This window comes from Phaenicophaeus curvirostris, chromosome 8 (genome assembly GCF_032191515.1).
Source record: "Phaenicophaeus curvirostris isolate KB17595 chromosome 8, BPBGC_Pcur_1.0, whole genome shotgun sequence".
In the NCBI taxonomy this organism is placed as follows: Eukaryota; Metazoa; Chordata; class Aves; order Cuculiformes; family Cuculidae; genus Phaenicophaeus; species Phaenicophaeus curvirostris.
The window spans coordinates 20564432-20708610 of NC_091399.1; the positions used below are offsets into that span (position 1 = coordinate 20564432).

The window sequence follows — 144179 nt, forward strand, 5'->3', positions numbered from 1 at the left end:
CCATGACGTGAGGCTCCAGGAGGGCAATGACACAGGAGCCTCTCAGCTCCCAGACAGAGCTGTTCCAGCAAAGCTGCTGCTCTGGTCCCTCTCCCATCTCTCCCAGGAGCTCCGAGGTCAGCAACGCTGTCGGCCTTCTGAAGGGAGAGCTGTTGTTATGGTTCCCTGGCTTCTTTCCACTGCTTCCATTCCATATTGGTTTTCTCAGTGATTGCCCCTCTTTCCCCAGAGCATCCCACGTTCAAACATGGCACGGTCTGATCCTTTTATTGAATGTAAATATGCCAACTGCACAACCCACTAGGCAGCAAGTGCACTGGGAATGAGCGGAACGCTGCCTTCTTAATATGCTCCATAAAAATTGTTGCACATCTGTCATTTAATTGCCTTCATTAGCTACCTGTTCGGCAACAAACAAGTAGCTACACCTCTAGATGGGAGTGACGAAACCTGAGAGCACATTCAAACTGGGAACCAGTTACAGCTCTTTCCTCTCGGATGTGCACAGCCCCTAACCCTCCAGGGTGCACCAAGAGTGAGTGCAACAATCACTGCAGCCTGAAACTGTGGAGTTTTTTCAATCGAGCCTAAAATCTAACACCAAATTAACCACAGAACGGCAGTCTCTCCCTTCTAGTGTCAGAGACAAATCTGCACCTTTTCAGCACCAATTTCTTTAATTTGACCTTTAAGAAATAAAGAGGAAGTTACAGATGCCTAAACCACAGTTTCCCAGCGCTACGCAGCGGGGCTAAGACACGATGCAGCACTTGCACACATTTCTAAAACAGACTTTCTAGTGAACTCCTTGGCATGAAAGTGCGAGCTCGAGTACGACAACCAGCTCCAAAGCAGCACCCCTGCTCCAGGTCGCCCCTCTCAGTGGGAGGCCAGCAACTCCTGAGATCAAACACCGAGCACCTCGAGGCAAGCGGCTTCCAACAACCAAGCAGCGGCAGCAGCCTGTGGAACTGCAAGCTGCTGTTCTCAGGACCGCATTCTCAGGAACACTTCAGCCTCATGAAACTGCTGTTTGGTTTCTTTTCTGCCTCACAGCACTCCAAAAGACGCTGGGTTTTGAAACTCCAGCAGGCAGAAGCACTTGCAGCAGGGTGTGCTAAAATAAGTCACACAGCTGCACTGCGCGAGGACCATGGTTGCTCTGCGGGTTATAAGCACCACCCATGTTATAACCCTTGACTCGTATTATAACCCTTTAATGCCTTATTTTCAAGAAACTGTAAGCACGAGTATCAGCTGTAACATATAAAATCATAGAATCATTATCACTAGGTTGGAAAAGACCTAAAGATCAACGGCTCCAACCGTACCTGTCCACTAGTAAATCATGTCCCCAGGCAGCTTATATGCCCACCTTTTAAACCCCTCCAGGGATAGGGACTCATCCACCTCCCTGGGCAGCTTCTGCCCCTGCCTGATAAACCTCTCTGTGAAGAAATTTTTCCTAATGTCCAGCCTGAACCTCCCCTGGCAGAGCTTGAGGCCATTCCCCCTCATCCTGTCCCCTGGGAGAAGAGCCCAGCTCCCTCCTCTCCACAACCTCCTTTCAGGTAGTTGGAGAGAGCAATGAGGTCTCCCCTCAGCCTCCTCTTCTCCAGGCTAAACACCCCCAGCTCTCTCAGCTGCTCCTCTTCTCCTCCAGCCCCTTCCCCAGCTTCGTTGCTCTTCTCTGGACTCGCTCCAGAGCCTCAACATCCTTCTTGTGATGAGGGGCCCAGAACTGAACACAGGATTCGAGGAGCGGTCTCCCCAGTGCCGAGTCCAGAGGGAGAAGAACCTCCCTGGACCTGCTGGTCACGCCGTGTCTGATCCGAGCCAAGATGCCATTGGCCTTGGCCCCCTGGGCCCCTGCTGGCTCCTGTTCAGCCGGCTGGCGTTCAGTTCGCTGCCCCCGCGGAGGCTCCCCCCGTGCCGAGCGGCGGCTCCCGGGGAGGAGGGGAGCCCGGCCCCCGCGCCGCGACCGCCCCGACCGCCCCCCGCGCCGCACCTGCTGCTGCCGTGCCGCCTCGCTTCCGGGCCCCTAGCTCCCGCTTCCGGTCCCCGGCCCCTCGCTTCCGGCCCCCGGTCTCCCGCTTCCGGCCGCGCCGGGCGGGCGGGCGGAGCGGCGCCCGCGTGCCTCGCGCGCCCCCTGGCGCCGGGCGGGGCGGCCATCTTGCGCGGGTGGCGGCCCGCGAAGCCGCGGCGGCCATTTTGGTTGCGGGCGACTCTGCCCTCCCGCCGGCCCGACCCCTCCGTCCCTCACAGAGTCACAGAATCACCAGGGTGGAAAAGACCCGCGGGGGCATCGAGTCCAACCGTTCCCGTCAACCACTAACCGCGCCCCTCAGCGCCTCACCCACCCGTCTTTTAAACGCCTCCAGGGATGAGGTGTTTTTAATAACCCCCGCCCTCCCGAGCTTCAGACTGAGATTTATCACCGAAAGGGTCATTGGGCAGTGTCAGAGGCTGCCCAGGGAGGGGGTTGAGTCCCCTTCCCTGGAGGGGTTTAAGGGACGGGTGGACGAGGTGCTGAGGGACATGGGTTAGTGACTGATGGGAATGGTTGGACTCGATGATCCGGTGGGTCTTTTCCAACCTGGTGATCCCACGGTCCCCACATCCCAGCCCTCCCCTCCCTCCCCTCCCCGGGCCCCGCAACACCATTAAAACTAATTGCCCTCCTTGCTGCGGCGAAAAGCGACCCCAGGGAGAGGTTTCACGGGAGGGTTTTGGACAGCAGAGCGAACGTGGGAAGGAATTGCTCTCGTGCGGTGGGAGGTCTGGGCTTCTCACACACAATTTTCACGTCGCCAGCGTTACTCCAGTTCCGTGCAGCGCCAAGGCATTAGGATGTGGTTTGTTCGGTCCCTTTGAACGGGGCGCTTGGAGCGAGCTGGGCCAGCAGCACAGCGCTGCCCGCGGCCTCGTCTAGACGTGGATTTAACGGCACCGGCAGCGCCGCTGAACGAAGGTGGTCTGAGCTGCGTTGGCTCCCTGGCTGCCTTTAGAAACTGAATTCCACCCGTGAAGCCTGCGTTACGTTTTGTGCTGTCAAATCTGGCAAGAACTTCGTAGAATGTTCTTTAGCAATTCGCTCTGTCCCCCTTTCCAGCCAAGCCCCCCAGTTCCTGCCCAGAGCGCGGACCCTGCCAGGACTCGTTCATGCTGGAGTCCCCTCAGCACAACAAAGCCCCAGGTGTCTGGACAGAAAAAGTGACCCCCTCAGATCCACACCCTCCACAACTCTGCTCAGCTGAGCTTCAGGGTCTGTTCAGGCAAGCAGAGGGGAAAGGTTTCCTATGCTGCTGCGCGCTGGAAAGTCTCTAAGGTGGCCCATGGGGTAACAGGCGGTCGTGCCAAAACACTTGAAACTTCAAGTGCAATGTAGGGGGAACTGCGGGCATTCCTCACCGGTTTGTTCAGGGGCAGAGCTGTGGATTCACATCCTCTGTGTGCAGGTGTGTTTGTGGTGGAGGAAAGGCAGAAGACTGGGAGACCAGGACAACTGCAGGTAAAGACAGAAAAGACTTGTAATAATCAACCACTGATACCTCCTGCACATGGCTCTCTGGCTGTGGTGCAATTCGCGTGGCTTTCAGAACAAAAGCAAACCTGGGTTGCTCTGCATCATTTACGGCACATTTGCTGGGCTGCCCCTGTGGAGAAGCATTCCTTCCCTTTACCTGCTTTTCCTATGTGAGCCTGATGTTTCACTCAAACTGAAGAGGTGCTGAGGCACACACTCTTCTCAGGGCCTTGTGCTGGGTGCTGTACAGACACAGGAGCTGGGCTCCTGTCCTCCCAGCACTCCTGTTTGCCTTCCCTCTGAACAGCCAATACAGGCTCCTGGGGACCTGACGAGGTAGGTGTGAATCCCCCTCCTTCTCCTTCAAAGGCAGAAGAAGAAAGAGTAGACAAGGAACTAGCAGGATCGGAGAGCTCTTAGCAAGTGCCTCGTTACGTTTATTTAAGTTGACTGGGCAAAAAACAATTGGCATAGTGGAGAGACAGACTGCTACGAACTGTGGCAGAAGCTGGAGCAGAAAGCACATCTATGGAATAGAGCCTGCGAGGCTCAGGAGGGCAAGGGAGCAGCAGACTGGTGCAGCTGCTGTCTGCACTGTAGAAATGTTCCCCAGCTCTTCCTCTTCCAGGCCAAAAGAGGGAAGAAACAGGGCTGAGGTGGTGCTCCCAGCACCAACCTGAAATACAGCTGGTACCCTTTCCAGAGATGTCCTCCTGCTGCACAGTCATGTTCGTTGCAGCTCCCTTACAGTAAGAACTTTGTTGCTAAGGATGGTTCTCAAGCACTCAATTTCCTAGTAAACAGAGGGGAGTTTGGGGAGGAGGACCCCAATATTCCAACTCCAAAAAGTCCATAGGATACCATGAGGGAAGTTTCTAGTTGGAGTGGTTGCAAACATCACCGTCTGCCCATGAACTACGTGCACTGCAGCACGCTCTTCACTGCCCACGCAGGCAGGCAGCTCCGGTACCTCTCCTGCTGCCTCAGCGCTCTCTCCTGAACTGCAGATAGGAAAAATGAGCAGGTCACAACAACCTGAAGAGCTGGCAGTTGCAACATAATATGCACCAATAAATCAACTTCACGGTGTGTTTTTCAGCTTGCGAATGTCATGGAAGGAATGAAGGCTGTTGCTATTCTCAGCCTTCTCCCACGAGGAGTGGGCAGTGGAGCTTTCCAGTGGTGTATTGCTGGGATCCTGCTAAGGAACCTGCCAGAGGGGCTTGAAATCTTTTGCATTTAGACAGAGCTTGCCCTTCTTATTCCAGAAGAAGATACATCTTGTTCCTGTTTAATTTAATCCAGAGTGGATTAAAACAAACAGCACTGTGGCAGTCTTATTTCAGGATGAAACACACATGTTAAACTGTTACCAGACAGCCCCACGCACACACCTATGGCTAAAAGACTTTGAATCGGGTCATTCATAGGCTCTCTAGACCAAGGATATTTGTTTACTTTTCCTTTTCCCCATCCTCTGTTGCCCTAGTAAGCTCCTAAGTACTAGCGTGGTACAAATAATAATTTAAACAAGACCTTGGGCTGCTGCATTAAGTAGAAAGCTCACTGAAATTATATAGTACATCTGCTGAAAGCCTGAGTAATAGCTAACAGACATATGAACTTCTCAGACTATGCTCATTTCATTCTGCTATTAGCTTTACAGTCTAAATATATTGTACACACCTGCACGACCAAACTCATTAATTCATTAGCAGCAGACTGGGAAAGAGAATACTCTGGGATAGTTAGGGATTGCATCTGTAGGAAAGGAATAGAGGAGCAATACGAAGTCAGGGAGAGAGACAAGGAAAAGGAGGTAAGGACAAAAGTTGCAAGAGTTGCTAAAAGAAAGCAGATCCCTCCTCGCCCCATTTTATGCAGGATACAGTACTCAGGGACTGAATCCATAAATACAGATAATTAAAAAGTTATCCTACAGGTCAGACTCTCCCGTCTCCCTCCGACACCCACAGGAAATGCGATATAGATTGAAAAGTCTATGCGCTTATATCTTTTTTCCCCTGACTCAGGAACTGTAATTAAAGGGAAAACCAGCTTCTCCTGCATTAGAGTATAGCGGCACAGCTGGTTTTCATCTTGGCTAGCAGGCTCTGTCCTCAGGCTACTAAGTGCTGAGTAATTTCTACCAAGCTCTACTTGCAGATAAATGATGTTCTTCTCTTAGCTGCTGCCAGGCAAAGCTACAAATACTTGATCTTTTATTCTTTTCTCATAAACTCCTAGCACTGAATACTAAAAATGCAGCCAGAGATTTTTCCACTGCCATTTACTCTCAGCATGGTCACAAATGGATTACAATTACAGACACTCACCCATTTGCTGAAGCTCAACTGTAGTTCCTTGTTAACCTGAAGCTTCCAATTAAAGGCTCCTTCAGTTTCACTGATAGTTTGCATATACTCCAAGGAACCACTTCATTATTTTTTTTTCTCCTAAACACATTCCATGAGAAGGGCAACTGCTTTAACTAACTTCACACTAACTTTCTGGAAAAGACTGACGAGCGAGTGCCAGTCTCAAAAGAGAAGCCTGTGTCTGAATATGCAGTTTGGGTAATTTCTCTCACAGCTATAACGACAAAAATATCTGAAAGCTTTTGACTAAATGTGGCACAACTGCTGGGCTAGTAAAGTGTGGGACCAGGCTAACAGAAAGAATCTAGAAAGGTACGACACTGGGAACCCACTAGTTTAATTCAAGTTTTCTCTAGTGTTACTCTAGTAAGATCTTAAATTTTATAAGAAACTGCATAAGAATTAATTACAAATTGCATAGAAAAATGATTTAAAAAATATTAGTTAATCTTGGGAATGATGTTCTTCCACCTCCCTCCAGTCAGTGAAGCCATGAACATGAAGGCAGCAGAGGGAGGAGGCAGAAAGCTGCTAAGAAATACCATGGCTAATTTTAGAATCATTTCCAGTCATGCTGTATGAAACGTAGTGAGTAACAGCGCACATAGAATTGCCTGCACACTTTTAAAAGATAAAGTAGGGTTTCAAAACAACCTTGATTTCAAAGATATTTTTAAAGTACAAGACTAACAGCCTGTAACTTCCTAAACAGCACTGTACCTTTGAAGATCTCCTTCCTAGCGCGTACATCAGTCTTAAAGGATTACTGGCTGCTGTTTTAGTAGTGCCAGCCCTGATGCAAGTCTCTTTTTCTGTTTAAACCAGAAATGAGGGAGTAAAGAGGAGAGGAAAGATTCTGCAAATCAACAACCATTTTAAAAAAATGATGAGGTGGAGGTAGCTTTTCTTTTAAAGAGTGAGACTTGGAACTGCTCTCAGGATGTGTGGCAAAGACGGCATTTCTGTGCGCTTTCTTCTGTCTGTTCCTGGTGGGTGTACACAGCTTTAGAACAGCTTTAGCCTAAACTCTCTTTGCAAGTAGCATATTTTACAAGATGGCTTAATGCAATCCCTGCATCGCAATTCCAGTGTGAAGGTGTCTTGGCCTGTCTCTGCTGCTCGGATCTGGGAACAGGCAGGACAGGATGCATTTGTATTTTAGGATGGGGAAGCTTGGGCTCTGCAACTGGATTCTTAACCAAGCTACAACTTTTTTTCTTTTGCTAGTCCTCAGGATGTGGTTGTCTTCTCTCAGCCCACAGAACTCTATAACGCCATGGTAAAGGTATTCTGTTGTAGCATAGTTTCTAATTTTAAGTGTTTTCAAGCATTTGAACTAGACTGGAAATGTTTGAAGCTCCAGGGGAGTGAATCTGTGCCATCTTTCCGTTGTTAAAGTATTCAGACCCAAGACTGGACTTCTGCAACTACGTGTCAGGGCAGTGCCAAGAGATGCTGGGAACACCGTTCCTGTTACTTAAGTGTTGGAGGGAAACAGGCCATGTTAAACATGCTTCACAGAAAGCATTCTCCTTAAATGCCTCCTAAAACAAATGAAACATTGGTTAAACACATTCACCACTGCTGACCACACAGGTTTTTATATTTAATAGAAATTAAATTAGTAGCTTAATATACACAACGTGACACTTTCCAGTCCAGTAGCTTTCCAATTCTTGATTTCAAGTCACAGAGCAAATACTGTACAAAAAATAATGACAAAGAGCAACCAAAGAGTAAACACTGCCACTACAACACTGGACCCAGAAAGGCTAGGTTCATCTGAAGCTACACTTGCCAAAGGATACATAACAACGGACCCACTGTGGTACAATCATGCATTACCAAGGGACAGATCTACTGCGAGAGGCTCACACTGGTTCCTCCAGGGCAGGTGGTAGCATCCTGGGTTGCAGAGCGTGCTTTTTATCGTGCTCCGTAGCTGTAGTAGTAAGGTTCATCCGGGCGGTATCCATACGCAGTCGCTGGGCGGCCAGGAACCCCAGGTGCTTGACCAAACCCATCCACTCCGATGCTACAAAAAAACGAGAAAGAAACTACAGGTTTTTGTACAGTAGGGAAGGCGCACTAGTGCTGGTGTCTCCAGCTCTTCCTGCCAAGGAGATAATTTTGTGAGGCAATTCTGCAATCCATGTTCCTCTTCTAGCCAGTACTGCTCCATCTCCTTTTCCGTTGTTTGGAAAAGAAACACTGCAGAGAAAACAACACGACTCCTGTTGAGGAAAGGCTTTTAGGTCAAACAGAAATCCCAGAAGAGAAAGAAGTCTTCTCTCCTATCCTTTTATGGACTTACTGGCAAAGAACTTCCTTTCTGTGACTCCCATTTCCCTATCTACATGTTAACGTGTCTTCAGGAAAGGTTTCAAGCATGCTTCTTGCAAAGGCCATTAGTAACCCGCCCTACACAGCACATCTGAATAATCTAATTTCCTTCCTTCAAGGCATTTGCAAAGCCCCTGGGAAAATACCAGCTAGAAATGAGAAAGTGAGAATACCTGGCACAGCAACATAGTTCAGCAAAGGACAGTGTTGCTGGTGGGATACAAGATTGACAGCCAAATGGCAGAACGAATTCATCATATACTGACAAGCTATGTACTAATGAGACAGAATAATTCATTTTTCATATGAAACAGCATCTTTTACACCTAAAAAGTTTCACAGCATGAATTAGATGCTAAAGCACAAGAATTGCATAGGGAAAAGTGGCACATATTTCATGCTCAACAATAACTCCCATGCAGGAGGTAGAGGAAAAATGAGCATTGCCAAAGACACTGGGTTACTGCCTATTCATAGTTATGTCACTTAACTTCCACTTCAGTAGAGGACAAATGGAAAAGGATTCTGATTTATTGTCTGACTAAAGATGCATTGAAAGGAGTTGAGCTCCCCCTCTGAAGATTGTCAAAACACAAAGAACCGAAGTGCTTTTGGAGTGGAGAAAAGCTGAACCTCATTACTGCCAATTACACATATGGAACATGGGTTATGCAACAGACAGTGCTGGGAAAGAATGACCCATCCAGAAGATGTACAATGGATGGGCCCCAGGCCCTGGCACAGCAAAAAGCTGGCACTGCTGAATCGGGTGGACTGAAAGGGCTCAGCTCAAGTGGCAGGGGACCATGTCCTTGCAAAGGTACTTTCCCTGGATCGTGCCTCTGTGAGCGGTGCTGACTTTCTCAGGATGATAGTTCACTTATGGAATATTCTAATAACCAGGTGAAGGTGAATGGTCTGAGGCCAAGATCTGTCATCTGAGAGTCAACAAGCCAAACTGCAGAGAAAATAATTGTTTCACCTGAATGTATCTTGAGAAATGCAACACCTTGAAAGGGCTTTGCTGTTTCCACATCTGCCTGTCTGTATTTGAACCGGCAACGCCTCTGTCTCCCAACTCATACACAGAGCCCTTGGTCTGACCAGTCCCGTCAGCAAGGCAAAGAGAAGCAGAGTAGCGGTGTAGCCTGTAGTGATCCAGCACTGTGTGAACACACACCTCTAGCTCCACACCTTCGCTGGCCACCCAGTCCTTCCTGTATACACTCCAAGTCATATTACTCTTTTCCAAGCCCATTACGACATGAGCTGGTGACCTCTGAGGCACCTTTTCCAGGTCCCTCTTTTGTCTCTGGCAAAGAACAGCTTTCTCATTAGTAGGCTTGAAGATTTAAAAGACTCCTGAAAGAGAGAATTAAGGAAAATCCCTGTTACTTTGTCTCTATCTAACTCTCATCTCCAGGATCACCAAACCCTGCAACTCACCCTAGTGAGAGGGTACTCCCTGTTTCTACCACTGTTACTGGCTTGCACTTCACAAACTGATTAGACAGAGAGGCCTCACGTGGGTTGCCTTTAGGTACAGCTTGCTGAATACAGGCCATAAAGCTCTTCCAAACAAGCCAACAAGGACCTAGCATGAAGCTGACCAATTTGTTTGGCAGTTTAGAAAACAAGCAAGTTTAAGAACTATCATAAACAATGCCAATTAGAATTTTCAGTACTGTTAGTACTAGGGAGTTGATAACATAACTGAAAGAAGGCGTAGTGGGATTCGGAAGTGCAGTGTCCAGTTTCATCGTGCTACTGCAAGTTCCTGACACCACACATGTAACGTTGCAGAGAAGCAGGACCCTTGAAGGCTACTTTTAAACTCACTAATGCCATTGGTTTTCTTTCCAAAGATCCTTAAAGCATCTACAGCTTATTTATAATTAATAGATATTTTAAGAGAAAACACTTCTCTGGGTTTAACTTTCAATGTTTTTTTCTGTGACTATAACAACATTAGCTGCGGATACGTTGGTTTTTTTACTCATACGGCAGAATAGGGGCTCTTTGCATTTCTACTAATTCCTGAAAAGCTCATTCTGGAAAGATGGTGTAGGTGAGGGAGTGGGCTGTGACTCCAGCATGCAGGGAGGCTGCAGACTGTGAGCCGAGCTCCGAGGGGCCAAGCCTTGGCCGAGGGCAGAGACAGCGGTGGCCATCCTCAGCTTCACTGTGGCAGAGAGCAACACAGCAAAGGCAGCATCCCAAGAGACAGGTTCCCAGGCAGGACCTTCTTCTTAAATGTATATGTGTCTTCTCTTATGCTGCAGTTTCTAGAACTTCTTTTGGCCACTCCTTAAGTACTAAAATAACGCTGGGGATTTGGGGAGGGAGGTGCAATAACGACGCTGAGCCAGGAGGTGGCAATGGGTCTCCATCACTGCAGGCAGAGCTGTCCCACTGCCTCCAGTTCAGTAATCCTTATTCAAAGAATACTCTTAAGTGTTATTTAAATTCATAACAAGAGCAAAGAAAAGATGGTTTCAATCACATTCTCAGCAAATCATTTTAATATATATTTTTATAAACGTGTAAGTAATTAGGTGAAGATCCCTAGAGTTTAAACTTTGAGGAGTATCAGTTATTTCCGAATGGTTTAGACATATGTTAGTGTCCTGAAGAAAACTGGAAGAGATGGATCAGCTGATAACTGCTTTGGACAGTTGAAAAAAAAAGTAAAAAGGAACAGAAAAGTCACATTAAAACACCTTGATGAAATCACCACTCTTTCCTATCTAAATATTTCTCTTAAGTAAATGAAGGCTTGTCCGTGTTTTAAAAAAAAAAGTTGGCTTCAGTTTTATGTTAGCGCTCTTGAAACACACTCGCTTTGCCTACTTGATTGTTTGCACTGGCAACCCTAGCAAAAAGCTTGTCCTCTTCCTTGAAGGAAAGGCCACTGAACCCAGGAGGGGAAGGGCAACAAGACAGCAAACACGTGTCTGGAGACTGAAGTCTGGCTTAGTCATGAGGCTGGCAGGCCAAGGGCAAGGACCCTCTGCAAGCACAACCTATGGAGGTGGAGACAGGGGTTTAAAATCCACGTCCTGATGAATCCTTGCCACTTCATCCAAGAACAGCAGAACAGTAGAGCCAGGAAAGACAGTAGCTTTTCGGCTGTAAGCATGGGTTGGGTAATTGTGATTTGTGGCCATGTGTTCTTAGATTTATACCAGCAACCAACTTCAAAACTTACTCCTAGGAAAAATGTGTTGTTTGCCTTATTTATAGAGCACCTACAGGGAAACTCAGTGCTCAGCATGGCATCAGCCTGCCTTCCCAAAGTTAGAGGCCAATAATTATTCCATCAAGCCAACAATACTCACCCTGAATTTTTCCTCAACTCCACACCTAGCAGGAGCACGTGCAGTAGCTGGAGTTGTACGGTGGATACAGATCACACAACACACCACAACAAACTCCTCAGATAAACAACTGATACTTTTGCCTTAATCTGCAAACTATTTAAGGCAGTTTTGTCTGACAAAATCACATGCGTGCGCACAGAGAGGTCAGTGCTGGCTAACCACGCTGTTAAAGCACAACTGTTTTCTTGTGCAGTTTACCACCTCGCCTGGAGCTGATGGAGTTAAACAGCGAACAGCACAGCTAATTACTATGTACTGCTAACCTCAGTTGCTGGTTCGTTTTGAGACCCTTTAAAATATGAACTGTGTATTTTACCCCTATGCACTCTCTTAATGATTTGTTTTTTTTAGACTGAAATCACTTCCAGCCATCAGTTATACTCGCCGTCTGTACACATGCACTTCTCCAAGCACAAATATTTCTTTTTCCTATTGGTCTGCCAGCCCCTGTCAGAGCAAATTTCACTTTAAACTAAATGCTATGATACTTAAAACCTCTTGGATTACTCAGGCTGCTAGTGTGATCTATGACCTCCCCCAAATGACAGCTGAACTTTCCAGTTTGCTAGTACTGCTGGGGAACAGAAGAACATATGCTGAAGAGGAAAACGTTCCCGATGTGCATGAGTGAGGAGAGATTTCTTAACAGCTCTGCTTATTGATACTTATTCTGATCCGTAACATCCAAATTAATATGCCCACCTAAGATCTGAGGTGCCATGACATAATTTAAAATGTAAAGGCCATCTGTGTACCCCCTCACAGCAGGAAGTGCCAGGCAGCACCCCACCGCATCCACAAAATGCTTCCTTTCCTTAACTCCCCTCCTGTGCCCAGAGCCTCTGAGACCAGACAGGCTTTGTGGTACGTCTGGAAGACTTGGCAGCCTCAGACAGAGAGCACGCTGCCAGAACCCTCTGCTGAGGGTCCTGTTCAGGTATCTTTGCTGCTCTTGAGTGCATGGTACAAGGAGAGAGGCTCTTGCTCTTAAGCTTAGTCTGAACTGGGGCAATTGGCACCTGGGAGCAGACTGACCACAAAGCAGCACTGCTTTCTGTAAGCTTTCCTGATGCGATATTCACCTGAGCCTGTCCACACTCACCTTCACACCATTACCAGTGCTGGTGCTGACATACTGCTCTGAAAAGGGAACTAATTACTTTGGCATAAGCAGGGCCTCAGAAAGGCAAGTCCCGGGTCACTGGGGAAATTCTTGATCAAAATTATTCCCTTGAAGTCCAACTGGAAATCCCCAGTGGATCTCCAAGGGAGACCAGTGAGAAACACTGCCTGGGAAACAGGCCTGCACACTCACAGAAGAGGCATGAAATACAGCAAAAATTGTACCAGAGTGTATTGCAAAAGACTGTGGCTGCCCAGGCAGGCAAAGGTGGCCCAGGAAAAGTCTTCACCTTACAGGGTGAAATACCCGTTTAGAAGCTTACACTTCAGGGCTCATATTCCATCCTTTTCAGCCTATTAGTTTCATGGTTGGAAGCCCAGAATTAAATCACTCTGAAATCACTGCCCACTGAAATTGAAATCCAAGCTAACGACATACCTTGCTTCCACCAGAGACAGTAGTTTCAGCTGCATTTCTTTTTCATCCTAAACCTGCTCTAAAGCCCTGTCAATCCTCCCTCCTTATTCTGCATCAACAAGCCTTATACCAGCTTCACCTGTGAAAGGCTCTTAGCTACTCACTGGGGATACAGGTTTTCTGATTTTATTAAAAATAAAATTTGTTTTATTAAAAAAAATCCATAAATCTTTAATTCCTAGGTCCTCTGACCTCGGAAAGACCAAGCAAACACTGCTCTCAAATCATCAGCAACCCTACGAGATCCTGACTAAGGAAACACACCCAAAGTTCTCCATATGCTCAAGCGAGCTGCTGAACGGGTTTATTTGTAGGCATAAATACGCAGCCCCTATTCACACGCATGGCACCTTTTCTTGCTGCCATTTATCACACCTGCAGCTTTGCAAAACTACTTCTGAGTATCGGAGAATGGGGTTTGAATGAGGTCTTTGAGCATCCTTCAGAAGCCTGATGTAAGTACAGTTCACAGAAATCCCTCTGCTTCCACTGTACCTTCTCCCTTCATAAACCTTATGTTATTGTTTCTAAAAAAAACACTGTCTTTGCTCTCAAAATATCACCCACCTCATCCCAGGCAGGCACTCAGGATTTTGTGTAGCACATCCTTGGAGTCCTAATGTTTCCCTTCTGTGAACCTACTGACATGCGACAGCGCTGTTGATAACATACGGTACAGTTACCATCCTATATTGCCATATAAACTCCCATGCCATAAATCCCTGTAACCTATAATGCTGTATCGAGTTCCTGTGTACAACAGACAAACAAGTTATGTTCAGATGAACACTCAAGGCTGTACTTTTCCCTTGAGGGGTACCTAAGCCATAGAAGTGGTGCATCCGTCTCCAAGATAAGCACAGCACTATAACCTGTACAACTGGGATGCAGTTTATTGTTTATAAGGCTTACCAACAAGAGACAGGGGAGTTTGCAGCACCAAAGTCAGTTTTTAATTTCCTCTCAGTGGGGTTTATTATTTGTTTGTTTTAAAGTGTTGATGAAAGCGGCTAGACTGTAGGTCTGAGACAATGATTGCAGTGCAGGGCAGTATAATCCCGCATGGGATGTGGCAGAGGCTGCAGTCGTGCTAGCCCAACTAGGAGATCAGTCAGCAAATGCTGCAGCTCCCTCCCTCCCCAGGCTTCCTCTGCACAGAGATGAGGGTACAGAAAGGCAGGGGGAGCTGGGGACACCCCAGCTTTGTCCCATTGCGCAGTGAAGAATCAGGCACGGCGTGCATCCAGGCACAGGAAATGGGAAGTGGTTTTGAATTCCATAGTACAAAAACAGACCTCCAACTTCTTGAATTATTTTAACGTTAGAAATATTTAGCTAGTCCTTTGCAGGTACCAGCTAACCACGACACTTGAACCAAGGCTCAAAATCTATGAAATCCATGGACTCTTGGGCCTTCTTGCTGGTACCTACCATCAGCTAAACACTGGATGGGATACCATTTTCATAACATCAGTCATGAAAGAGTGGAGGGCATCAGAAAGGGGCATAAAATGGGTTGCTTTTCCCCTTTTCTTAGAGTCTAGCCATTAAGATGATCATATTTACCTCTATATGCCAGCTACCTCTGTTTTTGCTTCACTGACTGTAAATTTTCTGTCCTTCAGAGTAAGAGCACACACCATGGGTTATTGAGAAACAGCATAAATGGAGAAGACTTAGAAAAAAAAGAATGTTTCTTTATATAATGTCCTGTAACTGTAGATTCTCCCACCACCGGTAATGACGTTAAACTATAAACCACATGTCTCTTAAATCCTGCCTCTCATGGCCCAAACTTTTTCTCCCCTGTCTGTGAAGCTTTTTCTCCCCTGATATGTCCCTCAGGCTCAAGCGGGAGGGAGGTGTTGTGGCAGGGACTGTGACTTTATACACTGCATCAAATACCAAGCCCAGCTCTACATCAGCACTGAATATTAACGTTCCTTGAATAGCAATACTGTATCTGCTCAACAGACACAGAATGTCAGGATGAACTTTTGCAATCATACTTTAGCTCCCTTGTGCATCATGATACAGCTTTTATGGATATGATCGGGTCTCTCCTTGCATGTGATCCAGCTTTCTTCAGCACAGTTAATGACTAAGTTTCCAGTTGCTTCTGGAGTTGGTGCCCAGCTGTATCTCAGCACAATGCTGCTGCTTTTGCCATTTAATTATAAACAAAAGCAAATCTGACAATTGTGAGGAAATGAGCACTGTCTCTTCTGTCAGGCTCCAGCTATGCACCAAGTGATAAGCACGCCAACATTCACTGGTGGAGGCGCAGCATTTAAAGAATTATATATTTCCCAACTGAATAGCAAGAAAGCACTAAACTAAAAACAAATGACCTTGCTTAGCCAAATTCAGTAAGAGCCTTGCTGGAAAGGCGTAGAATTTGCCATCCTAGCTCTGTGAAAGCAGCCTGGGATTTGGGCTCAGTTTCTTGCTCTGCCAGTTACCTGCTGTGTGATCCCGGGCAAGTTGCTCCTTTTTCTCCATGACTTCAGCTTCCCATTGGAATATTGAAAGAAAAACCACCCCAGACATGAAAGATAGCAAGTGACAAACGGCAGTAAGGAGAAGACTCAACTGGACTGACATAAACAGAAAAGACTTTTGCTTATTATGTAACTCTCCTCTAAGATGGAAAAAAGGAGTATTTCTGATCTGCTGAAAAGGCAACAAATCCAGAATACAGCTGGAGGCAAAAGAGCATCTCGAAAACTCATTGTTTCATGTAGCTGTCTTGCTACAGTGTAGGGCACTGGGGCAACTTCACCAGCATTCCCTCACCCAGGCTCACGGCTCCACCACACGGACAGGGAGTTTTTCAGCTATTCTGTACAGGATTTGCTAAAAGGTCAATTGCACAGCCAGAGCTGGAACAGAAACCAAGACTTCTGACTTTCCATTAAAAGCCTGACAGAAACCTGTGCTGCTGGCTCAACAACTGGCCAAATCCACTGATTAGATATATCCACTTCTTAAAAATTAATTAAGAACTAAAATAAAAAAGCCCTAAGGAGTAGGCAATAAAAAGCAAATATGTCCATCCCTCCCTCTTTCCTTGCACAGTCCAAAGCATTTGTGTCAGCTCCACAAATTGAAGAGTACATCGCCTTAATCTTAAACTAGTAACGCATCTGGCTTGGGAAAGCTCCAAGCATCTCTTCTCCTGAGCTCCAGCAATGTCAGTGTTATGTTGGTACAGAAGCTTCAGCCAACAGCCCCAGCAGAATAAGATCCTGAAGTGGGAACTTTGTAGCAGTGACTGGTGGTCACCGCCTAGATCAGCTCAGGATCTAGTCCACATCTTCCACACGCTCCTGGTTAGCCTTCCCATTTCCAGATGAGACCTCTTTCTTGCTTCCTGTGCTAGCATCACTGTGAAAACGTACTCTGAGATAAACAGCTGAAGTGGAAACATAAGTTTTCAGTACCTTGCATTGAGGTGCTCGTAGCTGAAGAATTATTCCCATAAATATTTACACCAGTTCCCCAAGTGCAAGCACTGCTACACAGCTCTGTACTTCAATAAAACCGGGGGGGGGGGGGGGGGCGGGGGGGGCAAGTTCCCTCATGTGCACAAATACCCAGAAGAGCCATGCCAACAGCTCATCGGCTGATAGCCGTGTTGTCTCCAGGGCTCAACACCAAGAACCAGGCAACTCAGTGTAGACAATAATCCAGATGCTGGAGGAAAGGAGAGAGAGAAAGTAAAAAAATCTGTCCTGCTTTGACTTACAGCTGCAGCCAATAAAAGCTTTCAAAGTCTTTTCTGAAAGTTAACATTACTAGGGGATTTGCAGTGTTCACTAGAGCACACAGCAAATGCACTTGGGGCATTATTACTGATGAATACACTTCAAATATTTTTTGCCACCACAGATAATTGTCCAGATTTCAACCACTTTTAAATATCAACACAGGGCCCTAGGAAGTCTTGCAAATCCTATCCCAAATCAGTGATGATTTTAGCATAAACCAAGAAGAAAGTAAGTCTCAATGTCTCTTACTGCTTTCTTTCTTAGGGCTAACACTGGATATATGAGGGAACAAGCCAGATACAAATACAGATGTGGAATATTTTCTTGGACATCTATATCTTGAAGAAGCATTGTTATGCAAAAAGTTCAACTTTAATTAAATGAACTAAAAATAAAATGTTTCCAGGCCAAAGGCTGCACAGGAAGTCTTGGAAAAAACCAAAACTTAAAAAAGCTCAAAACCTGGAAGGCAAATAAACACTCTAAACTATAAGATAGGTTTTTAACCATGAGATTTAGAAAAAATAATAAGAAAGTTTTCCAGGGGGGAAGAGAAAAGGGTGGTTTGGTCATCAGACTTGAATAGCTGAAGCTGACAAACGCAGATTCTGAAAATCAAATTTTAGAATCAAACCAATTTTAACTATTTGGCAGAGAAATTAATTTGATATGTTACATTAATTTTTATACTAGAGACTTGTTCACAGCACATGTTCAGTTCAGATAATAACCATAAGAAATATCCCATGGATATACGGGACTTTTAAAAACTGCTCGTTGTAGGTTTAATTTTGAATCCTACGAGCATGCTTATACATAGCATACAAAACACCCTTCGCTTTATTACAGTTTTAAATCTTTCTCCCAGGTCTGGCCTTGCAACCAACTTGTCTTGATCAAATAGGTCACTTGAAAAAGGAAAGCTCAATAAAATGAATTACAAAACCAACAAGATTAAACTGATTGTGCTGTTTTTGTACAGTGCAGCTGAATTCTGCAAATATGCTGCTGGCTGTGGTTTGGCATTTAACAGCATGCGATCAGTGAGAAGGAGGAAATTTTATTCTCATTAACTGTTGCAGATTTACTGCAGTGAAAAAGGGCTATGTAACCTGAGAAGTGACAGAATGGAAAGATCAAAGCGGCAGTCTGGAAACTAAATAAACCTTCTGGCTACTTCCTGCAAGGAAAATTCACTCTGGCAATGTAAAACAGAGTCCAGTTAAAAACTACTCTCAGTTTTATGAGCTGTCACAGCAGCTTGAGTGGTTTGGACCAGTCAAGTTTAGAACATTATATTTCCTTGTTTTTGTCTCAGATACTTCTGTAAGCAGTTTTATAGTTTCTTTTTATTTTCTTTTTTTTTTAAGGAGAAAAATAAAATTCTTTTCTTTTGGTTGAAATCGAGAAGGTCACAGCTAAACTCATTAAAAACAAGCAGGTCTTCATTTGCACATTCCATTCCCGTTTACTACGTTTTAATATTTTACTTTGAGATTTATAAGCAATGTACATTTGCTTTAATAACTCTTCCGCATTCTGTTCACTTATTGTTTAATATAAGTGCAAATCAGTTTACAGAGCCCAGATGGCTTGTAACCAGGGAGCCAGTCTATTCCTAGTAGCACATCTGGAGGGACTAAGAGCAGCAGACAGAACGTGGGAATTAATTAATGTTACATTTCAGAAGAGACAGACCCAGGTTTGGGGAATTTTTTGGTAAGACATTCCAAAGGACTTGAGCAAACTGCCACAGCATTTTGGTATTCTTTTAAAATTCTTAATAGCCACCCAAACCACATCGGTTAAATGAGGCCAACTGCAGGTGGAATATAGTAAAATAAAAAGCAACTAAAAAAATGTAAAATAAGTGACTGCAAGTGAAGGAGACTCAAGAATCCTATATTCCAAGAGAGCTTAAGTGCATTAAAACCTCATTGCTAACTCTCTTCCCAAAAGGCATCTGCAGCTTGCTGAAAAAAATGCATTTTTAAAATATTCCCAAGCAAGCTATTTCACCTCTTAGCATATTAGTGTAACTGTTCAGAGCAATTAAACAGCACTAACAATAAATGACACAAGGGCAACATGATCCTGCGTGATCAAGGACCACACACCTTGGAGAGGTGGTCTGGTCCAGTCACTGGGGCACTGTGAGAGCACCGCTCCATGCCAGGCTCTGGCACCTGATGTTGGATGAGTAACTTCTCTTCTGTCTCTGGTTCCCTGCCAGTCTCAACTCTCAGCTCCTTAGGGCAAGGACTGTGTGTCACACTACAGACTTCTGCGTTCTGGGGGATACAAGGAGAGCTGTTTGGAAGCTTCTCCTGACACAGTCGAAGAGCAAAATAATAATAATAAATAAGCATCCAAGCACATTAAAAAGTTGCTGTATAAAGAATACTGCGTATGAAGAATGTCCTCATGCAGATATTCCCAAACCACAGGCAGTGCTGGGCCCCAACCCATTCATGGTACAGTATGTACAGATCCCCAAACCCTGGATCATAGGGAAAAATCTTCCCCTTGAATAATCAGACTCCTGGTCTTCAAAAAGCCACATCATAACAGCATAGTTTGGTCAAATACACAGTTATGACATCTAAACTGGATTATATCATCATCGAGTTGCAATACTTAATTTCTATAAACATGGCTTTGAGAAGACAGTATGAGAAAACTGATGAAGTGACAGCTAGCAGGGAATATGACCACTACCCTAAAAAAAAGGGGGAAAGGAAAGAGATCTCTCTAGATTAGTAGTGGTGCAGAAGCAAATTATTAGAAACTAGACATAAGGAAATTCAAGCTTGCATTCAAAAGCTTTTAGCCATGAAGCATTTGTGTTCTGGAAGCACCACTCCCACACGCCTGTACTGAAGGAAAACAACTATGCAGTGAATTTTGATTTAAGCCATGACCCAGGATGTGAAGAAATGAAGTCCTTCAAAAAGCTTGTCCCAGATAGTGATCAAAACCCTCCTAAAGGCAGCAATTCCTCCCTCCTTATTACTGCCTTATATATGCAAGATCTTAATCCCGAACAGGCTCTGATGAGCAAAAAGAAACTCACCTGCCTGTTTCACATGAAGAGGCAGTAAATGCTGGAGTGGCCAAAGGACAGTTGTGTTTACCTCCATTATGTCAAGCCACACAGAGCCATATCACAAATTTAGCTAAATCCTCCTGGTCATATTCCATTTAACTTCTTTAAAACTGAACATGCAGGCAGTCAGGACAACAAAGTATGATTGAAAAAAAAGATATGACTCTGCTACCACTGACAAAATTTTTGTGTGATTAAAAAGACAAAACAAGCCAAAACACCCCTTACTTGTCTCCAGAAACTTCATTGGTTCTGGGCTTCTCTGCAAGGCCTTTTCAAATTTGTTTCAGCGAGATTTACAATTTGCTAATACTGGTGTGTGATAAACTAATAAAACCTGCCTACAAGGTTATAGGCCCAATTTACTCATAAAAACCTAATTCAATTCTCTTGGGAAATGCAAATTAAATAGTGTCCAAATGGCAGAAGCTGAGTACAACTCTGCTGACCATACCGCAATGTCAAAATCAATTTTTTGTTGTTTTCATTTTTTAAATAAACTTCAGGGATAGAAAAGAAAAAGTAATGCACAGATCTGTAAGAAATACCACTATGGTAAAATGTTTGAAAGTGGAATCAGGTTGCAATAATAATTTACACTCCAATAGCTTTTCCTTTGATCAACTAAAAGATTTTATACTTGTGACAGGGCAGCATTACTGCCTCTATTCAAATGATGACGAAAGGGAGATGTGGTTATTTTCAATTCTACTGTGGCACAGACCCCACATCAGAACATTTTTTTTATCTAAGCTCATCCTCCCAGGAACCATGAAAGCAAGTTTCCTCTGCCAGTGACAGCTGCAAAGGGTTGCCTGAGGCAGCTCACTTTTACTGTCTACTAATGTATTGCTTTTTCACCTTCAGAGACATCCTGCAAGATGGTCCTTAGCTGCTGAAAGGCCAGGAAGGGAAGGTTCAAACTCATAAATAAACCATGCACTTTACTGAAAACACAACCTGGATGAGAAATAGTCCACAGCAGAGTCCCCAGACCCTCTAGTCTTTTCTTTAGGCTCTTTATATCGGCAATACATCCTGTAGGGTTTAGAGACTGAAGAGAGGAAATACTCATTTCAGTGCTTGAGAGGTACAACATATGATAGCTTTGAGCAAATCAAATAGAAGGTGAGGATCCATTTGGAAGATAGCTACAAATGTTGATATAGGATATAAGTTACAGGTACAACCATTTAAAAACATTTTGGTGAACAATCACAAAGTGTGTATTTGCCAGCACCTGATGCAGTTTCTGTACCTGCCCTCAACAGGAGGTGGTCAGCTGTGACACTTGACTGGGAGTTCGCTCCACACTGCAGGAACGTACAGGAATGAAAGGCTGCAGACCGAGGCCTTTCCCCCATGAAAATAAACATCTGATTTTCATCACAGCACCCAAACGAAAAAGCCTGTGGCTGCAACTATTCTTGCCATTCAGTGTGGACTTTAAGCACATGCAGATATTATGTGTGGGTCGCATAGCTGGAGATAAGTCACAGTAACAGACTTCGCTGTGCTCCCACCAAGAACTACATGGACCTACAGTCATGTATTAAGTTACTGAAGCCCACACCATCACAGTTTCCATCGTCTCGAGACACAACAGCTTGGTTATGCATGCCTAGACTTGCCAGCAACAGACACAGCTTCACTGAGGTCAATGTTGAGCAGCCTGCAAGGTCCTGGCTCCAGATAATTCACTCACAAAATATCAGAAGGATCTGCCACGGCAAAGAGAAGAAATGCAGCTAAGGCTTTAGGCTGTAAATCCAGGCAAGAGGAAAGATGTTCCACCAAGGACAGAGACAGGCAGTCACCCCATAAAACTGGTTCTGTTTGACATGCCAAACCTCACTGCTTCCTGCAAAGAAGCTTCGATCACATCTCTGTTGAGAGGAGATGTGAGCACACATGCTGCGAACAACACACACAGAGAAAGGCGTTGCCCTACTGAAAATGAATATTGTGCAATGGCAGCTCTGCTACATTTTATAACAAGGTTAAAGGATCCTGTGCTGGCAAAAACTTCCTCAGGAAGTGAAAAAAAGTAATTTCAGCTAGCTCCAACATTCCTAACTATTAATCTTTGTAAAGCTACAGACAAAGAAGATTTGAGAACTCTGATGAAGATATTAAGAAAAAATTGGCTTTTGCACTACAAGTTTGTACCACCACCTAGTTACAGCTAGGGAAGGTTAAAAAGTGATCTCTTCCCCAAAGGGTAAGAACAATGCTCATAATACATTTAGTCATCACTATTATGTTTGTGCCTTAAGAAAGTAATTAGTCCCTAGAAGGTGATTAAAATTTGATAAATTACCATAACTTCTTGAAGATGTCTTCAGCTGGTCTTTCTCCCTCACAGCTCAGACACTAAGCTGTCATCACATTAGTCAAAGGTGAGGGATTTTTTGTTTGCTACAATCATAAAACTTTCACTCTATATTAAGAGTTATCAGAACCAGGAGCCTTGAATACAGATTTTAATAACAGACGAAAATTTCAAACCTATGCCTAATGCCCATCTGCTTCTGAAAGACAGTTCAGATGATTCAAAGCTAGTAAGTTAATCACAAAAGTCTTTTCCCTAACCAATGAAAAAACCTGGATACAAGCTGTCAAAACAACCTCCTCAGTCGTGTATTTTCTGCTGAATAGAAAACATACCTCATGATCTGTTTGCATTCTGCTCCAAACCTTTGAGGAAAAGAAAAGATGCTGTTTATGTATTTTACCACTGCTTATGTGTACGTTATATTGTTAAACAATTCTATTTATTGACACCACATAGCAGTACAACTCCACTAAGAATGTAGTTCAGAAACAAGATCTGTTATCAGCAGTTATCAGCTGCGAAACACAAGCTGGATTGCCAAGAAGAAAGCGTTTTTATTTCTAACAATGCCCTGGGTCCCTACAGGGAAGGTAGCTGTATTAGGAAAATGCCAACTTTCTAGGTCTTCACTTACATGCTGCTTTTCCTTTGTTATACTTTGTACTTGTCAGCATAATTATTCTTGCTTGCTTCAGGATATGGCAAGAATAGTCTGCATGCAAGCAAATCTACAAACTGAACTTAGGGCTAGGTACTTCAGCAGTTTCCTTCGAAGTTGTTCTGTACTTTATGGCACAGAAACTAGTCAAGCAAGGTAACATTCTCAAGTCTGACAGAAGTCTGTACGCTAGGTTTCAACATGAAGTCCAAGAAAACACCATGTAATTCACCAGATATATAGGGGTTCTTACTGCTAACACTATTACTTAATGTTTCCCTCTTAAAAAATATGGGGAAACATCTCCCTGTGCGCTAACACAGTGAGCACAGGTGCCTAAATACCTTAACTTTCTAACTGTTTTACTCTTGACTTCCCTGCCTACCTAAGACTGTGCAGCAGGTCTAGGTGTGCAGGTCCAGTGTCTCCTGGAACAGGGACTCCACAGGAGATGGTTGTGATATCCCTACTGGGTTACAGGAAACTCAACTACTTCATCGACAACACATCTGGATACAGCTGCTGCTCCAGTTCCCCTGAATTTTCCTGAATGTACCATGAAGGAACTGGACCTCTTCTGGAGCTAGCATCCTACAGCCAAGGAAGCATACAGTTTTCCCTGTTGCCTCAATGAAGTATAACTGGAGTAACAACGTGATACACAGCAGCTGGTGGGCGCTGAGCTCCCTTGAGTAGGTATTATTAAATATTGCTTATAGGGAAAACCTTCAAGGTGACTTGAGTTTGCTTGCAATCCCTGAAAACCTCTCCTTACAGAGCTGTTTCTTTGGCTCTGAAAAATGAGGTTGGTGATCAGAACACACATAAGCCCTGGCAACGCACTGGGCGCACCAACGCCAGCTCAGCTTCTCAGTGACATACAGGCACTGAAATGGTGGATCTTTCTGGCTGACTTGTTAGGCTCTCCTGGAGGTCCTGACCCAATCTGAGCACAATGTGAGGATGGGAAATAAATTCAGAGAAATTGAAGAACTAACATATCCTAAGTCTTCCTCGTAGGTGTGCAGAAAAGAGAAAAAAGGATTAGATAATTCAAAGCTGAGCAGCAAGAAGTTAGCTCTTGGCTGTTGTCTACCTCAAATTTCACGGGGTGGTCCAAAATGACAGAAAAGCCTGCTTCCCAACTCAACCCACTGCTCAAAAACAACTGTTTCTGTTATAGAATTAAAACGCGTAATATAAAAGTCCAAGATCAGAAGACAGAGGCAGAACAAATAGATGTATAACAAAAAAAAAAGAAAAAGCATGATAAAGAGACCAAAACTATGCATCTACTCATTATTAGGCCACCCCTCTTCACACTCACAAATATGTTACTATTAACTGATGGCTAGTTGTCTATGCAAATCATAACAGCTCTCTCCAAGAAGAAGTTTTTGAAAGCTTTTTCAAATATTAATAATAGAAAAATGAATCATTTTTATAACAAAAATCTTCATTTATTAAAAGCTGGAACTGGTTAAAAATAAATCCTTAACATAAGGTTCTTGTTAGCTTTAAACTGTAATCATAAAAGTACCCTAGAACGATGTTTTGGTATGGATGAAATGTACACTATATAACACATAAAAAGAGCCTTGACTTGCTGCTATTATTTTTAATTAGGCTCTCTAGCACGTATGGTTTTACCTTCCAACACCAATTCAAAATTGGGAAAAGGGAGGGTCTGACTCTCCAAACTCATGGGACTGGCAATTCCATGGCCCATGCCTTGGAGCACTAATGCATTTTACATTAGTTCTAAGCATCAGGAAATCCTGGCTTCTGGCGCCAAGAAGTTCAAAACGATAATGACACACATCTGAAAAGTAGGATTCGCCATTCAACTGCCAGTATCTATTCTATCAAACAATTCAGTCCTGCTCTGTTACAAATAGGACAGAACATTTGCAGCAGTCCACGATGTTTCCAATTAAACTGTGTGTCTGGACTGCAGATAAATCCATGGAGCAATCACACTGAGAAAAGTCTTCCTAGAAACCAGAATTTTAATGAGAAACCTGAATATTTACAGAGGCTCTCATCAACAGGCAATTACTAAGTTTGATGTTAGCCAAACTGCAGTATTCCTCTGCCTTCTTTCTTGAAGTGAGACTCCAAAATGCCTCGAGACATTACAAGGAAATTCTACAAATATTTAATTTAACTAGGTATACACCAGATGTATTTTACTACTCATTTTAGTTGCAATACAATCAGATTAAAAAGCAGCTTACTAATGTAGCTTCCTGAGAAGGGACTGAAATTTGAGGTTGAGTGTTCAACTTTAACTTTTACCCAAGGACACTCACGATTTTTTTCACAGCTGAAAGCTTTCTGGCCAAAGAACATCTTGACTGGGGCTCTATCTAAGTTTATTGGAAGACAAAGAGTCTGCAAGCTTCACTTTGCACACCTTTCCCCCCACCTCCAGGGGGGCATGAAGATTGTGGAGACCACATACCTATAAAATGTTCTCGGTAACACAGAGATCTGTCATCTTTGAGCTGTGTGTCTGTTTGAAAGTTGGAAATGTTACGTCATATAGTAAGACTCCAAGAGTAGAATTGACTTGGCACTTGGTAACATGGTTTAACAGACATGGTGTACTGGGCTGGTGGTTCAACTTGATGATCTTAGAGGTCTTTCCCAACCTTAATGATTCTATGATTCTGTACAGCTCATACTTCCCTCAGTTTCTCCATCACCTACATGCTCTGAAACCAAGGCTGTGCATTTCAAAGCGATCAGCACCAGTACCCCCTTCCCAAACACAGGCTACACACAAAATGTTACATTCTGAACTTGATCCTTACTGAGCAGAAACACGTCCATTTTTTCAAGAGACTTCATCTCTCAAGACTTACTTTTTTTTTTCCTAATTTGAGCATTTTGGTTATTTTCATTTGTTGTTAAAAAAAATGTTTCCACCATTCCACCCTTGCGGAACGTACAGCTTTCGGGTACATCACAGGTAGGTTAAACAAACAAGTATAACTGTCACTGCCCTTTAAAAACTACAAGAAGCCAAAGTAAGAGAGAAACCTTTTTTGTTTCAGCTGCACATACTGTGAATTACTGATGTTTTAGAAATATTTTAGAAAAAAACATTTTTTCCATTGGAGAGAAGCAACTTCAGCCACAGGGCTGGGCATATCCAGATAGCATCCTATTAAAGTGAATTTTGTACCTTGACTGTAAAGCATTGTAAATATTTCCTGCTAATGAGTGCCTAAAATTCATGCTCTGTAAAAGTAATTTTCTAAACATTATGGGATCTACGATGATTTCATTCTTTGAAATGAGCCTTTTCTATTTTGAACTCGTAAAGTCTACTCAGAAACTCAAACTAGACCAGCTTGCTAACACTCAGAGAAGCAGAGGTCATTGAGCAGAAGGGGAATTAAAAGAAATATCTCCCAAAAGTCAGGCCAACAACTTCTGCTCATCTTGCAAATTTTCGAAGTGCATGCCACCAGTAAGCTAACTGAGAATAGCTTGGGAAAACTTAGGTTAAGGGAAAAAAAAAACCAACCCAAAACCCCAAACCCACAAAAATAGTTTTGGCAGCTAGAAACTTATTTTCAACAATTTAAGAATATCAGAAACAAAAATTTTCTACATAATCAGTATGTCAAGCCTCTCTTTAGATATTTCCCAACAATGTCTGAACAGTATTTGAATAATTGCCATAACATGTAGTGAGTTGTATGTCCTAGATTTACTTATCTATTCGACAGCTTTTGGAAAGCTATCACATACTGCAACACGTGTGTTAGTAAGTTAAAAGAAGACATGTAATTCAGTAGTAGTATACAATTCAGAAGACAGACTAGTAGTGCTTTTCCAGTATAAGCCATTCCCACTGCTAGAAGGACAAAAACTGTTGAACACCACAAATGAGGCCCTATAAAGAAATTTGAATAGCCACTGCTGGATTATACACATTCTTTACAAACAGCAATTTACCTGCTAGAGAATGGGTGCTGCCCAACGAGGTCGCCATTCTGAAGATGGTAATCACTGAAGAAATCAGGACTCACCGCTCCATCAGGGGCTATTAGCCCATCTATAAAACCAAGAAAGATTTAGTGACTCTATGAAGAAGCATGACTTAAGGGCAAGCAGGCAACACAACCTGTGCTGGTTTGTCTTAGAAATTAATTAGCAACTTGCAGTATTTTCGGGGGGGGGGGATAACATCAAACAACAACAACCGTGAAAACCAACAACTTCAGTTACAAAAAAACTTCACTGGGACTGCAAGTAGCACAGCCTACTGCCCTGAAAAAAGCTTCTCTTACCCCTTCTTCCTCAGGCCTGCAAAGTTTACATCAAGACTCATCTTGTCTACCTTGTCATGAAAGTGAGCCAGGAAAAGGTAATAAGAAGGGTCAAACATTAATCCGGACCAGTGGTATGAGAGCAGAAAAACAGCAAAGGTCTTAATTGTTGCGACTCTACCCTTCACTGCTGTACTGCTTAAAACTGCTTGAGTAAAACAGGAAAACAACTCCAAACCTATTTAGTTCATCTCCCCTATATCTTAATGTCTTCTAGCTATTCCCTAAAAGGGTGGTCTTTTTACAGGATATCCTCCCAAGAACATGGGTTACAGGGTTGGGGTTTTTTTTGCTTCCTTTATATTAAAACACTGGCATAAGAAGATGCAAGTGTTTGTAAAGCCAGTAGCATTCCTTAAAGATTTCCCAGTCTGCTTGCTTTGAAAGGAAGAGAAGAAAATCAGGGGACTAACATTTTCCCTCTGTTACATCAGTATAAATCCATAGTGTCTTTGAAGTAAAGTCAGTGGATTGACCCCAGCTGAATGACAGCCCAGCTTAACTCTTTCCTGTTCCCATTCACAAAGCACATTTCTTGTTACTATTAAGGGCACAGTTTTTACTTGGTAATTAGTGTTACCATCTAATCCGATAAAAAAAACCTATTGTATTAAAACAGACCCTAGACTATCAGTTTGCCTCCACTGCTGTATGGAAGTGACCCCAGGCTTGCAGTGCAGAAAGCATCCCCATAACAACAGGGCAGAAACAGGTACATTCAGACCAATACTTTAACAGAGAGGAGAGAGAAATTCCTAATGACTAGGAAGTTACAAATGCCATTCCACTTTAAAAGAAGAGAGATAAGATCCAGGGAGTCACAGGCCACTTAGCTTAACCTCTGTGGTTTCAAAACTACTAAAACTGCCTGTGCAGGAAGCAGTGGGAAGTTACTTACAGACACAAGGGCTTAGAGATGATGAGTCAGGCATTCAAACAAATCTCCCTGTGCTTTATGAATTCACCTGAAGTTTTTTGAAGATAATATAGTGACAAATGATAAAAGGAATAGAATTGACACATTTAGATTTCCAACAGACATCTGATGAGGTGCTACAGAGATTCATTTAGAAGATAATACCTCAAGGGAAAGTGACGGAATACAAAACAACAGATTGTAAGTGAAAAATGCTAGCCCTGATCAGACTACATTTTAGCAGCGTCAGATAGCTGTACATGGCTATATTCTAACTGCGTACATGTGTACACAGCATGTGAAAGAGTATTACTTGACAAGCAAGTAATCTGGCACAGATCAGTATTACTGTCTTTCAGCAAGTTCAGTGAGACGTGAGTGCTCTGTGATATCATATGGATGTAAAATGACCAAAGAGGAAGGAAAGCTGAACTGGCTATGATTAACATTTGTGCCAAGTTTTCCTATCTCACCACCTTTTCTATACTTTTCAGAGAAAAGAACCGAGTGGAAACGTTAGCATTTTTATATCTGCAGCACTGCTGATCAAAAGCAATCCATTTAAGTGACTAAGTATTTTAAATAGTCATGTTTGGTTAAAGCTTATTTGAAAGTTGAGAGACTTAAACAACTAAGCAAGCACTAAATTTTAACTCTGATGCTAGAGCTACTGCTACTTACAGTGTCTTCAATCAAAAGCACTAACATTCAAACCATAACGCTCAGAGTTATGGCTCACATGAATTTACAGGAAAATGAAAGCACATGGGTAGCATCAGCTGCATATAATGTGATTACACAGTTAAAGGACATCTGCTGTTATGTACATTTCAACATAAATTAGGGTTATGTACTTCCAGAGCAAGAGAGACACTGAGCTCACGAAGGTAACTTCAGAGATTCTACCAAGTTTTTCACATAGGTTTAAATTCCTCTGCAAGAGATGCTAGTGCATCACTGCAATGAGGAACTCCTCTCACCATCTGTGAACTCCACTGTTACAGCTGAGGGGGACTTGTACTGAGCATCAGCCATCAGTGACAATTTTAGAAATAACCTGAAAATTGAAGTACAAGCAGTTCATTTCTGAATGCACAAAGATTTGTACTTTTGTTGTTTTTTGACAGAGTAACGCTGTCTTTCAGAAACCCAAATGTCTACTCCAACTGGTACAACAACCCATAGCCTTTCCAAAGGAATATTATGTCCCCTCTAGCCACGTCTCAAAAGTATAAATCTAGCAGATTTCAGAAGCACACCATTACCAGCGCTTGTTGGAAGGAATCCGAGAAGTGAATCTGTATTTTGAATATAATCACCTACTCTTATACTTTTAAAAACAAAAACACTTTTCAAACATGTGCAGAACACATCATTGGAAACCTGCCTTTCCTTCCCGGTCAAATATCAATCCTAACACAAAAATCTTTGTTCAAATAACATTCAGCTTGCAACATAAATGATTAAAAGCCAGGAAATTCACTGTTACTGATGCCACTCCACCTCTAGCTCATACTATTGGGAAAAGAAATCACTCTATGAAATAAGCAAAGGTTTATTATAAAGAACTGCAAAGGGCAGCCTACAACAGGCATGCTGGCACCTCTTTAACTTAGCAAGCCCAAAGGAGACTTGGTGTAATAAAAGACCCTGGTACCGTACAACACAGTGGCTCACACAGCTAACCTTGTAAGTCTAGTAAAGCAAGACAAAGCCGCAGGATTTAAAAGGGAAACACATACCAAACACAACCCACTAAAAGGGCAAGTTGCTATGGCTGACTATGCCATCAAAATCAGAAGAAAAAGAATCTTTAAGTTCTGACATCCTCTGAGAGTAGTTTCCGAAATGCTAGTGAGAACACAATTATCTTCTCATAGCAGCTGCAAGTAAAGCTTATGGGTTTTAGTTGGTTTGTCTTATTACTACTCCTACAAATTCCTCCAGAGTAATAGTTTTGTGACCCATGCCTCACAGCAAAGGACTGGACACTTATGTGGAAAATAAAAACCCATGGACTCAAACCTAGCAATTAAGAAAAAAATCCATTCACAAGCACTCATCCAGAAGTTTGAAAAGGATATGAAACCACTAATTTGAGAGCATAAGCCAACTTCTAGTTATGAGAAGTCATGAAGACATTTATCCAGTGGGCAAATTGTTTCAGGATTGTCTCCTGAAGTGTTTTATGAACCTCCCTCTGAAACAGCTGGCAATATTGGACTGGATACATCAGTGTGTTAATCCAGTATGGCAACTCTTATTTTCCTAGTAACTACAAAATCTTTATAAAGGAGAGCGAGCAAGCAGATTCCACTTGAGTTCCCCCACAAATGTGCCATAATACACTACTAACAGGATTAAGCAAAATTCACACGCTTCCCTAGATATATCACAGCAAAGATCATACAAGCAGATTAGCTGCAAGTCACAGAATGATTGCTCCTGCTTAGAAACCTAGAGTTTGATGTGACTCAACTGAAGTCTTTCATCAAGATCTGCAATTCCGTGACAGGACTAACACACAAGGCAGAACAAAATTCAGCATCAAATCCCATAGCTGTGAATTTAACAGGGATGAGAAAATGCTTGCATTTGCAAAGCAAACAAGCTATGGACACAAGAAAGGGACATGAAGAACAAGGCTAGGGCATCTTTACTCAAATCAGTCCTCTTTCTATAGCCCCAGGCCAAGCTCTCATTCCAAACACAGAGGTAGCAATCCCAGTCCTGAATACTGATAGATACTGCCTTACCTGCATTGTAATAGAGGTCAGGTCTTTCCAGAATATCCCCTTCATGGATGTAGGGCTCAATAGGATCATCCCCATACAGGCACTGCTCACTGTCATCCATCTGCCGACTCTCCACCATCTCCAGCCACTGAGAGTTGTGCCATCGAAATTTCTCACTCTGGATTTTTTTAGCCCATTCCTCATCATATTCCTATTAAAAATCACCACACAGTATTTTGGGATGAAGTAAAGGCAGAGGTCTTTGGTTTAACAGGAGAATGCAGAAGAATTTAATGTCAGCAAAAGATGCAACTTCCAGGAGTCAGCGACAAATTCTCCATTCAGTTTGCAGAGTACATTAAGCAAACAAGGGAATGACTTTGCAAGCAGCAGGCATTATTCTGGTTCTGCACATGCAGCAGTACAATCTTTCGTTCATGGTTTGTAACTTTACACCATCCAGAAAAAAATCTTGCTCAGATCAGAGAAGTTCCATCATCACAGTCTCCTCATTTGGTTTATCCAGAAAAGCTAATTACTGCCAATTTTCATGAGGGATGAGTAATCAATTCCTAATGCTGGCCAAATACCCTGTACATCCTCATTAGATGAGCATTCACTAGCGCAACCAGTTACTAGAAAATACAACAAAAAAGGTGGTGATAAAACCACTAAATCTTTATTTTGCTTCACGAAGCCAAATAAGACAGGATTTAATTTTCAATTTCTTGTAAAATTTTTTAAGTTTTATATGTTTAAAACTGCATAGTCACAAAAATGGTACACAAGATTTGTAACAAAGAGGCTATGGGAATTCAAGATACAAAACTAAAATCTGAGAGGCACTTCTCCAGAAAGTTGAGGAAATCAGGACATAGCTCCTGGCCACTGCAGGAACAATACGCAGAGGCACAACATTTCGATCTGAATTACAGCCTGACTGCACTCAAGTGATGCAGTATTCAATATAAAGGAGCATCAGAAGGAAGTGATGTAGGTTATGGACACTGGAATCAGCTGTTGAGAAGGCTCTTGAAAACAGGCCACACAATATGGGTTGCTGATTGGCATTGAGGGAACACGGACCTGTGAATAACACTCAGTTTCCCATTACTACTGGAAAGACAGGGCAGAGCTAACTATATGTGAAACATTAACATGCGAATTCTGCAGATGTTATCAATTTGGGAAGACTTATAAATGATGCACCATGGTTAGTACATTCTTAATCAAAGGACTGTGAAAAAGAATAAGATTCATAACCAAATTGCTTCTAATTATGGGAAGAAATATCCTTGTGAAACAGGTCCCACTTCCCTGTCTTCTAAACCAACTACAAAAGAAAGAAAATTGAAAAGCATTTCTTAATTCTCACGTTGGTTAACATAGACAGACTTTTAATCTAGATGGGCTTTCCTTGGAGATCTAGCTAGATTAGTTTAAGGTTTTGCAAAGCTGTTTTACTTAGCTCTGAAGAGGATAAAGAGCAGTGACACAGTCAGCTACAAAGCCTTAGCTGCAGAAGCTCTTTAACTGCTCCAGCTAGGCAGGGAAAAGAGGTTCTGTCTGTACCAGAGGTCAAAAAATAGCAGTGAAGCCAGAGTATGTTGGCTTAGTAGATGAAGTTAAAATTCTGAAGACCCTACAGACTGAACCTGAGCCTTTAAAATTATTTAAAATTCAACCTACCTTGTCTTTACTGCTGTGAACCTGGCACAGGTAGCACACTCTCCACCCTGTGCAGTTTCCACCCTTCTGACTCGTCCATAATACAAAAACCAGATGGCCCAGTAATTCTAGTAAAGGCTTCTTTATCATTGCTAACGAGTACCTCAAGCATCCAAGATTTCAAGGGGAATCCTGTTGCACTGTGGAACCACAAACTCTTCCTCTATGGCAGCAGGGTTTTAAATTGTTTTATTTGAGATACGGCAAGCTTCTCTTGGCTTAGAGCAGAATGTAAATTCCCTTTTCATGGGGCATCCATGCAAGTACCTGCAGATCTGGGGCTCTAATCAGTCTATGGAATTAATTTTAATTTCTCTAATTCCACTTTGGATCAACACTAATTACTAGACTTTCCCTGCAACATCCTGGCATATAAGTGGTCCTGTTCAAAATCTGGTCTTGTGCATAACTTCCATACATGGAACTGGACAGAGATAACACTGCAAAGCAAGAGTTTTCTTGGAAAAAGCAGGCTCATCACTGAGATGCATGAAATGACCCACAAAAAAATGAAGGATGTGACTTTCAATGATGACATCTGCCCAGCATCTTGGAAACACCTCCCTTGCTGCCACTGCCAGGCTACTCTATCAGCCTCCAGCAGCTGCTAATTACTTGCAAGCTTTAGAGAAACACCTTGGAACTGCCAGAAATCATATTGTAGTCTTAAGAAAACTATTTCCAGAAGTCACAATTGCAAAGAAGTGTGGGAAAATAAACAAATTTAACAGCAAATTAGATTAATCTGTGGGAAAGACAAATCCCTCTTACATTACCTTGTTTACCTTAAAAAGTTCTCAAAAGCAGAAAGGCCAGCAGCTAAATTACCAAATTCATATTTGCCATAAACATACTTTGAAAACACTTTAATCTTCCCAAAGTTACAGTCCCACTTGCTTAACATCTCTGATCCATTCCACGCCACTGTCTGAACAGACTGAACGTCTGTCACAAGCAGACATTAATTTCTTGCATCCTTCTAACTAAATCAGTTAACATTCATCAGACACTGACCGATTTTTTTTCTTTAGACAACAACAACAGGGATGAATATTCCTATGTATTCTACATTTCTTATCACATATTGAAAGGCCAAAAAATCCCAGGTATTTTACCTCAATCATTCACCTAAATTTTGGAAAACAGGATCAGCAACTGATTGGCAAATTAGTGGCTGTAAGATTGAGCATATTCACACATTACTTAAAAATCCCAAGCTATCAGTTCAAGCTGTTTGGCTGCTCCATTACATTTGTCACTTGCATTTCACTATGAATGAGCAACAAGAACAAAGAAGTGACCACACCAGAATCGGATCAGTTAGAGGTTTTCTCAAGAGCTTCATTCTGGCAAAAATCCTAGAAAAGGACACTTGGCAATCATCTGGAACAATTTATATAACCTCAGCACAGAATTGTTCATCTAAGTACTGTGAGATCAGGAGTATGTCTGTAGATTTTCAACAGAAACATGCAGAAACACCACAGGGCAAATGATTAATGGAATAACATCAGAATAGAAGAAAAGCTGTAAATAGAGGAATACAGCCAAAAGGAACAAAGCAAGCAAACTAAAGAAGTTTAGAGCAAAACAATTCCCTAAAAAACATCAAATCTTCCAGTAATTATACTTTGCGCTATTAAAAATCTACATTTTTTATTTTGTGAGGGGTTGGTTTTGTTGGGTTTTGTTTATTTAAACACATGAACACCTCATTTACTAAAGAATTCCTGCAAAAATGAAACCAGAAAACTAAATTAACACAGAGACACAAACATAGCTGTATGCCCTCCAGCCCTTTTAAAAGTTAAACTACTAGAAAAGCAGCGGGTGAGGGCATGAGAAGAAAGTGGACAGAATATGTCCATGCTCCAAACCTCCCACCTTCCCTGCATATTGCATGCTCAGAAACATAAAAGGAGGAGTCTTGAAAATTGATTTTATTCTCTTCGGAGCTCCCTGACATCACTGTTTTCAACATTCGGTTTCCATAAATCCAGAAGTGTCACAGAAGATGTATGGTTGAACTCCATGAGGAATGTGCCATCCTTTTTGAAGTTCTACTTCCAACTTTGTTTACTACTTAACCACTGAAATATTATGAAGCGTTAACTGGCCTATTATCAGAGCGTGTCTGTTCCCTATCAGGGGTCCCCTTTGTCACTGGCTTCCGTCACACCTTGTATCTGATTAACACACTATAGGATAACACAGAGCCACACAGATCTGCTTTGTGTTCCCTTTCAACTGATGAAAAACAGATTTTCCTTTTCACTTTAATGTGGTTGCCCCTTAATTGGGTCTGTAATAGGGTTCATTTGATTCGATTCCTCATACTAAACTAAAACTGCTATACAGTAAGTAGAATGCTCATTATATTCAAGGCTGTACTTCATGATATGTTACATTCTTCATTATTTAACCATCCCTAAAACACATAACTTACATGAAAGGCTAAATTAACCATTTATTAAGAAAGAAAAGATTTATCTTGTCTAGCTATCCAGAAGTTAAGCATGTCACATGAACTATGTGCCTCTACAAACCAAAGAGAGAAACATATGTTATGGATCACCTTCTGCAAGTGTCTCTAACATCTACCTTAGGGTAAGCACCAGCGGAGAGCAACTCATTCACAGGCCACGAGAAATCCTTCTACCACTTACACCTGCACAACCCAGAGTCACTTCTTCCCCATCAGCCTCATCACTAAACATACTCTGCTAAGAAGCTCACAGAAATCCACGATATGAAACTAACGGCAAGGCAAAGAGTAAACATTCATGCCCCCCGACACCTACATGAAATGCAAGCAGACCACAGGAATCCTATATTGTCAACAGCTAAAGAGAGAAACTTTTTTTTTTTTCATTTGGAGAAATGTAACATTTCTTATTTGCAAATTCTTATAAAAGTAACAGTGATCGGGGTTTCCTACCCTTGCAAGTCCAAAGAGCAAGCACTCTGGTGGTCTTCTATCCACCTCTGTATTCGTGATTGCTAGAGAAAAACAGGAACAACAGACACCACAGAGAAGGAGAGTCTTGACAACTGAAGGGAGAAACTCCTTTTCTGGAGTGAGCACAGCAATATTCATGGAAAGCAAACACCAAGCTGGAGTCAAAGGTTATCTATTTTACGCTGCCTATTCAAATAAAGACCACACCAGACCCCTGGGGTCTGCTCTTCTTCGATTCTGAGAGCGCTGGCCAACATCTCCCACAGCTGGCCCCAAACTCCAGAGCACTGAGGGCTTCCAGCACATTCCTGCTTCTTATGTGAAATTCCAGCATTTCCAACATGGAGGATTTGTGTCAGGGCACTTGTCTAACACGGAAAGATGCAAGCCATTCATTAAAACAGCTTTCCATATGAGGCAAATGTTGTTTGGCATTCATTACATACTTGGGGCAAAAATCAGCAGCTGAAAGAACCCCTAAGGCATAAGGCCCTTCCCTAATCACATGAACAGTGCTGTAGCTATGGAGAAGACATCTTACTTCTGCATAAAGCACCATAATCCACTCTTGATCATAACAGAAACAAGACGGTACAGCAAGCCTGGATTCAAAGATGTAAAAACACTTAACAGGAAAATGAGGAGAAATTGGGGAAGGGAAAGGCTCTAACTACACAGTTCACAGACCTGGTTATGGTTAATTAAATACCCTTTGAATAAATGAAGAAAATCATAAGACTGAGCTAGGAACAGAAAAAGAATGAGAAACGTGAAAAACAAATAACCCCCTCAGTTCTTGACAATATAGTCTGAGGCAAACAGAGTAAAACCCTCTGGAGTAAACAATCTTCTAGAAGCTTTGAGCTGCAGGTGTCCAGGCTTCCGAGGCAGAGGAAAAAGCAACTTCATTTGGTGGCGATTCCTCCACCAGCTGTGGATTCCAGGCTTTCAGCTGAGCCATGCGACCTGTCGCACTCTAAGTGTACAAGTACACTAACGTAGCCACTTCCTGACAAGACTTGGCACTACATGAGACTGAAGCATTCCTAAATTAGCAACACAGATTTTTTTTTGCACAAAAGGGATATCTTGCATCTACCAGTGAGACTCTCCAGTATTTACTACAAATGCTACAGCAGCACATCTTTTTCAGTTCATCAATGGCAGAGCCCAGCCAAGTTGTATTAAACAAATCATCACTAGCATAAGATTTCCGTAATTTCTGTGATAATTATTTTACTACAGAAAGCATATTTCCCCTAAGGCTTATAAGGCATCTGATTTCCTTCAGTGTTATTTCAATCACACTACACAGAGCTTACTGAGGAATGAAAGAAGCATTTGTTTCCCTGAGAAGAAATTACTTTCAAATCTCTTTTCTCTAACGTTTAGTTTCTGATTTCTATCATCAGAGGAACTAATCCTGTCAGCAGGTATGGAACAAGACTGAAAACTTGAGTTTTTCTTGTGCATTTAGCACAGATAAATTTCACAATCTTAGAGACTATGTAAGTTTAAACACCTTCGAAGATACTGGTTGTGTAGAACCACCACACAACTAAACACCTCATTGTTTACAGGCTGCTTTACCATATCCTCTGAGCTGAATGGCAAAGCAGCTATCAGGAAACGAGGTTCTGATAACTCACTGTTTCATATTTCATATTTTCTCCCAGCACCGTCTAGAATGCGTTGCCTTTGTTGCCCATGATTTTTGATACTGGGAGCATGTGCAACCAGCTGACAACACTGCTGAGAAAGCAATCAATTAATTAGTGATGTTCTCCATTTTCCAGAAAGGGGGGCATATTGCACGTCCAATTCCCCGTCTGGGCACAGTGTTAGTTACGGTTCATGCAACTAATCACCTAACAGCTAGATATTAAAGCTGAAAAGACCTTCTCATAAAGGGAACTCTAACGTACCAGCAAACATCATCCTAAGCATGGCACTACTCCAAAACCAAAGAAAAAAAAATGTGCCACCCTACAAACTCACCCCAGTAAGTAAGTGCTTGTTATCTTTGCCCCTACCTGCAATAACAGCAGTACCGTGTCATTTCCTTCCTTTATTCTTCCTCAAGGCCCTAGAAATCCTGTCTAGTGCTTCCTGCAATTTGATAGGTCTTTCCAGTTCTTATCATAGCACTTATTTATTCACACCTAGCATAAAGATTACTTCTCTTAGGAAGAGAAAAAAACCCAGAGTACATTTTACTCAGATGTTAATACTGAATGTGAAGTTGTGTCTTAATCTAATTCTTTTTCTAGATTCTCCAAAATAAATGTTGCTTAATGATACTACTCATATACTAGGATCCAGTTACTGAAAAGTTACGTATCATATTGTAAAGCTCTCCTATATGAACAAATCAACCTGAGACACTTGGAAACTTCACTGGCCTCAAGATAAAACAAGTGTTGTGAGCACTCAGTGTCCAGCCTCACCAACAGGATAAAAATTTCTCCATTTCTATTGGGGACGTTCCTGGAAATAACTGATCTTGGTAAGCTGAACATGATGCCCATCATAAATAGACAAAATGCAAATTCATCATAGTAGAAATACTGCCCTTAATGAACATCAACAGAAACTTTGCCACTAACTAATGGAGCGTGATTTTCATTCCAATACCTCCATGAAGCAAAACCAGCCAGACAAAAAGAAAATGTTATGACATTTTACTTTTTCAGATGAATATTAAATTAGAAGGCATTAGTATTGAATAGAACAGCAAAAGACAAAATGGACTACAGTGTGGTGCAGTGTAAGTTAGGTCTTACACTACATTAAACCTCTCAGAGAACAAAACTCTGTGTCATTTAACTAAAGAAACTAACTAAATGGAAAGAAAAGCATTAAAGTAGTCAAAGATGCTACTCTTGACTCATAGCCAAGTTCCCCTTGGCTGTAAGGCCTAAATTCATGATAGCTACTCTACACCCAAAAGGATGTATAGGCTGTACAATCTTAAGGCACAATGAAATGCTGAAATATCTTTTTGCCAATAGAAGTCAATCCAATTAAACAGCCCAGGAGAAATTTTAACAACAAAATGCATCTTTTAAGTGGAATTAGTTTCACAGTATCTTCACTTCAAAGAAAAAAACCCTAGAAAATATTACTACTTCCAGAGCTGAGGACCCCAGAAGCAGATTATAGATACTACACAAGCTGATAAAGCAATAGCCCCATATAATTTAGTATTTGTTTTTTTCCAAGTCAACAGTTTAATATCAAGCATCTGTCCCAAAGTTTATTGTGATCAACGGGTAGCTGGACAAACTAAGTCATGTAGCTAAAGGAAAGCTATCCAAGAGTGAAAGACAATATTAAAGAATTCAATATTATACTGACTTTTCCCCCAGCAGAAAATAACCAGCTTCAGGACTGTTGCCCACATTTTCTTTTGGAAACAAATATTGGCACCAGGCAATGTAGAAACATGGAATAAAAGCTGCTATGTAACAAGAGCCATTTGTTTGGAAGACCAGGAAATAATGAGAGCTTGACATACTTATGTAACATGATTAATTTATTTAAGAATAAAAGCACACTTTAAAAACTTCTGTAGTGTAAAGCTAACTGGTATGAATTTTTGAAGTATATACGCACTTTTTGGAAGTTTGGTACACAGCCTAGATTAATGATTGTCATTGTCCCACTAAAACTGATCTACCTATGTGATTAGAAACTTCATAGAAGAACTAAGTTATTGGTGCTTAGTTCTTTTAGAAACCTTTCATGTAAATAGGCTCTTGAAGGAGAGATGATTAAAAAAAAAAAAATCAGACTTACCGCTATAATATCCAGGGTGTTGTCACAAACTTTGCGAATCTCAGCGTTTTTATCATGCATCAGGTCTATAAGATATGCTGGAGCCTCTGGAAAGAAACTGTTAAGGATAAAAGCTCTTTTTTTCACAGCCATGGGTTCTTCCAACAGTAAATTTCATTAATAACCTTTGTCAAGAATTTTCCAACACATGTGAAGTTCAGCAGCCTTCCCTCACCCACTTCTTTAAAACAAACAACCCATTTTAAGATACCTGAATATTCTTCAAAATTACAGAAGAGAAATTACATGCCCCTTATAAAGAAAATACATTCTGGCCTGTTACAGGAAATGCAGGCATCTAATGGGTTAGTCCAAAAGGCACAGATTCTGTGGAATGGCTTAATCTTTTGAGACTGTTACTTCTGTAATATTTAAGGAGTTTACTTGCTTGAAAAAATGTTTTTAAATGTATTTGTCTCAAAAATACTGAAGATAATCTATTGTGCAAATGACTGCATTAATACTTGCCTTATGCAATTCAAGTGTTCAAATGTTGGCACTTTATCATTGTGGATATAAAGAGAGGCAATTTATTCTTTTTTAAGCTAGCCGCCCAGCAGTTAAACCAGGAAATAAAGGAATACCATCCCAAATGCCTTCTCAGATATTCCACAAAGCTTAAAGGCAAAAGCATTATTAAGGAGTAGTCCAAAAATACAGAGAAGGCATTATTTGTCTGGACTGATATAAGAAAGACTGTTATTAAAATATCTTAATGCACATAACTTCAGGCTATGCAGTATCAATATACAATGGTGCAGCACAGGAAGTTTGTTTATGCTCTGTGTAAGTTTTTCTATGGACTATGATTTTGACTATGATTTGCAAAACAAATTCATACAGTAATTCAGATTGGATAGGAACTCATGGGTCATCTGGTCCAGCAATCCTCCTTGTCGCTGTTCACAATCAAACTAACTTTGAATCTTTACCATTGATCTCACAGACCCTCTACATGCCTAGGCTGCTTGGATTTTTTCTTTAGCTGAAATAAACCATTTACAAAGAAACCTCTCAGATGAGGACATTTATCCAAAAGAAATATAGACAAAACATTGGCTGTCATTCATTAATAAATGTTTAATCTTCAAAAAGATACGGGTTTCCTTGATAATGACATCTCTGGTGGCTTGGTGGAAGACCATCTGATAAAATACATAGATAATCTGGCAGACAAACTCATCGTCTTCCTGCTGAGCTGCAAGAAAAAACACACCCAAACAATTTCAGATCTGATAAGGAGAAGCTCTTTATGCTGAGAGAAAGCCCAGCTCTTACATTTCAGCTAGACAGTTCAGTGCTATGCTTGAGATTTTATCTCCTGACAACACAAAATGAGTGTTTTCTTCACTGCTCCAGTCAAGCAGAAAGACCACAGATTGCAACAAGAGTTGTGGGAAAAATCAATCTATTAGAGAGAAATCAACATGTGGTCTATCAATAACAGGGTAATTGCTCCTCTTTTCATATTAAAAGCACCTACCCCTGCCTTCCCAGAGAAAATGAAGGGTGCATTCAAGTTACAGCACAGCTACGTCAACTAAACTTCTCAAAAAAAACAAGAACTAAAGTCAAACAGCAATATACCATTAAGAAGCTCAATAAGCGCAGGAATTATTCCAGATTTAGCCAGCAGAGCAGCACAAGAGTCATCCATAGAAACTGTTCCAATCATTATCACCACTTCTAAAACAAGGTCATCTTCTGCAACACCTGGTAAGTTAGAATGGAAAAAGTATCATCTCTTAGCAATTCTTAATCTTCTGGCAGTGTATATTTATTTGTAGATATCATTCTGTTCTTTAGCGCTGTTTCTCAAACAACCACAAATTACAAAGGTAAACAGACTCCACTCGGAAAGAGCACTCTAAGTATTCTTCAAGGGACTCTACTTTGAAAGACTAATCAAACTTTGTTCAGACCTGGTTTTAGTTTATCCTTGAGGTATGGAACCAGCTTGTACTCTTTCAGCACAAGTTCCCAGTCCAGATCTGGTAAGGTCAAATTTGCAAGTGTTCCCAGGCATTCAATCACAAATTCCTCCTCTTCATCATTTGATATTTGAGCTGCTAAGTCACCAACGTAATCCTAAAGAAAATACAGCAACAAACATTGTGTGAACAATCTGGGATTCTGCAGAACTCAACTAGGTCAAATCTAAACTAGTTTTTAAAAAACAACACCAAGGAGATTTTTCTCCTGAAATGAGGGCTAATTAGGCAGTTTCAATTTCAGTTGAAGAATGATACAAGAAAACATTTCAGCATTCTTCCCCTTCATTCTTTCACTTTCAAGACTTGTAGATCATTTGTTGGGATGTTCCAAAAGTGGCTACTACAGACACAGTTTGAGAAAGCTGTTAGAAAATAAGGGAAAGAAGATAGCAAACACTATATCGTGTTAGCAACAGTACTGGAGTCCTCTTCCAAAAGATGTGGAAAAATAAATCAAAGATTTGCAAGGGGGTCATGAAATCTACTCAGTAATTCCATACTGCTTTAAGACAATTTGATATTCAATCTTCATTTTAACAACATGACTAAAATTTCCACAATTTGGATGTTGTGCTTCCCTCACGTCTTTTGAAAGGGCAGCTTTACACAGTTAACTGAATATTTTAAGTATTCAAAATTTTTTATTATAAACTTATACAAACCACATGGCACAGTTGGAAAAAAACAACCAAACGCCATTTTATTTTGCCCTCTATCGTTAAAAGCAGAGATTTAGGATAACTGTTAGTTGTTATGATTTGCACACCAGCAGCTGGGTTTTTTTGTTTGCTTGGTTTTGTTTTGGAACAGGGATTTATTGGATACAGCTTAAGACCTGTTTTTCCTGTAGTGAGGGATCCAAACCCCAATCTACCAGTGGAGACAGTCTTATAGAACAAAAGATAAATCAACCAATAGCAGCTAAGAAAACTTAAGCTGGACACCCCGTAAAGACAAAACACAGCAGCCTTCCAAAGACAGTCTATTCTAGCAGGAAGAATCAGAGACACACAAGGTAACAGATAGTACTTACAATAAACAGGCTTTTGGTTGGTCCATCATGTTGTGAAATATTCCTGATCATCTTCATTAACAATGGGTCCTTAAATTTCAAAGCCCGCTTCATTAGCATTTTCAAACCATTTCCTGAAAAGAAACACACACTTCAGAAATGCTTCCATTAAAAAAGTGAGGAAAGTACTGGCTGATCAAAAACAACCACCGCCCACATACAAAATAAACAACTTTAACTCTTGAAAGCTTAAAAGGAAAAAGTAAAAAGCCTAGACAGGAACTATTTCTTCTTCCAAGTTTAAGTTGACAGGAAAAGACCTGCTTTGTATAAATTCTATAGTTTTTCTAAAATAACGACTAGGACTGTATGTGCTGATGGGACACTTATGTCAGATAAATAATTAACTGCTTTAAGTGTGCTTAAATAGTTATTCAGGCCAAGAGAAGTTCTAGACCATTCTCTATCACATCAGCACAGTTACTGGAGAAATGCACACAGCTGCTGGTACTAGCACAGGGACTTCTCTCCCCACTCCATGGGATAAATAGATAGCTGTGGTTTTAAAAGATTATTTACCAGCCCTGTAGAGACCATCACACGGAAACACACATAACAGACATACACAGATTTTGAGTACTTGACTGCACAAGCTAAGTCCCACTGCTACCATTATGTTTCCAAAGATCACCTTGCCTACCTAAAAGCACTACTAACTTGAATTTCATTTCAAACTTCAATATAAAATTGGATCTCTTGGCTACTCCTCCTTCTATAGAGCTATGTATACAATTCTGAAGTGGAATTACTGGCCATAGAATCCATAGATTACAATTCTCCCTTTCAAAGTCTAGCAATTTATTATAGTAGTTCAGTAGTGAAAATTTTGAGCACAAGGGAAAATCAGAGCTACTGAATAATAATGTTCCACTTAAAACTGCTAGTACGAAAACAATGAAACTTGAAAAGCAATCTAGAGCTAGCAGCAATCCATAGAAAGCTGCTGAATGAGATGCATAACCCATCTATACCACGTAACAATCACTAGAATCCAAAAGATGCTCAATTGGAAAAAAAAAATAATTGAATGTTGTAACTATATGAGATTACTGTGCTATTAAGCTGGTATTGGCAGGTGAAACACCAATTAACTGAAGATAGATTTTAGGCATCAGACAGAACAAAATCTCTCTATGTAGCCTTAGTTTCCCAGTGTGTTTTACAGAACTACATGCACATGAAAGATACGGGCATGTGTGGCTACCCTGGTGTCACTCCTGCCACCAAGACCAATTTTTGGGAGGAGATGGCCATTTACTTGCAGTCATTATCCAACAAAGTGCATTTTGCTTAAAAAAAATGCATGTAAATCTATAAATAACTCAAATATACATTATTTTTATATAAGTACATATACAAAATATATAAAGTGCCGTCATCCCCAAGAAAAGAGTAAAATCTCAGTATTCTTACCTTCACAGATAAGTTGTACGTTTCTTTTGTTAGCAGCAAGGTTAATACAGAAAGAAATAAGCTCCAGGTCAACCCGCTCATCAGGACATTCAAAAAGCATTTTCATTAACTGCCAAGAAACACAAACACGCTCAAGTCGTTAATCTTTCCAAAGCACTAGAAGAGCAATATTATGATGCCAACTACAGTGGCAGGTTTTTTTAAGAAAAAAAAAAAATTTCAGCATTTCTATAGGAACAGTAAAGTTATTAAGGTCAAGGGCACAAGATGTATAAATCCATTATTTGGGGATAACAATGCTTATAAAGTGTCAAAAATGGCAGTCACTCATCACCTTAAATTAACTTGGGTTAGCTACATTTTATTGCTGCCACTGATTTTTTTTTTTATTTTTATTGTATTTTTAAAGCTGCGAATGAATAAAGTTGCTTTGAAAGTTTAGGTAGACTTAATACAGGGAAAAAAATCCATAACTTAGTTCCACAGAAAGTCAGGTTAATAGCTGGTAGTTTAATAAATTTATGACTCTAAACAGACACTTAATTGCAGAATAATTCTACTATTTTGCTGAGAGATTACTGTTGGTAGGTAAATCAGCTGTATCTGCAGCAGCATGCTTTATCTTTGCAGCTTCTGTTGCTGAAGTTGAGCAGCAGCATATACCAAAGACTCCTCAGTAACAGTCCTATTCTCAGTAACAGTCTTAAAGCAACCTAGGCTTTTGCCTACAATCCTGTTCCAACAGCATAGGAAGTATCAGCAAATTCCCTAGGCAAGTAATCTGTGGTGCCATCATTTTATAAGCCAGGAACCTGCACTGTCTGTAACATCACAGGCTCTCCAGTCACTTTGTTCAATGCAAACATTGTTGAAATGGCACAATCGAATATTCAAATATGGCTCAAACATAACTGTTTCCTTCTCTATTTCCAACCACGGCATACAAGTTGCATGGCTTCCTTATTGAGGGGCCGCATGATATCACTCTCTTTGCTCCTAAAACCTGCTCACTTCATAAGACACAGCAAGATTATAATGCAAAGCAGCATGATGAGTGAGATTACTGAAAGCAGAAACAACTGAACATAATGATACACAGGACGCAAGGTACGAAACCCATCGATCAGTTTGTGTCAAAAAGGGATGGGGACAGAAGAAAGCAACAACTGATCATTAAATACATTTGTGCTTGCCCCCTGGTGGAAAGACCGTTTGTAACGCATTAAAAATGAGAGAAAGTGGGTAACAACTCATTTTGGGGTGGGGGGGAGAAGGAACAATAGGATTGTGGGAATTTCACTCTAAAGTATTTTACCACGGCAATTCTGTATATTTATCTACTATCGGAGAACAAATTTTCCTTCCCAACAGACTCAAATAAATTAAAAACCAAAAAAATTTATGTTATAAGATAGTCATCTCTTTTTCTGAGACTTTCATGTACTGATTTAAAAGCTATCATTAATTTCTTCCTCCCTTTCTTAAAAAGACAGAATCAGATTCCTTAAGTTGTTTTACAAAGTTATAAAATCCCTAGTTTATTAAATCTGCAAGTCTGACAGTCACGTAAGAGTGAATTAACCCAAGAAGAAAGCTGCCACTTAACAAGTCAAACATGAGCATTCAAAAATCACCCCCTGCAACTTCTCTGTTACAAAACCTTTAAAAACAGATTTTTAAAACCCTTCAAATAATTTGAAGGGAAACATTCTCATTACTGACACAATACAAAATCCGTGGAAATCAGATGTTTAACAAGATGGGATTACACTGTTAATTACTGAACTACTTCTCTATAAAAAGAAAAAATATATCCAGTTTCAATTAAAGCCGTTCAAATTTTAAAATAATAGTTTCGTACGAGCTCCATGTTTCCCATTATGTCTTCATTTAATTTGATTGCTTCTTGTGCCACTTCAAAAGGAAGAGTAATTGCTGCCAAATAGGAAATATTAAAATTGAATTTGTTCTGCTTTTACTATGTCCATTGTCATCTTTTACTGATTTAACAGGAAGGCAGTAAAAAGACTGCAGCATGTGCAAAGAAGAGGCAGTAGTGTTCAATCAGACAAGTCCCATATTGAGTATCAGATACCACAGACCAGGGCTGAAATCACTGCGTCTAGACTCTCTGGCACCTGCCTTCACTTATTTACCAGTGACCAGAGGCCAACCCCCACAGCTCTCTGTTCAAATACACCTCTGTCCAACCCCCTCCCCAAGCCCAGCTCCAACATCTTTGAATGATTATGCCAGAACTGCATGCCTCAGGAATCTCTCCTGACCGGCTACTCCCTAAACTCTGCTGTTTGAAGTGATGCTCTGGTTTCTGAACTTCAGCAGATAATGGCGGACAGGAGCAAAGGGTGCTGTCAAGAGAGGACGTTTACCAGCATTAAGCTGAAAAGAAACTTACAGATCAAAGAGGGGCCAAACAGGACAACCGTGGTGGAAAACATGTGGGCAGCCGTGGAGAACCCTGCACACTGCTCTGTGGTAAAATATTAAATGTCCCCATGACATCACTGCCCAACCATGCCCTTTGATTGGCCAGGTTATTACCAATAAAGGCTTTTATAAGCATCTGGATGGCATTTGCACCTATTTAAACAAAATGCGCATTGCTGAGGTCTAAACAAGAATGAACTGTTAATACTTACTTTTAACTGTTACTAGAATAGCACCCACTAACTCCTGCAATCCACAAGGATGTTTACCTGGGACAGCACGCGCAAGCCCTAGTCAAGCACTTTGTTGGTTCAAAACTACAACAGGGGAAAGATTTTCTAATCACTTTCTACAACAGCTAAACATTTATTATTGAGTACTTGCCAATTTAGATGTGCACCTTTCCTCAACAGGAAACAAATCTACAGAAGGTAGATTCCTACAGAATGCTACTAAGAAAAAGAGAAGGTGGTTTTCCAGGGTAGAATCAGATGGCAGGAAGTCTTTTTAAAAAGCTCATTTTCTTCTCCTGATGCCTTATCCATTTCCCCATGTTTTCTGCTATCTCTATCTTCCTCAATAACTGTCGTAATTTTGAAAACTCATCAATAAAATCCATTTGTCCAACTTGTCCTTTCTGACCACTCAGCAGATGCAAATAATTACACCGACTGCTTAAGATTCAATAGCAATAGGTATCCTTTGAGCCTTGTAGTTATAGCCCAATCCAATGAAGGCAGAAGACCTGTTTCCTGTTCCACTAGTTTTTGGACACAACTCTGTAAGCACCAGTCTGAGCAGTCACTGCCAATCAGAATGATGATGTTCACCAAAGCTCAAAGTATGAGATCACTGCAGTTTCCACAGCTCTTTACATTTGGCACTGGGGATCCAAAAGCCACGCCAAGATTCCCTGAAAGCACGTCATAAGCAAGCCCTGAAACGGTGCATGAATTCTGGTTTGGCCAGTAACTGCTAAGAACAAGGCAGGTCCCTCATATCACATAAATGCCTTAACAAATAGCTGCTTCTTGAGGCAGAAAAGGCATTCAGCTGGATGTTTACAAGACCGTTTTGTAACATATACTACTTATTGCCACCAGTTCTCCCCTCTCTATTCTTCAAAATCCTCCCTTACTTGGAAAAACACCACCATTTTTGTGATGAGATAATGACCAGAAACATTCTGAAAACTTTCCATGGCAACTTCCCATTCTGGATGTAATTGATGGTAAAAACATGTTTGGCAAGAAAAAAAAGACATCGTGGTGCAATTATGAAAAAGCTACCAGGGTGCTTTTACAGAGCAGGCTTTCTGAACTCCAGCCTCATTAGCACTGAGAAAAAGATCAATAAGAGAGGATTTGGTACTTGTTAAAAAAACCCGAAACCTATAGAAAACAACAAATAACACAGAAAATAATACACAGAAACCCCTGAACAAATCCCCAAACTCCATATTGTGTCTGTGCTTGGACCAAAGGCAATGACAGGAGACAAAACGTTATGCAAACTGTAGCCAGAAAGATCGGTGAAGCACCTCCTAGAGTCTTCAAGTCTGCTCTGTTGTACCCGCCTGCAGTTGGAAAAGGAATTGTCATGTCACAACATAAAACTGCTTGGCTGGTTTCCAGTTCATATCCTGTAACACTGGAGACGTTGAAATTTTGATACCCAATGGGATCAGAAAAGAATGCCTTCCAAAACAGTAAAGGAAATACTTCCCACAGGTTCCCTAAAGACCTGCTGCGCACAAGCTTTTATCTCTTTCAAGCATTCCCGATCTTCTGTAGAAATTCATCAAGGCACCTGCATTTTTACCAATTCATTGACACAGCTCAAGTGTTGGCAGCACTGATGAAGAATGTCACCCCATCCTAGGGACCATTAAAGGACAGCGAGAGCAGTCAGACTGCCCGAGGAGCCGGCTGTGGTGGTTCCAGCTTCTACCTGCGGGTGTCAGTGCGAGCTCTGCTATCAGCAAGAAAAAGCGAGGCACAGGGTCTTAACTCCTCATCGCATCTTGCCTCCTCAGTCGAGAATGAACACACATACCTGTGGGATACAGTCTGTGTAGGCAAACATCGATTTAAAGTGGTCATCCATGCTTATGTGATACAGAATACACATAGCTACTTGCTTGTAGTTTTCATTTGCTAGGAGACAAACAGAAAATCCGTATTAATAGAAGCTTGGTATTTTAGGTGTTGTAAAAAAGAAGCAAAAAAGCAAAAATATTCTAGCTAATAGATTTAAATCAGAAATGCAACATTAAAAAAAAAAGAGGAAAAAAAAAAGAACTACCACTAAAATGTCTCGTAGAAGGAATCTGGTGACCTTTAAGTTATATACTGATTGTTTTATTATCCTGAATGATAACATTATCCTGTGGGTGTCTTTTGCATTTTCTTTATTTCAAAGACAACATTAGTATATTTTCACACTAATACTTATCAAAGAGAAAATTATTCTCAAGAAAAATTGGAGCAGTTAATGCGAGTAGGCTGCGAAGTATTTAACTGAAAGGATCTATAAAACCAACTTAGACAAACATACAAATGCATAAGAACAACACAGACGAATTTGATTCTGACTCATTGCTGAAATCTGGATTGAGCATTTTCTTGAGCTTTTTAGCCCTACATTAGCAGGATACTGGATATAGATGTAATAAAACATTCATCTGAACATTTATATTAGTTAGACCAGGATGTAATAAGGTCACCAACTCAGAATTTATGCACAGTTCTTATACAACTGATCAGAAATATCCTACCATCCACTTCTATTTAAGCTATGTTAGAACATATCTGTTTAACACTTTGGCAAAGCACCAAGACCTCAAACAGGAACCAACACAGTTAAATTTTTCTTCTGCATACATCATTGCAAGCTGGAATTTCCCTTAAGCAGCAAGGATATGATGCCTTTATCCTAAGAATGCAGATTTGTGCCTCTTTTCAAAACTGAATTACCAAAAAAGACCCATGAAACCCTTCTGGCAGTTGCCATACAACAGTGAAGAATTCTTTCCTGCACCAAACCTAAAAACATAGCTGACCTTTCAGATCCTTCTGGATTCTTACACGTCTGCAAAAATGTGACTCGTATCACAACTTTCCATGCACTTAACAGCTGGAGAGAGGATAATGCCAAATTCGAAAGCTACTCTGGTTATCACTGAGATAAAAGGCCATTCAGTACTACAGTTGCTAAAGCACACACACTCTGTTTTAAGCAAACAAAAATGAAGTGTTTATTACCTTTTGTGTTCTCTTCTGATTGGTCATCTTACCTACCTATTCACTTGTTGTGACACTGTAAATTCAACAATTACATGAAACAAACTTCACATACATACAGCTAAAGGTTTCTCCTAATACAGAAATATAAAGAGTAAATTATGCCTTCAAATTTCATGTGCTAGGAGAAATGAGCTGTTTACACTGCTCTTAACACTTCTTTCCATGCTTCTATATAAGACTCAAACATCAAGACTCAAATTACAATTACATGTTGCTGGATAATGCAGGAAACACTAAGTGAAGTAAAATCTAAGCCAGTTTAAAAGGGAGGAAAGTTGGCTCTCAGAACAGTCAGACTGAAAACAAACTACAGTGAAGTTGGACCAGACCTTTAGCAGGTATGAATTGGCAGGCATTCTGTAAGAATGATGCTACTTCATATCTATTTAACCTTTGTCCTTCAGGGTTGGGTGTTCTGTTTTTTTTAATTTTTTTGCAAGCTTCATTCATGCTAAGATAAAGCATCAGCTAAGAGATGGTCTCATATTTGATAGCAATAGCTTTTTCCTGGTATTTGGCAATACTGGCAGCTTATTTTAAAATAAATTAGCCTGCTGTAGCAGCCACAGCCTTCTGGGTTTTTGAGAAGAAACTCTTTCCATAATTTCTCTCCCCTTTTTTTTTCAATGGCTCAGCCTGCTACAGTAACCTTTCTGATGCCTGAAGACCACCTTGGGTATGTGTGCTGAATGACACCACTGCCTCAGCTTCTAAACTACCAAGAAGTACCAAAAAGACGAAGATAACTCAACTTGAATTGTGAATAATAACTAGAATTTAAATAAAGTTATTTTATCTGAATGAGCTTTTTAAGAGATGTTTTTAATGATTGGCACTTACATCATTCTCCCGAAGTACGTTCCATAAAATTTCATGACACACAAAAGGCAAAGACAGTTGTAGCTTCAAAAGGAAGAGCTGAATTTAAATTCCTTTGTGCTGTGCAGTTAACTGACTCCTCCTCCCTGAACTACCCTGTCCTACTGTCCCCACAGGGAACAGAGAAGAGTGTAGAGCATTTAAGTCACAGACACTTATTGGACAGGATCAGCAAGGAAGTATTTTTCTGTTGTGAGTAAACAGAGGATGACCTTTATTCTACTAATTTGAAGATGAAAATAAACTACATAACTAATAAACCACAGAACTAATGCTAAAACTAAGCCCATTTTGAAGTATTTCATGGTGTATGCAATTTAAGTTTGATTTCATTTTAATTTCCCAGAAAGGAAATTTCAAGTTGATGTCTGGAAGTTTCACTGTCCCACATTCCCTACGGAAGCACTATGGTGGAGAAAAAGGAGAACCTCCTGACTTTTTTCAGTCCTCATGCAAAACAGTGGAAATTAACAATCCGAAGAATCAAGCACTTCACAAAAATGAAGAGGAGGTGGTGGTTTCCAAGCACAGCCAGTATGATTTAATGCCACTGTTAATCTTGTGCTCAATTAGGAAGCATATAACCTATTAGAAACCACGCTTGACTAGCTTGTCAGAGATTAGGAAGAGAACAGATTCAACAGCTACAGCATTTTAAACACTAAGCATCATCTTGCAGGCTGAAGATTGTATAAAAGGGTAAGAAGCCACAGGCTGTTTGAAAACTCGAAGCCAACTACCATCCTTTTATACAGGGACTTCACTCCCCAAAATATAAACTGGTGGCTATTGATGGTTACTTGAACATGCTACTACCAAACTTACTCTTTTTTAATTACTTCATACTCATCCGAATGCTAATGAATAAAGCCTAAAGTCAATCACTGTTTAGAGACTTGGCTGTAAATATTTCAAACCCTGCCCAGGCCCTGGCTGGAGAACAGCTTTCCGAAACACGGAAGTGATACCTTTTCTGCTGTTTTTGACCACTACTGAAGGCCACACATGAAAAAGCAGACATGGCTAGAAAGACTTCTTTATAACTCGGTACAGTAGGCATCAATTATTCCTCTAACTAGAAAAAGCAAAGGAAAGAAAAGAAAAAACAGATCTCTGCCAAACGTGCTCATAAAAATCACCAAAGTTTTGGTGGCGTGCCAGAAAGTTGTGGCCTACAAACACTGGTATTTTTGAGCATCAAGGTTTTTATGACTGAAGGCAGAATAGCCAAATGGCCTAAAGCAGTAAGGGCAGCCCTGGACAATAATGGCCTAGTCATTATGGATTCTTCTGGTATTTATGGCAATAAAACATGAATCATAATGAACTCATTGGATATTAAATGTGGGGGTCACGAGTACTTTGATAGGATTTCCACAAGAATTTACCATTAATTAACCAAATAATTATTTGAAAGTGTTACTGAATTATCCTCAGTTCTTATACAGCCATTCCAGAGCAATTGGTCATTCCCAGCTGAGTGCAGTTAATGCCTTAACAAACCAGTCATTAAGTGCAGTTACTGATTTTGTGGGAATTATTGTGTTATAAAATACATTCAACAGTTTATAGAAACAATACTTAGACTTTTTTTTTTTTTTTTGCAGCTGTAGTTCAGCTGGAGCAGCTGGGATGGAAAAACATCAAGTCCCTCGAGCTGTTTTCACAACTATTTTTTTGCAAATTAGAGGGGGAAATAAATACATGATGGGTTCTGAGTTCAAAATGGCTTCAGATTTTTAGCCTTTGAACATTAATAAGAAGACATATGCCAGTTCTGTGGACTAACGCCTGAATTCCATGTCTAGTTCTTACTAAAGATCTAAACGGCACCAGTAGCAGAAGCTAAAGAAAAAAATGATTTCTTGATCATGAGTTCAGGTCCTATATTTCGGTCAAGTTTATAAGTTTAAAATGAAAAAAATCCTTCACTACCTCCATAACAACAAAAAAGAAACCCTAAATCTGTAAAACTGAAATGCTAAACCAGAGTTGCAGCCGCATCATTCAGCTTTCAAATGTTGAAGTATAATAAAAATGAGAATATACATTATGGACTAAATTATTCCAATGTAACTCTATCAGTAATTCAATAATTTCTAATGGAAATGGTATCTCCACATCAGATACAAAATATACTCCATCCAACACATGTGCAAACCATTAACTATACTACATCAAAACCAGAACAGAAATGAAGGTAAAATAGAGTGAATCTTCATTTCAAATTCTAATACTCTTAGGTCAAATCTGCTGTGGAATCAGGCAAATGAGAAATCGAGATGGATAAAAATGTCATAAACCGAACATCATATTTATACACTGTCTCACACCGCTGTCAGAAAACATTGAAATCAAGAGTTTATTCACGTGTATCATAATTAGTAGTGATCTTAGGCAAAAAGTGATAGAAAGGTATCTCTGCTTACCTCTATCGTATTATGCCTTGCAACCAGCTCTGAAACAGTTGCACTAACTCAATCCATGTGTGGTTTAGACACATACTGGTTTGATTTACATACGTAAATATAAATCATATTGGATATATCAGTTTATTTTATCAAGGGAACCTGAAAGAATTTTCAAATCTGCTCATACTCAAGGAGACTAGGCATTGTAAATAATACATTATGCTATTAATTACATACTAATAACCCCTCTTGTGCCACCTTTATGTTATTTGAAACTGGCTTCATACCATAAGACTGACTTAAAACCCTGATTTTTGCCATGGTTGGAGGTTTTTTTTGGTTCAGGTATATTTTTTTCCTTCCCCCAAAGAACTAAGTATATCTCACATCTGAAACATTGATACTTTTTTCTAGGAAAAAAATGATTCCTAACAATGATTCCTAAGTCAAAGAACTAATCAATGACCAATTTAGGTTAAATTATTTGATGTTAGATAGACACAAAAATGAGCAGCACATCTGGAGCCCCATGTTCAATTTCTTTGCCTGGAACTCTATGCAAGACAGGCTGAAAAGTAGACAGTAAACACCTCAGTGCTCATAAGACAAAAAACCAAAGCTACCAGGTAAGCAACACAGTGCTAAATTCAGATACGTCCTTTTTTAAGATTTGATCTTACATCAGAAAAAATCTCAAACTTTTGTTATTCAGAATGTCCTACAAACAATCACACTTGAACTCCTATGAATTCACAGTGAAACTGGAAGTTGATTGGTTGTAATATCCCATATACTGAACAAACCAGAGATAAATCAGTTAGAAGTTCAGATAAAAAAAGAAAACAGGAGCCAATAGGATTATCCCTGAAGGAAAAATATCAAGCTACTTCTGTTTTCTCCACAAAAGAAATATGCTTTGGGTCACCAAGGAAGAAAGCAAGAGAATGAGAAAAAAACCCCACCAATCTACCTATAAGAAACCGGAAATTAGAGGAGGTGGTTTTTAGCTTGAATCAAACTAAGAAAACGCCCACTTCCAAAGTAGGTGGAAAAAATTCCATGCAAAGCTGTTCCCTTATAAGTTTCCACCAAACTATGTAAATTATATGCTATACAATCAAATGGAAATTTATAGGATGCATAAGTTTTGCTATATCTGCACTATATTGCATTAAATTACATCAACTGCTCCAATTCCAATTCAGACTTCCAGACTTCTTGCACGGAATTCAGTGAGAATGGCAGTTGGTGGTCTTCCACGCTCCTGGCTCTGCGAGCGCCCAGCTCCACAGAACAGCAGCCTTAGTTCTGAACCGATGATCCAGCTCTATTTCAAAATATGCCCCTGCAGGATGCTGCCTTCCACTTTGAGAAAGGGATGGATCACCACACGGAAATGGAAACTGGTTCCACCCATGTCTTGAAGTCACTGAAGTACAAAGCTGAGGTTCAGACTCACTAAGCTCAAAAAGCGGAGCTAAATATTGCTTGAGCTTTTGAGTCTTCAAATTACAAGAATGAAACTCTACATTATTCAAGAGATACGGTTCCTGTGCCCTTTTACTGTCAAGGTCTTGGGAAAAAAGTAAACAATTCAACTGCACTTTTCTTATTGCAAAAACATTACAGTGTTGTTATTTAAAAGATAGTTATCATAGCTTTTTCCAAAAAGAATAAAAAGACATGAGGCCCCAGCCTCACAAACGTGTTTACAATGAGACTACTTAAGTGTGTAAAAATAACGTATCCTGCAAAGCATCTGTATGTTAGAGACCAAAGGCACAGAAACTGATTGTATAAAGACAGACCAGCACTACATGCGCTACAGTGCAATAAACTTTTGTTAGCTTATCTCTTCTGCCATCAGCTTGAAGGGTCTGAAGATAATACCATCAATTCACAAAGGATTTCTCACCTCAGCAACTGCAGACATGGGGAATCTGCAGTTGTTCTCCTGCACTGGAGAAGATCATCTGAGAAACTCTCAGATAAACAGCAGAAACTTATGAGTTAAGATGCTTCCACATTTGCAAAAGGGAAAGCACATTGTGACCTTCCCCCTGAAGGGCTCAGCTTGTCAAAGTATGGGGATCTACAGGACTGCTACCTCTGCAAAATTGTCCCAGATGACCCTTTGAGACCATCCCTCTGCCTGCAACCTTGACAGGGCTCTGGAAAAGGGGCTCTTCTCTCTTCTGCCTTGGTCCTCACACAGGCTTTATGCAGATTGTACTGTGGATCAGGAAGACTAGCCTAAGTGCCTGACCCCTTCTTTATGGAGATTTTCCAAGAAACTAGATCTGGTTGGCTGTATTCTGTCATGCTTCAGGTATCCAAGTTATGCCCTGTAAAGCTTTCAGATGTCATCAGTTCACATAGAAGACTACATTTACTTTTTACTGTTAAGTATTAATTTGTTCTTGCAATATGCAAAGAAACAATTAAAATAATCCAATTAATTACAGTCACATACAGTAAGCTCCACTGTAGAAATACTGGTTCAGGAAATCCTTCCCATTCATCAGGTTAGTGAATTTCCAGCAACTCAGCACCCTCATCTTTAGCTTGCTGCCATCTCTCCACTCCTGTCCTGGCTGCTGCCACAAGCATTTCTATTTTCAGTCAACACTCACGAAGTTAGTTTCTTGTGTTACACTGAAGTGATCCTCTTCATTAAAAAAAGCTAATAACACAGCTAAATACACATATGCACTTGTGAGTATCACACTACACCAATGAGCTTTTACTCACCTGAAGAGTCAAAGGCTGAGTGTTCAGATTAGCAAGGATTCACCTGTAAAAGCTACAAATCGGAGAAGCACTGTTTCTAACTCCAGACAATGTTAAAAGAGTCAGAAAAATGAAGATGATGGACTTCAAAAACTTGGACGCTTATATAAAGATATGATGTTACGAATTTTAGTTATTCTTTCCTGATAATTCACTACACTTTACCAGTACCATAAAGCAAGGATATGGAGAAGGCTTTTACCTTAAAGTTAGCCAGGATTCTACTTCTGCCTCCAACACAACATTAGTGACATTGACACCTCTCTACTTTGAGTTACATTTCTCAACATCAGAGATCAATTTTTCTTTAATAACACTAAAGGTTGCTGTCTAGTCCATAGTTAAGGCATCTAAGTGCTGGGTTCTAAGCTGCACTGTGCGCCCAACACTCTCCTGGAGTCAGTTAGCCATGCTAGGCTTCTTTGCGCTTCTAATAAGGATTTAGAAGTTGAATGTTGAGACGTTTTAGGTTTCTGTTTCTTTTGGTGGGGTTTTTTGTTTGCTTATTGTTTGGGTTGAGGTTTTTTTTAAGCCTTGGCCATAGTTACCACAAATGATAAAAACAACCATTAAAATAAATCCCTTCATAATTACTGCTTTCCAACAGACTGGTCCCTGTAGTTGAACTGTTACTTAACATGCTTCAGCCAGCCTCTGCTATAAAGGAATGGAGACACCCCAGGCAGTATTCACACAATGAGTATTGGAACCAGCTGCTACAGAGCCACCTTAGGAAAAAAAGGTTTCTCAATTTAATTGGGAAAACAAGAGGAAGCATAAATTTTACTGCCATTAATAACTTCAAGCAATCCCGATATGACTTTACCTCACCCTGATGGCTGGACATGTGCTTTTTGTTAGGGTCTTGGCCACATCTGACCCCTATTGTTTGCTCACTTGATCAGGTAAGAAAATGTATGTTTCTTTATAGGATAAACGAGGCCTATAAAAGTCAGAAAAAACACTGCAGTAGCCTATAAGAAGCTGCATTTTTCAACAGATGTGTGAAGCTCCATAATAAGTTCATTACAAAAAGGCCAAGTGAACTCATAAAGAGAACACATCTACTTTAAGCCTTCCTAAAAGAAACTTTCATAAAAGGAAGAGAGCATTAAAAACCCACAGCACTCTGTTAATTAGAGAGCAAAGTACTTCTTGGGTTTTTAAACAGCAGTCAACATATAATCCAACTTGGCTGCAGACCATATCAAGACTTGATTGTTAAAAAATTCAACATACAACTGTTTGGCAATTCTTTGATTGGTCATTAAACCTAACTGGTAAAGAATGGAAAAATAACACAGAAATTTCAGCAGTTTACAGAAAAAGATTTTAGGTAATGAAACTCAAAAACTCTACCAAGGAACCTAGTGGAGGCAGACTCTTCAGTGAGGACTAAATCAGACTGTCAAAGTCACCCTCTGCTCTGGCTATCACCAGCTTAAATAAAGAACTCAGAAGTCTGACCTGCTTTGGAGTTTTCAAACTACTGCACAGCCCTTATACTGCTACGTCAGTTTGGGCGGCTACTACGCCTTAGCATGCTGATACTAAGTCTTGGAACAACAAGAAACTAAGAACAACATACCAGGATGCTCACATTAATAAGGCATATAGGCCCAATACACACTGGGACTGCCAAAACTATACTACTGCTACTTTAGAGTGACTGTATTGTTTTTCAGAGCATTGTATGACATGCTTATCTACTTGGCCCAATACAAATTCACATAGCCAATTTTCTTTCACTCACGTAATCTGTACGGGAAATCCAAGATGTTCATCGTCACCTAAAATCTTTTTGAGATTGAGCATCCTGGCACTGTGTAACACACAGTCACATGCACAACCCTTCTGCACTTCATCTCCCATCTGGGATGGTTTTGCAACTGGTACTGTTACCTGCCTGTTTTTCAGTTCACCAATACCGTGTTCAATCAGCCCTCAAATTTTAAAAGCACCAAGTAATTTTAAGCCACCAAAAAGAGACACTTCAGTTTGACTTCCAGGCATATTGGGTTTTCCTTCTTTAGAGATGGCTTGCACTAGGAAGCGAGTGAAAAAGAAAATGGTGTTTCAAGACCATACACGTTCAGTACACCTACAAACTGTCCAGCAGCTCAAAGGCATGAGCACACACATCACAGAGAAATCTTTGCTTCCTGCATACAGCCAGACCTACTCCATTCACCCTCTGAGCAACAACAGTTTCCCTTAGACCAGCTTCTGCACCATTCCCTATCACTTATGGCTTTAAATTGGAAGGGGGAAGATTTAGATTAGACATTAGAAAGAAATTCTTCACAACGCGGGTGGTGAGACACTGGAAGAGGTTGCCCAGGGAAGCTGCGGGTGCCCAGTCCCTGGAGGTGTTCAAGGCCAGGTTGGATGGGCCTCGAAGCAGCCTGGTCTGGCGGGAGGTGTCCCTGCCCACGGCAGGGGATTGGAACCGGATGGGCTTTAAGATCCCTTCTAACCCAAACCATTCTATTCTACGATTTATGGCCTTTGAGCGGAATAACTCAATCACGGGGGGATACAGAAAACCCAGTACTGCCTGCCACACCCACACACCGCCAGAAGCTCCTTCTGAAGAGGGGTCACCAAGAATAGTCTGCAGCGTGCCATAACACACACAGCAGCACTTAGCTGGTTCTATTGTACAAACTGCCTGCTGTTCTCCTAAAGAATGGAAAACTATTTGTCTCACTTCACAAAGGCTAAGAAATCACTCGGATGCAGCACAAAATAGCACCCTTATTAAAAGAATGTAAATCATGAGCTGTGTGTATATTTAAGAGAGCTGTACTAAAAATTCTGTATTTGGTTTGGCCCATTAACTGAAAAACAAAATGGATTTGGTCCAAACAAGAAGTGAGGGGATTTTTAATTCTTCCTTGTAGACAATGTTTTCTTCTGTATGCTGCCAGGGCATTTACTTTAGAAACCAATCACACAGCGAGGGGAAGAATTATAAGAAAAGGGTAACATTTCCCTTCTGTTCAACAGCAGAAGAGCATTCCCAGGGATTAAGAAACCAGATTCACATCCTTCCTTTGAGTTCAGCACTGTTTTCCCCCTTTCGGTGAGAATACTTTCCATAACAGCAAATACACTAACCAAACTCTACCATATTTGGAGCAAGTCACTTCCCTACTTCATTTCATTTGAATTATGTCATGCAAAACAAAATGAGAGCATTCTAACAGGGAAGCAAACCTCCACAGAATAGTCTATAGTGTGCTCCTTTGGTCTCTCCTTCCACAGTGATTATTAGAGGGCATTAAGTCTGCATTTTCCACATTTCAGGCAAACATGTAGTTTAAACCACTTGGTGAATTCACATCAATTCTCACCTTAATCCACTCAGGCCATACTTCACATACACTGGCATATAAAGCATTCACATAAAAAAAAGTATTAAAAAAGATCACACAAAATTTCTAAGTATTAAAGTAAAGTACCAGCACGAAAACATTCTCCACAAGGCCCTGGCGACTCAACAATTGCAGGTTTTTCTTAAAGAACCGAAGTCACACAAATCAACAAAATCTCTTTTCAATACTCTTCAAGCAGCTTGTTTATTAAAAAACCTGAACACAGCAGGCTACGTCACAGGCCTCCACAACTCTGCTTCAGCTTTTGATGTCAAGTCTGAAGCCAAAATTCCCCACAACTGCACCCAGTTCTTTTAGATTCAGAGTTTAACAAAGATCAGCTGTAGCTGATTAACTTGGTTGCCTGGAGGGAGCGAGAGGAGTCTTGTCATGGACAATACTTCAGAGTTGTGAAGAGAAGCCGCGAAAACGAGCAAGTGGTGTTGACTGGCAAAGCTACATGGGGAAGAAGGCATTGGCACTATTAAAAAGAAAAGAAAAGGCTAATTAAAATGGAAACCAAGACTACGCAGAATTTCTCATGCCCATGTTTTCAACAGCAGCCTCATCACTTTGGAGTGAGAGGGAAAGAGAGAGGATGGTCCTTCTCCAATATATTCACGCCATACTTAGTCTATTCCTGACAGCTCAGTTGAAGCCAATTCATCCCCTCCACATACAGCCTCCACCTACATTTAGAGCCCTCCCGTCCCCAAGCCATTAAGTGTCCCTTGGAAAAGCAGCACATCTTCCAGAACTGCAGCCACCTCAGGACTCACCCCTAAACCAGTGCCTGACAGATCCTGTCCTGTTCATTAATTCTTCACGGGCTCAACTCTCCCCTTAAACACCTCCTATGCCTCATCTCAAACCCAGTGCTAAAGACTCAAAGGCACAGCATGCACGAATGTTAAATTTCAGTAGGCTGAGTCAACAAACTTGACCTCTTGGCATTAGGAGCTGTATGGTAACTTGTCAACAGCTGCTGAGGTGTGTTAGCACTTTAAAGGGACCTGCAAATGTAAGCCGAAGGGTACTAACTTGAATAATGTGTGTTTAATACCCAAGTAACCTGTACAAAAGAGGCATATGGCACATGATTCTTTTATTATTAAGGTTGCAGGCTTCCCCAAGACAGAATAAGTTAAGTGATGTATTTGAGAAATATCTGAATCACCTTATCAAGAAAAGCCTCACAAATTACAGAGCCGGCTTATGAAACTAGTGACAGACCATATTCTGGAAACACTAGCAGAAAACTTGCTGCAAATTACTGTAACAGCCACTTCAGGAGCAGACCGCAATTTTATCAGACAGTTTTTAACTGAACAGGCTTCCACACAGGCCTACTTAAATGTCCAAGAGGAAGGCATTTAAAGAAATTCTCTTCTCCATATCAAAATCAGAAGTCAGAAAGCAGACATTTCACTGATTAATTTAGTCTGGCTCTAATATTAAACGGTGAATTCCTGAGAGTAGGGACTTCTCAGTGATTTGTGTCATGCTATTGCTTGCGGCCACAAGCACCCAGAAGCCTGAGTCTTAAGGCCACAGCCCTAGCTACTGTACAAACAAAACAAAGAGACAAGCTCCTGCTCCAAAAAGCTTACAATCCAAGCCCAATCAGACTACCTACTCGGATCCCCTCTTAAACAAGAGAAAATGTATTATTTCCTGACCAGCTTCCACTTTTCAGTTTACTTTACTGACAAATAACACTGCCTCGAAGGAAAAAAAGTATAAAGAAGAGGGATTCCATATGCGATTTTATTTCTTTTGTCTAGCTCAGCCTCTAGGAGGTTATCAACTGCAAACATGGTTGTGGAACAGAAAGCTCTGAAGTGTTTCAGGATTACATTAATCAGCAACAGGATTAAAGCTTCCAAAGCAGTTTAAGTTTTCATGGTATTAACTTGTATATCAAACAACAGTGTGGCCATGTTAAGGTTGAATGTAACATTGAGAAAACAATCCTATGAGACTATGCAAAGCTAGGGCAGAGAGCTCAGTGTCACCATTGTATTCCACTTGTTCCCATCACATCTGTATACACCATCTGCACCAAACTTTGTACATCCCAAACAAAATCTATCTCAGAAAGCTTTAACAACACCTTGTATCACTATTTCAGGCACTTAAGGCTCCACAAGGTTCTCAATTCCCACAATTCTTATGGCCAAATCCTGCTACCCATTTAGAATATTTACCAGAGAATCCTCTAGATAGTGTAAGTGAAAGAGCACACACGGGGCAATAAAAACTCCCTCCTGAGAACCCCAGCCTGTAACAAGTCAGACAATCCTCTACTTTTCTAAACTCTTTATTGTCTCCATGGCTTTCCCCTATGGACAACAAAATAGTTTCACTTGTATCTGAAGTACTCACATGATCTTAACACAAATTACAGACTGTCAAGCTGTAAGTCTAAAAATCAGTACTGTCTAGAGCTGAAGCTGATAAAAGGTGGAAAATGTCTGATCTCTTGAGCCGGACCATTACATAACAAGACACAGCAGGTATATCAAGCTTCACAATAAAAAATTAAAAAAAGAAGTGGTATCTCCACGAAGTGGTATCTCTGTGAAGTTGCTGGCTATTTTTCCTGGATAATCCCTGAAAATTGCAACTCTCTCCCATGTGTCAGCTCCCACGGTTTTCAGGTAACTATCAAAGCTATTTTTAAAGGCCAGAAGATTCAGTAAACGTTTTAAGAAAAACCTAGGCATAAATCTGCTGGGAACCCCATTATTTTAAACTTCCATTTAAACCTGCATTTGAAAAGATGATTTGAATGATAGAAGACTGGGATTAGTAAGGTCCTTTGGCAAAGAGAAGAGTGATGTCATAACTTCTAGGCACACTATATCATGACGGAAACAGCTTCACTGTCCCCCCTTGAAATGTCTGTGTGAGAACAAAAGAAAACATACCTAGGAGGGCAGTCAGTTTAGGAAGCAGACCAACTTGTACCATTTTATTCCTCAGGCCTGTGTCAAAGGAGAGATTTAGTAAGAGTCGAAGAGTGATGTTCAGCAGGTCTTCATGTTCACAGGGTACCATTTTCACAAGTTTTTCAACAATATCCATTTCAACCTGTATATCAAGAAAAAGAAAAATCCATAATCCATCCAAATTTAGCTTTGTCTTTAATGTAAAATTCCTCTCAGTGTTCAATGCATTCACATGCACACGTATGCAAATACATATCCAATCTGTACCCATATGACTGTCAATGCATTCTCATCTGAAGCAGCTTCACGTCTTTGCGGTTCAAGTCTTCTAATTTGGGTTACTGGGTAATGCTGATTAAAACTTTTTGAATGGAACAGTTCAGATGTCTTGAAAATATTCCTCACAGTTGGAATACTGCAAGAATGTGGTCAAGACATCACTTACAAGACTAGACAGACGGGAGGGAACTCATTTAAACTTAAACACAAGCAATCCTGGAGCAACTGACATCAGAGTCAAAGAGATACCCAACCAAGAAAGGCGGAAAATTGGCATCCAAAAAGCATGTGAGATCTTTCATCATGAATTTCAAATGAACCCCTAGACAGAACTTTGCATGTGCTCTCAGAAGACTCATGCTGTCCTGTTCGTTCATTTAATAAAAGCATGAAAGTCATCTTGAAACATGTATCACTTCCAAATTAAAAACCGGAGTCCAGGAACTGAAAAGTGGTATCAATTCCTGAGATCAAGTTCACTTTACCAGCCAGAGAAGACATCTGAGCATTGACTGGCAAGACTTCAGAAAGGTTTTATTATATATTAAGAAATATTTCTCTGCTTTTATTTGACATAATCTTTGAAAAGCATTCATTTCTTGCTTCCCAGAACCTCCTTTGGCCAGAAGGAGGCACACAAAATTACTTTGCATTATTCTAACTTTTGGATGTATGTAGCTAGCCTTCCAGTTATAAATACATATAGAATGAATACTAAGAAAAGAAACTACTGCTCTCCCCACACGACATGGTGCAATTATCAAACAACTGACTGGATACTTTTGATCAAAAACAATCAGATAGCAAGAATTCCTACTTCATTGCTTTCAATTTAATATGGTTCTTAAATGCCAAAGGAAAGAATGTGCTATAAATATACGTGGACTATTCAGTTTTACTTAGAACCTGGCATTACACAACTAAACTTGCTCCGTTTTGCCTTCAACATCTTTGTGCTATTACCAGATATAAACATTAGAACACTTCATTGGTAGCTTTCCTTAAGAATACTGTGGAGGGAAAAGTATCATTGTTATTTGTGGCAAGAAATGCTTAAACAGACAGCTGACCTGAAGTATACAAACTGAAAGTCCTTTCAAAACTGTTAAAACACTCTGCAATAAAGTAACTTCAACAATTTTGTTTCATTTGTCTTCCCACTAAATCAAATGGAATGCAGGAAGTGTGCCAGCAAATCAGTGGGCTGGAGAGCTAATCCTTATTTTCCTAACAAAGTCCTTCAGGGCACTACACAAGTATAAACTAAATCAATGACCAGTCACCTGGAAAACAGTTTACATTCCCCTAAATGCCTGGTATCTGACTTGTTAAGAAACAGGATACCCATATATAAATAAGGGCGATACCTCTTGTGTGTTGTCTTCAGTGCACACGCATGGGAGTGAATATACCAGTAATGACAATGCAATCAGGCTTCTATTGCATTTACACAGATCTATTCATCTCACAACCAAATTGTAACGTTAATCTCAGATTACATCTTGGATAAAAAGAAAAAAACACCCTATCACTTTCTTCTAACAAACTGTCAGAAAGGCACAGAAGTGAAGGCATGTATCTACAAAAAGCCACTGGGAAATCAGTAAAGGAGATACTCGGCTACAGCTTAAAGTCACAAAAAAAAATATGCTACAATTACAGGAGTTTGAGACTTCACCTAAAAAATGGTTAGGAAGAATAACACTGCCTTCAGTGGCAGAGGCATGCTGCTACTGGCAGCATGAAAGAACAGCTGAGAGTATCCTTCGAAGACCAAGCAAACCCACAAAATAAGTAAATTAACCTAGTCTAGCAAACTGCCAAAGGGTATCTACACCTCGTTCCAAGACCACACATGGCAAGGACAATAATACATTGTCAAAAGAGACTAGTTTGGGGTAAGGGCCATGGGCATCTCCAGAAGTGAGAGTATCACAAGACTGCAACACAGACTTCAAAATTTGGAACTTCACATGCTGTATTTTGAGGCAGCTTCACATTTTGGGATGACAGTTCTTCAAATATTTTTGCAGTGTGTTACATCTGGATGTTGTACTTTTTTCCTTTTACACATTTTACTAGCAACAAACGACAATAACCAGTGCTGCAAGTACTTAGGGTGGGAACAAAGATGTCTCCCTTCTCCCCTCCAAAACCACAAAGTTTTCTGAGTCCATACCTTTCCCACATTGCAGCAGAGTGCTATGAGCCTTACCATATCATTTTTGTTCTCCATAAAAATACTGAGTTTCTTCAAGAAAGATACAACCAGAATAAGCAGCTCAAAATTATCACGGTCCAGTGCTTTCACTAACATATGGACAATGTTCTTGTTTCTCATCTTCAGCTCAGTGCGAGTATCCTCAGCCAGATTTAGGAGCAGGTAAAGTGCAACTAACAAAGTCCAAAACAAATCACAGATCAAGAACAACAGAAATAAAAAAGTCTATATATACATTAAGTACCTAAGACAAGACTTTCAGAAGCATTCTGCTCTCTACCCAATGCATCTTGAAGTAAACCGACCATGAACGCTTTTCATTCTTGTTTAGAAAGCTTTAAGAAGATTGAGTCTAATAGTGGATTTGGGAAAAAAACCCCAACAAAACAGCACAAATCCAGGTACCTGTGGTCACTAGAAGCTTTTCAGATTTTCTTTTCTTCCAATTCCAACAGGAACCCTTCCCAGGAAAGTTTTGACATTCAGATCATTTCAGTCTAGCATTAAGTGTATTTTAGAACAAAAACTAAAACAGAATGAAACCTGTTCAACTTGAGTCAGATACAGACTAAGTTAAAAAAAAGCAAATCAAACATACAAAGCCAAAATATCCAACTCCTCCTAAACCAACACCACGAGCAAAGAAAATTTAAGTAGATCACTTCTGCTGTTTGTCCTCTAAGACTGACAAATCACTTTAAAAATTGTTAACATATTTCCGTATTCATCCACACACTAAGTACATTTAAGACATCCTGGTTATAACAAGGATCCAACAGAATCATCCACTCACGTTCACCCAACAAGGAAATAATTTGCTATTTGGATCTGGTACCTCTGAGTAGCTGTTCCTGCTTGACAACCAGCCCTTGATATTTCTTATAAGTTTTATCATAGTCCTTTTTCAGGGTTTGATTTTCAGGATCTTCATCAAGTAAATTGCAGAAGTTAAGGAGTTCAGATACAAGTTATACAGTCTAGAAGACTACCGTCCTCGAAGGTATTATTCAATCCCTAGTAAAAAGCAAGATATATACTGGACAGCCAGTGGGAAGATACTACCTCAGCAACAGCTTGCTACACCTGTAATCTACAGCATGATTATTTTCTCCTTCTAGTCTTGGATGTATTACGTCCTAATAGTCAGCAAAAGCGTTCCTAAGACATGCTGCTGGTAAAATAAAACCTTTTTCTCTTGTGTTGTTTTAGTAACTGCAATTTAATCTATCCAGCAACCCAAATTTGTCACTCTTAGTCTTTTTCATACCTGCAATTATATTTTGCACTTTCTAGTGAATTCTACTGCTTTCACAGAAGTTGCTGCGTGCACATCTTATATAACTCAACAACAGCTATAGAGACAAATTAGGAGACATCAAGCTGCTCCAGCATATCAAAAGGATATCAGCTTTCTTCTTTTTAGCAAGTTCTTCCTGCCAAAGCTCATGTCTCTTCAGCTCATGGTCTATGATATTCATACACAGAGCTCCAATTTTGTAATGTGTGATTATTCCGTGAAATTGAGAAAAACTACATTGAAGAAAAAACACCTGTGAGGAAAAAAATAAACGCAAACAACCCCAAATCTGTTTTGATTTCTATGGGAGCAATGTCCCACCACTGCACCACATGAAGTATTAAAAAAAGGTATTTATTCTGCACCGTATTATAACACTTCTCTATTGGAAAACTATTTCAAAACAAGAACAATTCCCAAAAGCATGAATACTTTTTTCCAAACTTGTAGAAGTACACACAACAGTGTGTTGTTCCAAGTCAAAATAAAAACACATTCCAATTTTCATGTGTAAAGGAAAATCTTTTCCAATCAGCCCTGCTTTTCATATTATAAGTGCTTTAGGGAACCCTCTGTTCACCAGAAATATAAGAGGTCTAAAATAAAGTTGCAATGCAAATTACATTTGAATTACTTCTAGGCAGGGTATTCTTAAACACTGGCATATCTAAATAGGAGCAAGCACTCCAGTCGTGAGCACCATTTCTTCCCTGAAGGAACGCTAAGGGAAATAAAATGTGGCACCTCAGCCTACAAGCTATGGGTTATAATCCTTACTAGTTTCTTCCCAGCTCTACTACACACTGCCTCACCATGGGGGTTCTTTTTGTGTCTCATTTTTGTCACTTATAACAAATGTGTTTGTCTCAGCAAATTTTTTTTCCTGTTTCAGTAAGGTTTTGTAGTGCAGTGCAAAAAGAATGAAAAGCCACTAAGCAGAGAGAAGTTCCTTACGTCTGTATACAAAGGAACTCTACACTTACCTTGAAAAGCAGAAGAAAATATAAATTATATTGGTAGCAAGTTCCACACTTTGTTTCCAGTCCTCCCTCAGCACTCTAGCCAACGCACCCAGGGCAGTTTCTAAAGTGAAACAAGATTTAGATGAGTATCAGCATTTCACCTCCCTCCTTTTGCCCAGTGAGACTTGAAATCTGCATGCACCTTATTCTACCTCTATCAATTTTCTCATGGAAGATTTCCAGGTGTCTCACTCTGGCATGTAACACTGCTCACAAGTTCTGTTTGGAGATGGTACTCAAATAGAGTACCCCAGGTGGGTCATCAGTCACAAACCCCAAGAAGAGGTGACATGGAAGGAAACTGCAACCAAACATTTAAAAGTACCACTAATCTTAATATCTTCTGGTGGCCTCTGCTATCTGTATGTTCCATACTACACAGTGGCCCCTACCTAAAACACCAACACATTCACCTCCAAATCCCCTTTACATACTACTTTGACAACTACTGTTTTCCAACCATTTCTATTTATTTTGTTTCCCCTCTAGCAACTCTGTATTATTTAATAATTGTTTTATATTTATTCTTGTCATACTTCAGCTTACTTTTGGTCTCACTTAATTCTCTATTCACTTTCCCCTGTCTAGACCCTCTTCACATACACCATGACCACAATGAGAAAAGCAGCATTTTGAAGGCTTCCCATTCCCCTCCCTTCACAATTCTTAAAACAAGCTTGTTTGCTGATGTGGCAGGATGGGTAGAGTACACACTGAATTAATCACTTACGTAAGGAATGTAGGGGTGTAAAAGGGAAAGGGAGCAAGGAAAAAAATTACTACATTAACAAGACAAAACCTACCATCAGACTGGTGGTTTGGTTTGGTCTTGTCCAAGACCTTTACAGACTATAAGGTCATTTTTTCCACACAAGAGAAGGGACAATGGGCAGTGAGAATGTATATAAATGCACATGCAAGTATTAATGAACAAACAGTATTCCACACTGACGTGGCTCTCAAAACTCACATGACGCAGCACATACATAAGCAGAAACAAAATGACAGCAATGTGAGCATCATATCATGCATTCTGATATAATTTTTAAATTAATCCATAAGCAAATAGAGTATGGGGTGCTAGTTACATACTTCATCCACATGCATCCACATTTACTTTATGGATTCCCTTGGAAACTGGCCACCTATACTTATGTCAGTCTGCAAATCCCATTTTCAAAGCAAGTTTCCTGATCTTCAGGATAAAACTGAATTCTCTTGTTTCCGTAGGCAATGCCAAGTGAAGTTAATTTTGCATCTAAATAACTAGGATAAGAAAAAACAGCTGAAGCCTACTGAGGCCAGGAGATTTCTGTGTTAGGCCCACCTAAGGAGAGCCTAAGAAGCATTTATTTGTAAAGAGATCCACCTGGGCTTTGATAGCCAGCTATGACAGCCATGCATTGAGAAACCACACCTACCAAACTACAGAAAATCGCAAATTAAAAGTGAACTGCTTTGCCCTTGAGAAGAAAGCACCACATATAAACAGCACAACATTAAAAGAAGTTACCATTGACAAGGAGTTCTTCCAAATTATCAGGATTCCTAGCCAGCTGCAGGATGAGGGCAGAGCCACGCACTTTGTCAGGAATGTCCTCATACAGTAGCTCAATGTACTCATCCGTGTCATTGATATTGGCAACTTCATCAATCTGAAAGCAGGCATAAGCAGGGGTTTCACAGAGAGAGATGTCAATTCAAGACAACCAGTCATGACATTATTCAATTGCAAGACAAAAGAGTGCACAGCTTTAAGATCTTACGAAAAAATAAAATACAAGGAAAAAAAACATCAACACATGAGAACGACTGCCAATGAACAACAGGGAATCTGAGAAGATTTAATTACAAAAAACAAAGGATGCTCAGACATGACTCCCTGTCTCCTGTCCTATGTTCCAGACCTCACTTGCTGTCCTGCCTTGTGCTATAGTTGGAGGGGGAAATATGCAAGTCAAATATTTTACCCTTTATGGAGATGATTTTTTTTATTCCATTGTGCAGTATTTCCAAACCAAGGTCTTTTTTTAAAAAGCAAGAGGCCAGAACTCAGCATTTCCTCTCCTACCCTTCTTTACATAACCACTTTAATAGTAAATGGGGTTTGCATTTCTTTGACTCCAATGTTTACCTCCATTCCTTCAAATGGGGATGGATCTTTGGGCTTAGTGGTTTTCTCTTTCTTTTCTATAAAGAAACAGACATGGTTGCAGTTAGATTATGCATAGTCACAAACAAAAAAACATATCCAGTATTCTCATAGTAGTAAGCATTCTGCTTAAATCAAAGCCAAAGTCCTTTTGTGTCCAGCTGACCTGTTAGACTAACACACCTAAGGTATGTCAGGTGTCTGAAGCTGAACAGCTACAGGGAACAAAATAAACCCCAAGATGCATTTTGACCCCTCCGCCTAAATCATCAGTTGCAGCCCACTCAGCTGGGGAGACAGAGAGTAATAAACCTTAGTGCAAGCCCAGACTGACAAAACTCACTTCCACAGTAAGACACCTTAGCAGCTTTGATCTTGCTTGTACACTGTGATGAAGCTGCCCTGTGATGTACCAAGACACACATATACAGAATAAAAGAGGGTGAAACACCCAATGCAATCACAATCAAAGCATACAAATAATATCAATCTTTATTTTAAACCCAACCCATTAAGATAAGAACCCAACTTGAGAACAAATGTTACCATTTTATGATTGCAAGAAATCTTCCTAACCACAGGGTAATACAGGATCAGATGTTAAATATGAAATTGGCCCGTAAGCAGAAAGTTTAAGATGAACTTAAGACATAAACAGGACTTCCGAAACACCTTGGCATCTGAGCAGACAATTACTGTTGTCAGTAACTTCTTCACCAGGAACTTAAAATGACAAGCTGTCTGCTATGCTGTACCAAAGCTTGTCAGGCTCTGAAACTTCTCACTCTGCTTCACAGATAGTGCAAATTCAGCCTAGGAACACTATCTACCCTTGCAACAGGTGATGACAGAGACCTTTCTAGTCTTTTGAGGCCACTGCAAGTGCAGAAGTAATATGAAGAGGCTGCACCAAATAGGGGAATCTGTACCTCTGAAGTCCTGCTAAAGCACAAGGCAGCCAGTAAGAAGCATCGATGCTAAGTTTAATTGGCAACAAAAAGAAACTTTGGCTGTTAAAGCAATAATTCCCCCTCCCCTGACCTCACTCCAAGATTGCAATTTTTTCCAAGCATGATTTATCTACACACCTTCCTTGCTCCCATTACCTCCAGAGAACCCGTACATCAAGCAAGTTAGAATCTCAGCTAGGAAAACCTCAGACAGCAGTTGTTCAGTGCTGAAGAACTCCATTCCCAAGCTTCTTTGATCCTGTATTATTTACCTTTTCCTGCTGCGGCATCTCTGCGATTCTGTAGGTAGTACAACAGCTGTTCTACTTCACCAAGTTTAGAGGGGTGAATAAGCTTGCATTCTTCAACCACTTTTTGAGCCAGGGAAGCAATATCTGTATTTGCATTAAGACTCTTCAGCCGAATGCTGGAAGACAGAGAGACCACATGTCAGTGTTTAAATTTATATCTTCAGCCCTTTGATTTATGTTTATGCGGCCGTGACTTCCTCAAAGCAGAAATGATCCCAATAGCCCCAATGTCTGTGCCATGCTTACAAAGGTAATATCAGAGCAGTGGCTCTGTGCAACTCCAAATGTTAAGTAACTGCCAAACAGATTTGATAGAGCAGCAACACTAAAAGCAGCTGCATGAACCTTATAACCATCTTGGGCACAGCAACCAGTAATTTATTTGCAATACCTCCACAAAAAGAAACGTGCACGACTGTAAAGCAGTCTAGCACAAAAAGAAAAAAACTCAAACAAAATGAGAAACTACTGTGGGTGCTGACTACACAGGGAGGCTCTTTTGCAGTGCCTGCAGATGCAGCATCAGGAGTCACCCATTGTTCTGGCACCCAGATGCACAAGCAACAAGCAGTAAGAAATCTCTGTGGGCATTAACAACAGGATGGATCAAAAAAGAATCCCACCACGTTGCAGGTGCCAGTTATGTTCATTCATCTGAAGACAGATGAATATTTCTGATGTCTTCAAAAAATTGAGACAATTCAAGGATTCTCTTTTGGTTACTCAATTACTCTTCCTATATGCACTCGCACATGTAGAAGCCACTTCAGCTCAAATTCTCAAGAAGACTTCAGTACAGAGATAAAACAAACCTAGGAAAGGTCCAAACTTGCAGCTTGGAAACTGAAGTCATGAGAGTTCTCTGGACCTATATCCAATGGGGAGTGTTTTAATCCTCTTAAAAGAAAAATACCAGGCAAAGCTAAATTGCAAATACTGTAGTGAAATCAGCACCAGGGGTGACAGATCAAAACAACAGGTGACTCAACAAACAGAGCATAAGGGCTGTCAGAAGGTTCAATAGTATAATTTCTCCAACACTGACCATTACTTCACTTCTCTCTGCCTCAAGTTCCCATCACATAAAACAGGAACAACCATTTTTCTTTACAAAACACTTTAAAGTCCATAGATGAAGTGCAGTTTACAACACGTGTTTCAGATGTTAACTCTCCTAGACACATGTTACTTCCTGGGTTCTAAGCCCTCCGCTGATCTAGTACTAAGTTTTATAAAGATTAGAACATATTATTTTTCCTTAAAGGCCATTGATGCTTTGAGTTACTGAATTAATGACTTTATGAAAAACACAAAAAGCTATCAGAACTTGCTTTGATCTTACATTTTCTGACATTCTTTGCGCTCCCCCAGCATGAGGTGGCCCGACTCTCCCAGAATTGTTGCTTCCACTTCATAGTGGACAATGAGGGCTTTCTCAGATGGATGCACATCTATGTTGCCTCCTTTTACCTTCCTGCCATGAAGAAAAATATAATGAATTATTGATTAAATTAAAAGCTAAGAACACAGATCAGTAACAATGACCTCTGCTATTCAGATCCTAAACCCAAGCATTGCCCTTCTTCCACGCTTTATTTCACTTCAAGCAGCTGTACCAATGCTTAGGGTTAGTGGCATATTCTCCACTGTTACCTCTAGTACTTACAGAGACACCCACGCCATTGGTCAAACCTTAGTCAGAGAAGTCAAGTAAGGAAGAAACAGGATAAAATTTTGATTTCTAATTCTCCCAGCTCTCTTAAGGAACTACAGCAGGAAAAAGATGCATTTCATACAGAAGGTGATTTCCTCAGCTGATCCCCTGTTACATTATCAGTATTGAGAAATCTGCTAACAGCATTGATCTAATGCAGTCATTTCCAAATTAAAATTTTTCCTCAAAGACTCTCTTGGCTAAATCTTAACAGTTCAAAATCTACCAAGAATGAGCTACAACTTATCTGCATTTTGAACTGCTCTTTCCTGAAGCACAAACCTCTTTGCTACTGTTCTTCATCTCATTGTGTCTATTGCCAAGCTGGGAGATGACCAGATCAACAGCTGCTATCAACAGGTATAATAAATCAAGCACGTCTACTCATTTTTACTACAGCTACAGATATTTTAGAAAAGCGTTCTCCAGGAAAGCACTCCGGTACGTCACTGCCAAAAGGGCGTGTTCTGATCTCTCCTCTTTTGTGCTAGCAGCTCTGTGTCCATACAGAACTACAAGGGGCACGAGGACAGGCCATGAAGATGCATCTCATTTCTGTTTTCAAGTTATGGCAGAATCTCATGCAATGAACAGTTACACAGTTCTGTCTCTAGTGGTAGAGCTGACACTTGCTCCTTTTCTCCTCAGCACTGCCAGTACAGGATGTACAGTCAGGCCATAAACCAGGCCGCTGAAACACTGCAGATTAAAAACAACTCCCTAATGTGGGTTTGGGTTTTGGTATGTAGGTGGTTTGTTTATTTTGGAGTAGTGTTTGGGTGTTGGGTTTTTTTAGACAAGTCATGTCAATAAACAGATTTACAGGTGATCTTACCAGCATATATGAGAGAGCAGCTAGCTAATGGCATTGTGTCAATTAGGATCAAGGAAAACTACTTCAGCTTCGCAGAGCTGGAAATGTTAGCAAATCCATATGCGGCCTTCAGTGTAATCACTCTCTTCAGAAAACATTTGGAATGTGTGCCTCCATCTACCCAGCTACTATGGTGGCTGTTTTCCCTTCTGCAGAATACGACTGAAAAAAATACCTTTTTCTTGAGATCTATGCTGGTGAAAAAAACCCACAAACCACAGGAAAGGTCTTCCATGGGAAATGAAGAGTCAAGTTCAGCTACCAGCCTTACAAAGACATACAGCCACAGGGCAAACAAATATAATTCATTGCTAAAAAGCAGCATCCTCCTTGATGAGATTGTAGCAGAAGTTATGATCTATCACTTAAGATTCTTCAGAAGATACTCGTGTTTTCTCCTTTAACAGTACGTGGAAGCAGATGCTTCATTACAGCATTGTTCTTACAAGGTCCAGCCTTGCAGGGCAGAAAACTTATAGCAAATCTATTTCAAAAGAAAGCAGCTCTCACTCCTCCCCTCCAAATATATTTTCCTCACACTCAGACCTACAAGGAGATCCCAACTGCAAACCCTCCTCCTGACAGTCAAACCTCCGAAGTGACAGATTGGCAATATTTACAGATAAAAAGAAAAGGACAGGTGGGGGACAAATAGGCTTGAAGGAGCTGGGTATAGTTTTACAAGAACTAAGCTGAACTAACAACTCATCATTGCCAAAAGGATTAGATCTTCCCATGTTTTCTCTGCTCCTGGCAATCACTTTGGTTCAGCGTGAGGGCTTGTCAAATACTTTCACAGCCAATTCCACCAATCCAACAGAAAACTCTTCATGTTTTGGGCAGAGAGTTTTACAATATATTAAGGAATTAAAGTGCTCTACAGAAAGGGAATAACACTTCCTATCTATGAGCAGGAATAAAGAGGAAGGAGTGAGACTTCCTCCTTTTGGCAGCAGTAAACTACCGAGGAGCTTAGTGACCAGCAAATCCTAAGCCTAAAACTGCTTAAACACCTTTAGCATTTCCCATGTTTAATTTTTTCCTTAAGAGGGACAGATGGGTAAGCCGAAGAACTTACTGCTGCAGGGATTTTTTCTGCACTCTCACACTGATAACCACCCCCATTTCTTGAGCTATTTCCTTGTTAATGGAGTCACAAATCAATTCACATTCAAGTTCCCCCTCTGAAAAAAGTCTTACTTATTGAACTGCTTGAACACCTACAGTAAAATGCACTACCCAGACACTAAAATTGTCTTCCATTTGTAAACCACTGCACTCAGACTGCTAGCATCAAAAACACCCCTCTCCTATACTTAGAGAAAAACATCTCCCCTCACCCTCCCAATCAATAAACATAACTTCATTGATTTTTCTATCTATGTTTATAAGCATCTAATCACTTCATAAAACATTTAAAAATACAGACATTCTTAGAACTGGTATAAGCAGCAATGCACTGGGGAGCTCTCCCATGCATCAGCCCGTCCTTTCACTTCACTGCCTGCCTTGTCAACAAGAATCCTTCTCGATTGAAGGTCTAAAAGAGGAAGGCCTTTTCTGTAGACAAAAGCTGTGCCAGCTGAGCTCACATAACCAAAGCTGCTGTGTGAATGCCCTTTATTAACTAATTCCTTTGGGGAGAAAAAGCAAAAGCAAACTATCCTAATCACAAGTGGCACAAATTGTGCACGTGTATAAAGCTGAAAATCCAATAACAAATCCCAGCAAATCAAACTTGGTGGGAGGGGCACTGCTCATGGGGGATGACAAAGGGAAATAGGGACCAAAGGAGTACCGGACATGCACACAAGCCTTGTCATGTTAAACAGCAAAGAGGAGGGGGTTTGATCTGTGCTTCCGAAAAGAGAAAACTATACTTGCTGCAAGGGTGACAACAAAAATAAAGGTTCCTCCAAGATCACATAAGACAGCACAAACAGAACATGCAAAGATAAAAACAGGCACTTCTCTGAAGTTACAGCTGTTTATTTCATTATATGCAGCCATTTAAGTTTTACCTGTTAGCATATTTATTTGACAGAACTAATGTTCAAAGATTTTCCAGATTTTTTTCCCCACTGTTTCTAATTATGGCTTTTATTTAATACATGACACACAGAGTGGGAGGGGTAAACATAACCCAGAAAGCCTAAACAGCAAGTTCTGCAAATGCAGGAAAAAGAGGTCAGGAACTCCACAGAATTCAAGATGTGATGGACAAAATAATAAAATCACCTGCATGGTAGAGGAAAAGTGAAACTGTTCACATATCAAAACTTAACAGAGGCTCAGATGGGATTGCTCGCACTTTTGCTCTGAAACAACTGATGGAGATCAAATAATTGCCCACTCGGACACTATTCTTCAGGCTGACTGGTCTCACTGCCAAACAGGCAGATAAAGGCATCATTCATTCATCACATTCTTAACATCAAATCCAGATAATCCACTTTACGCACCATGGTTACCTCTCAGGATCACTGCTCCACCTGCTATCCTTTCCTATCAAAACCTACCCTCAACACTCCTCCAGCAATGCTCATCTCACCCTTCTATCCCTCACCACCCTGTCCCATCCTTCCTCCCCTTTTACATAGGCTTAGACCACAGATCACTTCTCACAACACTCATCATTTACCATCCTAACTCCCAACCCACTCCATTCATTCCACCACAGCCATCCCTAAAACAGCAAATCCCTTCAAACTACCACCTTCCCCTACCAGTTACCACCAGTGTGCCACCCATCCCATCTCTCAGCCTACCCTAAATCCACCTCAATCTCAACTCACCACTAATCCAGGCCCCCAGGTCCCATTTAAGTCTACTGCCCACCAGACTACGGAGCCACCTCAAACAAACTGATCTCCCCTTCCCAAACCACTCACCTCAAAGCCTCTCATCCGCCTCCCCAGTCACACACACCACAATCTCCAGCCGCTTCCCAAACCAGTCCCTCTTCAACCCCAATCCCTTCACCCACCCCATTATCTCCCCTCTCAAAACCGTTCTCGCCTCCCCACCCATAACTGCCCATCCATCCCCATACCAGCCCCCACCAGAGCATCCACCACCCCTGTCCCACACCCCATCACCCTCCCACCCCCTCCTTGTCCCCGTACTCGCCACCACAGGCTGAAATGCCTCAGACCCACACCTCATCACCCCCCTCAACCTCTCCTTGCTCCCTCACTCCCCACCACAGCATCCAAAGCCTCGTCCCACCCCCACCAACCACACCCCCTCTTCGGCCCATCAGCCCCCATCAGAAGCTGAAACGCCTGAGCTTCACACCCCATCACCACCCCAACCCCTCCTTGCTTCGTCACTCCCCATCACAGCATCCACCACCTCGGCCCCACACTCCATCAGCCCACAACCCTTCTTTTGTCCCCTCACCCCCCCCAGTCCCACCCCCCATCACCCCCCACCCCCTCCTTGCCCCATCAGCCCCCACCACAGGCTGAAACGCCTTAGCCCCGCACCCCATCACACCCCCAAACCCTCCCTGAACCCTCATTCCCCACCACAGCACCCACCGCCTCAGCCCCACACCCCACAACCCTTCTTTTGTCCCCTCAGCCCCACACCCCATCACCCCTCAACCCCCCCCTTTGCCACCTCCAACAAGGCATCCACTGCCTCACCGCCCCCCTCAGCCCTCGCCACAGGCCTCAGCCCCACAGCCCCTACCCGCCCCCCCCACAGCCCACACCCACCGCCCCCCCACGACGCCAGGCCGCCCCGCCGGCCCCAGCCCAGCCCCTCCAGCCCCGGTACCTCTTGAGGAACCGGGCATCCTCGCCCTGCATGGCGGCCCGGGAGGGAGGGGAGGCCCGGGCGGCGCGGCGTTACCAGGGAGAGCGGCGCCCCGCCCGCGCGCCCACTGCGCATGCGCGGGAGCGGCCGCGCAGCCCGCTGCGACCGCGGCCGGGAGGGCACCGCGCCCCCTGCAGGCGGGGAGAGGCGCTGCCCCGCGGCCCCGCTGCGCCCCCTGCAGGCGGGGTGGGAGGCGCTGTCCCCGCGGCGCCCCCTGCAGGCGGGGTGGGAGGCGCTGTCCCTGCGGCGCCCCCTGCAGGCAGGGGGGGAGGCGCTGTCCCCGCGGCGCCAACACCAGAAACGCCAGCAAATAAGACTCATTAAGACTCATTAAGACTCATTTTGGAGTTTTAGAAAACAAGCGTCCTTTATCAGGCCTGGGCAACACGCAGGAGTGATGCCCATCCATTGTGTGCAGCCAGTCGACAGCCGAGGACAGAACACGTTTCCCACTTACACGTTTGTGTATCAATTTCCCCAGAGATCTTGTGCATCTTCTGTCACTTTCCAAGGTCTAATTTTAATGTTATTATGAACTTCACAACAGTCAAAACTTCTGCTCATGTTGAGGTTTGGCTCTGGCTCTGCTTGACCTTGCATTTCATAGAATCATAGAATCATAGAATCATAGAATCATAGAATAACCAGGTTGGAAGAGACCCACCGGATCATCGAGTCCAACCATTCCCATCAATCACTAACCCATGTCCCTCAGCACCTCGTCCACCCGTCCCTTAAACCCCTCCAGGGAAGGGGACTCAGCCCCCTCCCTGGGCAGCCTCTGCCAGTGCCCAGTGACCCTTTCTGGGAAGAATTTTTTCCTAATGTCCAGCCTTGAGATGGGGAAACACTGAAAACAGAGGGGATGGCAGAAGGAGACACCCCTGCTGAGCACAGACCGCGCTGAACACGAGACGTTCTCACCTTCAAAGAATAAACGCCGTCTGGAAAAGCACTGAAAGATCACACGCTGTCTGAGGAACATTCTAGTTAACTTTCAAAAAATACAGTTACTTAGATGAAACTGAACTCTGCTTTAGCTCAAATAAACAACATTCTCTGTGCACTATCTCAAAGCCGGATTTTAATTTCTGCTTGCTTCTCTTTAAATTAACAAACCTTTGTTGTGCAATTTGCAGAGGCCGTTTATTTCAAGTTGTCCATACTATACCCTCCTTTTGTTTTAACAGAAAGTAGAAAAGCAAAGTGCCCAGTAAAATGTAAAGTGCTAATTTAGAGCAATGAATTTTAAAAACATTGCTAGAACATATCACTTCTGTTACTATCCTTATTTTATTTTCTATCACAGTAATGTTTTCTATTAACGACTGTCAAAAAGCAAAATGTGTATATGACTACCTGATCAGAGCAACAGTTCTTTAGTGATTTCAGCAGCTCTTTAGATAAGCATGAGCCAAACCTTAAACTCCAAAGTCATATAAATAAACAGTCTGGTGTTTCCTGAATAGTCAGTACCTGACAATCTCCATCTATTTCATGGAGAATTTTTTTTCTTTTAATGTGGTGCCACATGCCTTCAAATAAAGAATAGTTGTAGACACCTATAAAAAACAGGTCAAAGATTACAAAATGAGAATGACACAAAACAACGTGAGACCTGAAAAGTATGAGAAAGGAACTTTTATTGCAGTTAAACATGCCCCAGTGTTTGGGCTAAAACTGGTTGTTTGTCAGGGCCTGAACAGAGAGAAAACCTGCCTCAGTCTGACAGAGTCCAAACGAAAATAGCTCAGCTTTGTAGTGATTGAGCAACGAGCAGTGCCAAAATTAGATAATTTTGCCTGTCACTGGCAGCCAGTTGATGCTGGGTTTAGTAAACCACGCGGCGCAAGCACCAGAAACCTTACATTACATGGTAGATTCTTTTAAAATTAAATCGTAAAACAAATGCCGCCTGAGATCTGATTCTCCTGCCTTTCCCTTAGCTGTTGATGTCGCTTTACACAACTTTGTAGAATCATAGAATGATTTGGATTGGAAGGGATCATGAAGGTCTTCTAGTCCAACATCCCTGCAGTGAGCAGGGACATCTTCAAGTAGATCAGGTTGCTCAGAGCCCCATCCAACCTGACCTTGAATGTTGATGTGGGGCATCCACCACCTCCCAGGGCAACCTGTGCCGGTGTTTCACATCATCAGCATAAAAAATTCTTCATAATACCTAGTCTAAACCTCTCCTCTTTTAGTTTAAAATCATTATCCTTTGTCCTATTGTTACAGGCCCTATGGAAAAGTTTTTTCCCTTCTTTCTTATAAGCCTCCTTCAAGTGGGTCTCCTCGGACTCTTCTCTTCTGCAGGCTGAGCAACCCTAATTCTCTCAGCTTTTGGGGCTGTCAGCCTCATCACTCAGCTTGGTGTCACCTGCAAACTTGCTGAGGGTGCACTCAATACAATCATCCGCGTCATTGATGAAGATATTAAACACCACTGGTCCCAGAACAGACCCCTGCAGGACATACCCCTTCTATTACAGCGTTATGAGGTTTATGGCATTACCACAGAACCCTGGCGATTCCCCTCACCTGCACGCTAGAAGGAAACAGGATACACAAAGAGAAAGGCAGAGTGGTAACTGAGTTGCAGAGAGAAGACGGAAGGTACACTATTTTTTAGTTTCTCCTTTTTTGTTTTGTTTGGGTGGGTTTGGGTTTTGTTTTTGTATTGTTTTTTTTTCTTAGAGCAGTATAAGAAATACTGTTCTAAAGTCAGGTAAAGAAAAAGATTCTTTTAGTGATGGAAGCTAGAGAAGGGTTGGGAAAGAGCATGGGAACTGTTGAATAAGAAGAGAACAGCAGAGGAAATTGCATGAAGAGAACTTGGGTGAGAGAGGAGCGAAGCAGGTGGGTAAATGGAACAAGAGAAAAGACAGAACCATGGAGTGTTCTCAAGTTAAATACATGGTACAGTAAGTATAGAAGAAATGGACAACCACATTTTTGTAGAATAAGTGTAGGTGAAGAAATGAACATTTTTGCTCTTTGTTTGCATTAAAAAAGTGAAAACCCTTTATAATGTCATTGAGTAAGCACACTCGTATGCGAAACACAGAGATCTTCAATTTTGGGGGTTCTTTTCTTCAGATGCAGCCAGACATTCTTAATCAGACAGACAGAATACATTCCATGACATCAGACCAACACCTGTCTCACAGTAACTTAGTTTTATTTCCTCCTAGTGGTTCTCTTGGAATAAACCAAATTCATTATGACAGAAAAGTACTGATGCTATGCCTGATTTTGAAGTAAGAGAAGACGTTTACGTTGTCTTCAATGAGCTTTTATATGGGCCTTTGGTGTATAACTGCAGGACTACATGTTGAAAATGTCTTGGGGTCTGATTTCTTCAAAGTTTCATTGAATCCTACACAGATTTTTTTACATCATTGTGAAAAAAAATTCAAACAAAATAACCAACGTTGTTTTTTCTATAGCAAACAGAATTATTAAAATGTAGCAGATTAACTTCAGTCTTGTGCAATTAAGAGACCAAGGCAACCCTGAGATTTGTAATCTCTCCAGCAAAGATTGCATCTTCCTCTCAGGAAAAAGGAATATGTCTGGATTTCAAGGGGAAAATTTTGAATACAGATATTTTCCTAGACCCTGTAAAAATGAACTGTGCATAAAACTCCTTAAGGCCTTTTCTTAGCTAACATAAAGTGTAGCAGCCTGAAGGAATGGCTTTCAGAGAAACATTTTAAGTGATTAGACTATGCTGTTCAGTGGGAGATGAAGATGATGTTGTTTGGATGTGTTGTCACACAGAAAATAATTGAGGTATGGAGGTAATAAACCCCGGGCTTAAAAGTTTATATTGGAAGGAAGAAGTGAGACGAAGCAAAGCAAAATCTGATATGCAAAGGGAGAGTCTGGCTTGACTCTTCTGGATGAAATTAACCTTGGGACACAGATCAAGGTGATTCTTGAATCCCTTTTTGATCAACAGTGACAGGGACATCTGCGCTAGAGAAGGGTGTTTTCAACATGACACATGATCGTGCTGGTAAAAGCTGGGTGCTCTTGTTATCCTTGAACACAAAACTTCACAAAAAATAAAACAGGATTCTCTCTGGAGAGCCTGATTTGTATTTTATAATATATCTAATTCAACATTGACCCGTGTAAATGCATCAATTTGCAGCTCATTTAAACCAGTGAAGAAAATTAGCTGTACATTTTCATTGCTTCAGATGTAGAAAGAAAAAACTAAAGATGTGAAAAGAAGCAGACCACTTCATAGAGAAGCAGAGCTTTCTTTTAACTTGACATTACAGAGCAAAGGGTGTACTGTTTTCTCCCTTGGCTTATTCAGCTCAGAATTGCTCGCTTCCATGACAGTGATCTCGTTCGATGGCCTTGTACATTCGTTCCCTTGCCTGAGTGAGTATATCCAGCTGGTGGTAAACTGACCTCTGCCATCCTGTGCCTCTGTGCTCCTCAGCAGCTGGAGCGTTATAAACTCTGCATGTGCAGACCTGCACAAGCCTGCAAGGCAGGAATACAATACCCAAGCTCAGCTGGAGCTGGTAACGCAGCAAAGCAACCATCTACTTAAACGTCCAGTGCCTGACTTGAGACTTGACTGTTTCTACTTACGGAAAAAAATGCTGCTGTACTCATGTGCTAAATGAGGCTGATCTAAGAAGTGTTGGAAGATATAAAATGTACTGCAGTGGTGGGTGCTACAATACCTTTTTTTTTTAATAGATCAACTCTTTAAGAGGGAATTTTGCTTTGAGAAACACAGAACAACACATTGTGTATTTTCAGCTTGTCCAGTATGTTTATGTTCAAGATGTATGGTGCGGTAGATTTTGTGTTTCATTTCTGCTTATTTCCTTAGAAACAACCTGAAATGCAGTATCCCTATCCAAAGAACCAATGATGTGCTTTCAGTTTGGGTTAAGTGTAATTGGACTAAGGAAAACATAGAAAGATTAAATATAAAAATGCAGGTGCCCCCTCTCTGCTAATATCATCGTGTGCGCCTCGGTGACAATGATGGAGCTTTCTTGTGCAAAATCCCGATTCCACTGAAGTCAATGAGAGTTTAACCATTGACCCCAATGGGGACAGAATTTCACCTCTTAATGTTTATTAGATGCAGCGAGCAGAAAGCAGACTCATAGCCATAAAGGCTATGACATTTTATGGTTCTGACTCTGCAACCACTCAAGCACATGCTTAATTTTGCCACAGTAATAAAGTTAAGTGCCAGCTTAAAGAAGGGGTCTCCTTTACACTTGAACAAGTCTATATTTGATCGTAAACCAGGAATTCCCCCTCTTCCTCATCCCTCCCCTTCTAAAGTAAAGGATTCTGCATAGGATCATCAAATTCTTTCTACTTTACTCAAACATAATTGCCGTTTTTTTCCTCAGGTTTTGTCAAGAAAAGCAAAGGGAGAGTAAGGAAGTTACCACTTCACCTCAGTTGAAGTGATGTTTCTCAGGTGACATTTGACTTACAGCAAGTTGTTTATTTCAAACAGATTCAAAAGGGAAGACTCCATATCCAACAATTTATAATAAATATCTCAGACAGACAAAAAGCTTTTTCAGTACATTTTTTTTAACGAGCCATGTTCACCGTATCAGGGCAAATCCTACTCCTTTTGCAGATAGCAGCATTTCTGTATTTGTTTCCACTTAATTTTAACAACAGCACAAGAGAAGCATAGCAGAGTGAACACATAAGGAGAGGCGTTTAGGCTAGATGGATTTAGACCTGAAATCAAGCATAAAATTTTAGTGTGATAGCACTTAACCAGTGGAATAAATTACCTTAGGATTTATGACTGGATGTTTCCCCATTATTACTGGATTTTGTGTCGAGAGTAAATGTCTTTGTGAAACAAATGCTCCAGCTTAAACAGACTCATAGGTTCATGTCAAATTGCGCTGAAACAATCTCTTTCAGTCTACTCCCTTACCCTGAGACAAATAATCAGCACCCACGTTGTTCCCATCGCTAATAACATCTTCAGTGATGTGCATGATACTGTACCTGGGGAATCTATTCCAGGATTGAATTGTTGTTATTACAAGCAAACCATTCCTTTTTTTTGTATCAAAACTGCTCAGTCAGTTATTCTTCTTACTGGGATAGGTAAGAAGAATAACTCTATATTGTTATGAGGATGAAGTAGTCCTTCTGCTTGGTAGTAATAAGGCTGGTCTTAATGTGGGGATCAATAGATGGGGGTCTTCCATGTGTATTATACTGAAGGGCCAACTAGGTGGTCATGGAAATCCCTCCTGGTTTTAAATGTAAAAAGGAGAACATGGATGATGAGTGTACAGTAAATTCTTCACAGGTTCTGTTCTTATGCTAATTGTTTTACTTACATTGTGGTTGATAATAACAGAGGCAGTAGTCCACTGGGTAGGGGGAATGATGAGTCAGTTTTAGACTCATCGGGAACCCAAGCAGATGCTGTACTTCTGCTTGATTTAGTGCACTTTGCCCTTCACTGCGCTTCGTTACCAGAGCTATCAGAGGCGATGTCGAAATAGGAAGGATGTGTACAACAGAGACAGTTGTAAGAGAAAATGTAACTTAGGTACCTGGCAGTTGACAGGGAGGCAATGACCAGCAGGATGCAGAGAGTGCAGGCTCCTCACAGGGACCGTGGCTGCATTTCTCTCCCTTAAGGCTGCACTCACTCGCTGCCTTAGACGCCACCTTTTACTCCACACAGGCCATCCATTCTGGGTAGAATGATATCAGGCAAGATACGTTTTCCTGAGGAGATTCCCATCCACAATGTCTCTGACAAGAGTGGATGTGACTTGCAGGCATCCTGAGACCCGGTACAGTGTGCATCCCACGTGGTGTCCTGGCTGGCTCAGCACAGAAACAGATCGCTGGCTGTCAAACACAGCAAAGGAACAACAGGAGAGTGTATGCAGCTCCTGGAAGACACAGAAGAGGAAGGTGACAGTGTCCAAAACAAGGTGCACAGGGTGGCAACAGGAGACCTGAGATGTGGAAGGGAACATGGGTTGAAGAATATTTCTTCACCCTCACCGCTGTATTTTCCAGGAGTCTGGAAAGCACTGTGGAAAGGAAGGATCAGGCACTGGCCTGGCTGGCCCATGGGTAATTAAATACAAGAGCCCAGGAGTTCGTCTCTGGTAATTACTATTTCTCGTGAGCTTCTGGGTTACAATAATGGAAGTTTTACAATGCTGTTGAGCTGTGTGTTGAAAAAAACAATCCTTCAGCTTTCAACTAATTTAGTTACCATCTGTAAGCTGTTTAGGTAATTCTCCTCACTTTCCCCATTTAATTTTGCTGTGTATGACTTTTCTTCATTACACCTCCTACATATGCATCTGTACGGGCACAGACTAGCACGTAGGTGTGTAACTCAGGATTTTCCATAGAACTGGGGAACACAGTTGTCACAGATGTGAACAGGACAATGCTGCATTACTGTAGCCCAACCATGGACTGAAGGCATTTTTGTTGTATTTTAGACTGACAGAAAAAGTGCTAAATATGTAAATAAGAAGTGCTTTATCCCACAAAACTCCAACACTGGCATTTCTATAGATGCCTGAGTTTTATTTTGAGCCTGATGTACAAAACTCAGCTCACTGTTGGATTTCAAATTTCAAAGTTAACATGTTAAAGTTATCCTCAGTTCACCCAGCTCTGGCTAAGTATTACATCTCATATGATTCGTAAGATTTCCCTGGAACCCAGGGGCATATCAGCTGTCATGGCAGAGCATAGCGAGGTGAGCTAATTAATTGCATTCCAACAACTCTTGGGTAGTAGTGCAGAATCTTAGAGTAAGGAAAGCACTGTATTTGTGCCAGATCCATCCTGTGTTTCCTATAGTTTCGTTCTTGAATTTTTTGCATATATATATATAATATTGTCTCGATGCCAGCACTCATGATCTCTGAAATTAAAAGCATTCCTCATAAAGGGGATTATGAGATTAAAAATATTGCTCATAAAGAGCATGCTGATCCTCACTGGGAGGGTGCTAGGCATAAAAACCATCAGATTACCGATGTCACCAAATAAAACTAATTTAGGAGATAACAGTGCATTTTTAAAGAAAAAGTGAGGATGTGTTAGATTTACAAACTGTAAGAACTTTCCTTCCCAGTGTGCTCATTCTTCATTTATCATCTTATAATAAGAAAACCCCTTAAATGTAAAGTTAGTCTCATGCAAATGTCACTTGCCAGCTTTCTTGCTAATCCAGAGGAAATATTATCCTAGTGGTCCCTGAGGTCCAATGTCTAGGTGTTGGATACATGATAAACTTACTTGAAGCTTTCTTAGTGAGATATAGTCCTCTGGAGACAGCTGTGGATTTAATTTTTCAAGCTTTAGTACAACTTAAAGCCTTAAAAATAAGATTTAGGTTTCCCTTGTCAGGTCACTTAAGAGTTTCTTCTTTTATTTTACTCTTTTCTTTCCTTCTCTGCTACTTGCCCAGATTTCTAATCCCTAGCCTCTGGAGGAAGCATTTAACCATCACAAACTTGTCATATCTTGATTATTTTTTGGTTCCAAAGGACAATACACATACGTTTGGCTTTTGACTGGTTCTAGTTTGAGAGCTCAGTTAGACAACGTTCACAGAAAGCAAATAGTTTCCAGTCTTGATAGTTTAGGTTTCTCCTTTCAGTTCTGAACAAGGGTGATTTTTGCAAATTATGAGCCTCTCCTGTGTCTAATAGCAGAATTTCACAAGAGGAGGTGTGTTTACCGTCACCGCAATCCATGTTCCCGTGTGTCTATGCTATCTGGGAGTTGGGCTTAATTTGGTTTTCTTGTCCCTTGATACTCATCACTTAGTTTTCCAGAAACTGAGTTTAATGTTCCAAGGTATGCACAGGATTTAACTGTATAGTTCCCAGTATGGTGAAACTCCACATAACATGGAGACAATTAAGGATGAAGGTTATCTGAGCCAGCAATGGCACAGATACACTGTGGTACTTCCACCTATCCACTAAAAATGCTGCTTACGGCTCCTGCCCTCCTCTAATTTCTCCGGTGTTCACACACACAGAGACACCCCCGGCTTCTGCCAGACCATTTGCTCTCAGGAGCCAAGGGAGGAAGAGGCCTTTCAAGGTCACTTGTTATATTTGTTCCCTGCAGTCAACTTCACTTTTTTCCTTTCAGCTTGTTTTTCTTTGGTTTCCTTAGGAAATTAGTTTTATCTTGCCTTACCTATCCATACATTCATCAAGTCCCTTCTTCCTCCCTTTAATAACTTCATGACATTTGGCCAAGTGCAATCACCACTGAAAGATGTGCACAGAGTCTGAAAATTAATTAAGTTTCTAGAGGTTTGTGTGCTCTGGCTGCCAGGTAGATGAGAGAGACCCGCGATAGGGACTGCCCTGAGGGAGAGTTAAGCAGAGTTCAGTTCTTTGGCAGCAGTGAGAGGTCAGGCAGACAGACAGGCAGCACAGATGAATGAGCTGGCCAAGCTGTCCTGGAGCAGCTCCAGACTGGCCGCAGCACAGGCAGTTTCTTGTCCGGGGTGGATCTTTCACGATGGATGGCAACGGAGAGGGAATTACGGGGCTTCACGTACAAGAGGCAAGACACAAATGTGAGGGAAACTAAGTGTTATGTAGCTCACAGACTGACACGTTTTCCAGTCTAGTTTTAACTGCCCTAACAAAAGGCATGTTCTCCACCACAGCTGTGAAACGTGCTGCTGCACTGGGTCAGGGAAATCTGATATTTGCCAGCCTAGGCAACAGCAGGGAGGTGTCCACAGAGCTCCAGATCTGAAAGCCTGGCTCTTTACCTCCCAGCCTCTCCAATAAGGGAGGCACATTGCAGAAGGTGAAATGGCCTCTTTAACCCATGGTCTGTCCACCTCTCTTCTTTCTACAGATCTATTGTTATCCGTTGCAATCTCTACATCCTCAGGTTGGAGTTTCTGTTTTGCCATTATTTTCACCCTCCAGAGAAAGGCTTTCTCCTCCTGGCATCACCATTGTTATGTCACATCACTAGCCCGTGCTCTGGTGTGCCCAGATAGGAGCCTTCATGCCTAAGACTTTTAAGAGTTAAGGGAAATACCTGGTCTGGCCTGGGGCGCAGGCAGCACTTCAGTGCTAAGAACCAGCCAAAGCACATTTCCTAGCCAGTGCGTTCAAACTGTTCCCTAGGCTTTGCTGCTGTTTGTTGTGAGAGACAAGATAACTGGGCAGGATGCTTTTTGGTCCAAGCAGATGGGTCAGTCACGTGCCTTGGGTAGGAAGGATCCATCTGAGAGGAAGTGGAAAGGCATGTTCCTCTGGCAGATCTGTGTGCAGAAGGAGCTTTGATGGTGTGGGTTGCCTTCTTTCTTTTTGCTTTGGAATTGAAAATAAAGCCTTGAGAGACATTTTACCAAAGCATTTCTGGCAGTTGCATGCCAAAGCTGAAAGATGTTAAGACTAACTTTATCTCCCACTCGCCCAGTTCTCCCACAGGCTTTTCTGTACTGCTTTTCATGTTATTTCCTGAGTGTGCAACATCCTCTTTATCCTGGCTCACCAAACCACTATCCCCTCTGGTCACTCCTTAAAACTCTCATCTGATGTTCAGTCCACAACGGCCGAGACAGCCAGTCTCCTGATCCCCTTCCTCTTTGCTTAAAGAGCTCTGCCTGCATTCTTCAATGTAGAGATGCAAGGCAATATGAAATATGCGAACACAACACTACCACATTGCATTTTCCAAACCCTACAAACCCTGCCATTCAGCCAGAAGGAGATTTTTGTTAGCTTTCACCTAGAAAAGAAGCTTTTTCATGTGCTTGAGCCAATAGAGGGCAATATATGCAAAATGCAATATTGTGAAGAAATACTTTCAAAAGATGACTCTAAGCAGCCCAGCCCTTACTGTATCTGGAGTCACATATCACAGTGAAAAGCAGCATTCCACGCTGGACCTAAAACCTTCTCAGGCTCCATCAATTAAACCACCACATATGGGGTGGAAGAGACTCAGCAAGGAACTCTCACTAGGGTTCAATGAAAACCAGATGTTGTGGGCACAGCTGTCATGCTTCTTATCAAGAACAACAGAGCAGCCCCTGCTGCAGTTTCATCAGGAACCCTTCCCTTCCTTCCCTTCAGCCCCAGCACTGCTGAGAGTCCCTAACCAGAATCAAATAAAATCCTCACAGCCGAAGCATGCAGGAGTCCTCCCCAAATATAGCTATTTACGTTAGCATACTGTTCGTGGATCTTGGAATCAGGGTCCCGCTGCGACTGTCGCCGTGCTTGAGACATGATAAGACAGACTTCCACTCCTGCTTAAGAGTGGCTTCACTCACTGCCTTAAAAATGTAATTTAGTGTTGGCTCCAGTGCTAGAAAGATTAGAGGGAAAGAACTGTGTATTCCCTCCATAGGGATAATAGTCTGGCCAATTTCATTTACATGAATTATAATGTATTTACCCATAGGGCTCACAAGCTGTGTTTTGTTCCTCTAGATGGAATTCCAGATTGCTAAATTCCAATTGTATAAATGATAACAGATTGCCGCTGTGACTGCACCCATGAAAGCACATGGGAATTGTGCAGGATATGCCCTGAAGGGCGTGCGTCATCCTGACCCACAGGCAGTGAACTCTGCTTTGGACATGCGGTTCCAAGTAAGGGTTTCTCGTGAGAGACCAGAAGTCCTATTTCAAGGCTGGGTTTTTGCCCAAGGACCTGTTTTGTTCTGTGTTCCCTTGGGTCCTTTTGCCACAGAGTGATTTTGCAAGACTCGCTAGTTTACTGTTGACAACATTATTGTCGTTTGCACTTGTACATGATACCCTGAAATCCAATTTACCTAAATTCAATTACAAATAAACAAATAAAGAAGTGGAAGAAGTGGAGAAGGGGAATAACCCTGCAAACAAACCAAAACATTTTGTTTGGCCTGATGCAGAGAATTTTTTCAAGTGTGAAAAAGGAAATATTTCAGTTTCTCATCAACACAAAACACAACTTTTTCTTAATTCTGCTCTCAACTCAAAACCAAATTATTTTCACAGTAATACTTCTGAAGGCTGCTAAGTCTAATTAGACCCATGAGCAGAGTTTAGGTGGGTGAGGGTGGTGACTAGGACTTCTGGACTTCAACAAGTCAGACAATTATGCATCCATTGTCAAACTACTATTTCCCAGCTTGACTCCCAGACACTGGTGTACACTGTTGCTCTGATTACTCAGCTGAAGCTGCAGCCAGATCAATACAGGCAGTTGCTTTCCTGGGTGCGGCGAAGTTTGTTGTAAAGGTTACTGCCTGCCATCCAAGCTGCAGCCGTTCTTTACTGCCTTCCAAACTGCACGTGTGCTCTCTGCCTGGGCCTCTTCTCTCAACATAAGTCTGTGGTTTTCAGGAACTTTGAAAAACTTGTTGTCAAAGATAAAACAAAAGTTGCTTGCTTTAACCACATATATTCCTGACAGCATATGCCAGGCATGAGCGTGAGGGAGAAGAATTAATATAGAGGCCTTTTTAAGATAAAGAGACATCTTACAGCAGTCCTGATGGCTTGCCCGTGTGGAAATCGTATTACATACCAGGTGTTTTGTAAGCAGAACACAGTAATTTAAAGGCAAAATTGCCCCTTTGTGACCTGTATGATATGTGGAGCTAGTGCACATGTTTTTCTTCTTCTCTTCTTTGCAGCTGATGTGTTTCAGAAGTAGTGTGTACAGCTCAGATCTGCAGACACGTGTAGCTACCTACTAATACAAAAGTACCTCCAACTTCTCTTTAAATACCCTGATGCTCCCACAAACTTATCTTCTTTGGTTCTTGCAGTGACTCACCATAAGCCATCAGATAACTTATTTTAAACCTGCTGCCCTCAAGCAGAGATCAGCTGCGGGTATTTTAACAAGAAGCTGCTCTAGCTGATCCTTCATTTTAATCTGTGATAAATGTGCTGTCCTGGAACTGCCTGATCTCATGGGGAGGAAGAAGACAGATGGAGGAGCTATTTGTTTACTCACTGAAATACAAACACATTCTTATTTTAGACCAGAAGCTGTTTGAAGCAATGACAGTCATACTGTATGGTTTTGTCTACTGTTATTTTAGCATCGGGCTTCAGTTTATCCAGAGGTCCAAATTCTCTAGTGTCCTACTAGTAACTAGATGTCCTTCATCTTCAGAAAAAGTCAAATGGCTTTTAGAGAGAGGAAACCAAAGTTGAGAGGTGGGTTTACTAACATTTCAGCAGTGACCCTACAAGTACCATGGGTGCCACTGTGCCCATACTCAAGTCCTACTTTTCTTTTTAATGGAGACATAGGGTTTATATTAGTGGATTAATTGTTTGCAGCTTCTGGGTAGATCAATATCAGTCCTGCTCAGAATACGGGCTTAGGAGATAGCATGAAGCAGGGAGAGTTGTGAGTTGAGATAGGTTTAAATGTTGTTTGGTGATCAGGTAATAGAAGTCATAGATAGAGACATACACAACACGACCACACATATCTTTTTTTCCTAAGACAAGTGGACTAGGAGTATGTTATGAGAAGATCGCTAGCAGAGCATTAATAAGATAGAAGACAACCCTGAAAAATGCCCTTTTTCCCATGTGTATCCATTCACTGTCATAATTAGCCAGATTCTCAGAGGCTGTGCATTGAGATAGCTTCACTGGAGTCACAGTCTTTGGGGCACTTTGTAGGCACCAGGAACCCAAAGAGAAATTTAAGCCCCACTTGTGCACAGAAGGCAGGAGACAGTGACCTTTTCTGCTTTTGCACTTCATGTCTTCCTAGTTAATGAAAAAGCTCAGGTCCCTGTGGACCCTGTGAGTGTCAAAGTAACAAGGATGCAGTCCCAGCATCCTCCACAGTGCTGTCCCAGCATTTGACTCCACTGGGATACGTCAGGGCTTTGGTTTCATGCTTGGAGTCCCTGCTGTCTCTAAGCATAGGGGTCAGTTTGCTACACAATGGGCATTGCCAAAACTACAGCCATGACAAATGTGAAATGTGGTGTCAAATGTGGAACAGGTGGGCTCTGAGTTCCTACGGGTGTCTTTTGTCAGTGACAATGTCTTTCCAAAGCATGAATACACTGTCTTGATGCACCCGTTCCTGGCGCACTAAGTGGCAAGTGGCTGAAAATAGAGAAGTGGCAAGATTTGTGAGAAAACCAAGAGAAACACCAGCATTGTGTCTAGGCTGAAAATTTTCAAAGTAGTTGGAGAGAGCCTGCGCTTTTCTGATAGATCCATAACCAGGAAGAAATCTGAGACTGACTTATTTCAAGGGATGGCTGAAATTTCTGAAGCTGCACGACGAACATCACCCTCTGTTCAAGAAAGAGCTCAGCCTTTGGTGCAGTGGCAGTAACTGCTGCCATGATCCCACTCTCCCCACCCCATCCTCAACTGCACATTTCTGCCTCCCTTCTTGCACTTTTCTCACAATTGTAAGCTTTGTGCTGACCAGAGAGAAAAAAGCAATTGAAGTAGCAAGCTGAAATGGCTCAGCAGAGACACCAACAGCAGCAATGCATGAGCATGAAGGTGTGGGAGCATAGAAATGTACCTTCCACTACTTAAATTACATTTGACTATCATGGAAGCACTTCCAGCACACCTCTCTGACAGGATACAGGGAGATCTGCATTATTGGTAAGGCTGCTTTGTGTTGTGGCTGTATGGCTGCCTCCTCCACACCAACATCCCAAGTAGCTGTTCCATCCCTGTACTGTAGCACATGACACATTCCCTTATGTCATGTGTGGGCTGGACTGGGGAACTGATCCCACCTGAAAGAAAAATAAGTATATTTTTCTGCATAAGGTTTGTCCACTAATCTGTTCAACAACACGTTTGCATGATCATGAGGAGCGGAACAGCTGTGTGACAGTGCACTTAGGTGAGAATGAGTACAGGATGGTAGCTGGGGAAACAAGAAAGACAGTAATACCCAGGGACGGTTTTGTTCCTAAATATTTCTCCTAAGTAATATCAAAGCAGAGATATAGAGATTGCTGCAAGGAAGCAAGATTTTGGAAAATATGCTTTAGTTGATGCATTGCTAAATGCTGCTTAGCATCATCTATAGCTGAAATACTAGTGATTTTCCTTGATGGAGTTTAAGTCTTCTTTGTCCTGCTCTCAGAAGCTTGATCAGATGTTTGTCAGGAGTTGCAGTTCTGCTCAGGACATATGGCAGCCTTTTTCTATTGAAAACATCCAACTTCCTGATCATGTCTTGCTGCATTATAATCTGTATACACTGCAGACAGCTGGAATAAACAGCTTGAAAAGGGGAAGAACTCGCAAGCACCATGGGTGGAGGTCAGTGCAGTCAGTACAAAGCCCACATCCCCTTGCCAGGTACCTTTGCAACTCAGGATGCTTGAAGTTGTACCACATCGAGTGCCTGAGCTACCAAAGGGCAAACAAGGTTTTTGAGGCAGTACCTGTCTCTCCGTATCTCTTGAGGGACTGATCCTCCACTGGCATGGGACATACTTAATATATATTAAGGGCTGTATACAGCCCTCTTCAGCAGATTAGCATTCTCCACCCTACAAGTACTTCAGCTTCACACCTTGCTCCCCCTCTTCTAGAATTTTGCCTGCTTTAATGGCTTGGATCTCCTTCTCTTTTCCAGCTACTATATTTGTCTAAGTTTGTTAGTGGGCAGTTTATCTCCCTCTGTTGTTCTGTGTATTTTGTTAGCTAAAGCAAAAAGCTCTTGCCTTTCCCTGGCTTTGCCATCCTTGTGTTCCCAGACAGCAGCTTATTCCAGCTCTGATGAGACCATCTGTACCATTTGAACAGATTGAACGAGCCCGAGCAGATTGTAGCACGCATAGAGTGCCTTGCCCTGTCATACACAGTGACAAAGCATGAACCTGAATCTGTTGCTTTCTCTTTGCTTGTGTTTATTAGGGGACACGGTTTGCATAGAGATATGTCCATGTTCTGCCTTCTGGCCTTACTCTTGGGTGCGTTGAACTGAAAAACAAAAAGCGAAGGAGAGGTGGAGAAACAAAATCACCCTGTGAGATATAAAAGAGAGAGACAGGAGATCCTGGGTAATATCTGAGTTCCTTTGAAGTGAAGGCTGAATAGATTAGGAAAAGTGTAATTGAATTAAAGCCACTCTTTTTTCGAGTAAGATATACTTTTACCCTGGCTAAGCAATTTCCTGGTTGAGTTTTTTTATCACTTCCCAACACCTGCTCATTTCAGAGGGTGACACTCCAGAGATTGCTCTGAGCCAGTGCCAACAGCCAGCATTTCTCACTCCCCTCTCGCCCGCCTCCGCCCCCGGCACTGCTCTGGACACACACCCCGATATAGAATAACAGCGCATTGCCACAATTTAAATGACGCTGCCTTTGCCTCTCTTGAAGGACAGTTCCTCCAGAGAGCACCACCACAGCAACTGTCCAGCTGAGCAAAAAGCGTCTGCACCATGGCATATAAAGCAGCACACTTGGCCTTTAAGTCACGCTGGCACAAGACAGACGAAGAACTCTGTCGGCACAGTATGTCCTTCGTCCTGCATACGGCAATCCGTAACGACTTCTTTCAGAGTTACCTTTATCTGCTGGAAAACCTTCCCCTGGGTGAGTAGCTGGTGGGCAGGAGTGTCTGTGTGCCTGGGTGACCATGACCCAGACAGGTGTATCCTGTTAGGTGTGAGAGGACCAACACATTAATGACAATAAGTAGTGGTTTTGAGAAGCCTGGCTAGAGGGACTGCAGTGCTTAGCTAAAACATTCAGTACTCTTTCTCTCAGCTCCCCCTGATTCAGCACCCTGTTGTTTTACCGAAGTACTTTACAGATTGTTAGAGGAGGGGAAGGGAAAGACCACAAGAGTGAGAGAAAGTTTGTTTTCTGTCTGCTGGTTCTTATTTTTTTGTCACCATTTAAATAAAATGTGCATTGACCTGTTTGGCACTTGGAAGGACAAATGCAAAACTAGCAGAGCTGACAGGCCTTGCTTTCTGTTGCCAGATACCTGTTTTGTTGTCATTCAGTGTGTCCTTAGCCTTGTTTTGGACAAGTACTTGAAAGGTAATGATTTTAAATTTTTTTTCAAGAGTCTTTGTAATCCTGATCTCTGCAGCAAGGTGTCTAATGTACTGCTTGTTATCTAGGAGGAAAATGCTTCCAAAATGTTTTTTAATAGCCAAATACCAGCGAAAACCTCCCGTACAGTGCGCCAAGATTTTTTTTTTAGATGCAGAAAATAAATGTTAATTTCTTATGACAATTAGAACCTGAATAAGAAACAAAAATTTCCCAGGACAATATACCTAAAAAGTAGATTTTACATGAGTCTGTATTATGTTAGCATGTCACTTTTTAAGCAGGATTATTCAGCCTCAATGTTAAACTGCAGGAATTTAAGATGGAAAGATGTGTCTGTGCAGTCTGTTAAACTGCTCTTCACAGAGAATACTTGAGGGCTCCTTCCTAATTGAATGATCCGTTTAAGCAAGTGGATTATATTACCTGATTTTGTGAAACTCTACAGACCCCAGTGCGAACGCTGCTCAAGGTGGAAGAATTCCTAAGTCTTGTAAAGAGAAAAAGCATTTCTGATTTATCCCAGTATTTTGATGTGGCTTTTCAAGTGCAACAATGTCTACAGCTATTTTAAATGAAACGTGGAAGATAAATAGTCCTATCCCTAGTGGCAGGTAGCTGTGAACGGGTGAAGGGAAGGAAAGAGGGAAAGGAAGGAAAGTAAATTATAGGTTGATGGAATTTCAAGAAGTCTGTGAAAATGTTATTCTTTCATTTGTTTTGAAAATAAACACAACATATTAGAAACTGAGAAGGATTTCCTACAGTGTTAACTGCTGCTATAAGTACCAGTAGATGTTTTTAAGGCTTGAAGGTACCATTATTTACATTGTCTACAAAGGCTTGTGGTGATAGGATGAGGGCCAATGGGTATAAACTGGAGAGGGGCAGATTTAGACTAGACATAAGGAAGAATTTCTTCACCATGAGAATGGTGAGACACTGGCACAGGTTGCCCAGGGAAGCTGTGGCTGCCCCATCCCTGGAGGGGTTCAAGGTCAGGTTGGATGGGCCTTGGGCAGCCTGATCCAGGGGGAGGTATCCCTGCCCATGGCAGGGAGGGGTTGGAACTAGATGATCTTTAAGGTCCCTTCCAACTCAAACTGTTCTATGATTCTATGATTAACATCTAGCTTAGAATGTCATGTAAAAGTTCCTGCATCATGCTTCCAACTCACAACTGGGTCACAGTATGTATTTAAGAAGACAAAAATACCTTGGTTCAAGGGCTGCAAATGAGTGAGGATACATTAATCCATCATAAAACTGTTTCCAGGTCTAATTGCTTCACTCTCGTAAAACTATATTTTATTTCTTGGCTGAATTTTACATGAATTTCCATTCCCTGCCAACAAGCTTTGTAAAATGGTCTTATCAGACTAAAGATCTCCTTTGCCAGGCTTTTCATGACCTGAATGATTAAAACTTCACTACAAAGCTTACAAGCTTCTTGCAAGCCTATCCAAATTCATTTGACTCCATGGAAGAGGTACGGTGTGTCCAGCCTTCATACGAACATGCAATATGCATGTTACTCTGCGGCTGCTGTCATGGAGTAGAAGCAGACATAGACTGGTACTGTGGAGTGGCTCTTGCTCCATGAATACATCCATGAAACTTCATGCCATTCTAGGACGTCATGGTCTGGATGCGTGGACAATCAGATGAGTAAAAAGTGGTTGGATGATTTGGTTTACAAAGTAGTGGCCAGATCTCGAGGTCAGTGGACTTGGTACCTATCCTGTTTGACATCTTTATCAATATCTTGGAGGAGGTGAAGGACTGTTTACTCACGGCATTTACAGACTGCTGCCAACTGGCAGGACTTATCCACAAGTTTTAGATCACGAGTCCCATCCACAGGCACCTAACCAGGCTGAAGGAAAGAGATAGTGGGAACTAAGTGACATTCAAATTCACTGAAATTCAAAGGCAAATGACGAGTCCTGTATGCAGAAAGGAAGATGTCTTGGCAACAACACCACTACTGCTGCTGGTGGGGTTTTGGTAGACAGCAACTAAACATGAACCAGCAGTGCACCCTGGCAGCAGAGGAGGCTAGCAGCACCCTGGGCTGTATAAAGAAAAGCATAAGTAGTTGATTGAAGGAAGTGATTATTGCCTTTTATGCAGTAGTCATTAGACTGTATGCATGTAGTCATGCAGGAGTCCAATGCAGGAAATTAAATGGGGAGAGCTGGACAACCTCCAAGGTGGTGAGTGAGCTGGAGCACATGCCCTGTGAAGAGAAACTGAGGGAATGGGTCATGTTCAAGCAGAAGAGACAGCTTCAGGAAGACCAAATACCAGTCTGTCATTACCTACAAGATGATAGTGAAGAAGATGGAGCTGAGCTCTGCACAGTGGTGTGAGGCAAGAGGAAAAGAGATAGTGGCCATAGACTGGAACAGAAGAAGTCCGGATTGGCCGTAAGGAAAAATTTTTGTGTGAGGACAGTCAAATGTTGGGACAGGTTGTGCAGGAAGTTTGTCCAATTCTCCATCACTGGAAGCTTCCAAACCCTTGCTGAATAAAGTCCCAATGAACCTCATATGACCTCATGTCTGTCCCTGCTTTGAGCAGAAGCTTGAACTTCAGTCCCTTACCAGCTGGATTATCCTGTGGTCCAGCGCCCTTTGTGATGGAGAAGGCAGAATGTGGCAAGTCCAAACATCTCTGTAGAATGACATTTTCCAGTTCAGTCCAGAGTGGAACTGAGCAGAAATGAACTGAACTTCTCAAGCTCCAAGACTAGATCCATCTATCTCTGTGCAAATAGTGTTAAGCAACTAAAGGAACGCTAAGACTGTGACCTGGCAGGGTGGTTAAGTATGTGCTTAAACCTAAGCATGAGTAACAACATTGAAGTTAAGCTTCACATTGAAACTTGCAGTGCAGCCGAGGGTCAGCAAAGTAGAAAGTTTGCTTCAAGCTATGATAAGTCTACAGTCCCACCACTTCATCACTAGATTCAGCAGTGGAGCACTTAGGCACGATTACCTATGAGCTAAGCGTATCTGATACCTCAGCCTGTTAAGAGAGACATGTCACTTTTACAGACCAGGGTAACATTTATAAATAAAGGACATGAGTAACTTTAGGCCCTGATCCAACAATGTACTTAAACGCGTGCGAATGCCCTTAAGCCCAGTGGACTTCAATGGAGTTACGCAGATGCTGGAAATTATGCATGTGTTTACATCGTCTGTGGGATTCGGTGCCAGTGGGGTGACATCTACAGTGGAAAACTCAGATGATTAGTCCACAGGGACAAATATTCCTGGTTTTGAGGCACGTGTCTGTAACGCGAATCTACTTTGGGTGTGGGCTGACATTCATCCTCTATAAAACATAATTGCAGTGGTTCTTGGACCACAGTAGAGAGGTGGATTCTGCTCTGCACCCAGATAACAATTTTTCAGCTGATGCACAAAGCAGATGTTGCATCTAAAAGGGAATACTCAGCCAAACTGGAATTAGTTCAGTATCTTGCAGAAAGGAGTTGGAGCCACAAAATAATGTTCACAAATAAAACCTTCAGAAAAATTACTTGCAACATTTATTTCTGCCAGAGAAATTTAGCTGAGTAAACCCTGCAACCAAGAACTGTAAGACAGTCTACTGCTGGTTGAGATTGCATCCAGTTTTATATATTAAGTGGTCCCATTTTTCTAGAGTTTTAGATCCAATGCACTGGGAAACAGAATTTTGAACTAATCCATAAGAAAATACTAGAGATAATGTTTTGGACTTTGGAGGGCAAGAGTGCTTAGGTAGATACTCTGTCTAGCCCAGTCATTGGCATTCAGCTGTAGATCACCACTCTGCATCCAGACTGTGTTTGCAGCAACTGAAAATTATTAATGTCTCATGACTGTGGAGTGATCTTTAGGGCACCAGTTCCTGTTCTCAGCCTGCTTTTGCAGTGAGTTCGTTTTAACCTTCTCTACTTGGAGGACTTGCCAGCAGATTCAGCTGAGAATCCATTAAAAAAGTTTTTTCTTACTTGACTGGAAACACATTTCTAACCTTAAACCTTACAATTCACCTGCCTTAACACTGAAAACCTTTTCTGTTACAGACAGCTGCCCCCCTGCAACGTCTGAGACATACCGGCTCCATCATCCTATCCTGCTTATGCCCTACTTCACAAAGTTCATTGAAATCAGGCTGTGTATCCATAACAGACCTCAGAAGTATTTCATTTCCTGATGCACGAGATAGTCCCACATGGGTCATGGAAAGGGAGATGCCTCTGGCTAGCCAGGTCCTGTGATGAGGGGGAGGCATGATGAAGCCGAGTTGCAATACTAAGTGCCACCGAGGACTTGTGCCTCCTCACACTTCTGGTTTTGGGGTGAAACACTGCAAGCTGGAAAACCTCTCTCTCTCTCTGGTCCTACTGCTGAAGCCTGCATGCCAGGTACAACTGCAAGTCAGATCAGAGCTGGGGTTAATCGGCTGTAACGCTGAGGGAGTGAGAGGTGGAAATCTTCCATATAGATCACACGCTGTGTGAGTGAGACTCTGTGGGTCTGCAGGAGACTTAGGGTCCAGTGCCACCCTTTACGTTAGCATGCCCTCAGGTGGGGGACTTGCATAAAAACATACTTGCAGAATTTGATGCGTAGGGAAAGCCCTACGGATGCTGAGGGCTGGTTTTGGATGCCAGCACATAAGGCCGGGCTCTGGGGCCCCAGCTGGCCCAGGAGGAGCCGCAGCCAGCTGGTGTGAGCATGCAAGCCTAATACTGGTTCTGAGTGAGAAAGCCGAGAGCACACACTACAGATCTGATATCCTGAGCAGCATATCGTCCCCATGTGTTGCCTTGGGTCAGGCTCATGTTTTGAGTAGAGGGACTCTGAATATTTGTTGTTCATGCTGCCAGCTGCCTGCAACACCCTGTCCTAGTGTGCAGACGGCCTGTAAACGCCTTTCCCTTCAATCTAGCAGAACAGGATAAATCACTGTCCTTTGACGGGTCCATTAAACAATCCCTAGAAATCAGCGCTGTATTCATACAGAAGATACTGCAAAGCCAGCAGGCAGGGATTTAGTTCTGTTCACCAGACAGGCTGGCATCGGAAAGGGAGAAAAAAGAGATACAGGGAAAACAAGATGGCGCTGCTCCCAGGGGAAGATGGCGACCAGTTACTGCAGGAATCACAGGCACCAACGGAGTCTTTTTCTCAGGCTGTGGGAGACACCCGGGACAAGTTGTGTTGGGGATTGGCCGCTGCCCCCTTCTTATTAATTTCTTCAGCTAAATGGTTTCTTCTGAGTATGTGAATATAATCAGTGGAGCGTGTAAAACTCCCAGGTTTGACCCTTGCTGGGCTCAGTGCTTCTTGTGGTATAAATTTCTTAGGCATAACACAAATGTGTAATGGATTAAAGCTTTAATAGTATCCGTTCAGCAGTTGACTTAAGCAGGTGATGACAAGAGGGGCTGGTAATGCTGCTTTTGTTGGATGAAGGATATGCTGGGCATGCTGCTTATTTGTAACCCAATAGCACTATTCTGTTCCGAGTGGTCCTTGGTGGTAATTATTCCCCATCCTACTTCCTTTGTCTCCCCCTCATTTGCTTCCAAAATGTCATTCTCCTGCTGAGGATGGGCCGGCCCACACTTATCATTCCCTGCTGAGCTTGCTTGCCCTCAATAAATACATTCCAGGCTTATATTCAGGGGCTCTGTGTGGAGGGCATAATTCCTGTTCCCTAGCCAGCATGAGCACGGCATGGCCTGCTCAGACCCTCCCCAGAGCGACTGGCAGCGCTCTCGTGGATGTTTGAAGATACAGCAACAAGTTCCCCTTTCCCATTGTTATTAACCCAGAAGGTGTTTGCTGCTGGCGTGTTCCCAGTTCCTTGAGCACGCCGGGACTCTGCAGCAGAGCTGGTCTCACACTGCAAAGCGGTGCTTGCAAATACTTGTTCACAGTGCAACTCCATCCCTCCTTATTGCTTGGTTTTCATAGGCAGGCTTGCAGTTGTGGTTTTTTTGGACAGTCTGGCTGGAAAGAGTTGTGTGTCAAACACAGAGGAAAATACCTGAACACCTGTAGGTGTGCATGAGATAGTACGTGGCGCTGGTTTCTGAGCAAACTGCTTACACCCTGCCCTAATCCAAACTTTTGAGCTGCAAAACATAACTACTTTGGATATGCCAATGCACATCAAGAATAGAAAAAAAAAAAAAGACAGGATGCGGAGCATAGACCTCAGGTTTTCAAAGAACAGAGGGAAATAGACATTTACCTAGCAAAGTCATGTGTTTTAATACAACAGTTTCAAACTTATGACCGCTATATATTACCAGCAAAATAGCCAAGCAATGAAAAGAAACATCCAGGGCTCTGGCACATAGGAAATTCCCAGTATATCACCCACTGGTTATCTTGCTCCCTGATCTGTGACAGATGAAAATTGAGGAGTCTCTTCTAAATTGTCTCTCCCTTGTATACTCATTTAGGCCTGAGACTACCATCTGCTCTTTGGTTCAGTTTACTTGCAGTGCCACAGATCGTACAGTATCACTAAAAATAAACCAGAGCAAGCACTTCATTCATGCACTCTCTTCTTGGTGCACTCTCTGAGCAGCTGTCAAGGGCTAGAAAGCATATATGGAAATCTGCAGATCAGTTAGGTTTGAGAGAGCAGAAATGATGACTCTGCAGAGCATTAAATGACACCTACCTTTTCTGAGAGTGAATCAAACCCCTTGCTCTCTTTGGCATGCTTGTTCACTTCAAATTTGAAACGATTTTTCATGGACATGAAAACAGTTTGTGATGACAAAAACAGTATCTGAGATTGGGAGGCACCGAATTTCCTCATGAGGGGAAATAACCCTTCAAGATCTTGCACAATTAAGTCCAACACCTTCCCTTCCACCTTTGCTGTAGGAATAGAGGTTTGGTGGTTTGAAGGCTCAACTTAAGTTTAAAGATTTTCTCTATTGTACTTCCAGAGCGACAAGCTGAATTGGAAATATCTGTCATTAAAAATAAAATAGTGATTTATCTGCTTGCAGTGAAACTTTATGCTTTGACAAGTCAAGTTATCAACGGGGAGATGCAGTTCTACGCCAGGGCCAAACTCTTCTACCGGGAGGTACCAGCCACAGAAGAGGGCATGATGGGAGACTACATTGAGCTCTCCGATACAGACATTGAATCCTCCAGGGAGTTTCTCAGGAAGTTTGTTGGGGTGAGTCATTTAATCACATCTTCTGCAAGAAATAGTGATGACGTGTCATACATGACATACACTGTGCAAAATCACATGTATTTTAAATGGCATCATATGTCGTATTTGAAATGCAGTCACAGGGCATAACTCACTGTCTTTGGGTCTCCGAACGTATTCTGCCAGGTCATGCATCATCACAAATACACACTTTGCCTGGCTTTATGTCATTATTTACCTATTTTGCATCCTTTTCTTGCACTTCAAAGGTGCCAAGAGTTCTTATAACTTTGTTTGGGTGGGAGATTAATCTTCATTGCAGGACTGGGCCCTTTCACAAGAAAATCCTTACTGGCTTCAGTGGGAGTTTTGTCTGTGCAAATTCAAGCAGTCCATTTGGGAAAGTAGCTGAAACTAGATGTCAAGTTTCTGTTTTGCCTGTTTATAGATAGTTCTGAGAATGCTGCAACATTACCCAGCCTTTCCTCCACCCCAAACATTAGTAGTGTATAGAATAAGCTACACAGTGGCAAAAATAAATCCTTTTGAACATTCCAGTGTCACTGGGGCCTTTGCAGGCAGATTTCTAGAGGTCCATAGACATCTTCAAAGCTCTGCTTTGGCCTGCGATGCGAAGCGATGCCAAGTGGGATTTTAAAAGCACTGACAGAAGTAGTATCACTTAGGCACTTGGGTTTCTGAGAATCCTGTTGATATCTAAATGTGTCTTTGGGAATCTGCGAATCTTTTAAAATGTGACCTGAAGGTTTTCTGCCTGGCCTTCCCTCTTCCCTGGGAAAAAGGCCACTAAATTAGCTCAACAGCAGTATTAGATGCTAAAGAATCCACAAAGCTACAGGAAACCAAATTTCTTAATTTCTCCTGCTCAGAAAATGACTATTTGTCTATAATGCTACCATAGAACTCTCATTTTCTGCTTAAATGCACAAATTTGGTATATCCAGATGGTGTTTTTTTTTTAGTCTTAATGATCTGTTATGGAAAAAAGGAGTTCATCAGGTTAATTAGATATTGTGTATAAAAAATGGGCACAGCTTAAATGATTGAAGTGAAAAATGAGTGTGACTTAACAACACATGGAAATCCTATGTAGCAGTCACAGGCAACTGATGGCAAAGTTTCCTGTATCTGATAGAGGGAGGCTCTTGGGGTAGTGAGCCAGCTAAACACAAGTGAACAGCTGCCATTTTTTTTATTTAAGTCATATTAACACTAATGCAAAAAGGCTTTGCAACATTTCAAAGCCTCACTGTATCAGGCTTTCTACAAAAAACAAAATAAGAAAATACAAAGGAAGTTCAGCAAAGCAGCTGAACCTGATGGTAAAATGGCATTTTCTGAAAAAAAAACTAAACTGCAGCTTAGAAGCCTAGAGCTGAAGGCATATTCCCTAAATTTTACTCAAATTTTTGTTTTAAGGATATTTGTGGTATACAACTGATGCATAAGCACGTGATAAGGAAAATGTTTCATGCTTCCTAGACATACAGGTTGAATTTCCTGAACAGCATTTATATCACACTGTTACACTTTCTCATCTCCAAGACCACAAAAGGAAAGAAGTGCAGTCTGTAGCAGATTTTCCCATGCCAAAGAGAAACCATATCCTGTGCATCAGGTGTGATGACAGATGAAAAATACTCCAGAGCAGAGCTCCTGCTCCTATTATTAGCCAGGGATAGAGAGGATACTCTGAATGGCCAAGATCAAACAAGAAAAAAAAAAGGGACAGAAAGGAATCTGCACATTTTGCTAATTCTGTTTTGGTTTGTTAAAGCCTGTCCCCTGTTGGGATATGCTCAATTGGTTATGTTACTTATGGTTTATTTTCCTTTTCTACTACTGCAATTCAAATTGTAGTCAACCAGATAAAGATATTTCCTGACTTTCTGTAGTGGTGACTTTATTGTAAAGCTAATTTGAGTTATGTCTTCCCAAGTGTATGGCTCTATGAATAGATTTTTTTTTTCCAATAAGGTGATCAAGACAGAAAAAAATCTATTTGCTTCACACTAATATAAACTGTACTTGCTTTTTAAAAGAGAAGTTAAAAATTTCAGAAAATAGGAAAATTTATTTCAGATCAACTTATTTCACTCTTTTTTTATTGTTTCACCCTCTGAAAAACTTTTCCCTTTGTTTTCAAGATATAAGTCAGTTTCAAAATGAAAAATGCTGTTTCGAAATGAAAAGTTGACAAGTTACTTTTTTTTTTTCCTTGAAAGTCGTGAAAAAGAAGTATCTTGACATTTTCAACATTCTTTCCCATGGTTTTTGGCTATAGCTATTCTCTAGCTTTGAAATATCAATTTCACAGAGTTTTATTCTTCCAAAACTTTATTTTCTGGCAAAACCAGTGCTCCTTAAAAAACTGTTGCCCGGTTCCACTCAAATTACCCCTCTTGAGTTAATTTGGCTGGCATGGAAATGCCACACAGTGACATTTCCCTTGCATGACTGATGTTGCATACCTTCATGTATGGCATTTCTTAGCATGATTCTTAGCACCACTGTAAACTGAGCTACAGATTTCTTTACCATTGGAGAATTTATCTTGCCTGGGCACATGGAAGGAATTACAGAAAGGACTTGACTTATATTCTAGCCTCCCTCCTTCCCAGGCAAGTCAAACTGAGCTAAAAGTGCCACTGTGCTCAAGTTAAGAGGTTTTATGCGTCTGTGAGCAGAACTCAAACCAAAAGCAACATTACCCGAGCCAACGGTTTAGTACAGACAAACTATAGGCTGCCTTAGGTGCAGTTATGCTCAAAGGGTTATCAGCAGACCTATAGCACTGCATTTTTATGGCAATGCATTTATAACAGTTAAAGCCTTGATGTCCACATAGACACCGTGTTTTCAAGTGCCTAATCTGGAGGCAATGCGTAAAAAAGGAAATAAAGAAAACAAAGAAACCATTAATTCAGGAACAGCTGTGAGCTATAGGTGTGTGAAATAATACAGACAGAGACTATATTAAGCTCCCTTTCTGCCCTAAAAACTTTCTCCTTTTCTTGCCCTCATTTTACCTGCCTGATTGGATATTTGCTAAATGAAAAGCTTCTCAAAAGTGATTTTTCTTCTCCTGTTTGATCAAATGGATGGAAGTTGTTGAAAACCTGATTTTTGTTTATTTTAATTTAGAAAGAAAACTGCTGTGATTTTTATCTATTTCTTGAACTCTGATTTCTGTTTTACCCTACATATCTACATCGTCTTTCCACCCTTCCAAGACCTGAAGTAGTAGCATCAGGAACATATTCCACAGCTCTTTTATCCCTAAGGAAATATTTGAGGGCCCTCTTTAGCTTTACAGAAAAATTTTGAGGTGTATATGTGTCCTAAATGACAGTGATTCTGAGTATTGGGAAGCAGGTAATCAGAGGAGCAGTCAATCTTAAATTTTAAAGTCTGTTCTGGCTTAAAATTTGCACTTATACTACTTCTTTAATGAAGGAGTCTGATTTTCAACTATATTATGCTTTGGGGGAAATTGTTGCGTTCCAAAGAAAATGTTAATACTCTGTCAAGACTCTGAGCACTCCCAAACTGAAAATATATTAGTTGAACATGGAATTATGTCAACATTTTCATTACAAATGGAGCCGTGGTGCTTTGCAGCACTTCTCAACTGACTGCCTGATGCTTTTGCTCCCTTTCAGCAAAGTGTGGGATCAAGCTTCATCTCCCATGATTGTTCCCATTCCTTCTTCTTGATGGCAAATGGAGATGTGTCATCAGAGGTCCTTGCCGTGACGCATCATGGGAGATGAGTTCCCTGTTTTGAGTGAGGTACTGTGACTGTAGGTTCTCTGAGACACAAATACCAAAGAAGTTGTATGGCTTTTTGTCAAATTCTGTTAGTTGTTTTTGGTAAATAATCCTGGTTTTCTCATCAGCTTTCTCAAAGGTTTGTACTTAATCATGTCAGAGTATCTGTGTGATACACCTGTGTCTACCTGCCTGCAACAGTATGGAAATCCACCTTCTAAAGCTCCAAGATGCAGTTCCTTCTGCTTTTAGGAACTCCTTGTTACAGCTTAGTCTGGTTCTCAGTAAAAGCCACATGCTTGTAAGTGCAGCCTGTGAATGAGGAACGGCTCACATTTTCTGTCTAACTCTAAGCAGGTAGTCTCCAGAGTCCAATAGGGCTGAAGGCTTGTGGACTCTTGCACACATCAGGAGATTAATCTTCCTAGGTATACAAATTGGGACCAACAGCCTTTGGTGAGAGCCTTTGGGGTCCTTGTGCTCTTTCTACAGTTACTCTATGTAACCAGATCCTCAGCTAGGCTATTTATAGTCATGTCATTGACAGTAGTGTCCTTTGACCTTAATAATCTACTGAATTACTCGCTGAAGCAAGGCCAAAAAAGCAGTGAGTTACATGATTTATGCTTGGTCATTACAGAAGGGTCTCCTAATAAGCAGGAAGAGCAAGACTCTTCCTGGTATTATTTCCTTTAAGAGCAGTGAAGTTGCAGCAGGGACTTTGGCCCATAGCTTTTACTTCAATGCTCAGTTCCAGGGGACACGGAAAAGTTGTTTGCACTTGCTTTTAATATATTTGTTTAACAGATAACTTTGTCCAGGGGAGCCCCAATCCCACAGTCAGTGCATGTACAGACTTAACATTTCTGTTTTACGGAACAGCAGCAGGCTCTCAAGAGCCATTTTATAGCTAGAATGGAAGCTTTAGGGGTGAAATACAACTTTCATTATAAAGATCCTTTTACAGTGATTCATTATTTTCTCATAGACACATCCTTTGTGACACATTTTTTCACGTCGGATCTCTATCCAGAGGTTATATTTTTGAAGAAAGAAACAACACTTATGCAAAATCTGCCCAATCATCTTTCTTGTCTCTATGCCTAAAAAAGAAATTCTCTACGTGCTCCAGTCCAAATGTTTGAGTTGTCATAACTTACCTACAACTCCAAAATCTTTCTTTAAATACAGCTTGTTTTGAAAACCACACTCTGATCTCAAGGGTGTTCTGCACCTGCAGAGATGTCCATAGGCACCCCGGGAATTCTGTGCTGCAGAACTTACTTCTTGTATACACTATTTGGACTGTGCTTATTTTTCTTGTTAGATCTTGACAGGGTTATCTAGCCATGTAGCTGGTTGTGAGATATGCATATTTGACAGATGAAGTTGTGAGGGCTTTACAAAGACCAGTGGATTTTCTGAGAAAGCTTATAAACTTGTGAAAGATTGTGTCTCTTCTCCTCCTGAGCAAAAACTTATTGTATGGCAATAAAGGCAGGACTGCAATGAAGAAATCCCATCAACAGCAGCCTGCAAACATTGCTATGATCTTTCAGGTGGTATTTTTCAGATTTCAAATTATTTTCTTGTATCCTACAGGGTATGGGGAAAGCTGGCACCAATCGCGCCCTGGACTGCGGCTCTGGGATAGGTCGTATAAGTAAGCACGTTCTGCTACCAGTTTTCAAGAGTGTGGAATTGGTGGATATGATGGAGAATTTCCTGGCTGAGGTCCCAAACTACCTGCAGGGCAAGGAGGACAGAGTAGAGATGTATTATTGCAAAAGCCTCCAGGAATTCACTCCAGCCCCACAAAGATACGATGTCATCTGGATTCAGTGGGTTTCAGGTTAGTTCAGCATGATTCATCCAGCCCTCAGAGAACTATACAGCCTATGCTAAAGTTTATGCTAAAAGAATGGTGCATCTGTAGAAGGACATTCTCAGATCTTTGGGACTGCTTCCTAAAATCTCACAAGAGATTTCTGAGAGTTCTCCCCAGCCACACGTACGCTGGGTACAAATAAAGTTGTTTGCGTTCAGGTCATGTTCTGGAGGAAGCTACATGTTCTTTGAGGGTAGCCATGCTGCTGAGGAGTAGGAGCAGGAATCCTCCTTCTTATTTGCCAGTGCTGCAGACAGATATACATGGGGTTGGCCTAAACTATGATCAGGGATTTCTGAATCTGGTGATTATCCAGACTTGGGGGCATTTCAGGAGATAATCTGAAAACAAACATAGTGAAATCATCAATACCTATAAACCAGATTGTGCATTACACGTGCATGGATGCTTATCAAACAGGTTCACTTAATTGTGTCCCACAGTAACCCTTCATATAAGAAATATCTGCTGCTTCTCTGCAGCCACCCCAGTGAACGCCCTGCAGCGTTAAAATCAGGAGACTGGCAATCAGATAATGCAGGCTGAGGTCTCACCAAAAAAAAAAAAAGTTCTTATTTTTTCCTAGAAAATCTGCTGCAGTGTCTAACTATCCTTCCAGAAAGAAGTTTTTCTCCTAATCTGTGAACTAAAGTGCCCATGGTGCCTAAACAACTCCTTCTTTCCAAAATCCTGGAGTCAGTTTCTTGCTAGGCAAAAAGAAAGGTAAAGGTAGAGAGATTAGCACAGGAGATGCTTTTATTCAGGAATGTTTATTTGTCCTCTGCATGTAGTCTTAAAAAGTAATGAAACTGGACATCTTGGAATAGATCTTTATAGCTGTACAAGCAAATTGCTTCAGAACAGAATCATTTTCCTTTGTGTATTTGCTCTTCTTGAATAAGCAGTCATTGCAGTAAATGTGGCTCCTGCCTCATCTTTTGAGCAAATCTGAAAGAGTTCAGGTTGTTGAAAAGGAAACTTTATAGCAACCTTTCAATACCTGAAGGGGGATACAAGAAAGCTGGGGAGGGACTTTTTATAAAGGTATGGAGTGATAGAACTAGGGGGAATGGTTATAAATTAGAGAGGAGTAGATTTAGACTGGACATAAAGAGGAATTTCCTCACAATGAGGGTGGTGAGGCACCGGAACATGTTGCCGAGAGAAGTTGTGGCTGCCCCATCCCTGGAGGTGTTCAGGGCCAGGTTGGATGGGGCTTGGAGCGACCTGATCCAGTAAGAGGTGTCCCTGCCCGTGGCAGAGGGAGTGGAATTAGATGATCTTTAAGGTCCCTTCCAACTCAAACCATTCTATGATTCTAATGTGAGACTAATGAGCTAAGGCTTGTCTGAGGCTGTGCTGATCAGTTATGTGGCTGCTAACAAAGGCAGCGTATGGTTTTTCTTTAGCATAGATGCAGATCTGAATATCCTTCCTCCATCAGTTTCAATGAAATATGTAGTGATCTTAAGTATTAATCATAATTCTACCCTTATCTTGAATTTGGCTGAAATATGCAAATAAGCTTGATGCCTTTAGGTGGAGCAAGGGGAGGACTGTGTGTTAGAGAGCCACTCTGGGGAGATCTCATTTTCTTGGGAAACAAGGCTAAAAGCTAAATTAAGAGAACTTTAAGTTCCAAATTAGGTGGTCAGAAGCTTCAGTGAATCTTGCTGATGCAGTTTTGATTTGCCTTATGCAGGCATAAGTATATGATCCCAGGCTGTTACTTTATGAGAAAATAAAAATACAAGTTTACATTTCATATTGAAATTACCATATTTCTTCAACTTGAAAAGTATTCAGCTTTAGGCTTTGTGTTTTTATCCTTTTTCTTTTCTGGGGGCAGGGGGGTGATTAAGAATAATGACATGCTATGTCAAAATGTGGGTTTGAAGTGACAACTTCCATTTATAAAAGTTTAAATCTTCCATCAAGAAAACAAAATATTTTTACTAGAAAATGCAAACAATGATCTTAATTTTAAGTTTTCCATTTGGTTTCTGACCACCTGTCTTTGTTAATTCATTTTAGATGTTGAGTCCTCTTTTTGCTCTTCCCTGAGCCCTGCACCACTGACTTCAACTTCTCAGAAGTACTAAGCTTTGGGAAGGAAGGACAAAAAACACTATCTTAATAACATATTGAAAAAAGTACTATTGAAAAATGTTTATGATGTAGGCAGTAATCACAACAGTATGGAGTAATATAAAGAATTTATTTGGCAGCTTGGAAGATCTTGCATTCCTCACTGGATCTTTAATCCAGAACTCCTCTGATAGGTACATAGTGTTATGCAAAATTATAGAGATTCGCAGCATTGAAAGACAGAAAGGCCTGGTAGATTATCAACTTTGACCTACTCTGTATCACAAGCTGTTCTACTAATTCCTTCATCCTTGGACTGAGCCAGTAGTTTGTGTTCAGTTAAAACATACCTTGAGAAAGTTACCCACATTTGATTTGAGGACTTAAGAGGTGGTAAACACCAGTTCTGTTGATAGTTTCCAATGGGTAATTACTTAGACTGTTAAACAGTTGTCACTTATTTCCAATATGAATCTGGCTCCAGTTTCCTACCACTGATTCTTATTATGACTTTAACCACCAGATTAAAGAACCCTTCAGCACCCAGTATTTTCTCCAATATTGCCATTGACTTCAGTCCACATCTGCTGCTACCACTAATAAAGATCCTAAATATTGATTTGAGTTTGTAACTGTTGATCTCATAGATTTGCCCAAATTTCCACAATTAGATCTGGCAGGACTAGAACTTCTCCTGCAATAGAGTATGGAGACTCAGATCAAGGCACTGTTCTGATGTGTACAGGAAGAGTCTGTTTGAATGGTCAACAGTGATCTGTTTTCCATGTTTTTGTCTATAGGATATCTGACAGATAAAGATCTCCTGGAGTTTCTCATACGGTGCCAGAGTGGCCTCAAGGATAATGGTGTTATCATTCTCAAGGACAATGTAGCCAGGGAGGGCTGTATCTTGGATTGTCTGGACAGCAGTGTGATTCGAGACCTGAACATCCTCCACAGCCTCATTGAAATGAGTGGACTCACCATCCTACGAGAGGAGAGGCAGGAGGGATTTCCTGAGCAGTGTGTCCCCGTCTGGATGCTGGCCATGCAGAAAGGCCCTGGCCATTCCTGACTGCCCAGGGAGACTGCAGACACTGGACTGTGGATGAGACGCAGGACTGGAAAGCAGAAAAGCATCTTCTAGAATCCTACCAACCACACACTGCAAGTACTATGACTCTAGGGCAGCTACTCCTAAAGGATCAGGAGAGGATTAAAATTGAGACAGCTTCTCCAGGAAATGGTTTGCATCTAAGTCCTGCCAGTTTTTATCATTCTCTCAATTTTTAAAAGCCTTTCTAATAGCTTCTTTTCAGATCTCTCTTTATTGAAGAGCCAATACTGGACAAAACTCCAGTAACAGAAAACATAAGGTCTGAAGTTTTTGTAGTGGCTAATCCTTTTTGGAGTGTTCTGTATGAGGTGTTAACAAATATGCCTGGTTTTTACTATGGCACTTAAATCTTCCTGGAATTTAAGAAGGATATGTCAGATCACCCAAGCAAGAAATTCAAACAACTTCTGGAAAACCTAACCCAAATTTTGACTGTCATCACCATCTGTACTTTAAAATATTTAAACCAAAAATCTAAGGAAAGATTTATCCATTTGTTGGCAACAGCTATGCTGCTTATTCATGGGTTTGCATTTCTGTCATTTTGGACAATAAGAAAACCTGGGTAATCTCCCATTTTTAGGAACTATTTTATCTTCCTTATGTTTCTGTCATAGGACAATAATGGTGCATAAAAGCCTTTACGCTCTAGGGGGAAACTTGGAAGACAAATATATGCATGTTTGTATTGAAATTTTGTGAAAAGATTGCCCCACAAACTGCATTCTGGAAAACAGTTTTTCAAAATGTTCACAGTGGAAACCACTTAAAAGCTTCTTTTTATTATTCATACCACTGTAATTTCTTTCTTTCCCACATTCAGAATGAGTCTGGCACCATATGCAGAGCTAAGGGGATTTCATGGAGTGTTAATAGTAAAACTGTAAGAAGAACTAATACAGTATTGTATTAATTAGCAACTGTACTAAACTGCAGAGGGTGTTGGTGTAGCCCAAAAGCATCTATGATTTATATTCAAACAGCAGCCGTATAAGTCTGGATTTGAAAACACTAGCACACATATAATGACCTGAAGTTTCACGGAAATGACACATTTAGCTTCTTGTTCTCTTTATACAGGCACCAAAAGTGCTGTGGGAAGACAGAGGTCATTTTGCAAAAAAACCTCAGAATCTGAAATTTTGAAATCCTCTCACACCCATCCAGTAACAGAATAACAAGCATACAGCATCATCAACTTCAGAAAGTAAAAAATCACAGATCTAGCTTAAAAAAAATCTTTGTTTGGAAGATTTCTCTGCGCACACACACACACGGTTAGCAAGTTTACAGATGTATATTGCATATACATGGTATATACACAGTTTGTATTAGCCAAGATGACCTGTGACCCCTGCAATATGTGTGGCATGCCAGCTTTTCACAAGGCACCTACTGCAGTGGAACCAGGGCCACTTTGTAATGTGGTCAGGCACTATTTGCCAAGGCAACTGTTGCTGGATCAGCTTTGGATGTATATGCTCAACCTGGCTCCATCCCAGGACTGGATGGCAGGATCCCTTGGGTGACACATGGCATGTCTCACTTGTAAAATGCATTTGGATCTACCCTAGCCTCTTCGAATTATGTTACTTGTGTCTTAAGCCTCTCAGTCATGTGAGAATTTTGTAACGTGGTACATAGGGTCATGTAAGATGATCTAACGACCTTGTGGCTCCCTTCTCTAAGGCTGCACGTAGTTACAGGGCACATCAGGCATGAGATGCTCCTCATCTGATTCAGATGTCTAAGAGACGCTTGTCTGAGGTTAAAGTGATTGTCAAGACTTCCAGTGATTGTCAGTGGGGAGAGTTCAGAGCCTCTCAGTAAGCTTCTTCCCTCCTGTGGTGGTTATCCCATGCACTCAACTGCAGAAGGAGCCTACAGGACTGTCTCAGGTTCAGACAGGTCATTCTTAGGTGTTTAAGTGATGTGAAACTAATTCTAGCTCAAGTGAATGGGAATTCATGGACCCCACTGTGAGACCAGTCTTAGTGCATTTGAGTCTATTCTCCCTCCCACAGATGCAAAACTTGAATCTGCAGTCCCAGCTGTGAAAACCTTTCAACTCTGAACATCTGTGCTGAGGACCAAAGTGAAGGTTGTCAGAAATTACCTCATCCTGGACCTTTTAGCATTTTCTTTGCAGAAGGTACTGGCACAGATGCTTCTGAAAACCCAGTGCAATACAAAACTAGGCTGAAGTTTGGTTTGTACCTCCCCTAGATAGTCCCGATGAGCTTCCTGAGGGGTGCTTTTTGCACTCTGGATTGATTGTTTTACCAATGAGCCAAGGCTGATTCTCTGTTGGGTCTTATTTAATAACACGCTAGCTTTATTTATGGATCTGAACATGTATGCATTGCTAAATAAACAAGTGGCTTCTCCTAAAATCAGGATACCACTGGCAAACTCTTAAAAATCCAACCCATAAAATAAACAGACTCCAGGATTTACTTGTGACTCCCACTACTGCAGTAACTTCAAGGTAACAAGAAGTCAATAAAGCCCCATCGATAAAATCCCCACTGGGATCCAGCATCTGAGACTCTGAAGCAGCAATCATCAAGAGAAACTAAGCAGTTCAGTAAAACATTAAAGTTCCCAGAGGAACCATATTTGGGCTGCCTTCATTTGGTGAGCGAGGCAGCGTGACCACTTACTAAAGCCAAAACGCAGGCCATTGGAGAGGCTCCTGTTTTGATAGCGTCTGTAGAGCCGTTCTGCTGTCTGACTTGCTCCCCGCCTGTCATTAGGCTCTGTATCATCCCTAGCTGTCTAGGTGCCAAGGCAGAGGGACCCTGAGCATTGCAGTACTTTCTCAGCCTACACTAAGTAATTTCACTGCCCAGGTAGGGTTCAGTCTTTGTCTTTCTGTTCTTCTGGATCTTGCAGATCCCCAAACTGCTGTCTGATAGTGCCTACAGTTTGCAGCATGCAGTAATTCTGATTTCAATGGGCACAGCAAATCCTGCCTCTGCCCTGATGTAACTGAGATCAGTAACTAATTATCTCTTTTTCTGGACTCTTTCAGCACAGGAAGCTTTGCCTTGTGTTCCCCAACAGACTCTACAACAGAGACAGAAATACTACTTCACAAAAGATGGCTGAGCACATCATCACAGTGATCCAAACCAGCCATGCAACAGCCAGAACAGGTGGACGTAACAAATAGAACGGATTTAGGAGCCTAAAGACTACTTTCCATTGCTGCCTTCTCAGGTAGACAGATCTACTTAGAGTCAGGCTTTTATGACCTCCAGCATCTCAGAATCAGAGCATGCTGTAATAATTAGTATATTGATCCTTTCCACCCCACTGTCAGGCAGAGAAGGACTAGTTAGCTTCACTGCATATATGGGAACCCCAGAAAGCAGAGTTATATTCATCTCATTTGACTTGTATTTGTAACTCTGTTTAGTCCAGCTGGTTATTAAAACCACCTAATAATCAGGGCAGCAAGGCCAATACCTCTGCAAGATTGTTCAGTCCATCTGATGCTACTGGACATATCTGACATTAAGGATAACCTGCCTCTCTCTGCTGATTAGTGTTTTATCTTCAGCTGAGACCATATACCTAATGTTAAATGAGTTGAATCTCACCTTGAGTGAAGAGGGGTCTTAGAAAGTTCTGTGCATCACAGCAGGGAACAGAGCCCAGATCTCCTTAGTCACAAAAGTGCTCATACCACAGAGCCATTTTCCCTCTTATTTGGGTAAAGTGAAGGGATTTGGGTTTCCAGCATGGCAAGCAAGGATTTAACTACTTCCTCCCTCCTCCCAAATAACTTTCCCTGAAATTAACATGGTAAACAGAGCCTTCCCTCTCAAAAAAGCCTTTCTTCTCCGTGTTGGTTTTGTAACTGATCCTCTGCTGGAAAACAAACAACTGGAATTTCCGCTGAAAACAGCCCGAGGGAATCTCTTAACAATAACATTACAATTAGCCTTAACACCCTGCTCCACTGGGTGCTGTGACAGAAGAGTGGGCATCCACCCATGGCTATGTTTGTAATCATGTGATGAAGAAGCACCAGGGTATCTGGCAGCACACAGAGAGTGTAATAAAGCACCTCGCTGCCCTCCGGCTTTGTGCCCTGCTTGTCAGACAGGAGTGAACAGAGCAGCATCTAGTACCTGGGATCAGGAGCCAGAAAGAAGCTGTGGCTTTACACTGAGCATGTGTGTGTTGCAAAGGTGGGGGTGGGAAAACAGCAGGATGTTTGGCATAGAAAGCAGGAGACTTGACAGGCCGGAATATTTTCACCCTCAGACATCCAGTTGTGAAAAATGGCTTTCAAATAATGACATTTTAGGAAATAATAATCTTGAATCTGTAGTTTAGACCTTCTAAGGCTTAAGGTTCTTTCAAAATGAAAATTCTCACATAGCTAATGAACGTAGAACTGGGTCTAACCTGCCTTTGCAGATTGTCCTTCCTTTCTGTTCCATAACAATGAGAGCACACAAACAGCTTGATGTATCCATAGAAGCACAACGGTAAAAATCAAAGATCAATATAAAAATTATGAGTAAGGAGGACACAGTACTACAGACAGGAGAAAACCAGGGATTGTGCTACTCATTTTGACTGGGGAATGGTGAAAAACTTGCTGCCTATCACATTGTCTAGAGATATGTGTTGGATCTGTGACTTCTATATGTTTTTACTTAAGGCTGGACCTAAAACCACAAAACAGCTTACAGTACTTTCATTCATAGGTCTTATGGGTGCAGCATAGAGAGGAGCTCGTTATTATTTCTACTGTAGAAGGGAAACCAATAGCCCTGAGCATCATATCGCCAAGTAGCCAAGTTGGGAGGGAGTCCCACCTGAATCAATCCCGTCTCTGGACAAAGCTGCCACTTCCCTGTGACTATAACAGGTAATTTTTTCACAGTCTGGGGCTAGGTTTTGTTTGTCACACTGTGTACCTTTCCTTCACAAGAGAGGTGAGAATGGCAGCTTGCAACCAGCCCTCAGCCAGAGCCTCGTGGCTGCCAGGGGCAGAGCAAGGAGAGTGTCTTGGTACAGTAGGATGGGAGTTCCAGCCAGGGCAGCTGAGGTGAAAATCCTGCACAAATCCACATGAGACACCCTTGCAGCTGAAGTCATCCATCAGCTAATCCTCCTCTTGGCAATCTCCCCCCTTCCCCCTTCCATCAAAGGAGCTTGGATTACGACTGCTGCAGTCTTAATGAGTGAGTCTGTGAAGGAGGCTGGTTTCTGCAGGACAAAAAATGAAGTACTTTTTCCTGTCTGGATCACCTTGCCTCTTAAGAGAACCAAGCCTTTAACAAACTGTTACTGAGCCTCAGGAGGGAGGCAAGTACTAACACAGAGAGCCGTGCACTCAGAAGAACTGGGGGCTGAGAGGAGCTAAGTGCCTTGTCTCATGCTGCAGAGTAATCCTGACCTGAACTGGGCACAGAAGGTGCATACCCCACTTTGCAGGGTTTGGAGCAGATTGTGAGGCCAAGGCCCTGGCCATTCACTGTCTCACTACAGACCTAGCGGTGTTCTTTGGCAGAAGGAAGGTGTTTGTGGCCACACTCCAATTTGGTTAACTATACTCCTGCTTTCTTAAATTCCTGTCCCACCCAACCAACCAGTGCTGCCTGTTTGCTGCTTCTCCCTGTCACTTGTTACTGGTGGTTGTGGAATGGCCTCTCTTTTCACCTTGGAGCTCACTGCACTGTGTTCCTTAAATGATCTTGTATTGTAAGGTTACCTACCGTGACATTCCTGTTCTGGAGAAGCATTTTGCAAGATGATTTCCCCTCGATTCCTTCACAACACCTGGAAGTGTGGCTGTCACAAGAAGGATGGTAGAGTACGGGGGTCTAGTGTGCTGTTGCGGAGCTGATGTGCTTAGAGAGGGCTTTCCATTTCCTCAGTTCCTCTCACCATGGTTTTCCCTGTAACTATCAGAACAAACTGCCCATGCCCCTCTAATCAAAGAAACGTGAAGTTAGCAAGAGGCCCCAAATACATTTCCTGGCAACAAGACAAAAGTAAGTCTACTGAGAAGTTTATGCAAAGAGAGTATTTCTAGTATATACAGTTCTGTCTTGTTCTCAGATGCCCATACCAAAGCAATTACTGTATGGGAGACGCTGACTGGTTGGAAGAACTTGTTCATTCTGGGTCTGTAATGGAGTCTGTGAGAAGCTCAACTTCTTGGTGTGGAAGAAGGGAAGTGTGTGTGAGGAAGGGAGGCTAGGACATGTTTATTTGTGAGGGTAACCTTTCTGGGCTGGGAGCCTACTTTTAAATTTATTTGGTGGTCAAGGAAAATTCGTCACATCAAATTCTTCAGCTCCTATTTCCACTGAGGCAATTACATCACCCTGGAGTTGTAGCTAGCTAACAGGGATGCAGCTGTATAAAGTGCAGGCTGGCCATTTTGTGATGGCAGTGATGTGGTTTGTCCCTAAGACAAACAAAGTTGCACAGAAAAAGCCTGGGTCCAGCCCGGGAAATGCCGATCCAAGGCCAACTCTGAATTTCGAGCCAGCTCACGGATGTTTTTTTCCATGTCTGCTTTCACCCCGCCCTTGAGCTCCTCACATCAGATCCAGAGACATATGTGGCCTCTGTGTTCCTGTAATCACAGCGGCTGCTATTTCTGGGTTCCCAGGAGAAATGATCAGGATGAGTACCAGAACTTTCCAAGTGATAACTTCAATGGTCTGAGAAACATTTTGATGGTCTGGAGTTGCAGGGCATCTTGGCTTCTTGACAGCACTGTATTTTGCAAAACAAGGATGAGGGATCAAGGCCCGTAGGAGCTGAGGCAAGGGCTGAGACACAGGGCTGTAACAAAGTGCTGAAAGCTGAGGAACGTGGAAGGGGAGAGCCCTAGCATGTGAGGCTTCCACAGTGGAGAATCAGTAGCTCGAAAACTCACACACTCACTTTTTGTTGTCATCCCATGTGCTAGCACGAATATGGGTGAAAACTTGCTGTCTGCTGGGTCACAGCCTCTTGCTATGGTGTGTCCAAATTCAGGCTCAGGATTCAACAGAAATTCTACTCACTTACGGAATCTCACAGCACCTCTGAGAGGTGTCCGAGTACTTCACCACCCTTTTGCTCACAGCAGTGATAGAGCAGTGCAGGGAATTGCCTTTCACAGCAAGAGCGTGTGACCCTGTCAAAGCCAGAAGGGGAAAACTTGGGGCTGCCTGGTGCTCAGCTCACTGTGTTCTCACCTGCTGCTTCCTCTGTGAGGGAATGGTGAATCTGCTTCTGAACACCCTATCTCATGTTTCTAGTCCATCTTTACACCAAAATGTTACAGTACAATGGGCATAATTCGTTTTAATAAAATGCATCTCTAAGCTCTTGCAGGAGGAGATGCTGTTTTCAGAAGCTGAACTGTCCCTCCTGCAACACAATGCAACCAAACTCTCAGAGAGTTAATAAATCCATGTGTGTCCTTTAAAAGAAGAAACTAGGAGGACATTTTTAGGCAGTTTTTTTTTCTTTTCCATGCAGCCTCCTTGGTAACCCGTTAAAACAAATTCCTCCAGACTGTAAACTAGAGATAATGGAGTTCGCCTTTAATCTCAGTCCGCTACAGATCAAGTTACCTCTTAGAAATTACTTATCCTGGCCAAGCAAATGAATTGGAATTGATGTTCTTAATTGTTTTCTAAATTGCTGTTCCCTAGTCCCTTCCTCCCCTTCTCTCCACACAGCTGTTTTGCATCAGAGTCTGGTCTAATGGGTACTGTCACTCACACGAGGGGGTGAAGTCATGTGGTCATAAAAGAGAAAGATTGGGGGAAGAGAGGGGAATACCACCCAGCGCACTATCTGGCTGTGACACACACAAATTGAATAGAAATGCTTGTTCCTAGGGGGCTAGTCCCAACAATGGACACAGTCCTGTCCTGGGTGAGAAAACTGTGGAGACTCACTTCATTCTCTGATACTTATTTCTCTCTCACAGGGAAGGATGACGATTAAAGTGCTTAGTTTGGGACACAGGAAACCCGAGTTGAAAGTGCTGACTCTGCAGTAACTTCCTTTGCCTGGTTTTGTGCAAGTTGCTTTGTTTATGCCTTGGTGGCTGCATTTGTAATGCATAAATAATACAGTTCCTTTCTCCTCAGGGCAGCAATGGCCTTTCATTAACTGCATCTTGCAAAACATCTTAACCTGCTCTCCATCTCCAAAAAGTGCTTCAGTACTCCCTGTATTTACACATATTGGTCTCCAGCTTTGGGCTCTGGGAGCATCAGGCCAGGACTTAACTTCAGAAACCGATCCCTCCACATCTTCTAAAATGGCTAGCGATCTCAAGTCTTAAGCAGGAACCATCTCCTGAGGATGTTTTTCTCACGTGAAAATTATTCCTGCTTGTGAAATGTGCACAAACTATTTCACGAACTTCCATGTCCTGCCACTATGTTCCCTCTCAACGTATAAATGATAAACAATCCCAGTTTTGCTGCCAGCAGTTTTCGATTCAGCTGTTACCTTTCAGACCTTGTACTTCCATGGGCTGGCAACTGTTCTTTGCTCATCTGTCCATCCAGAGCAGAACCTGAAAGAGCAGAGGTTATCTTCTTCTTAACCTCTCCCAGAAGGTCTTTCTTGACAAACAACAGTCCCTCACTTACTCTCCTTACACTGTCAAGCTAGTTTTCTGAGGGAGACGAGGGAAACAAAGAATCTGCTGCCCACACAAAATCTTGACGTGCCTGCTGGAAAAACAGCAGACTCTTGTATACCTGATTGTAATATCTGAGAACACTGTGAAGAGTAAGTCCAAGAAAAAGATGGCAGGAAAGAAGGAATTTTACACAAAACAAGCTGAAAACTTGTGTTAACTGCTGGAAGTGATGAGGAAGGCCAATTATCCTAAGTGTGGAGACTTTTTTCCGTCCTTTTCAGTAAGGAGAACATATATTTCTTGGGCTCACTTCAGCACTGCACACAACTATCAGGTACCAGATCATTGCTGACACTAGTAAAATCATGTGCATTTATTCTAAGAATACTAGTCTGTGTGAGCTGCACATTTAGCAGTCTTCCTAACTGGAAGGAGACTCTAACACTGGCTGGCCTGTCCTTACAGACACAGCCACTCTGTTTAAGGAGTCTTATTTCTTAGGAAGTGTAATGCAAGTTGTTATGATGATTCATGTTAACATTACAGCGCAAATACTCTCACCACTCTGGTGAAGAGAGAAGGAAAAGAAAATCCACCCATGACAAACCTTAGTTATGTGACTGGGAGGTGACCTGATGCAGTTATGGTGAAAATGGAGTGAGAATCCAGAGGGAATGGATTTTCCTTTGCTCTCCTCTTCTGCAGTTGGTCATCTCTGAGACAGGTAGGGCTGTCCTGGAAGGAAGAAAATCAAATGTGCAGGTGTTGAGTGTTGTGAGCGAGGTTTTCAACAGTGTGATTGTGAATTATGAGCACAGCTTCCAAGTCGTGTGAATCAAGTACACTTAATTGTCCAAATCTGGGATTCATCCAGCTGTCTAATAGCCTAAGTTCCCAATTCAGAGCTAGCTTTCAGAGCTCTCTTAGAACTCGGGTTAGTGAAATAGGCAGTTCATAAAGCTGATACATCCTGCCCCTCACAGACACTGTGCTTGAAGTCTTGCTGCCATCCTTTGCCTTGTTCTGTCAAAGTGATCCAAAACAACAGACTTAATTCATCTTTGAAGTGCCTAGGTATGACAAGATCCTATACCTGGGTCGGGGCAATTCCCGATTTCAGTACACGATGGGGGATGACGTGATTGAGGGCTGCCCTGCAGAGGACTTGGGGGTGCTGGTCGATGAGAAGCTCGACATGAGCCAGCAATATTGCGCTCGCAGCCCACAAGGACAACTGTGTCCTGGGCTGCATCAAAAGAAGAGTGGCCAGGAGGGCAAGGGAGGGGATTCTGCCCCTCTATTCCTCTCTTGTGAGTCCTCATTTGGAGTATTGTGTCCAGTTCTGGAATCCTCAACATAAGAAGGTTATGGAGCTGTTGGAACGGGTCCAGAGGAGGCTACAAAGATGATCAGAGGGCTGGAGCACCTTCCATACAAAGGCAGGCTGATAGGGTTGGGCTTGTTCAGCCTGGAGAAGGCTCTGAGGAGATCTTATAGTGACCTTCCAGTACCTGAAGGGGCTACAAGAAAGCTGGAGAGGGGCTATTCATAAAGGCTTGTGGTGATAGGATGAGGAGGAACTGGAGAGGGCAAGATTTAGATTAGACATAAGGAAGAATTTCTTCACCATGAGGGTGGTGAGACACTGGAACGTGTTGCCTAGGGAAGTTGTGGCTGCCCCATCCCTGGAGGTGTTCAAGGCCAGGTTGGATGACGGCCTGGGCAGCCTGATCCCGTGGGATGTCTCTGCCCATGGCAGGGGGGTTGGAACTAGATGATCTTTAAGGTCCCTTCCAACTCTAACTATTCTATGATTCTATAATTCTATGACTGTGGCTCACAGAAGAATGACTTCTAGGAAGGGATGACAACAAAAAAGTGCAGGCAGGCAGTAGCGTCCTTCTGCCTTCACACACGGGCTCTGTTTTTCTGTCTGGGAGGGAAAGCAGACAAAAGCTGATTGCAGCAATGCTCAGGAAGGAACTCTGCCCTTTTCTTTATCACAGGAGGATTTTTCTAGCTGTTAGAGCTATAAGCTGAGCTCCTGCGCTTTTTGCTTGTTACCACGTTACCAGGAAGGAAGAATCAGCAACCAGCATTTTGCTGAAGAGGTGCCAGGAAGAAGGGAATCCAGTGTTCTTTTGCTATAGCAGTGTGTGCTAATAGCGGGAAGGAGAAAAGAACTCATTTATGTCAATGAAACAAACAGATGTGACCCTTAGATGGTGCTACCCTTTCTGACTTTGGGTACTTGCTGACTCCTTGAATAGCTCCATTCAAGCCAACGTAAGTGCTCTTGGAGCAAGGTCCTGCTCAGTGTTAATGAAGATGTCGGAATCTGGCCCACAGGGAATGAATGCGTTGAGCAAGAAGGGGCTCTTTTATAACCTCTTTCCTAGAACATGTTTGGAGGCCTATGTTTGCAGCTGGTTCCTATCGCAAAGCCAGGCCAAACCAAGCCTCCTTCACCAGAAGATGCAAGCGTGCCCAGACTTTAGGAAGTTCAGCTCCAGATGCAAACATCAGGCCTGATCCAAAGCTGATAGACTCTCACTGACCTAAACAGACACTTGGCCTGAACCTCCGTGTCTTGGGCCCACCCTGACACAAAGCAATACACCATAGACCAACAGTATTGGTGTATCTGGGCCCATGTCAGTAAGAATATGATCCCTTTTACTTTTTTTTCTTCTTGCTTTTAGGTTTTGGGGTTTTTTTTAGGGAAGGGATTGGTCTCAGGGAGGCATAAACTCCCTTTTCAATCCCTGATTGAGTATCAAACTCCTCCGCTGAGATTTCTCCATGGAGACATTGGGTTTTCCTGGCAGGCAGGGTTGCAAACTACTCAGCGGAATGTCTACAGCTCTGCAGCTCCAGAGGAGCCAGGAGGCTGGGCATCCCAGCCAAAGGAAATACTGCTGTCGTCCCAAGAACACTTTCATGGAGACTGAGGTGCATACTGGATTAGAGGCAACTAAGCTGGGTTCTTGGGTTTTTTTGTTGGTTTCCTTCTTCCGCTCAAAAAACTAAGGCACAAGGAAGAGAAATCCACAGACAAGAAATCTGGGGATCCTTGTGAATGTTGCAAAATGTGGTTTGTTAATGGATTTTTTCACTTCTGGTACTTCTGGCTCGTTCAACACATATGCGCAGATACACACATAGAGAGAATAACTTGGCAAGCTCATGTTTTCGTGGCACAGCACCAGGAAATGGGAGTTCCCCTCCCAACAGAGAAGATCAGGGCAATGAGGCAAAGGTGGGGAATCAGACCCAGCCTGAGTCTCAGTGGAGCTCTGGCCCGGACAACTCTTACACAAATAATCTCCAGGAGCTCTGAACTCGTGCTTCATCGTGGACACAGACAGTGCTGTAGAAAAAACAGTCTGAAACTGCTTCTCTTTCATGGCATCTGTAGTGTAAAAATGGGTTTTGTCCAAGACATTTGCGGTCGGAAAATCCTGACACCTCATAAATTATCTTAGAGGCGCAACAAAGCTTCAAAAAGATGAAACTCAATGCTGAGGTCAGCAGGAATTTTTTTGCATCTTCTACAGTGGAGAAGCATTTTCAGTCTCGGGGAAACTGCCACAAAAAGAGGCAGCAAGAAATGAGACTATTTCTTGGCATAAAACCCTCAGTGCTCAGGGTAGTAAGGCGTCTTCTATTATTTATTTCTGGCCACTTCTGTGTTCGCACATCATCAGAACATGATCCAAGCAACTGAGGGCAGCCTGATAGCGAGGTGGTTGCAGCAGTTAGGTGACACTTCCAGATCCACCCAAAAACTCAGACTAATTACCTTTGCACAGTGCTGGGGGCTACATGGCTTGAGTACCTTTCAGGATTGGTCTGACAACCCTTTATAGGTGAAGTGGGTGCAGGATAGTGGTGAAGTACTGCAAAACCACAGTAGGCTTCAGTGTGAGCTTGCAGAGAGTAATGTTGCGAGGAATGGTTTGTGGTCTCTTCAGCTCATATCTACAAGCAGTCACTTGGCATTTTTTAAAACTGTTTCCTATTCCTCTTGACTAGAAATGCAAATCCACTGCTGGAGCTCTGGCTGCCCTGCTGTGTGAGGCTAAGCAAGCTGCTCAATCCCTCAGACCTTCCCGTAACTATAGCTAGTCTGAACAAGGACTGGCAGTTTCCCTTGCTCTCTTCTTGAATATTTCTTCTTTGCTATATAGAGGAGAGTTTCCTTCTTCCAGATAAGAGCAAGGTGCAGAAAGAGGACCTACAGGGTGATGTCACACACAGGCAGGTTCTTAGTTACCACGTCTGGGTAGTGGAGTGGCAATCAACTGCCCTCTGCAGCACGTTAGACCTTGTGTTCCTCAAAACGGTGGGAAATCGAGGTGGTGCCTGAAAGGAGAACAGATACCTGGTGTTCAGGATGGCTGAAACCCTGTGGTTTCCCTGCTGTGGTGTGTGGCAGGAAGGATCCAGCCAAAACCATTTAGTTCAGGAAAGAAGGGCTTTTTTTTTTCAGGGTGCAATGATGCAAGGTTGAAGGGATGTTTCTAAGAAGGCAAGAGACTCTTGTCTCTGCTAGGAAGAAATCATCTGTCCTGCGGCAGGCCCTGTTGCTGCTCCTAGCAGCCAGATGCTGTACATAACTGCTGCCATCCCGATCCGTGCTGGACCGTGCCCCGCAGCGCTCGTGGCAGGAGGTCTGGTGTGCGGCGCCGCGCTGGAGCTGTGCCTGCAGCCTGGCGAGGGCGGCTTGGGAAAGGCAGTGCCCAGGATGTGGCAGCCCCTCCTGCAGGGTCCCAGCGCAAGAGGGATGCTGCCAATGTAAAGCCAGTTCTGCGGGCAGGGACAATCCCTCTTGGGACAGACAGTGGGGTTTAGGATCATTATTTATCCTGTTTGTTGAGTGATCATCCAAATGGCTCCATTTTAATCTGTCGCATTGCCTGTTGCTTTTATGTGTCTTAGTTTGGAGAGTGAAGTTACAGGGTAAGATATGGACTGCTTTCCATTTCTGTGGGTGGACAAAACTTTCAGATTTAAAACTTGTCTCCATATGTTTAGCCCTCTGAGTCCCTAGCAGGATCTGACCTCCCTGCCCACTTAGTAAATCAGTGATTTCTAAGGCATGTAGAACAGATTTTATGGCAGCAAGATGCATTTCACTAGATTTATGCTATTAAACTGGAGGGAGGGGGAACCCTCCTTTTATTTGGGGCAGTCCTTGAGTTTTACAGGCTTGTTTGACTAAGTAATTATTTTGGTAATGCTGGGGCCTCCTTTATTGTATCGTAAATGCATCCTGAACAGCCCTCAGACTAACAAGCAGACGTTTCCCTGAAAGTCTATGGATTGCCCTGATGAGTAAGTCTGAACATTAGCAGTTTACTTTCCAATTAGCTCTGCTGCTGAGGGCTGCTGTGGTTCACCTCGCTGGGGCTGCTCACAAGATGAAGCATGCATGTAAATGTTTGCAGGATTAGTGCCACAAAAGAAAAAAAAAAAAAAACACAACTGAAAAGCCGTTTCTTTGGAAACATCCTCTCTGACCATGTTAGGAAAAAGGATCAGATAATTAGGATCTTTATGATGCTTATTATAAAAAATGTTCTGGAACTAGTTCAAGCACCAATCAGAAACCACATTGTTCCACTAAATCACTTTCAGATGCCATTTCAGATACAGAATACAATTACTCCTAGTTTAAAAATATAAATGTTCCCTTCACAAAACACACACATACACACAACTATTCTAATTTCTTTTATTTTTATCTGTCTTGGCTGGATTTCAGTTCTTCCACAGATGATCTATCAACAGATTTCGTACCCTTTCTTTCTGCTAGGCATTGTGCAGAGACCTCGTACGATGCAGAAGAAATCTGCGACATGGACATTAGGGTTTTATACACAAAAGAATTCTAGCACAAGTCAAGGGGCTTTTGGCCCAGGCTTGGACATGTATGTGCTTAAGAAACTGACTCAAAGCAAAACCTGGAACAAAGATTCTGCCCAAATGCTGCATTAAAAACCCACTGAGATGCCTGGAGGTTTTCCTGGCCTGTCATTTTTTATTATTGGATTGCTTTGGATTTTGCGAAGCAAACTCCCTTCCCTATGTGGTGGCTGCCATCCACAAGCTCTCCTTGTTGTTAGGAGAGCATGGAGGCCATCTGTGATGAGCTCGAACTGCAAGCCGAGCCCTGATCGTAATCGGGGGACCCACCCGCTGTCCGTGCTCTTTATGCGAGAGCACATGCTGAGGTGCAGGCAGACAGGGAGGTGTGAAAAAGCTGGAGGGAGACAAAGCTGTTAGGCTGTGGGATGGATGGGCTGGACAGCCTGTGCTCACCTGGGGACAGCACAGCGGGAGCCTGCTGCCCTGACTCAGCCCGTGGTTAAGGCACTTAGTGTTGGCAGACAAATGCAATCAGCCTTTTTGTAAGGTGTGACTAATTTCCTAGGAGAGAGCATCTCTGCAGAGAGCTATGGAGGGAGCCAGGATGACTCAATAGCTAACCCCAGGGCTTTGGTAGGCAGTGAGCTCTTTGGAAAGTGTCTCGTACTGCCCAGCGGCAGCCCTAAGCCTTGTGACTTCATGGTGTAGCTGCTGGGCTCCACCATGCTGCCTCTGGGTTGGGACTGTCTGGGACACGTCTAACAGAAAGCTTTCCTCGTTGTCAGAAAATCATTCTTCATCGTTGCTGAAATCCTCAAGAGTGGTTTGGTTTGGGTGAGCCTAACACAACCACGAGACTGCGGGTGCACAGCCTGCTCTCCTGCCAGCCAGCTGCATTGTTTTCCAGGGGTTGGGGCCCCTGTGCTGCCTTCAATCACGTTCTGGGATGAGAAGCCCACAGACACCTGGAGCGTTGCCCCAGAATCCAGACAAACCTCACAGAGTTGCCAGACCCCCAACAACCTGGCAAGAATCCCTGGGAACCTAGGATCAAAACAGGAATAACAAGGCTTAGCTTTCTACTCCAAGGCTAGGGATGCTTGAGGATGCTGTCATTTTTATCTTTTTCCAGGACAAGCAGAAGGATTTCTTAGCATTGGGGCAACGTATAATTCTGGAGGGCTGCATTTTGGAAAAATTTATATGGAAACATTTTCATATTTTCCAAAATAAAAGATGCCAAGGGTTTGTTACAAATGGAAAATTCCTGCACTAGTTTTGCAAGGCTGGGATTTCTGAGTTTCCTTAAGCACTGCTGATGGCTTCTTTAGGAGGGCTTTAGTCCTAAGATTGAGAGGAATGGCTTTTGAACTCAGTGGTAGCTTAAATACGTTGTGTAAGATCCCAGCCAATGGTCTCCCAGTGACTGGCAACAGCAAGTGGGATCGGGGAGGAACTCAGACATGGTGCATGATACTGCTAGGGCCTCATTGTGCTCCCAACCAAACCCCTGGCTTGGCTGGCCAAAGACCACTTTGTTCCCGTGTCTCCGACGGCTGGGAAGCAAAGTTTAAATGGAGAACAAAGTACTTTCTTAAGAATGGATGTTTAGGCTGATGCATCATTTGAAGAACAGTCTGAAATAAATCTGAGAGAGGGGATTTTCAGAAGCAGAGGTTGTTCTTCCTACCACCAGTGACGTGATTTTGCAGTGGGAGCACAGTCAGGCTGATGCAAGGTGACTGGAAATCCGACCCTTGATGCTCAGGATTTTTAGTGTTTCTGGCCAGAAGACTGGAGTTCTTGCTGAGACGTGATTACTTCTGTGATGTTTTGTTGTTACAACAGTCATAGAGCCTTGTTCAAAGTCTAGGACTTCCCTGTGCCTTGCTGCATCCTTAAAGGACATCTCAGAGATTTTTGATCCAAGTCAAGAATAGCTCACAATCCCCTCCAATGAGTATTTTAATTTTTTTTATATTACTGTCATTAATCAATTTCATTTTTTAGCAAGATGGTTGTGGCCTTTGTGCCAACATGCTGATTTCTGTTTAAAAGAGAAGTTATTGACAAATGCTTTGCAACCCTTGCATTATGATCTGCTTCTTACCTCAGGGTTTCAAGTTTGTTCTGCAAACTGGAAATATTTTTCATTGATATGATGGGGAGGTGTCACAGATCCTGATGCTGCTAACTTGAGATGCGTTCTCAGGTTTGGGACTACTCACAAGGCACTAGTGTGTGATTATTCAAATCACTTACGTTTCCTGTTTTTTCAAGATTATTTTCCTAGCCCTTCTGACTACAGAAAAATTTCTAGCACAATGAGATAACTGCACCTGAAACCCTAACAAAACCTAACAAGCCAGAAAAAATGTGTCACATATCTTATTCTTAGTTCTGTTTTTCTTTCTTCTCTTCATGTCTGCCTCCTGATTCAATGCTGAATTTTGGCAGCACAGAAAACTGCAGAGGGAACAGAGCCAAGACTGTTTGTGCAGATGGGTTTAAGGTGCAGTATCAAAGGTGCAGCTCCAGCCTCAGATTAAAATATCACCAGAATCTAGTTTCTGTTTGCTCTGGTGGGTGGACTTGTGCTCTTCTGCACAACAAAGAAAGCTTAATTCACCTACGTGGTGAATTGAGGTGTGGAAAACCAACTGTCAGTAGTTATTAGCAGCAGCGGGACAAGTGCTGTGTTTCTAGGTATGTGCCTCCTCTGGGGCTCACTCCTCATTCCACGGTAACATTGAAAATGCCAGAGGAAGCATAAGCAGCAGGAGCAGAGGTAATGGGCTCAGAATGGTGCCAGAATGCCACGGGTGGGTTTCCTCGCAAGCTGCCCATGGAGAGGGCCCGTCAGCATGCCCCAACAGAGCCATATTTCATTTGCACATAAGAACCTGGGATTGTCCTGAGAGACTGGATAAGAAACAAAGCTCCATGGTTGGTGCGAAACTAATAACAAATATTGCGTTCCCTCCTACCAAGATATCAGAGCACAGATGGGTGCCTACAGTGGAGAGAAGCTGGGACAAGCACAGAACAGCAAAGATGTTTGTTAGTTCTTCATTGTATCTCTTACCAAGCATAACTAACCTCACCATCATCAGTAAGGTTTGTGACCATGGAATGAACCCAGCTTGGGGACTTACTGGACATTTTTCATTAGAAGAGTTTTAAACAAGACATGGTATTTTTCTGTGCAAACATTAAAAAAGTACCGGATTTGAGTATTTTTTCTGGAGAAAAGAAAAGCAAAGAAAACCCAGTATTTCCCAAAATGAAACATTTCTGGAATGTGAGAGAAAGTCTGTTTCTACAGTTTTTAAGTGTTCTTAAATTTTATATTTTCCAATATGAAATATATTTGATAAAATGTTTTGGATGTTTCAGAAAATTATTGTCAAAGTGGAACACATGTGCTCATGTATCTGTCAGTATAGTTTCAGAAGCTTATTTTCAAAATATTACCTTATCACTAATATAAAATGGTTTTACCCACTGTGGAAGAGCAAAGGAATTCAAAATCATGGAGAAAGCTCATGAGATGGAAGACCAGAAAGAAGAGGGAGGAAGGCAGCAATGAAAAGAAATGGAGGAGAAGGCTTTAGGAAGGCAACAGGACATTCAATGAAGAACCACCAAGACTAAAAATGCAGAAAATTCTGCCCAGCCAGCTGCAGCCATCCCTCTCTGCAAAACATGCACACAGTGTGGGTTTCAGAGGCTGCAGGAAAACCACCTCTTGGGTATGCTCCAGTCTTGAATAAACAACTCAAGGACACCACCGAGGTCCCCTGCATCTTGGGTAGCAGAAGCCAAAGTGAGAAGAATTGAAATAAAACCCCCAAAACAACGACAGAGGAAAGAGGGAGAAAATGCCGTGAGGCCCAAAGGGCTAAGGATGTGGGTACTGCTGGGCTAATTGTCTTCTTCCTTGCTCTGTGAGGAGGAATGTTGCTGGAACAGTGTGGCTGTCTTTTGGATTGTTACTGGTTGGGGATTTTTTTAATATTTTTACTTCCCTCAAAGCAAACGGACAAGTGACACAAAGCAAATGGAATTGCAGATCTGAAGTCAAGAAAGTCAGAGACGATTCCAGGCTGCAAAATCCAGATCTGGGTTTTGAACTCCCTACATAGCTCAAGGCCATCGGCGCCTTCAGCCCGGCTGGTTCTGCAGAATGGAAGAGGGGGAGAACAGCCAACTTCAGAGTCCGGTTCAAGTTTTTATTCTTAAACAAACCTCCCTCACCGAAAGTTCAGGGTCATTCCTGGAGACTCAGGAGGGAAGAGCCAATTCCAGCCCTTATTCTCTGTCGAGTCTTGGACTTACTGTAACAATTCATCTAGGCCCCTAATGAGGAAACTGTCTTCTTTGTGATGACAGTTAAGTATGTGCTCAGGCTCATTCCTCAATCAAAGGTTTACATTAAGCTTAAATTATTCCTGTATTGTGGGTGCATCCTGATTTCACAAACCTTTCAGGCTATTCTGGCTTGGAATTTGTGCAGAACTTGGGCTGTTGAATTTAAGCAGGTAGATGTCTTCTCACAACCTGCCGTGTTGTTTCCATTTTCAGCCTCGAGTCCACACCATTGGCTTGTTCTACAGGGACATGAGGGACTGGAAACATCTGGGAATGACACATGAAATGAAAACCTTGAGCTCCAGTAATCACTGCAAATCTGTGATTGCTCCTTTGTTTGAAAGCTGGAATTCTCCCCAAACTCATGGTCTGACTGGACTGTCCATCAAATGGTTGGGAAGGAAGCAGTTATAGTTTGATTAATATTTCAAGCAAATCAAAGAGGTCAATTAAAAGTGAACTCTGAGAGCACATTTGCATTGAGTTAGCCACAAAAGAGATTGCTTCGAGATCTTACATCAGGAGAAAGCATTACAAGTCAGTCACACCTCCTCGTCCTCATGGCCTCTGCAGGCACGGAGTTGAAGGGCAGTTCAAGGAGATGGAGCTGGTACGCACAAAGTAACCCCAGGGTCTGTGATTGACTCAGGTCAGTGAAAGGGGAGCAAAGGCAGCGCAGTTACTGGGTAGGAAATAGGGTCCATGAAGCATGCAGGGACTTCAGACACTGGGATTTTTTACAACATTTATTGAAACAGACAGGCTAAGAGCACTGGGGGATAAAGGATCCCAAATCAAACAGCCTAATTGGTCTCAAATGGAGTGACTAAGGAACTCTCTCCATTCCAAAATGGGTCAAATTGCATTTTAGAAGGAGATCTCTGAAATTTGAGTGGGAGGCCTGGATAGAAAAACGAATGGATGAACTCATAATTGACATGGATTCCATTATGGCTAATACCTATGTCAGAGCTGCCACTGAACATGTCCTGCAAATGCATCTGGGGGAATTCCCCTCAGAGAAGTGACCCAGGTGAAGCAGACTATTTGCCATGAGCCTGTGAGGAACTGAGACTTTAATTGCAAACATGTGGTCCGGTAACTTTCCAGCAAGAGAGAACTGGGGGTGTAGAAAGAGACCTGCTCTGAAACAGATGATCTAGAAGGGCTTTCACTATCTTCAAACCTCATAGTGGGTTTCTGTGCTCTCATATCACTTTATGCTGAACAGGAGATTGTAAGGAAAGGAAATACGGTTTCAAAATTGAATGTTGGCACAAAAAGCCCAAGGAAGAATGAGGGTGAAATTAAGTTCCCTGTGATTTTATTTAGATTAGGTTCCTTGGGTGTGTCTTCTAAAAGGCAGCAGTGTGATCTTTGGCTTGCTCCTGTCCTGGAGAAGACATGAGGTGACTTTAATTGTGAACAGTTCTGCCTGGGTTCCGTGCCAATCTGAGAAGATGGCCTGAAGGGCAACGCAATCACCGCCTTGTGATGGGGGAACAAGTGTGGCCGCTTGAATTGCCCATCCTGGTGCTCAGCAAGCAGGGTGCACTGCAGCAAGGAGGACCTGGGCACCAGCTCCTTCAATCTGATTGCTTCCAGGGTGACAGGGAACACCTCTCCCCCCCGTCCAGGATCAGGATAAACAAGGTGTATCAGCACAGATAGACCTACAGGTCACTGAGGCAAAGAAAAAGGTAAGGGCTTGACATTAAAGGCAGCTCCCACGTGAAGAGAAGGGCCCCGTAGAGGCTTCTTGCAGTTATTTCATGATGTTTTTCACTGCAGTCCGATCCCAGCTTGCAGCTGCAGTGTGTCAGAGCTGGCCTGTAGCGCTGGTGGCCAAATCCCACAGAAAAGAAGGGGCTGCAGCGCTCCTTGTTGCACTCAGTGCTGTACAGGCTGTGGGCTTATTTTGTTTCTTCTTATCTCTTCTGATGTACCTGAATGTTTTCCATGCTTTGGAAAATACCTTTAATACTAGGAAGCTTGTGTGTTTGTGCTTTTCTCTGGATCCTGGCAGCATGGCCTTATGTATAATGAGGGATGTAGAACTATTCTCCTGGGTGACTGGGAAAGAACAAAGGGCATCAATCACAGGACCAGAAGGGATGAGCACAAGGGAGTTTCCTTTTGTGAAAGTATTTTTATTTGTCAGATGACCATGACAGGACAAGAACTTAACAAGACAGAGTTACCTTGTGGTGGCTAACACAGAAAAGTAGTTAGTCAAGTTTTGTTAGGTTGCACTGCATCTTCTGAGTCCTGGATTGGGAGAGGCAGCTCCTTTGCATCACAAATGGCCAGTCCATGTGGAACTTGAGCCTCTTCAGTGCTGGACTTGTTTGACTCCTGAGTGTTGGAGGCTCAAGTTCTGGAGTGAATTGAGCAAGACTTGTACTTGCTGTGAAGAAGGGATTTCTCCTTCCTTCAGCAGGCATCCAGGTAAGGTGAGCAGCACATTGAATGTCATCTGGGAGGCTGGCTTTGGAAGAGAACCAAATATGAGTTTCAACAAATCTGACAGCCAGTGAGCACTGGTTTTGCATCTATAACTACAAACCTTCAGTATTAAGGTTTGAAGAGGCAAAGATTGTAAGTAGCTTACAGCCTAATTGATGCTTTATGATGTTGTTTAGCAGTTCACATGGGCCAAAGCACCAATTTTGGTCAGGATAATTTTTTTAAGAGCAGTGTCCGAGACATCTGTGGTAAAGACTCTGGTTATGCCGAGTAGTCCTGAGAATGAAACCAAGAAAAGTTTGGTCTGCAAAAACTGAGGCATTTAAGAGTAAATATTCCCTAAACCAATGACCACATGTCTGAGAAAGAAGATTTATGCAAAACAAGAAGGGAAGTTTTATAACAGCAAATAAAAACAGTGACATATAAACACATGCGCATACACACAAATTCCAGATAAGATCAAATATCCAACACTCCAAGGATGAAACAATTTTCTATTCATTTTTTTCCTTCTAACTATGAAATTTAATTTTTCTTGGATCAGGCAGAAATGCTGTAGAGAATTCTTTCAGCTGCTGCTGGGGGAAAGCTCTCTTATTTGCCTGTGCCAGGTTTTCCCTCCCTGTAGTTCTTCTTGCATATCCCAGTCCTCCTGATGCTTTGGTCCTGCTTGTTTTGCTCCATGCATCCCTCTCCAGGGCACTGGAATGCATCTCCACCTAGAAGTTCTGTTGTTGGGGATTTTAGCAGATGATAAGGTAAGGGTTGGACTGGAGCCATCAGAACAACGGTGGGATCTGTTGGAAGGGAGAAAATGCAGAAAGGAGAGGGAGAAAAGAAGTAAAAAGATAGAACTGGAAGGGAGGAGAAGTCAAAAGAAGGTGGTGGAGAAGGAAGAGAAAGATAGGATAGAAAGAGCAAAGGTCCCAAAGAATTACAAATTACTCCTCTGAGCCATGTTATATCCTGCATAAATTATAGTAAATTGAAATATTGTGAATCTATAAAGGCTGTATTGTTCTTTTTACTTTTGGCCAACTACTGCTGGCGTAAGCAGGAATTCTGCTCTGGGCTGAAGAAGTTAAAAGCCTAGCAAGCAAGCTTGGCACTCAGACTGGAGGTGGAAGTGGGATTTGGCCTCTGCTGCAGAAAGACTTTGAGAACTCAGACTTAGAGGAACCCAGGGAATGTGAGACCGTTGGGCAGCATCAGATAGGAGCATTTTGTCAGCGTTTCTTCTACAAAAGCTAATTAAAATACATGGTTAAATCTCTTTCAGGAAGATCTTAGAGCTCTACTGCAGAGTTAACATGCCTAATGTAGCAACCAGCTTAGTCATTAAAAGACAAAGCATAGGGGTTTAAGTCCTGCTTGGAGTTCATATATCCTGCAAGCTTACTAAAGGAGGTGCTGCTTACTCCATGATATGTACAAATGTATGTGCATGGGTATATATGTGTGTGTGTGTGTATCCATTTGTAAGCTTATGCAGCTATCTGTTTTCTCCGAGTAATTCTGCCTTCAGCTTTGCAGGCTCCAGGTTCCTGGCAGCTGAAGCAGGAAAGGCTGCCAAGTCCATCAGGTTGATGGAGCTAGCAGGCTGCTCCACCTGACTGTCTAGAAGCATTCTTTTGCTCTCTTGGGAGGTTCCCAAGCTGTCTCCATTTCCTCTGAAAGAAGATTCACCCATGGCTGCTGGCATCTACCTCAGGTCTTCTTTCCATGGATGCTGCAGCTGCAAGTATAGGGACCCACTTAGCCATTTCCCAGTTGCATAAGCTCTGAGAATTTCCAAAAGGTAGCTAATGAAGCAGGTGAAAAGATACAGGCTCTTGGCTAGTGCTATAGCTGCTTTATAGGGATAGAAGGGATGATGATCTCAAGAATTCTTTATATCTCACAGCCTGGCGAAGGTAGTAATGCACTATCTTTTTCTGTGCCTTTAAAGAAGAACTTCTTTGCTAACAATGGAGAAGAACCTGAAGCATCCTGAGGCATGTGAGGAGGTAACAACAGGACAGCTGAAATTTATGGATTTGTTAAGTTTCTATGCCAATCTCAGGAATGACCATGCTGAGAAAATAAATCCTTTGCAAATGCTGGCGAATCACCGGTATTCAGATGCCCTGCAGGAGAGAGACGGAGACATGGAAAAGATTTTCACCACTTGATCTCAGCATGCAGCTTTCATCTGGTGCTATGTTCTGCCTGCTCCTTGCCTGGGATGGTGATCAGAACAAGCAGGATTTTTTAAAGTGGTCCATGTAAGGGAGAGTGAGAATATTCCTGGTTTCCCCCTGCCCAGGCTAAACAGACTGCTCCAACTGCACCTCCCCTTCTGGGTCCTCATCCCAAGTACAGGTGTAGGTTGGTTCTTCACAAGACTTGGAAGCAGAGGCTTGTGCATCACTGGCATTGACAGTTGTGTCATCCATCCGTAGTCATGCCCTGCTGTTGTAGTGTCTGGCTGATAGTGTTATCTCCTCCTGTGTTTCAGCCTCATTTTACACATGAAAGTGCTACCCTAAGTGTGTACACAGCAGTGAAGCCCTGAAACAGGAGAGACAGACAGTGGAGCGAAAGGAGGGATGGAAAAAAACACCAGCAACAAGCCCAGGAAATTCAATGAATGCATAAGCAGTACGATTAGTGTGTGCTCGTGATGTGTGTGATATGTAGCAGAGAGCAGCCTTACTGGTTCTGGCTGATTTGGACCAGTAGGTCTCTTCTGCCTGTCAGTAACATACGAGATGTTCACCCTGGCGAGGAAATATGACACTTTTTGTTCACCTCACTGTAGATTGTCATAGAAAAGACATACAACTCCATGCTCTTTCTCTCTTTCTTAACATAGAAATTCCCAGACCATGACAAAAATCACTGTCAACCTACCTTGTGTCTTTTGGAGCACTTCTTACACTTTCGTTGTTAAACTTTGAATAGCGAGTCTTTAAGAATAGTTGGTTCTCCCGACCAACTCCAAATGTTTTAATCTTGCCAGCCATCCATGGATCAAGGGTGGGGAGCACTGGTTTGGCCAAAAAGCTGTTGATTTTTAGTATTTTCTCTTTGATTTTTTTAAATATGATAAGAATTGTGGTGAAGAAGAACTGAAGAGAAGAATCCTCAAAAGGAGTTGAGGATTAATGAAGAAGCAAATGGGAGGTCTTTTTCTGCTTATGTGGAAAGGGAGAAAAAAATAAAACGGCTGCTTGTGTAAACATGGAAGCTCTCCAGTATAACGAATAATAAGAATAATTTCAGATATATTTTCTTAGATCTGAACAGTATTTATATGCAAATACTGTCTTAGAAGGTAGTGGAAAAATTCAGTTTTCCTAACATTGGCTGGGAAACAGAATTTGGAGTCCTGGAAGACTTACAATTTCCATAGGAACCAGTTGAGATGAAGTATAAAGACTTAACAGAGGTGATTGAAAAGTATTTTGTATTGAAAACAAACTTTCTAGCTGAATGACATAAATTGCATTTAAGGGAGCAAGTGGCTTTTTAGCAAATTTAAAAAAACAAGCCAGTATCTGCCCTTTGCTAACTCTGTGTTAGAAAGCCTTAGAGAGCAGAGCACTAAACTGCAGAGCATAACCTTAGAGGAACGATGAGCACAGCTTTGGAGTGGCATACTGAGAATTTTGGGGTCCTGTTAATATTCAAATGTATGCAAATAAAAGCCCCCATCCTTGCTTCATAATCAAGAAAGGGCCTTCATTATTTTCTCTTCTTCTGAACAGAGGTTAGAGGTGAGTGGTGTGAGTAGAACAGTTTATCCGCACTGCCTGATGTTTGGGAATTTTAATGAAAGAAAGAATTATGGAAAGTATCCTGCATTAAGGATTTGCCTGATTTGTGTATTGTTTTGATTATTTTAGCAGTAATAATTTTGTGGTTGCTGTACTCACCTTCCCAAAGAACAGAGCCATCACAAACAAGCAAGCTGCTTCCTCTGCAGTGCTATTTCTGTTTTGTTTTATTAGTGAGCTAAGAAAAAAGCTTTGATCTACTCTGCAACTTGGTACGTAATGAGATATTTTCCTCGAACTCTGCTCTTAGTTGAACTGATATTAATCTTCGCAAGATTAATGCACCTATATGTTCTTATGGGTTTCTGGACAGTCAAACGGGATCTTGTTAGACCTTGATGGTGCCAGTTCGGTGGACGCTGCTGCAGGGACAGGGGTCTTTCAATAGAAGATTCATTGTAGGATTGGGGTGTGAGAGCAAGTGCATTTGGCCTGAAGCACAATCAATTAATGCATGACTAAAGCTTGCTTACGTGTTGCTCCTTCTCCTGTTGAAGTTGATGGCAAAACTACCATGGAGTTCAGCAAAGTAGGGTGGAATCTATACAAAAAATACTTTTTCCCAGAACAACTTTGCAGTAACCAGTGGATTTGCAAACTTCTTACTCTGACACATTGAAATAATTTGGGACTTTCATTCCATTTTGCTTTAATTGGACTTACGCTACAAATGAGTCGTCCTAAGTGGGTTGCTGTACCTGAAGTGTATACAGGCGTGTTTACACCCTCTGAGGGAACATGGAGGTTAAACTAGAGGGCGAGGTTATGTTAGCAAGGATATTTTCTTTTTACACTGCTTCCAAAGGCAACCCTGTTTTGGGCTTACCACTCTGGCTTGACCGCTCTGTGCCTCTCCCCACCACATCATGCTGGGATTTGATGATAAAGCACATCCTCTTTCCAGGAGCCAAGCCAATCCCTACATCCTAACTCACTGGTGTTCTGGTACCTTAGGCACTTTGTGGTCAGAAGGCAGACTGCAAATGTCAGTATTAGCCGTGGTGATGCTGGAATGTCCAAAACCTCAGTAGGAAGAGAAGAAATTCCTTACAGATCTGCTGTTGCCCTTTTGATTCCCAGTTCTTTTGTTTTTATGTTTCTTGGACTGTGCCAGCTGATATAGCTCTTAGCTGGATAGCAGCATTTGCAGGGCCTGATTTGGTTCATATCTTCTGTAAAAGTTTTCCATCTCTGACCATGGTATTTCAGATCAGGGTAAAAATGTGAGTAAATCAGAGCTGGCATCTATCCCAGACATATCAACTCCTTTAATTCCCTTTTTCCTGTGGCTTTGGGACAAGCAAAATAGGGAATGTTTCCACTGCTATACCTTTCTGGAAGTACAATATATGAACACTATATTCTGACTGCATCTACTATGTTTCCTTACCTTGGTCGTTCCCAATTGCACAGCTTTCTCTGGCAATTATGTGAAACAGAGCACTGCAGTGGAGTAAATCTTTTGGCAGGGCTTGGTTCCAGGAAAGATCAAAACCCCCAACGTGACAGTTAATGAAACAAGGAGAAAGAAGATGGAAGCTATCAGTCCCAGCTAGCCAACACTAACAGCGTCTGAAGGCAACTGGAGGTGCCAAGGTGTCTGCTTGCAAAATTTGGAGAGAGCTGTTGAGGGTCATGGAGAGGGCTGCACCAAGGCAAGTTTTCCTGGCAGGAAAAGCCATTTGCAATAACAGAGGAGCAGTGGAGACAACTCATCCTCTCCAAGAGGACATGTCCTGTCTTTTTAAAGATACAGAACAAGCTGGCATCATTCTGCATCCCTTGGGCAATTGTACTTTGCCATTTAGCTGACGGGGGTGGAGTACATGGAGCATGGCGTGGATCCAGGGGCACAAACTGAATGCACAGTAACTGCAAGGACAAGGTGGCATAAACTGAGCACTGTGGAGCAGTCCCCAGGGGAGACAACCAGTGCCCTTGGGTGGGCAGCATAAAGGAGTTGCAGACAAAATACGGCAGCATGAAGCGGAGAGCGGAGCAGAGAGCAAGGGCCTCCTATAACGAGCCTATTTATCTGTAGAGCAGCATTTCTCAGACTGTGACCTTTGGTGGTCTACAAAACATCCAGCGGTGGCTCAGGAAACAATAGCAAACCCTCTCTCCTCTCCTCCAACAGCCACAGAAGCAAGCACAGAAACAATGGGAGGAAAGAAAAGCTACTATAGATTAACTTTCAAATTTTAGTCTTTTGTTTATTTGATTTGATATATGAAAAGTATACAAGTTGGTCTTCGGTTATTTTTTTTTCTGAAAAAAAGGTTAATCCTTGGACTTGAGAAGTTTAAGAAATGTGGCTCTGAGGGTGCTATTTTTGGAGCCAATTACAACAGCATTGAAATGTTGAAAGATTCCTTTTGTTTGTTGAAAGATTAGGCTGAAGCCCTTCAGTCTATAAAAGAATAATAAACCCTAGTGGGATAAAATATTTTATTGCAATGAGGATACAAAAGCCACCTTAGAGCGGTATGTGTCCTGGATGGAGGCACTGGGCTGGCAGAGCTGGCTCTGGTAAGTACTAGGGCTGTCAGCGCCCTGAAAAAATGACTGTGAGCTCTTACTTTACTCAAGTTATACAACCTCATCCTCTACCTCCTGCCATCATCTAGAGCTGATTTGATAGTGTTTGTGAAATGATACCTGTTTACACAATGTGCCCAGTCCCTGCTAGTATCCTTCAGTCTTGTACAATCCTTCCTGAAATGAGTTGTTAGAATGGAAGGATTGGAAAATTCATGTCTCATGAAATCTTGGAGAAAAATGAGCTCTAACTGACCTTTTCTTCCTTGCCAGTATTGTCAGCTGGGATGTTTCTGATGTTGGGACCAGGCAGTGCACATCTTGCAATTGTGTAGAGTTTTCTTTTTGGAGAATCCTGCTTTGAAGGGTATAGTTTCTGGGCTATTTGTAAACCACCTAGAGATTCCTCAGGAGTGAGGATTGTGTAGCTGTGCCTGCCTCTGATTTTGTGCAAATGATCTGCAAGTGTAGCTTACTGGAGGGTACAGCTGAGCTGAGGACGTTTCTAAAGGCATGGTGGGTTTGAAGAGATTCAGCAGTCCAAGCTGAAGAGATTACATGAGAATATAAAGGCATGCCTTTGTCTTATCTGCCTGTAACAACACCAGTTCACCAGTAGGAACGGCAAAAGGCACCTCCGTGCAAGGGGTAGGGGTGTGTATGACACAAACAGCAGGTGACAGTAGTGCCACGGGTTATGGGCTGAGCAAAACGTGTCTCTGCAGTCCCAAGGGCCAAGAACTTCACAGCTGGTGAATCAGTACAGGTGCTGTTCTCAGGCACCTGCCAGCAGCCTGATGGGCAGCAGTGGGTCACACCCAACAACCCAATCATCCTGTTGCTTTTGTAAGTTTTGCCCCGCCCTTTCCCTCCCGAGCTGAGAACTGATCCTACCGCTTAGCCCATTCTTGGGGGACACTATGTTACCTGTCACACCAGAGCACAAATGGAACACTAACAGAGCCTGATAAAAATCATACGTACCTTTCGCTGTTGTCTTAGCCAAGTTCCAGTATGATTAATCACACTATTCCTGCCTAAGCTTCCCTTCATTCGCCACGATTTTAACTCCTTTCATTTCTTCTCTGGCTGGTGTGTTATGTTGAGCAGGACTGTTCTCATCTGTTAAATGCCTGTTTCACCCCAGAAAGTGCCCCCGCTCAACAGCAAATGATGTGATACCCCCGTGCCTCTTATTTCTTCCCAGGACTGTGGTGAGGACGAATCAGTAAGCATTCACAAAGTACTTTGTGATGCTCTGAGTTAAGGGTTTATGCAAGGGTGAAATGTTGCCCTTAACAGACCTTGTGCTGGTGACCAGGTCAGACTGCAGCTGCACGCGCTTTTGGGCTGTAAGAGGGTACCATGTGTCATGAGCAAGGAAAGGGGAAGCTGTCTTCATTCCCCGACCATGACTCAAACCAAAATTATCTCACATATCTTTGGCATCAAAGCTTGGCTTGGCATGCTGGCGGGGCTGAGCCTCAGGGTGGGTGACAGACAGCTGAGGTCCATGGCAGGTTTGGGTCTTAGGAAGTCAGTCTCGCTGGAGTTTGAAGGGTGGAAGGGATATCTGCCTGCCTGCCCTTGGTGATGTGAATTTGACTGCAGAGTGGAGGGACTTTCGGGGAATGGGGAAGGAAAAAGAAGAGCTCTAAAGAAATTGATTTCTGCCCCAGGTATCAATTCCAGCAGAAATGCAATAAATGAGCCTAATCAGAAAGATCACTCACACGGAATTACCTACCGTGCTGCAGGCATGACCGGCTCCTGCTTGTGTGGTGTCTCTGCCCTTTTTTGGTGCTAGTTCATCAGGCTTCAACTGATTCGATGACATTGACTTGAAAGCGGTGTAGGCCCCTGATCAGAACTAAGCTCGGGGGATGGCAAGGCTCCCAGCACCCAGAGCTGCCCTGAGCAGGGAGGTGCTCCCTGGGCTTGTGTGGCTGCTCCTGGCTGGGTTTGCTGTCAGGAGGGGAGACGCAGCTCAGAAGGGCGTCCATCTCCCGTGTGCGTGTGACTTGGGTAACTTTTGGCAGACTCATAGGAAGCTATGACTCCTGCCTTGACGCACTTAGGATTGGAATAAGAATGATACAACAGGCCTAATCCGTGCCTACTAATTTGATTAAGTTTTGAAACTCAGCCTCCGCTTTGCAATGAAGCAGGCTGTAAAAGCAAGTGGGTCTATGAAACCAATGAAGACAGCTTTCTTATGTCTACCTCCTGGTGTCTGCTAAGTGAGGTTATTCATCTTCCCTTCACTTGGGCCCCCAGTTTGGCTCTCTCCCCTGTAAGGGGGTTTTATTGTCATTATTTTACTGTTTCTGGGAAGTCTGCCCCTTTGGCCAAATGGGTTTCAAAACTTACCACCCAGTTCAAAACCGATAATGAAACTTAGGTACAGAGTTAACACATCAGTGCTGTTTCCTTAGGAAACTGGCCTGAAAACCCATCTAGCCCCCTTCCACCTGCCAGTTCCAGCTTTGTTTCAGCTCAGAATTGAAACCCTTTGCTGAGCAGCTGCTATCAGGAGCAGCAGGACCAGCTCCACCATGTACATCCATCCCACACTGCCAGACAGCCCAGACCAGGTCTGGTAGCTCCAGCCAGCCTGGCATTTCCCCCAGCCGTCTGGCACTGGCCAGATTAATTTGGGCAGTTGTTCCTACCTAACGAAGCCACCTTGCTACCCTGCACCCTCCTTGCCACTGAGCTGATGACAAACTTGGGCTAAGCAGGTGATGTTTGTATGGTTGAAGTTTTGTGGATGAGTCCTACTTCTATTAGGTTTTTTACAGGTGGTGCTCCAGGGACAGCACCAGGACTCGTGTGTCTAATTCTTACCTTTCAGATTTAGAGGATTTGGGATTTTGAAGTGGGCTGAAGAATCTGAGCAGACTGTAACTTCAGGTCACCTCTCAGTACAAAAGCACATGAAATGCACGTGCGCACACACACATAGAGCCAAGGACAGGGCTGTTGGATCAAGCCTCGATGACAGCAAAGCACAGAGTCCTCCCTGGGTGATGAAGTCAATCACCTCAGTAAAGGAGAAGAGCAGTGGTGAGAGAGATGCAGGTTGAGTCAGAGACTTTGCCAGGGGCTGGGAAATCAGAGTGGGAGGCAGGGGTTTCTGAGGCTCGAATTAATTCCAAGGAGGGGGCTTTCATGGAAAGAGGAGAGGTCAGTTACACTGGCTAATGCCTTGGCTTCAACTTTTCTAGGAAGCGGTGGCCCAGAAGAGTTCTTTTCTCTGCCAAGAGAGAGACAGTAGAATGACACTCTTCTCCCAGGGCTCCACCCTCTGTAATGCAATAACTGAAGATATTTTCTTTTCCGTGCCACATGTTAACACTACAGCTGCTAGAGCGACATTCCCCTGCTGGCTCCACGTTGCCAGTCTGGGAATGTGCCTGCAGCCTCAGCCCTGCTCCCTGCTCTGGGGGTGCAGGGTCGAGTGAATGGGGCAGTGCTGTGCTGACCCCAAAAAACTACTGCTGTGCTGGAGGCATTGGCAAGGGGAAGGAGTTGCCTCTCCACAGTGCACGTCCCTGTCCCCCTAGCTCAGAGCTGTTGAGCTGTTGCACAGAAAGGCCTCTGTCTTTTCCACCATGCTCTTTCCTCCCCTGTTGTCTTCCCTGTCCTTTTCATCACTGCAGTGGGTCTAGGCTGTGTGGATCAGACTGGGAATCTGCTCAGAATTAAAACCACTCCATGGAGGTTGCAGCTCAGCCCCCAGCAGAGACTGGCTTGCAGAGTAATGAAGTTTGAGTTTCTATGTTACGGGACTTCCAAAGGTGTAGCCAACCCCAGCTCTCAGTAACCAGCCAAGGCCTCCTGAGAGAAGATGGAATTCCACCCACAAGATCCAAAGCCTTGGTGAGGGGCTTCCTGGAGAAGCCCATGCTTCTCGTGCCTGGGGTGCTGTGGAGACCCAGGGGACAAGGTGCTTCTTGGGCACCAGGGAAGCATCACTTAGAGACATGACGTGTCTTGAATTTCTCTGCTCTGTCCTGGCACTCTTTTTAGGGAGCCAAGGAGAGGTGCATGGACTGGGAGGCTGCTACTCCCCTCTCCCCGAAAAGCAACTGTGCTTGCTGATCCTTGTGTTTCTTTTTAAGCAATCTCCTCTCAAGGGTGCTCTCTAAGCACATGAAAATAAACCTACAGCCTGTAGCTATGGCAAAGCACTACATGACTACTATGTGAGTTTACACAAAGAAATTAGACTCATCCCTGACTGCTGGCCCTGCAGAGAGCTCCTCAAAATGTTGCCAGGTTCACACCAGTGCTTCCAAGATGAAGCAGCTGCTTCACCCTGTGCCCGCAGGTCCCCAAGCAGCGGCTGCGCAGCTTGACTGGTGCCCATTTCATCACATGCCATCTGTCATGCTGGAGGGATGGGCAGTAATGTCATTGTGGACATCCCTGGTGTGTCACAGCCACTGGGACTCCTTCCACGCGCCTTCTTGGGCTCTGCAGCTGCTTGTGGCAAGCAATGCTGCGTTTATCATCAAAGCAGGACATCTGGCAGCATGTGTGGGGATTAACGTCAGATCCTTTGCTTGGACCAGAAGCTTCAAGGTGTCCCAGCTCCATCCCATTACCTTCACCAGGTGTGCTTGCCCGAGCTGTGCCATCACTTCTCTGAAATGAAGGAGGATGTCCACAGGCGTCCTTATCTCTCATCTCAAGTGGGGTCCTCATCTCCCATCTCAAGCGGGGCCCTCATCTGCCATCTCAAGTGGGGTCCTCATCTCCCATCTCAAGTGGGGTCTTCATCTGCCATCTCAAGTGGGGTCCTCATCTCCCATCTCAAGCGGGGCCCTCATCTGCCATCTCAAGTGGGGTCCTCCTCTCTCATCTCAAGCGGGGTCCTCATCTCCCATCTCAAGCGTGACGAGCTGGTGGTACGAAAGGGTTAAGCCGTGTTGTTGATTGTCACATGGTGCTGGGAATGCAAAGGGAGCCCAGCGGCAGCGGCACATCTTGACTGCACATGTGGCCTCTACCACAAACACTTCAAAGTGCTTCCCTCAGACTGACGGAACAGCCTGACGCCGACTGTAAATGCCCTTGACACGCAGAGTGGAAAATATCAAACGCTTCAGCGTTCCCCCCGAAACACAGCCTGTTTTCGCTGGGGAAGGCCTTAATGAACCTGTGCGGGAGACGAGGAGGGAGGATAGGGAGGACGGGAGGTGTGACGGGTGGTTCTCATTTAGCCTGTGTATGGGTACGCGCCAGCCCAGGCAACTGGACTTAATCTGAGGCAAATCCAAGCAACCGAGGACATTTTTAGAGAGGCCAGGACATCAGCCCCAGGCGGCTCCATGTCAAGACCCCATCACACCTTCCCCCCTGCCCTGCTGCCTGCCTTGAACTGTGCCAGGAGGAACAAAAGGGTTTCCAGGTTGGAGATTTCTCCCCTTTGCTCAAGGAACCCCTGCTTACTCCCATCCCTGTATCACCACCACTGCAGCACCCCTGGCCCTGAAATACCTACCCTGACCAGGCACTTTCATGACACTGAAATGCTCTCCAACCCCAGCATGAAGAAAGTGCTGCAGAAAACCTTGTTGTGGTCCAATCCCTCTCCTGGAGCTGTGATATGGGGCAGGCCTCTCTGCCACATCTGCTCTGAGCAGGACAAGCCTTCCCTGGGATGTGGTCCTGCTCCAATAAGTAGGAAGAGGTTCGAGGACTACAAGGACAGATCTAGGTTTGAGGACTACAAGGACAGATCTCGATCACTGGTGACACTGGTGCTGGTGACAGCATCTGTCTTTGGTCATCTGTGACATGACAGGACATGCAGTCCTGGCTGGGGATGCTTGTGGTGGGGTTTCATGTCATATCTGCTTGTTGGGTGAAGCCTGCCAGGTCACTGCTCTGAATTGGGACAGGCAGACAGCCTTCAACCATGGGAGCAAAGGTCCGTGCCCATTCCACAAGACACAACTCCCTCTTTTGACGGAGGACACCAGCCTTATCATTGCATGAAGGACTTGCAGAGTCACAAAACCAGAGAAAGGGCAGTGGCTACAGTGTTTGATTCCCCAAATGACCAACGCCACCCACAAGCCAAGGAAGGAAAAGGGCAGAGAGCGCGCCACAAAGCACAGATGGCCAGGTTGGCCATCCGTTTGGGGCCAGTCAGTCTCTCCAGTCTACCTCCACAGGGCCTTGAGGTGCAAACAGCGTGTTTGCAGTCTCAGTTTAGCAGGATGGGAGATAACCCATCTCAGCTGATGGGCCTGGCCACCGTGGCTGAGTAGATGTCGTCAACCAGCAGTGCAAGGGTGCAGGGGAATGTGTCCCAAAGCTTTGAGGCCATTTACCCAAGATGCAAGTTAAGCAGGGGCCCTGATCCAAAGGGGAAGCACCACATTCGCCTTGCTGCATGGAAACATGAAGGCAGAGAGCAAGATGCT

At 42.5% G+C, this 144179-nt stretch overlaps 2 protein-coding genes across 3 annotated transcripts; one reads left to right on the top strand and one right to left on the bottom strand.

Annotated features, from left to right (window-relative positions):
* Positions 1 to 7497: 7497 nt before the first annotated feature.
* KIFAP3 (kinesin associated protein 3) lies at positions 7498 to 76944 on the bottom strand. Its single transcript, XM_069862736.1, has 20 exons — positions 76858 to 76944; positions 71829 to 71960; positions 70448 to 70602; positions 69208 to 69263; positions 68587 to 68728; positions 67035 to 67134; positions 66160 to 66284; positions 65590 to 65688; positions 64749 to 64927; positions 62234 to 62396; positions 48597 to 48697; positions 44094 to 44202; positions 42642 to 42754; positions 41537 to 41702; positions 41202 to 41327; positions 40714 to 40812; positions 39576 to 39661; positions 31112 to 31301; positions 27066 to 27165; positions 7498 to 7939 (listed from the first exon to the last, which is right to left on the bottom strand). The coding sequence occupies exons 1-20, from the start codon at positions 76887 to 76889 to the stop codon at positions 7831 to 7833; spliced, it is 2382 nt and encodes a 793-aa protein (XP_069718837.1). The 5' UTR covers positions 76890 to 76944; the 3' UTR covers positions 7498 to 7830.
* Positions 76945 to 93227: 16283 nt separating this feature from the next.
* Positions 93228 to 111119, top strand: NTMT2 (N-terminal Xaa-Pro-Lys N-methyltransferase 2). 2 transcript variants are annotated; one of them, XM_069862093.1, is made up of 4 exons: positions 93228 to 93505; positions 101010 to 101185; positions 106559 to 106808; positions 109733 to 111119. In XM_069862093.1, exons 1-4 carry the CDS (start codon positions 93352 to 93354, stop codon positions 110005 to 110007), a joined length of 855 nt encoding a protein of 284 aa, XP_069718194.1. In that variant the 5' UTR covers positions 93228 to 93351; the 3' UTR covers positions 110008 to 111119. The 2 variants fall into 2 exon arrangements, with proteins under 2 accessions (XP_069718194.1, XP_069718195.1); XM_069862094.1 differs by lacking the exon at positions 101010 to 101185.
* Positions 111120 to 144179: the final 33060 nt, after the last annotated feature.

What these genes read in the sequence shown, in the direction of transcription:
- KIFAP3 (XM_069862736.1), bottom strand. Translation starts at nt 76,889, where the DNA reads ATGCAGGGCGAGGATGCCCGGTTCCTCAAGAG. An exon ending in CGCAAAGAATGTCAGAAAAT is followed by an intron (nt 70,603 to 71,828) that starts GTAAGATCAAAG and finishes TCTGTCTTCCAG; the next exon opens with CATTCGGCTGAAGAGTCTTA. An exon ending in CAGCACCCATTCTCTAGCAG is followed by an intron (nt 7,940 to 27,065) that starts GTAAATTGCTGT and finishes GTTTTTTTGTAG; the next exon opens with CATCGGAGTGGATGGGTTTG.
- NTMT2 (XM_069862093.1), top strand. Translation starts at nt 93,352, where the DNA reads ATGGCATATAAAGCAGCACACTTGGCCTTTAAGTCACGCTGGCACAAG. An exon ending in GCTGGAAAACCTTCCCCTGG is followed by an intron (nt 93,506 to 101,009) that starts GTGAGTAGCTGG and finishes ATCTGCTTGCAG; the next exon opens with TGAAACTTTATGCTTTGACA. An exon ending in TTCTCAGGAAGTTTGTTGGG is followed by an intron (nt 101,186 to 106,558) that starts GTGAGTCATTTA and finishes TGTATCCTACAG; the next exon opens with GGTATGGGGAAAGCTGGCAC.